This window comes from Cavia porcellus, unplaced genomic scaffold, assembly GCF_034190915.1.
Source record: "Cavia porcellus strain 051 isolate PalLab524CR breed Dunkin Hartley unplaced genomic scaffold, mCavPor4.1 scaffold_7, whole genome shotgun sequence".
Taxonomy (NCBI): Eukaryota; Metazoa; Chordata; class Mammalia; order Rodentia; family Caviidae; genus Cavia; species Cavia porcellus.
The window spans coordinates 72725266-72868918 of record NW_026947490.1 but is presented as its reverse complement, the minus strand read 5'-3'; the positions used below and the strand labels follow the sequence as shown (position 1 = coordinate 72868918).

At 48.5% G+C, this 143653-nt stretch overlaps 1 protein-coding gene across 4 annotated transcripts; it reads right to left on the bottom strand.

Annotated features, from left to right (window-relative positions):
- Positions 1-51699: 51699 nt before the first annotated feature.
- Positions 51700-113215, bottom strand: Elovl5 (ELOVL fatty acid elongase 5). 4 transcript variants are annotated; one of them, XM_063253830.1, is made up of 10 exons: positions 113045-113208; positions 111308-111337; positions 109244-109352; positions 74741-74806; positions 71593-71780; positions 59791-59868; positions 58845-59016; positions 56798-56922; positions 54518-54652; positions 51700-53504 (listed from the first exon to the last, which is right to left on the bottom strand). In XM_063253830.1, the coding sequence occupies exons 4-10, from the start codon at positions 74796-74798 to the stop codon at positions 53373-53375; spliced, it is 888 nt and encodes a 295-aa protein (XP_063109900.1). In that variant the 5' UTR covers positions 74799-74806; positions 109244-109352; positions 111308-111337; positions 113045-113208; the 3' UTR covers positions 51700-53372. The 4 variants fall into 4 exon arrangements, with proteins under 4 accessions (XP_063109900.1, XP_063109902.1, XP_003466542.2 ...); XM_063253832.1 differs by lacking the exon at positions 109244-109352; XM_003466494.5 differs by lacking the exons at positions 109244-109352; positions 111308-111337 and having other exon boundaries at positions 113045-113215.
- Between the last annotated feature and the right edge of the window lie 30438 nt (positions 113216-143653).

Genomic DNA, 143653 nt, shown 5'->3' with positions numbered 1-143653 from the left:
CGTGCGTGCAGACCGCAGGCCCCGTCACGCTCCCCGTGCCCTGAGTCCTGCCCCGTCAGGTCACTTGGCTCCTGTCAGTCCCTGCCACACTGCCCTCCTGTGTGACCCTGCCGGTTCCTGCACGGTTGGCTGTTTTTAGCCCGGCTGAGGCTGAACCCAGGGGTTCCCGGCCCTGCCTTGGCCCCAACTCAGCCCTGCTTCCGCAAAGTAGGGTGCAAATCCAGGGAAGAGGGGCACTCGGCAAGCGGCACAGAGCGCAGATGAAGGAGGTGAGTGGGAAGAGCTCTGCAGTGCTGCGGTGAGGACTGGGTGCCCGCGCCGGGACCCCTGGCGCTGTCCTTCTGTTTTCCCTGCAGCAAACGCCAGGCGCGTGGCCAGGTGACCCGAAGGCAGAGGCTTCCTCTTCTGACCCCAGGGACCACTGACCCCGTGGCTGTCCCTGGACACTGCGGGCAGGGCTCTGGCCTGATCCCCTAGGAGCCACCTCCTGCCCAGCGCCTCTGCGCCCAGCCGCGCTGCGTTTCTGACTTCCGTTTGTCTGTGCTAATTGTTCCCAGGAGCCAGCCCGCTGGGTTCCCTCAGGGCTGCAGCCAGGGCACAGCGACAGCCCCTACAATCTGCTCTGTCCCGGCCTCTCCGCCCTGTGTCCGGCCCGCACAGAGCAACTGGCCGCGCAGTCTGGAGGAAGGTGCCCACATGGCCCAGCCTCCCTCCAGCCCAGCGCAGTATGCAGGCTTGGGCCACTCTGAGACCCCAACTCCTGTTCCGTTTGTGTTTTCTGAAACAGTGTCTCTTTATGAAGCCCAGGCTGGCCTTGAACTCAAGGCAGTTCTCCTGCCTCAGCCTCCTGAGTGGTGTGATCATAGGCATGTGCCACCACACCTGCCTTTGTTACTGTTTTTTTGAGACACTCACCAGAGGTTGTTCAGGCTGCCCTTGAACTCACTAGGTAGGTTAGGCAATTCTCCTGCCTCAGCCTCCTGGGATTACCGGGATGCCACACCAAAAAAGAATTCTTTCCTTTTAGGGCTGCACGATTGCTTCATTCAAATGTAAATGGCCTCTAAAATAGAAGAAGTACATTAAATAACAGTGGTGCGAAGGCCTCCCAATTATTCTGACTGAACCAGAGAGAAGATCCCAACACTTGCTAATCACCCTTTCAATGAAAACATCCCTTCACCTGCTCACTAATAGCAGATTCTAAAATACTATTTCAGGAGGTGTGGTGGAGCGCGCCTGTAATGCCAGCACTCTGGGAGGCTGAGGCAGGAGGACTGCAAGTTTGAACACAGCCTGGGCAATGTAGTGAGTTACTTTATCATATAAAATGTCCTCCTGTGTTATTTTAAGCTTTTCAAAGCTGCGTAACTTTAAAGAGAGTTATTCCTCTTTTTTTTTCTTTGGTACCAGGGATCGAATTCACAACCTTGTGCTTCCAGGCTGGAGCTTGCTGCTAAGTCCCCAGCTCCTGATAAGTGTTATTAAAGTAACAAGTTGACCCTTCCTATCAGTGGTTTTGCACTGCAAATTCAATCAAGCTGAGAAGGAAAATATTCAGAAAAAAAGGAATATTCAAAACACAAAAGCTGGATTTACTGGAGGTGTGGGGGAGCACCATGTGGGCGCATGCCCATGAAGTGGGGGGCAGACACCTGGCTTTCAAGTGAGGTGCACCGCCTTGGCTGGACCCCCTCCCCAGCACTTCAGGTCCTGCTCTGAGCACTATGTTGGTCTCCTCCTGTTGCCCAGAGATACAAAAATTAGACAGGTTGCAGGCAAGTGACTGAGCAGAGAATGATACTGTCTCTGACCTCACACAGTAGTAACTTGGTTTCACTTTTATAAATGAATTTTAGTTGGTAACATAGCCAGTTCACAGAGGCCTGGGAATAAATAAATCTGCTCAGGCATTCTCAGTGCAGCCTTTACACTTATGAGTTGGGTAATGGGAGGCTGAGGCTGTATCACAGTGTGAAGGTCCTGGGTTCAATCCTCTGTACAAAACAAAACAAACTAAAGGGACTCAGAAGAGGAGTGGACTGCAGACTACCCATGCACTAACTGATCCGTAGGCAGGAAGTGTTGTGTGGTACGATCAGGGATCCCCATGCTCGGCTGAAGCTTTTGAAAGTGGATAGGAGGAAAATAATTATCTGTCTGTTGCGATGTCATGCTGCACTCAGGAGGCTGAGGCAAGACCAGCACATGTTTGAGGCCTCCTGGTGGAGGTGAAATGGGAAGCAGAATTGCAGGATGGAAAAGGCCCAGAAGAGGAGGGGGACACGTCCAAGGGACGGGCCAGGAGGGTGGGAAGCAACCCCCCTCCAGCCTGCTCGGTGGAGGACAAAGAGGGGGTGTGGTGGTGCTGGCAGGCAGCATGGGCCATCTGCGTGGTGCGTCCACCTGGGGCTCTGGAGTCCTTGAATCCAAATCCCCACTCAGCCACAAGCCAGCTGTGTGATCCTGGAGGAGGCAGTGGTTCCTTATCCAGAGAGGGACAGATCATAGGGGACTCCTCATGGGGCCCTCATTCTGATGAGGGTGACAGGACCAGCCAGATGAGGCTCCCTTCCCGACCCAGAGGGCTCTCCTGGCAGCCTTGGAGGGACACTGCTGGCCACAGTGCTAGTGACCAACCGTGCCTCACAGCGGAGACTTGGTATCTTGGCTCTGCACAGCCTGGCACCAGATGCAGGGCTCCCAGCGGGGGTCCATGGGCCCTGGGTTTAGAATAATGATTGAAAAAGATAAAACACACAAAATTCCAATCTCAGCGCCCATAGCTAAGTACTGTCGGGCCCAGGTGTGGTCTTGGCTGATGTTCTCCATGTGGCTGCTTTCTCGCTGGACAGCAGAGGTGAATTTCAGCAGGGGCTGGGGGTGAAGCTCAGCTCAGAGGGGGAGGGGAGTAGAGGGGGAGAGAGAAGAGGAAGAAGAGGAGGAGGAGGAGGAGATTATTCAGCGAAGCTCCCGCGGCCCACAGACCCACAGAGTCGCTGCCTGCGTCCCAGGAGCAGTTTGCCAACTCCTATAATACATCAGCATTGTTAGACTGGGAGTTTGGAGATGGCGGAGTCTCCTGGAGCCTGAATTTCTAGATACACTAGCATAGGAAAAGCCCCTCCCCGGGTTGCCGTTAGAATTAAAATATCGGTCCCCAGAGTCCAAGTCCAGCAGCGGTGCCCACCATCCGGACGGTGAAAACGGAGATGACTGGGGTGGCGGCAGCGTCCTCCAGCGAGTGTCACTGCTGCTGAGCACCCTCCCTTCCTCGGGTTTGGTGCCAGTCCTGGCCTAGAAGCCAGGCTTTCTTTTCCACTCATGTGTATATCTGTGTGGACATGGTTTAAATCCAAGGGTCTGAACCAGGGGCCGTTGAACTGAGCTGCGTTCCTAGAACTTTTTAGTTATTTATTTTTTAAGTTTGAGTCAAGAATGCCCTGTCACTGAGTTGCCCAGACTGAGCTCAGACTGACAGTCCTCCTGCCTCAGCCTCCTAGAGTACTGTCTCTCTCTTTTCTTTTTAACCAATCCATTCATTTTCAAAATATAAATAGCAAAGCAGAGCTTAGTCAAATTCTCTCGCCCCACCATTATTGTATGGATCTGAAGAGCCCTCAGAACATCGGGCTGAAACACAGCTCTTGGGACACTGGGAGGTCACTGCAGTCACAGTGACCATGGTGGGATGCCAGGCTCAGAGGCAGATGCTCCTTATAAATCACAGACAGCAGGGCATAGTGGCAGGTGACGATAATCCCACCACTCTGGCCAATTTAGCAACCTAGTGATTCACTACCTCAAAAGAGAGGAAGAAAGACCTGGGGGTGTAGCTCAGGGCAAAGCCTGGGTTCAACCTCCAGGACTGTACCATAAAGAGCGGTGTGTGTGCAGGAAATAAGTGGGCTCTTTTCTAAACCTCTACATTTGTTCAAAGTGTTAAAAGATTGTGCTCTGCCCTCCAAAATATTTCTCGACTAAAAAAATAAAACAGTATTCTAACCGGGTCTGGTGGGGCACAGCTGTAATCCCAGCAGTGGGGAGGCTGAGGCAGGAGAATCGCTTTGAATTTGAGGGTATGTAGTGAGTTCAAGGCCAGTCTGAGCTACATAGTGAGACCCGGCCTCAAAACATGAAAAACAACTAGAAAAGGAAGCAAAATAGCTGCTTCCTCGCTGCCTGTACACGTGTGCTCCCCATCGTGCATGGACCGGAGCCAGGCCTCACGCATGTCAGGGGATCGCCATCCTGAGCTGCAGCCCAGTGTTTCCTATGATGCCGTTGGAGGTAAAGTCTCTCATGGAATTGCCCAAGCTAACCTCACACTTGTGATGCTTTTGCCTCAGCCTCCCGGGATTACAGACAGATGACCTTGAGCTGGGCTTCAGTGACCTCCCTCCCCTGCAGATTCTGTTTTTTAGAGCAGTGTTAAGTTCACGGTGGGAAGTACAGACAGTTCCAACCTACGCCTCACTGGGCCGAGACACTGTCTCCACAGCACCTGCCACAGCATCCACGGCTGCGGGCTCCAGCAGGTCCACTGGGTGTGTGCCGTGGCCAGCAGTACAGGCCCTGTGTCCCTGTGCCCCTCCCAGCCCCTTCTTCCCTGTCCCCTGGGCTTCTGATTAGGCTCCTGGTGGCCAGTTCTTGTGATATTTTCCCCCCCTGAGGCAGAGTCTCCCTATGCAGTTCAGGCTGGCCTTGAACTCATAGCCAAGCTAACCTCAGACTTACAGGGATCCTCCTGCCTCAGCCTGCCGAGTGCTGGGATTGTAGGGATGCAGCACCACACTTAGTTTGTTTTGAGACAGGGTTTCACTATACAGCTCAGCTCATGGTGATCCTCCTGCCTCAGCTTCCTGAGTGCCGAGATCACCAGTGTTTGCTAACAGTCCCAGTAAGAATGTTAGGTCTCCATTCAGTGATGCCCTTGGTACACATTGGAAAAGACTGTTTACTTCTGTAAGAAGCCGCAGAGGGTCTTCCAAAGTCGCTGTGCCCTTTGATCTCTTCAGTAGCCAGGAACGCCCTTTGTATTTACAGTAGGCAGGCTGGGGTATGGAGACGCCCTTTGTCTCAGTCTGCAGTTGCACAGGCAGATATGACACAGGCACATTTGCAAGGCTCATTTGCTGTCTAGCTCTTCCCAGGAGGGCCCCGGGCATCTTATCCATTGCTCCAAATTGCAGATAGCTGAGTCGGGTGGTTGGAAAGGGCCCGGGCGAGACAGAGTCAGAGCAGAGATGAGGTCATCCAGGCCCGAGGTCGGTCTGGCTGAGCTGATCGAAACTGGGCCATGATGGAGCCGAGATGGCTCGGCCTGCGGTCTCCAGAGAAACTGGCACATTTGGGCTGCACTGTGACCACACCATCTGGCCCAGTGAGCCTGACAGCTGTGACCCGCACAGAGACCTTGTGGCTGGACGAGCTGCATGCTCTGCCTTCACCGCTGCCCTCCTGGAAGATCCTGTGTTATCGACACACACCTCCTCTCTCCACCACTGGATCAGTACAGCTGAGTGACTTTAAAGATTAATTCCTTTTGACCCAAGGTAGCTGAGGCTGTGGTTTTTACTGTATAAAATTTCTGGACAAAGAGCTGCAGGGGGCTGGGCGTGGTGGCGTATGCTGCTAATCTCTGCTTTCAGGAGGTTGAGGCAGGAGGATCACTGGGAGTTCAAAACCAGCCTGAATTACTTAGTGAGACCTGGTCTGAAAAGTAAAAACCAAACAAACAATGCAAAATAAGTCAAAGAGCCCCAGGGACCTGCCTTTGCCCTCAGGGCTTTCTCTTAATAACTCCCTCTACTCCTCTCTCCTTCGTCCTTGAATCCATTGTCAGAGACCCTGAGGCTTGAACTCAGCACCTCTAATGGACTGGGAGCGGGCATGAGTGTAGGGAATCATTTGTATTTTTGAATTCAAGTTCTTTATCAGATGTATCTTCCTTGCAACTGGGGGTTACACACCGGGGTCCTTCCCACTGAGCTGCACCCTGGTCCTTTTTATATTTTGAGACAGGGTCTTGCTAAGTCATTGAGCAGCTCAGGCTGGGCCCCAACTCGTGGTCTTCCTGCCTCGGCTTCCCAAAGAGCTCGAATCACAAGCCTGAGCCCACATATCCGTGCAGAGGCTCCTAATGATAATGCTGTCCACAGGCCAGAGTGGATATTATCCAGTTGTGTCGTCATGGACAAACAGATTTAACAGCTGTGTTTTGTGGTCTATAAAATAGGGACACTATTAGTACTCATTCAATAAAAATTAGTGTTGTACTCAGAGTTTGCATGGAAAAGGAGTTAATACAGTACGCACAATTTATAGGACTGCTTTATAACATTCACCCGAGTCACATGCAGAAGAGTGCAAGAGATGGATCTATACACGAGAGACCATAGAAGCCAGCGGAGGGCCTGGATCCCATGGCAGGGTCCTGCTTGAGTCCAGCTGGAGGCCTAGAGCCCACGACAACGTCTCCTGCAAGTCTGTATCAAGGATCTGCACTGGGAAGACCCAAAGGTCAGGGATGGAAGCTGGAAAGTCTGTGCCAGGGGGTGAAGGATCTGTGCCAGCTGAGGGATCTGCACTGGAGCCAGGAAGCGATGCTCAAGGTGAGGACCTGAGATCACCTAAGGAGAACCATAGCCGTCCTCAATGACAGCAAGGACTGGAAGTCCTCTGATGATAAGAGCCAAGTTCATATCGGGAAAACCAGCATAAAGCTTCTCCAGGAGAACCAGCAGCTCACCGTCTTACCCTCCGGTTCTGTTTTTGTGCTGTTGGCAACAATCCTCAGGTGGGCCTCCACATCCAGCACCAGCTGACTCAGTTCAGCTGGGCATTACCACCCGTTGTCAATCCACCACAATTAGTGACCATAGGATATGAGGGCGATCTGGCTGCGACACCTGTCCCCCCACTGACCACCAGGGTTGATTCGGCTGATCTGGCTGGCTAGGCGGGTGTCCCCTTCCTCCCTCAATGATCCATGTGCGTCCCTCCTGAAGCTGCACGCTCAGTCGAAGAGGACGACCACCCCCGATAGAGGAGGACTGGTCCTCAGTCAACGGTATATAAGTAACTGCACTCCCCTGCTAGAACCTCCAAACAAGCTCTCGCAACAGTAAAGATTAGGTGAGGAAATAAGTATGATCTGCTTAGGGCAACATACAGTGTACCATGGCTAGCTTCTATCTCTTGGTCTCAAGTGATGCTCCTGCATCAGCCTTCTGGGTAGCTGGGACCAGAGGCACACCTTGCCAAGGCGTGCCCCTACAGTCTCCAGTGTGTGTTAGGTACTGTCTCTTGGAGCTCATTGTAGGGCGTGGAGGAAGACAGGAGAAGCAGCTGTGGTGATTAAGTCTGCAGCATGTTTCAGGATGATACACAGGACCTGTTTTCTGCTTCACTGTGTGCACTGGAGTGATTTCTCCACTGCAGGAAAAGCTAGCCCGGGGACACAGGTTGTAAATAACCTCCTTGTTTGTTCCAGGAACTTCCCCACCAGATTTACTTAAGGAGCACGCCAACCTTGGCATGGTGGTGCGCACTTGTAATTCCAGCACTCTGGGACTCTGAGGCCGGAGGACTGTGAGTTTGAATGTAGCCTTGAACGTAGCAAGGTTGGACTGAGGGCAGCTAGGGCCACCTAGTGAGACCCTGTCTCAAGCCCCCAGGTTCCATGCCCAGAGATAAAGCAAATGCTCTAACGGAGGTCTGTGTCCTCCCCAGTACTCAGCCAAGCTGTGTCCACTAAGTCCACACCATATCTGACCCCTGGCAGCTCTGACGGAGGGCCACACTGGCTGGCCTGACCGACCGTCCTTCTCTTCCCGGTCAGTTTGGGCTCCGTCTCTGCCGGGCCGCCTGTGTAGGAAGCAGACTGGGGTCCTTGCTTCTGTGCTTCTGCTTCTCCTCTAGGAGTCTCAGCCATCAACAGCGATGGCTGGGGAGAGCGACGACTCTCTCCTCCATGGCCTCTCAAGAACAGGACTGTTTTCTGAGGTCCGCTTCCATTTCTTTTTCAGGGTATTATCATTTTCCCTGAATAGATCTTTTACTTCTATTGTGAGGTTAATTCTTAAGTATTTCATTTTTTTGGATGCTAGTATGAAGGGTGTGGCTTCCCTTATTTCTCTCTCAATGATTTTGTTGTTAGTGTATAGGAGTGCTACTGATTTTTGAGTGTTCATTTTGTATCTAGTTACATTACTGAATTTAGTTATTATGCTTAGGAGTCTTTCAATGGAGTTTTGGGGGTCTTCTTTGTAGAGCATCATGTCATCTGCAAATAATGATAATTTAACTTCTTCTTTTACTATCTCGACCCCTTTTATTTCTCTCTCTTGTCTAATTGCTCTGGCTAGTATTTCCAGTACTATATTTAATAGCAGTTTCTGGCTGTTTAATGTGAAATCCAGCAATACTATTATTCTTTGTTCAGAGTGATTTTAGTGTATTTTGTATTGATTAATTTCAACATACGTGAAGGTATGGACAGCTATTTTGTTTTTTTTTAAATTTTTTATTTTAAAGAGATTAAGACAAGAGGACATAACAATGCAGATCAGATCAGAACAATGCAAGTAACACAGCATTTTACCACAAGACAACCCATAATTAACAGTAACTACCATAGTGTCTCTTTCTTTGAAATAGTTGAGCACAGCTCCATATACGATAGTATCAAACATAACAAAACAGTATAAAACCATTCAAGAGAATCAAAGCATTACAGGGCTTTCAGAACCAAATAGCAGAAAATGAACAATGGCTACTGTATTATCTCATTTTCCATAGAAAATTTGTTTATATTATCACACATAATAATATCCAATAAGATATAACATGATAGAACCAAAGGCAACAGAAAAACAAAAGCATAGTAGGACTTCAGAGCAAGATGAAGTCTTGCTACTCTAACTGAAAGAGTTTTGGCCCACACAGGACACTGTAGCCGGTAAAGCCAAAGGAGCTCCTATCTCCCCTCCCCTAGGAATTTACCTCTGGCGCCAAACAAAGACCAATGGGCTACCTGTGCATCCCTAATGCCCCCTTAGGTTCCACCCCAAACCGAGGCTACTTGTGTGCCTCACTCCACGTGTTCCACAGAGAGATCGCAGACCCCGGGGTGGAGATGCCACACCCCAGGGGATCGGGGGTGTCTCTCCCCGCATTCTCAAAATGAAGGCCATTTATATTTCATACTTCTTATCTTTTCAGCCGCCGCTGGTCCCCCACAGTTCTATCACTAATGTCTTCTTTTCTTTAAAATAGCTGTTTATAATATCACAGATAATAAAATCAAACAAACTTGGATAAAAGCACTCCAACTAATGAATACAGACATTGTAAGGCTTCAGAGCAATGTAATGGAGAACCATGATTACTATAAACTCTTATGTACTCTTACCATTTCTTACACTAGGTAGACTATTTGGTATTTATACATGTGAGTTTGATTTATTTCACTAATAAGTATGGTCTCAAGTTGTGTCCATTTATTTATAAATATCTCAATGTGATCATTCTTTATAGCTGAGTAGTATTCCATTGTATAAAAATACCATGACTTTTTTATCCATTCCTAAGTTGATGGACTCTTAGGTTTTTTCTAAGATCTGGCTATTACAAATTGTGCTGCTATAGACATGGGTGCACATATATCACTGTGGTATGATGTTTTCAGTTCTTCTGGGAATATGCCTAGTAGTGGAATAGCTGGAACAAATGGGACTTCCAATCCCAACTTTCTGAGAAATCTCCAGACTGACCTCCACAATGGCTGCACCAGTCTACCCTCCCACCAACAGTGCAGGAGAGTTTCTTTTTCCCCACAGCCTCTCCAGCATTTGTTGTTGGTAGTTTTCTTGATCCTGGCCATTCTTTCAGGAGTGAGATGGAATCTCAGTGTTGTTTTAATTTGCATTTCTCTAATGAGTAATGATGATGAACTTGTTTTCATGTATTTATTTGCCATTTGTATTTCTTCATCTGAGAAGTGTGTATTCATCTCAGATGCCCATTTTGGGGTTGGATCTTTGAATTTCAGGGGTCTGATTTTTAAAAATTCTTTATATGTTTTTAGGCAGAAGTCCTTTGTCTGAGGGACAGTTTACTAAGATTTTTTCCCAGTTTGTGGGTTTTCTTTTCACTATGCTGGACATGCAGAAACTTTTTTGACATGCAGAAACTTTTTAATAAGATGTAATCCCAGCTGTTGATTCTGGAAAGTATTTCCTGTGCAGTTTGATTCCTGTTCATGAACTCTTTACCTGCTCCTATGTCTTCAAGATTTTTTACCTGATTTATCTTCCAACAGATTTAGTGTTTCTGTTTTAATATTCAGATCTTTGATCCATTTAGATTTTAGTTTAGTATATGGTGATAGGCATGGGTCTAATTTTAGTTTTTGGCATGTGGAGAGCCAGTTTTTCCAGCACCATTTATTAAAGAGACTGTCGGTCCTCCAGTGAACATGTTTGGCCCCTTTATCAAAGATAAGGTGGTTGAGTGTGTTGGTAGTTGTGGTTGTATCTTCTAATCTATTCCATTGATCCTCGGCTCTGTTTTGATTCCAGTACCATGTTGATTTTATCACACTTGCTTTGTTGTATAACTTCAGGTTAGGGATTGTGATGCCTCCTGCCTTGCCTTTGCTGCTTAGAATTGCTTTTGCTATTCTAGGTCTCTTCTGGTTTCAGATGAGTTTTAGGATTGATTTCTCTAGATCTATAAGATATGTTGATGGTATTTTCAATGGGATTGCACTGAATCTGTATAACAGTTTTGGGAGAATGGCCATTTTTATTCCTATCTTTTTTTTTAACTTTTTTTTTTTATTGGTACCAGGGATCGAACTCATGACTGCCTGCTTGCAAGGCAGGTGCTTATGCCACTGAGCTAAATCCCCAGCCCTTTAAGAAATTATTTTTCTATCTTTTTTTAAAACTGAGAATGGCCATTTTTATGATATTTATTCTTCCTATCTATGAGCAAGGGATGTTTTTCCATTTTCTGAGATCCTCTTCAATTTCTTTTTTTCAGGGTATTATAATTTTCCCTGTATAGATCTTTTACTACTTTTGTGAGATTAATTCCTAAGTATTTCATTTTTTTGGCTGCTAGTGTGAAGGGTGTGGCTTCTTTTATTTCTTTCTCAGTGATTTTGTTGTTAGTGTATAGAAATGCTATTGATTTTTGAGTATTGATTTTGTATCCAGCTACATTGCTGAATTTATTTATTGTATCTAGGAGTCTTTCAATGGAGTTTTGGGGGTTTTCCATGTAGAGTATCATGTCATCTGCAAATAATGATAACTTAACTTCCTCTTTTCCTATTTTTATCCCTTTTATTTCTCTCTCTTGTTTTATTTCTCTGGCTAGTATTTCCAGTACTGTGTTAAATAGGAGTGGTGATAAGAGACATCCTTATCTTGTGCCTGATTTTTCAGGTAAAGGCCTTCAGTTTTTGACCATTTAATATGATGCTGGTTGTAGGTTTGTCATAGATGGCCTTTATCATATAGAGGTAAAGACCATCTATTCCAATTTTCTGTAAGGTTTTTATCATGAATGAGTGTTGGACCTTATTAAAAGCTTTTTCTGCATCTATAGAGATGATCATTTGATTCTTACTTTTGGTTTTATTGATATGGTTACATTTATTGACCTACATATGTTGAACCATCCATGCATGCCTGGGATGAATCCCACTTGGTTGTGGTGTATAATCTTCTTGATGATTTGCTGCATCCTGTTTGCCAATATTTTATTGAGGATTTTTGCATCTGTGTTCATTAGGGAGATTGGCCTGTAGTTCTCTTTTTTAGTTGGGTCTTTCTCAGGTTTTGGTACTAGAGTAATATTTGCTTCCAGGAATGACTTAGGAAGAATTGCTTCCCTTTCAATTTCATTGAAGAGTTTGAGGAGTGTTGGCAGTAAGTCTTCTTTGTATTTCTTGTAGAATTCTGCAGTGAATCGATCTGGGCCTGGGCTCTTCTTTGTAGGTAAGAACTTAATTACATTTTTAATTTCATTAATAGAAATTGGGTTATTCAGCAGTTTTACATCTTCTTGACCCAGCTTTGGTAGTTCATATGTTTCTAGGAATCTGTCCATTTCTTCTGTGTTATTGAACCTGTGAGAGTAGAGGTTTTTGAAATAGGTGTTGATGATCTTCTGTATTTCCAGAGTCTGTAGTGATTTTGCCTTTTTCATTCCTTATTGCATGAATTTGAGTTGTTTCTTTCCTCTTTTTAATAAAGTTGGCTAGGGGCTTATCAATTTTATTTATTCTTTCAAAGAACCAACTCTTTGATCCATTGATTTTTTGGATTGTTTTCTTAATCTCTATTGTATTAATTTCTGCTCTGATTTTTATAATTTCCTCCCTTCTTTTGGCTTTGGGCTTGACTTGCTCTTCTTTTTCTAGATATTTGAGGTGTAGCAACAGGTTGTTTATTTGTATTTGTTCTGTTTTCCTGATGTGGGAACTCAGTGCAATAAATTTTCCTCTGAGGACTGCTTTCATTGCATCCTACGGATTCTGGTAAGTTGTATTTGTATTTTCATTTGCTTGTAGGTATTGTTTAATTTCTTCTTTAATTTCCTCTGTGACCCACTGACTGCTCAAGAGTGTATTATTCAAGTTCCATGTGTTTGTGGGGTTTTTGCAGTTTCTTTTATCATTAATTTCTAGTTTCATGGCACTATGATCTGATAACATGCATGGGATAATTTCAATTCTTTTGCATTGATTTAAGTATGTTCTGTGAGCTAGTATATGGTCTATTTTAGAGAATGTCCCCTGTGCTGGACAGCTATTTTGAAGAGAAGGACAGACACTATGACAGCCATTGTTGACTTCCCTATTGTTTGGTCTTGAAGACCTAAAAGGCCTTCATCATCCTGTTCTGATCAGTTTAGTACTATTTTGTTTGGTATGAATTCACTGTGTGTCAAGATATGGACAGCTATTTGGAAGAAAACGGGACAATGTGATAAACAGTGAAGATCTCTGTTGTCTTGCTTTGAAATTTGTGTTACTTACATTTTCTTCTGATCTGCTTTGTTCTGTTGTGTTCTGTTACTGTTACTCTCTTTAAAAAAAAAAAAAAAGGAGAACAGGACTTTTTTTTTTTTTTTTAATTTTTTTTGTCTTTTTCTTTTTTTATCGGTTCCGGGGATCAAACCCATGACTACCTGCTTGCAAGGCAGGAACTTATGCCGCTGAGCTAAATCCCCAGCCCCCAGAACAGGACTTTTGAACAGACTCAAAGGGAATTTTTCCCTGGGACAGGTGAATGGTGTGGGAGGGGTGAGGGAATGGGGAGGGTGTGGGGTGGGAATCACACAGGATAGCTGGTAGCCCAGCAGGGAGGCTAGGGGCGTAGCCCGGGCCACCCAGTGGCCACAGAGAGTGGAGAAGGTTGGAAACCAGAGTGGGCCCTCAGGGTGTGTTTGCCTCTGGGAAGCTGATCCTGGAGGGTCCCCCGCCGCCGCAGGTGTCTGTGTCCAAGCCTGCCTGCTGGGGGTATAGCGCCTGAGCGAGCTCTACCCCCAGCTTCTGGCTTTGGTCCTCCCAGGCTTCTGCCCACTGCGCCAGGCTATAGATCAGCAGAGCCTCTTGGCTTCCTGCTCTCTTTAAACACAGAACCAAGGAATGTGAGAATCCAACCTGGAAACCCAGGAGGAGCCTGGTGAAGACTGAGGCGTGAATGGGGGCACAGAAGCCGAGAGGTAATTGTGCTTTTTTGTTTGTGCCTGTTGGTTGCTCTGGTGCTGAGAACTGAACTCAGAACCTTCACACTGCGGTCTGTCCCCAGCCCTTTTTATGTTTTATTTTGAGATCAGTTTTCTCTTGCTCCCATGGTGCTAGAATCACAGGTGTGCGTCACTACATGGGGAAGGAGTAGTTTAAATCTGCAGAAATTGGTTCTGGTGAACCTCTCTGCAGGGTAGGGCATACCTGTGCTCTGTCCTATGCAGAAGACAAGTAAAACTTAATTGACCAAGAAAATTGCATTAACTTTTTTTTTGAGGTTTTTTCCTTTTTGAGGCAGGATCTTGCTATGGAGTCCAGGCTGACCTCAAACTTACAGCAATGCTCCTGCCTCAGCCTCCCAATTGCTGGGATGACAGGTGTGAGCTACCACAAATTCCATGAGTTTTGGAGGATAAAAGGTCAGTGATGCAAAAGGTAAAAATAAAGGAGGCTTATTATTAAGAACTAAATGCTTAAAAATTCTCAAGCACATCCTAGAAAAAGACAATTAAACCAATAATGCCAGAAAGTCTAATGGAGTACATACTTCAGGGAGGGCAATCCTGTAAGCAGAAGGAGGAAAAGGAAATCATCAGCAGAAAATAATGCAATAACAGAAACCAGATGGCTCTCTTCTGTAATAACTCTCAGTGTGAACAGTTTAAACTCCCCAAGCAAAAAACACAAATTGACTGAACAGATCAAGAAACAAAACTCAACAATGTGCTGCATACAAGAGACACATTTTACCTAAAAAGGAATTCATAGGCTAGTCGGGCACAGTGGTGCACACCTGTAATCCCAGTACTCGGGAGGCTAAAGCAGGAGGAGCACCACAAATTCCAGGCTAGCCTGAGCTCCACAATGAGTTTAAGGTCAGCCTGAACTACATAGTGAGATCCTGTCTCCAAACAAAACAAATCAAAACAAAATACAACGTAAATAACTAACCAGTCATCCATGTTGGCATCTGTTTTAAAAAAATAAAAAGAAATCAAAGATAGAAAACAGTTTCATGCAGTGGGAGCCCCAAAACAAACAAAAGTAGTAATTCTATTTTCAAACGAATGGAACGTTGAGCCAAAACTGATCAGAAGAGGCAAATAAGGTCACTACCTATTGATTAAGGTAACAATTCAACAGGAAGAGATAACAGTTACAAGCTTATGTACAGGCAGCACACTCTACTTCATAAAGCAAACACCACTCGACATAGAAGATCAGATAAAATCAACACAATTGTAGGGAAGGACCTCATTGTCACATAGAGGTCAACTAGACCCCCCCCCAAAAAAAAAAACCTCAAAGAAAGATCAGAGTTGAACAAAACCTTTAAACACGTGGACTTAGATATCTACAGTGTTTCACCCAACAAAGCAATATACATTCTTCTCAGCAGCATCTGGGCATTTTCCACAATAGACCACACACTGCCCATAAAGAATGCTTAAATAAATATAAGAGAATCAGAATTATCCCATGCTATCAGATCATAGCAAAAAGAAACCACAAAAATTATGTGAAAATGTAAAAATTAAACAGTTCACTCTTAAATACTCACAGATAACCAGTGAAGAAATCATTTGCTAGAATCATAAGACAACAATAGTACAACGTGCCAGAACCCATGGGACACAAGGGAAACGGTCCTGAGAGGGAGTTCACAGCAGTGAATGCTCACATCAGAACAGAGCAAACCCAAGTACATAACCTAACCATGCACCTCGAAGTCCTAGGAAAAACATGAACACCCCAAATCAAGCCTGGTACCGTTGTGGAGTTTAAGAGACTGGAGAGACCCGTGGTGAACCAGGGCTTATTTAGGGGTATACCGGCTCCCTGAATTCCTAGCTAAAGACAGAACCCTGAACAAAGAACAGGGCTCCGTTTTATACACATGGTGGAAGGAGCTGGTCTGCTTGGTAGCGTGAAACCGGTGGGTGGGTGAGCGAGTTTCCAGAAGCAGGACAAAGGCAGTTAATCTAGCAGTCCCAGGTTTGTAATTCAGCATATCTGAGTGGAAAAAACCAGGGTCTTATAGAAGTGAGGGGTCATAAAACCTTACAGAGACGAAGCCTTTAACTTTATTAGTAATAGAACAAGGAACAGCAGCCTTAGGAAGGGAGCTGTTCAAGACTGAGGAGACAAGGGGCTGGGGTTCAGCGCAGCAGCCTCAGTCCCTGCTTGGCAAACTCTAGGTTGTGAGTCCGATCCCAGCACCAAAAAAAAAAAAAAAAATTAAGAAAATTATAAAAGATCAGGGCAAAAATTAGTGAAACTGTGACTAAAAACACAAGAAGAATCTATGAATAAAAGATCTGATTCTCTGAAAGAATAAAAAATAGACAAGCCCTTAGCCAATTTTACCAAGAAAAAGGAAAGAAAAGTCCCAAATCCATGGAATTAGAAATGAATAAGGCAAAATCTCAATGAACAATGCTGGAATCCAGAAGAGTATTAGTAACCACTTTGAGAACCTGTATTTGAATCAATTGGAAAATCCAGAAGAGATCAATAGATTTCTAGATGCATACAAAGTACGGAAATTCTGAAGAGCCAGGTATGGTGGTGCACACCTGGAATTCCAGCCCTTGGAAGCCTGAGGCATGAAGATCACTGGGAGTTTGAAGCCAGGCTGGACTACACAGTGAGACCCCTCTCAAAACAACAACATTAAGGACAACAACAATGTTGTGCTGTGGTTTGTTTAAATGTCCCCCCAGAGTCTCATGCAGTCATGGGAGTGGGCCTTTCTACAGGCTGAGTCTAGCATTTGTGATTGGTTCCTTGTCTAATACTGTGATTGGTCATGTGAGTGCTGCACCCGCCCAGGGGTGGAGCCAGCATACAATTTGGGGGGGGGGGGAAGGAGGCCTGCTTTTCCTCATTTACCCTGTTTGCTCTTGTCCCTTGTGGCCACCATGAACAGATACCCCTCAGCCAGCCACCCTGCCTTGGAGCCAGCTGAGTATGAACCTAAACCTCCAAAAAACTGTAAGCCAAGTAAACCTTTCCTTCCTTCATTTGGGGTGCTGGGTACTTTGGTCCAGCAAAGAGAGAAAAGCCACCAAGACAACAACAATGAAACTACTAAGAAAAGCCCAGACTCAGTGGAGTCACCTCTGAGTTCTGTATTGAGCGAGGGCCTCACTATATAATTAGGCTGTCCTTGAACAGGAAATTGGAAGAAAAGGAATACTTCCATTCTTGGAAGCTAGCATTATCCTGATTTCAAAACCAGTCAGGGATTCCAACAAAAGCAGAGAACTACAGGCCAATCTCTTTAAGGAACATAGATGCAAAATTTCTCAATAAGATTGTGGCAAACAATGCAACAAATCAAAGATCATCCATCGTGATGAAGTAAACATCATCCCACTGTAAGGATGGCCCAACAAACGCAGATCAGTAAGTGTAATCCAAAACATAAACAGGCAAGGAAAAAGTAAAATCATATGATCACCCCAACAGACCCAGAAAAATGTTTGACAAAATCCAACATCCACTCATGATTTTTTTAAAAAGCCCTGAAGAAAACAGGCATAGAAGGACCTCATCTCAATCTGATGAAAGCTATTTATGACAAACCATTGGCCAAAATCATATTAAATGGGGAAAAGCTGAAAGCTTTCCTCTCAAAGTCATTATAAGACAAGAATGGTCACTATCACTTCTTCTGTTTGACACTGTACTCAAAGCATCAGCCAGATAATCAGGCAAGACAATTTTGACTTCCATATATACATATTTTTTATAGATGGAAGAAGTCAAATTATCATGATTTGCAGATAACATAATCCTTTTTATAAAAGACCCAAAAAGTTTCACCAGAGGACTCCTAGAATTACTAACCAAATTCAGTAGCATAGCAGGATATAAAATCGACACACAAAACCCAGTAGTGTTCCTGTATACCAATAATGAACTCATAAATAAATTAAGAAAATAATATCTTTCATAATAGCATCAAGAAAAATCAAATACTCAGAGATTAATCTAATCAAGAAAGAATTAACAAATGAGATCTTATGAAATTAAAACTCTTCTGCACAGTAACAGAAACAACCAACAAAGGGAAGAGACAACCTACAGAATGGGAAAAATGTTATCAGCTAATCCTTGGACAGAGGACTAATATGAAAACATAAAGAACTCAGAAGAATTAGGCCCTCAGCACCAAAAGGCCCAATCAAGAAATGGGAACCAAAGGGAACAGACACTCTTGGGAAGTACATACGGTCAATAAATACCTGAAAACATATTTCACATCGCTGGCCATTAGAGAAATGCAAATTGAAACAACATTACGATTTTTCCTACTCTGGAAAGAATGGCCAGCATCAAGAAATGAAATAAGAAGAAAGGCTGGGGAGGCTGTGGGAGAAAAGGGAACCTGCACTGTTGGTGGGTGTGTGAGCTAATGCCAGTATGGCGATTCCTCAAAAACCTGAACATAGGAATTCCCCTGGACTCAGCTGCTTTGTTCCTAGGCATCTTCCTGAAAGAGTTAAATACACACGGATTCCATGTTTCCAGCAGCACAGCTCACAGTGGCCACCTCACATCAACAGATGAAGGAAAATGTGGTATTTATACACAGTGGAATAGTACTCTGCATTAAAGATAAACTTCAGTCATTTATATGAAAAGGAATTCAGCCTGAGAGCACAGTGCTAACTGAAATAAATCAGACCCACAAGCTTAAAATCACAAGCTCTTTCTTTATTTTCTTTCTTTCTTTTCTTTTCTTTCTCTCTCTCTTTCTTTTCTTTTTCTTTTGAGATAGCGTCTCAGTCTTGTGCTGTAATTCAGGCTGCTCTTGAGCCCACCAGGTAGCCCAGGCTGGCTTCAAGCTCGAGGCTATCTTGCCTCAGCCTTGCTGAGTGCTGAGATTTACAAGCATATGCCGCCATGCCCAGCTCACAAGATTTTTCTTGAGAAATCCAAAATATAAATAAAAAGTAAAATAAAAGAAAGCTAGCTAGTAGGAAATAGAAAGACAGATCTTTTGCCAATGGGAAGGGGGCCAAGAGACGAGGGAGGAGGTGAGCCGGAAGGGGCAGGGATGGGAGAAGGGTTCAGACGCGCTGTGTACATGTGTGCACCAGCTCGCCACAAGGGCTGTCCTCATTGTGTGCTGCAAAGATCCACCGATAAAAATAAAGACTAAAAAGGGATTAGATTCCTAAAACACTGGAGAGAAGCACTGAGAAAAGAGAGATGGCAGCAGTCTGAAGAGTTTCTGAGCAGGTAATTTAGTCATCCTTAAATATGATGACGTATTCCATATTAATTGCGGGTAGAACTTTGCTGATGAGTGACAAGCTGAATAGTTCTGATAAAACATTTCTGGCTAGGATAATGAATGAAATCTTGTTTTTTTTTTTTAATTTTTTTTTTTTTTTGGTCTTTTTCCTTTTTATTGGTACCAGGGATCAAACCCACGACTGCCTGCTTGCAAGGCAGGTGCTTATGCCGCTGAGCTAAATCCCCAGCCCCTGAAATCTTGTTTTGACTGATATATTCCTTATTGGCTCAGTGAAGTCCTAAACGGTCACTTTCATTTCCAAATACATTGACCTGGAACAGGGCTCACCCACGCTCACTGCAGAAGGAAGGGTACTATAAAAAAGGGTAGAAAAAATTCTAGCAATTAACTGTCAGAAAGTTTCAGGAAGCCCTTTGGGTAGAAAATCTAATTATATCAGTAAAAATGCACCATTACCCAGAAGAAAGTACCCTTTCAGGGCTAGAGGAGAGAGATGGCTGTTTATGTCCCTCCAAAATTCTTGCGTGGGTCCTAACCCTTGGCTCACCGTTCCAGTTATCTGGTAAACCTTTATCTCTGGTTTCGGTTTCTGTAGTGTTACCCATCGTCAACTATGGTCTGGAACTATTTTGGGAAATTCCAAAAATAAGATGCATTTTTAAAAAATTCCACTTATTCTGAATCTCATGATGAAATCTCCACCCTGCCCTGGCTTGCCCGGGCTGACCTCTCCTCTGTCTTGCACGTCTGCACTAACTTCCCAGCTCGGAGACCTAGGAGGTTGAACCGGTTCAGGGTGACCGCAGAGACAGCCATGGACAAAGATCGGTGTCCCGGGGCAGCACCTGGCCCGGCAGCAGCCACCTCACTCCTGAGGTTACTGTCTCAGGGGTCCTTGGAGACAGGTTCAGTGCTGAACTCAGTTGCAAGCGTCTGCTGGGGTCTTGGGCTATGTCCCTGAGAAGAAGGCACCACTGCTGTCTCAGGTGGTGGTCTGTGGGAGTGACTGGGTCAGGAGGAAAGCAAGAGTCCTCGGGAAGGGAGTCAGGCCCTGTGACCCAGCCCGCGGAGGGGACCCATCAGGAGGAGGCGCTCTGGGACCAGCAAGCCGCTGCAGGGCTCTGCAGGGCCCTTGTCTCCAGCGGCCAGGCCATGTGGGCTGCACACTGAGAAGGGGCCCGTGGTGGTGAATGACAAGGCTCCTGCTTCCTGCACTGTCTTTGTTCTTTAACCTGTGTTATCTTTGTTCTAAAAATCAGAGGCATTGACATAAAAGAGAAAGTTTCTTTTTTTGTTGGAGCTCTTGGGACACTATTGGCCAGGATGGCGGGCCCCTAGGGAGTTAGGGAAGCGCGCTTCCCTGTGTGACTGGCTGGGTCTGATGTGGGCCCTGGCCCTGGGTCTGTTCCCAGGCCCTTCCTTCTGGTGCTGTCCACTCTGTTCCCAACACCACGAGGTGAGCCCTGCCACCCTGGAGCCCTCTGAACGTGGGCTGAGCCCTCAGGGCCAAGGAAACCATGTCCTCCTCCACGTCTCAGGTGCCAGTGACTCTCCTGGCACTCCGGATGGGTGGGTGTGAGATTTAACATCCCTTTCCCATTCCAGCTGAGGCGTTTTGACAGTCCTGAACTTTGGATAGTAGACTAATTTATCAGCGCCAGTCTACCTGTGAGTGCTTACTGAGGGCCATGTGCTCTTCCAGTTCGGGAACAACAGTAACCAAAATAAGACAGTGTTCCTGACTTGAAGGAACTTACCTTCGAGTACGTACACATGTGAGGAAAATTTCAGCTTCTGCGAGCTATGAAGGGAGAGAAAGAGGCTTGAAGCAGAGGGTGCCTCACTGGGGGAGGCTGGGAGGTGCCTTGGGGAACTGAGCAGGAGGAACATTCCCAGGATCTGGGGGACCCACGGCCACCCACGTGGCAGGAGCAGAAGGGAGGTAGGCAGAGGCGGTGGGGTGAGAAAGGCCGAGGTGCACACAGGCCTGGCAGGGGCTGCGGAGGGCTCAGGTGTGACGGAATGCGAGAGACGGGGTCATTTCTCAGGGAGGGGACTCTGTGCAGCACTCGGTGCTGGAGGCTGAATTTTCGAGCAGTCAGTTCAATGTGGCCAAACCCCTGCCTGTGTTTTGTCGTGGTATTGTGAAAGAGCTAAGTGGTAAGCAGGGACGAGACGAAGGATAAAACCTGAGGTGGCCGAGCTTTGAAACAGCCCATTCTTGGAATACTTAACTTGGTTCCAAAGGTGGCGTTAACCAGGCTGGGCCTATGCACTGAGCCACATCCATAGCCCTTTCCTTGTTTCTCTGCTTTGAGGCAGGCTCTTGCTAAGCTGCCCTGAACTTGTGCCCCCCTGCCTCTGCCTCTCATGTAGGCAGGACTGCCAGGTGAACCAGCATGCTCAGCTCACAGTCTTATGGAGCGCCTCACCTCTGAAGGCTCTGCCTCCCAAACCATCGGAGCAACCAGGTTTCTCCACCGGGCTCCGGATGGATGCATTCGAACCACAGCAGGGAGTGATTAGGTCAGTCTCTTAAACAAGCTCGGCTTGCAATTTGATACTGGGTGTCAGGAGGCCAGGATGGGCACAAGAGGCCAGGACCGAAGAGCCTGCTGCTGAGCCCAGGATGAAAAGGTGTCTGGAAGGAGGAGGCAGAGGGGGCCCAGTGAACTCGGGGTACAGGGACCCAGGGACCTCAGCAAGAGGAGAGGAGTGGATTTTGAGGGAGGGGAAATGAGAGTATGAACCAAACACCCTCAGTCCACTGGGTTGTGGGGAGCCCAGCTTCAGTTAGGACTAAAACTCAGGGTTTGCAAGGCAGTGCTTGTACCAAGCCAAGTTTTAAAAGACGGCTGCATTACCTAACTGGGAAAGCAGCTCCTAGGCTAGCAGTCCTGCTGCTGGGAAAAAGACTTGTTCCCTGCCTCTGCCTCCTTCAGGGTGAACCAGAGCAGGGAGGCAAAGAGCAGTTCTGAGTGGAGTGTGGGGACCCTGTGCCAGGAGGGACTGCTCTGCCCCGGCACCGTCCCAGGGCACCAGCTGGCTGCTGAGTGCCAGGGACCTGGGTCTGGGGCCGGAGGTGATCAGTGAGATTAGACTGCAGAAGAAAGAAGGTAAAAGCATCTCTGTGCCTGCTGGGTCAGAAACATTGAGAAAGTTCTGCTTCCCTCAAGAATCTATCTTTCCTGAAAACACGAAGACAGCAGGTATATCTGGAAGGCAGATGTGCCTCAGTCACAGGGAGGTGCGCAGCGTGCAGCAGGACACCTGCCCGCTCAGAGGCCTGCAGGACCACATTGCCCGCCCACAGTGTGTCCTTGGTCCGCTGGTCTTTCCACCAGGTGCCTTTCCTGCAGCTGGAGCGAGCTGAACAGCACCAAGACAAGGACCCAGAAGTACGCCATCCAGACCACAGATGAGCGCAGGGGAGCATAGCTAGAGGGTACAGAGTAGGGAATTCAGTGGCTGAGCAAAAATGTCTTTCCTTGGGGGCAGGGTTGTTGGGGAGTCCGGGTGCCACAGGTGCTGGCCCAGGTACCTGCAGAGCTGAGCTCAGGAGAACACAGCTGGCCTGGGCTGGGCAGGGGGCTGACTGCTGCTGATCCACAAGAAAACCTGCAGAATGGCGAAGACAGAGTCTGGCTGGGGATCCACCGCGACTCACACAGTGTGTCCTCAGTGCTTGCAGATGCAGGGCCACAGGGCCACCAGAAGGAGAACAAGACCATGGTGCCACAGGCTCTGACTCCAACCTTGTAGAAAGTCCACTCCAGTGGAGGAAGACTAAAAAGAGATGACTTCAAAAAGTGAAAATGTCCTTAGTGCTGCATGCAGCTGAGTTAGATAGAAATGTTATAGGCAGTGAGGCAGGGCTGGGTCCTCGAAAGAGCCAGTGCGGAAGCCCAGATACCTGCAACTTGTTGGGGATTCAGACACCCCCTGCTGTGGGCCAGGCCTGAAGACAGAGGATCAAACAAACACACCCACATCCTAAGGTATTCTAAATAGTTCCCTCTCACCCTGAGGAAGTCAGAAGTCACCATCCCAACCCTCTACAGGAAGAGTCACTGCTCCCTAAGAATGTCCGCCTTCTACGTGACTGGCTTCCCCATTTGTTCCTGATTTAATCAGTTTTACCTGAACAGTTAACCTTATGCCCATCTGCCTTGGGAGTTTCCAGTTTTCCCCACTTTGAGGCCATCTCACCTCATGATTTCATTCTATAAAATTTCCTGAAAAAGACAGATTCCCAGCAACCTGCTCGGGACCCCTTCTGTCTCTCAGACAGAAACTTTCTTTTTCTCATAAATATATTCTGCTCCTAACCTCCGTTGTTCCTAAAATTTATTCTTCAATTTTAGAGAATGTGAACTCGTAATGGACATAGTAGGTTGGGAGTTTCATTCCCCTAGATCACTAGGACAATGAGTTTATGAGTATTTTTTAAGTTTCAGGCTACCTTCCTACTGCAGGAAGGATGGCTGGATGTATGGATAACTCAGCGCTGGGGCTGGAAGCCAGGGCCTCTCTACTCCTGAGCTACCTCCCGGCCCCTTTCTTTCTCATTTTGAGACATGGTCCCTCTATGTTGCTCTGTCTGGCTTACACAGGCCGCCCTCCGTAGCTTGCCATCCGGTAGACAGATTACAGGCAGGCACGCATCTCTGTGCCTGCTTAACGTTATTGTTTATGTAAGTGGTCAGTAAGATTTTTAGGGCAACTATTTCAACAGAAGTTTAGGTGACAGATGAAACTGCCACCTGTCATCTGTTTAGGTGATGCAGGGAAAACGGCAGTCAGAAGCCTTTGCTGCTCCTGCTGTTTCCCTGACCCAAGTGCTGTACTTCTCCGGAGATGGAGACACTGGGCCAGGAGCCTCCCGCACTGGGCACAGAAGGCTGAGTCACAAAACACTTGGCCTGGTGAGACACAGGGTAGACACCCTGGGTGCCGATGGGACCAGGCTCCGGCTGCAGAGGAAGAAGGGCCTAGGGGTTCAAGGGGCGGACACCGCTTCCCTCTAGCCCTCCCAGGGAGGCAAGCAACTCCCTTCAGCAGCAAGAGGAGCCTGGAGGGACAGTGCTCCCCTCTCCTGCCGGGGCCTTGGATGCCTGGGGAATGGGGGCTGTGCCAGGTGATGGAGAGCACTGTGTCTCCACTGCTGCCACTAGGAGGCCCTGAGCCCCAGTCAGCACAGGTGGAAGACAGCACAGAGGCAGGAAAGACGGATTCGGCAGTGTCCAAGCAGGAGGAAGTGCTGAAGGACACAAAGGACAGTGGGACCCCAAGAGTGATGAGAGCATTTAAGGACTCCGTGAACACACACACACACACACACAGCTGCTTCTGGCACCGAAAACCTGAGTTTGTGAGCTAGAATGTTAATAAATGACTCCAAGGCAGCAGCTTCTGATCCCCAAATAGTGACTTAGAAGACACAAATAGAAGAGAAATCTCTCAACCCAGAAAGCAAAACAAAACAAAAATATCATGAAGAAGATGGCAAGGGGCTTGGAAGACAATTCAAGAGACTTCTCACGTGAACCGTAGAAGATGCAAAAGGATCAGAAATAGATAAGAAGGAGAGGACAGAAAAGACAGAGTTCTGTGCGGAGTAAGGATAATCACTGAACCGGACCGAAGAAGAGGAATCATCTTAGAAGACTCTGGGCAGGGGCTGGGGATCTAGCTCAGCGGCATAAGCACCTGCCTTGCAAGCAGACAGTCGTGAGTTCGATCCCCGGTACCAATAAAAATGAAAAAGACAAAAAAAAAAAAAGAGAAAAAAAAAAAAAAAAAAAAAAGAAGACTCTGGGCAGAAACAAAAGGAAGTAAGGAATGAGGCTGGTCTGTGTCCCTGGGAGGAAACACCGCCCCACATCCCCAGATGGCTGAGACCAAGGAACTGCAGCTTGGAACTGCACCCCCGTCGAAGCTCCCACCCATCCAGGGGGGAAGAAAGGTGCTGGCGGTGTGTCTGTGTGGGGCTCTTAGTATTTTTTTTTTTTTTTTGGCATTTCCACTCTTGGGCCTTCTTAGACTAATGCCTTTAATTTCACAATTAAAATGCTCATTTAAAAATATGTATATTTCTGAATATTATTCAACCTTAAAAAGAAAAGAAATTTTGACATTCACTGCAACGTGAATGAACGTTGAGGCTGCTATACTTAGTGAATAAGCCACTCACAGGAGGACAGTGCTGTTATACTTTGGATCTAAAATGTCCCTGAGCCTCACATGTGGAAGGTGGTAGCTGGGGGACACTGTGCCTTTCCGTGGACTCATGCAGGGCAAGCTGGTGGCTGAGGGCACCATAGGAGGGGCTGGTGGGAGGCGGTGGTCCTGGGGTGTGGCCTGGGAGGTGTGTTCCTGTCCCCACCCCTCTTGCACTCTGGCCTAGGATGCCTGGGATGCACAGCTGCCCTCCCCTGCCCTTTCCATGTCCTTCCACCTCAGAGCAGCTGACCTTGGACCGAACCCACCAGAACTGAGAGCCAAATGGACCTCCAAGGAGCCAAATGAACCTCGCAAGGTCCAGGTGTCTGGTATTGGGTCCTGGTGCTAAGAAAGTAAATGATACCAACACTGTGGTTCCACGCAAGTGGAGACTCTAGAGGGATTGAATTAAGAGAACAGAAAGTGGAGTGCAATGGCAGAGAGAGGCTGAGAGAAAAAGCTGTGTGAAGAAAGCTCTGGGCTGTTAGGGTTCAGTGAGTTGGGGTAACTGAAAGCTTCTGGAGTCCGGATCACAACAGTCACACACATGATGCTATTAAACTGCACGCTCATTGATTCGATTTTACTGTCAGAGTGCTGAGGACTGAACCAGAGCCTCCTGCACACTGAGCATGCTCTAACATGAGCACACCCCACAAACTCCACAAACCCCACAAACGGTCCATTTTAAAGTGGTAAGACGTCACACTTTGTGTCATGTGTGCTTTACTTCAATTAATTTCTTTTAAATAGAGAAGCTGGGCTCACCAGAGTGTGCCTGCAGTCCCAGTCACTGGAGAAGCTCAGAAAAGGGTCAGAAGTTTGATCCCAGTACAGGCAACTTAGAGAGACCCTGCTCGAACGTTTAAAGAGGGCTGGGGATGAAGCTCAGTGTGGAAGCCCCGGGTTCAATTCCCAGGGCCTCCAGAAAACGAGGAGGGAGAGAGCTATTTTGGAAACACAGAGCAAAGTGCTTGGCTGCCTTCCTCTGCAGTGGGAAAGGTTTGTGACAGGGTTGGCACTGGAAGACAAGGAACAGTATTTGGTCACAGGAACAATATTTTATGTTATTTTGACTTTCTTTGGTGTATTTCCCCTTATTCTTTTTTTTTTTTTTTTTTTTTTTTTTTGGTACCAGGAATTGAACTCAGGACCTTGTGCTTGCAGGCAGGTGCTGTTACACTGAGCTACACCCCTGGCCCCTTCCCCTCTTTCTAATATGTTAGTCTGTTCATATGTGTGCGTGTGTGCCTGGGGATTGAACACAAGGCCTTTGACTACACTATACCCCTCAGCCTTTTTTTTTTTCTTCAAGGCAGGGTATTTTAGTCCTTCCCCATTGTGGGGAACAAAATATGTAACACCTGCAACTCAAAGACGAGAGTTTTAATTCAGCTCAGAGTTTCCGAGGGTTCAGTCTGTGGCTTCAAGGCAGGAACACCATGGGGGAAGAGCATGGCCAAGGACAGCGAGCTGTTCCCACAGAGCAGCCAGGACTTAGAGAGAGGAGGGAGGACCAGAGCTGTGGACAAGAATGTTCCTTCCAGCCCACGCCCCTGGTGACCCCCTCTTCCAACCAGGGCCCCTGCTAACAGCACAGTCAGCTCTGAACTCACCTGCAGGATACCCTGATGACATAACGCCTTCTAAGGACCCCGCCTCAGAACCCCTGAGAATTCCGGGAATAACTTAGATCTAAAGCATCACACAAGGTGTCACCAAGTTGTTAAATTGCCCAGACTGGGCTACAGCTGGAGATCCTCCTGCCTTGGCTTCCCCTAGTGCTGGAACTACAAGGTGTGCCCCTCCACACCCGGCTGCAAATGTGTTTCTCGGACCACACTATCTGTGTGAGATACTGGCCTGGCGCCGGCTTTTGCTCATTTTCTGCTCTCTCTGGAGCTGACTTCCTGAGGGAGATGGAGCCTCATGTAACCTGTGGGGAATGCTAGAAAGCAGGCCTTGGACAGCAGCTGTGGCAGGCTGTGCGACCGACCCTGCAGGTCGGCCCGTGTGCTGCAGTGGAGGAGAGGCTGGGCTCAGACACAAGGCTGCCTGCCTATGCTCCCAGCTGTCCTGGAGGCGGGGGTAGAAGGATCAAAAATTCAAAGCCAGTTCAGCTTCCTTAGCGCAAAAAAAAAAAAAAAAAAAGGAAAGACTGCAAACCCGTGGAGCCCCAATCATGGAGAAGTGGAGTTTGCTGCTTCCATCGCTTGATGTGTATCTGGAGCCTGATTTGCAACTTTCGAACCTGAGGTTTGTGGCTGTTATTGTTTGGTGCTGGGAGATTGAACCCAGGGCATCTTGCATACTAGGTAAGTGTTCTACCATTGAACTACATCCGGTCATTTTGTTTTGTTTTGTATTTCGAGACAGGATCTCCTTATGTAGTGCAAGCTGGCCTTGAACTCACTATATGGCGCAGGCTGGCCTTGAACTCACTATGTAGCCTGTGGCGATCCTCCTGCCTCAGCCTCCTGAGTGCTGGTGTTACAGGCATGCAGCACCACACTGAGGAGTGTATTATTAAAAAAAAATTTTTTTTTAAACTTTTTAAAGCCTGGGCTTTAGCCCATTGTGAAAGCCTGGGTTCAGTCCCTAGCATGAGAGAGACAGAGGAAGAGGAAGAGAGAGGAAGAGAGAGACAGAGAAGCAGTAGGTGGCAGTGCTTCTATTTAATGCACCAATCCTGTGCTCCAGATCTTAGTTTTAATATCACAACCACCCTATGAAGAACTACTGCGCCCCATGCCTAGATATGGAAGCCAAGGCTCAGAAATTTCATAGCCATGCCCAAAGCGACACTATCCGCAGGAGTGGCCCATCTCGGAGTGGCACGCCCATGGCTCCCCTGCACCACGCACACGCCTTTCAGGAGAGGGCCAGGCCGTGTGCATGAGTACTGGTGGTGTCACCTGGTCACAGAGGTCCATGCTGGAAAGCCGGGTCTCTTTTCTAATGGCCTTTACCATGCTATCCTGCTCCATCCGGCTGGGCCATGGGGTGCTGGGGTTTTGGTCTCATGCCAGAGGACCTGGGCTCTAGGGGCATGCAACTAGGACTCCGTAACCAGCGGCTTCAGGGCGCAGTGACTCAGGGTGATGGGGGTACCTGAAGGATGGGGCATCCTGGGCTTTTTGTATCTCCGACCTCCAGGGTCTGAGGGTGGGGAGGAGCCGGATGGAGAAGGCCAAGGGGCAACAGGGACTCTGATCCTGGGCTGGCCGTGTCGGCTCAGCCAGCCTCTGTCTGCCTGGGTGGCAGGCACCAGGAGGAAGTGGACCGTGGCCAGGGCCTCCTGCATAAAGGCCAGGGACAATGGACTCGAGGAGTCTGCACAGCTGGCCGCCCTCCACCTGGCTGCTTTGGGAGGCTGAGGTTGGAGCGGCCCCTGTGGGCCGTGGAGCTGTGGCAAAGCGCGGGGACACCTGGCTCTCCTGGAGGATGCCCTGTGGTGCCCTCAATCCTCTGACCTTGGCTGAACTCACATCCATTTTAAGACTGTGCCAGGATCGCTGCTGGGAACACGGCTGTGGAGGGCGAAGGAGTCAAGCTAATGAGCTCTCGGGTCTGCTGCTTGCGGACAGTGCCTGGGGAGGAGGCCGCTGTATTTTTAGAATTCCTCCTCCTTCACCCTGTGCCCTCCATGACTCACTGTCAATCTCTCCCTGAAGTTAATCCATCCTCCCCGGCTGCTCCGGAGAGTGGGTGCACTCTCCCTGCCCACCCCAACTCTGACCTTCACCCTCCAGCCCTGTCCTGTGAAACCCCCCCATGCAGTCTCCAGGCTGGGTACAGGAGTGCTGTGAAATCAGAGCCAAGCCTCACTCTTCTGGGGGCGCAGAGGGTGATGTGGGTCTGGCTCTGGACTTACACAGAGAGAGGATAAGGGATGCATGGCTGGGCACACTCAGAGTTATTGTGACACCTTCTCAGTCTGCACAGCACAGGCAGGTGCAGTCACGACGGACGCCAGGGTGACAAGCTGCTTTAGAAATGTAAGCTTTCTGTGCTTTCTGCTAAATTACCCTTGGCTAAACTTTGATAATAACCACAAAGGAAAGCCATCATTTCCCCTTTTTACATTCAGAATTGGGGAGCATCTTTCATGTAAGTTTTCTTAAAAGAAAAACACACACACTGTTACATTTTCCTAAGACAATAGAATGTATTGCATAGTTGCTTTGTGGGTTGCTTCTGAGAAAGGACTTGCCACATAGCTGCGGTTGGCCTTGAACTCTACGAGCTGGCACAGCCTCCTGCCTCAGCCTCCTCAGTGCTGGTGTCACAGGTATGAGGCACCAGGACGGGCTGACCAGTGAGCTGTTTTCATGCTCACTTACCTGAGTCAGTGTATGTTTTTAGATGTGACTGTGGTGACCAGTGAAGGAAATATACAGGAGCTTGAGGGTAAACGCAGAACTCCCCGTGGCCCTGAACTTGCAGTGTGAAAAAGAAGGGTGATGACACCTCCATCTGGTGATGTCCTTGGCCACTGTGCAGAGCCTGCCAACCCCCGACCTGGTGATGGTGGTGACTGGTGGTTCAAGTGAATGTAGCTTAGCCTTTTGTTATGGTTTGTGTCTGGATGTCCCCCAAAGCCTCCTGCAGCCATTGGGGCAGAGTCTGGAATTTGTGACTGATTCGTGGTCAAGGCTGGGATTATGGGTGCAAGTGCTACACCCACCACAGAGTGGGTGGCCTGCGTATAATATGGGCACAGAAAGTCTTCTCTCACACCCCTGTGCCCCTTCTTGCTCTTTTTGCTTTTGCTGTCTTCTGCCACCATGAACGGCTGCCCTCTGCTGCACCACCCTGCCCTGAAGCCAGCCAAAACCTCCACAACTATGAGCTCAATAAACCTTTGCTTCCTTCATTTTGGGTGTCAGGTATTTTGTCTCAGCAATGAGAGAAAAGGAACCAGGACACCTTTAATTCCCAAAGCGGAATTGAGATGAAACGAAATCTGACAGAAGTCTTGCTATTCTCTCCTGACAGAGTTCCAAGCCTTGAGCTGTGATAGGAGGTTACAGGTTCCCTGGCTGAATCAGTCATGGAGACCTGCAGAACTGTTTCCAACCCTGAGCTGCAAAAGATGCCAGGCAGAGGCACAGATGGGTGGGAGGGGCAGACTGCTCCCGTGGTCACCAGGTGCTTGTGTTGCAGAGGTCTCGTGTTAACACAAGAGCTGTGAAGAACTTGGAGGAAGCAGTGCAAAACAGTCAGACCACAGGCGAAGCCTTGAGGTGTGTGAGGGCCATCAGTTTGTCACTGTGTCCTTCACTTTCCTTCCTGTTGGTCAATACCTCTGCTCACACCTTAGAGAAGGAGGAAGTACTTGCTGAGGACACACGCATCACTGTACAGATTGTCCTTTACTAAATTCATGGCTTGTCCAGACAAGATTACACACACACACACACATGCATGCATGTGCCACCTCCTCGTCCTCCAGCAAACAGAAACAAGTGCGACCTGCTGGAGAGGGCCCAGGAGCCCAGCGCTGGGTGTGGCCTGGGTGTGGCCTGGGTGGCAGGCAGTGCTCGGAGCTTCCCTGTGCCCTCTGCCTTGGGCCCAGCTCCCTCCTGCACTCATGTCCTCCGGCTGGGGCCCCAGGGGGGCTCCCTCTTTGGGCTCCCTGCCTTTGCTTTTCCTGGTCCCCTACCTGGGTTGCTGTTGGGGACCACAAATTTACAGTGACTGGTTTTGTGTATTTCCCTATGGGATAAAAGAAAAGACTGGGATTACAAGTACCAACCATCGAGATTTCCCATGCCTCTTCTAAGCATAAGATCGTCTACGCCCTCTGGATTCAGTCTTCTTCGGATGAAGTGGGATCCTTTGCTAGCCATCACTGTATACAGCTAATAAATACAGGCTGCTTCGGGAGTGAGAGCTCAGATGCAGAGACATCGACCTCCCAGCCACTGTCAAATACGATGCTTGTCTCTGTTTTTCATTTTTCTTGCCGCATGCTTGAGACTGACAATCGGGACCCCTGGCCGGGTTCCCATAGGTGCCTGCCCCCACTTGCTGCCCACGGTCAGTTCAGCCACCAGCTCCTTCCCTGGACCTTCCTGGACCCCTTTGCTGGCTGGACGGGTGCCTGGCCAGCAGTCCCCACATGCATGCCCACACCGCGGCCACAGCAGGACCTGGAGCCGCTCTGTCCTTTTCTGTCGACAGTTGCTTTTATTATAACAAATCCATCGTAGCTGTGTTCAGTGTGCATCTGACGGTGTGTATATAAGCAGAATGTGTTTCTCATCTTGTTTCTGATACTCAGTAACTGTAAGCACCTGGGTGTCAAAGTAGGGGAGGCACACGGTTTCTTGACTAAGAGTATTTTCCCAGTAGCAATTTTACAACCTGAAAATTAGTAGGGGATATAGCTGGGCTGCTGAGTGGACTGCCAAGTTCAACTCTGGTTTTCTGTACTGAATTCTTTATTTAACCTATGAATGTTTTACCTTAGTTTTCTGGAATAACAGTAACATGGCTAACTAGAAATAATGAGGGTCACATTCGTTGTGTATATTCATGAAACATCTCTTTTTTTCTGATATAATCACAATGCCCAAGTTTATGTCTTCCGTACTCTGCCACCCCAGCTCTCTGCCTCTGTATGTTCTCTTTCCCTTTCTATCTCTGTATCTAGCCCAGACTGACCCCATAGCGATCCTCCTGACTCAGCTTCCTGACTACTGGATGACAGGTACGCACCACCACTCCTGGCAACTTTTCATAGCTTTATTTTTTATTATTAGAGTTCTTTAAAACAAATTTTACATTTCCAAACTTATAATGGACATTGGAGGGGAAAACTGTAGAAATAGTGACCGAGATCCATTTAGCCCCGACAGTGCTCTTTAGACCCCTTCGAGCAAACCAAAGGAAAATCACATAAGAAGCAAGAGTGCTGAACATTTGCACTGTGCCATGTGGGTTGGTGTGTGAGAGCGTGGCCAGCTGGTGAGGAGCAGGGCTACTCCAGAAAGAGCCCCCATGAGCTAACGAGTCCCCCGAACTCTGGGCAGGAAGCTGGGCCCAGGTCCTGCTGTACTTGGAGAAGATTACTCTTGGTAAGTTTCTGTGTGGTTTCTATATCTGACAAAAGTGGTTGAAAACATTATTAGATAGAAAGTTCGCCTTTTTCGGTAAAGTGTAGATGATAGGTTTTTTTAAAATCGACATGTAACAGTTTCCATATTCACAGGGCATGATGGGAAATGAGCCCACGAGTGTGGGGTGCAGCATCGAGCCCGGGGAGCTGGGTGTCAACTTCGGACATTCTGTATCTCCTGGTGCTGTGACTCCTCACAACCCTCCATTCTTGCTACCGTGAAACACACAGACAGTTATTGGTCACTGAGCAAGCAAAAAGAGAGGGGACCCTGAGAGTCTACAGATGGCATCAAAAATAAACATCTCCACCAGCATGGTGGTGCAGCCTGTAATTCCAGCACGCTGGAGGCTGAGGCAGGAGGGTTGCTGTGAGTTCGAGGCCAGCCTGGGCTACACAGTGAGTTCAACACCAGCCTTATCTATATAGTAAGACTCTGCCTCAAAAAGACAAAAAGTAAACAAACAACCCCCCAAATAAAACAATCAGTTATAGTACTTTCTTTTTTTTTTAATTAGGTTTTTTGCTTTTGTGTACTGGGGATTGAACTTACAACCTCATGTTTGCCAGGCAAGCACGTATGCCACTGAGCTAACCCCCCAGCACGCTCCATCTCTCTCTCTTTGTCTCTCTGCCTTCCCTCCCTCCCTCTTTCTCTTCTTGGTACTGGAATTGAACTCAGCTGCTTGACAGGCAGGTACTGTGCCACTGTAGCTATATCACCGGCCCAACCATGCTACTTTCACAGGAGCATTAGGAACCATTAAAATGTCTTACCTAAAGCAATTCTTCTTTCCGGAAGAAACCAAAAAAAGCAGGTTATGAAGCTTGTGTAGCATCTGGCCCAGAATCTTTTCCCACAGGTATAACGAGAAAGCACATGGAAGCGAGAGTCTTTTTCTTTTCTTTCTCGAAGGGGCTGGGTTTTGAGACAAGGTCTCCTAGTCAGGGCAGGCTGACTATGAGCCCTGTGCAGCCCAGGCTGGCCTCGAACTGGCAGTCTCCTTGCTTAGCCTCCCAAATGCTGGATGGCAGGCATTGTTACTGTGGCCTCTCCCGAGACACACAAGGCTCAGTGTGAGCCGGGTTTTGCCTTTGCAACCCTGGCCAAGGACGTCTGCCTGCCCCTGGCTTCACAATGAAGGGAGACTAAAGGAGGCAGAGAGCCTTGGTGCGCTCAGCTGTCATTAGGGCTGGCAGCACCCCTCATCTGCAGAGAGGCCCATCTGCAGTTTCCTCCTGGGCCTCAGGGGCGTCCCGTCCACAGCCACCAAAGTGCTGGGCTCACAGGTGCACCCCCACGATGCTGCAGGGTTGGCTCCTTGATGGCTAACATAAGGAAAAGCATCTACGCCTACACCAGCACCCAAGCCTTGTCTGCTGTCGGAGCCCGGCTTACACCCCAAGCACCCTAGCCTCATGTGACCCTGATTGTCCCGAGCCTCCCGGTCCATTTCTGAGGGCTGCAGATGGGAGTGGCATGGGCGGCCAGGTCGGGCTCAGCTTCCATGGCTTACGAGTCTGTGAATGGATGTCAGCAGGCCTGCTATCCCCAGGTGACAGTGGGGATGCGTGGCCTCTGCTCTCTCCTGTGGCTTCTCCGCAGGCCTTTTTCATTATTTAGGGATGGCAAGGCCCACACACCAGGAGATGACAGTGACAGATCATCGGTGGTCTGGGGATGTGGCTCAACCACACTGGCCTGGCATGAGTGAGGCCCTTGATTTGGGCCCCAGCACCACCCTGGGGGCCACATGCAGAAGCCTTGGAGCAGGAGGCAGAGGGTACGAGGATGGGCAGGAGCTCTGCTTGGTTTCCATGGAGACAAGCCAGGCAGGCAGCCAGCTTGGGGCTGGCCAGCTGCACCCCACAGGCCTGGCTGGCTCCCGGTGTCCATACCATCTGATGAGGATGGAGAGACCAGCTGGAACACAGGCACAGCTCAGGACCCAGGTGGGGCTGTGGGCTCTGAGTTTGTTGGTTTCCATTCAGAAAGTACAAGAGGAAATGTTCACTACTTCTTTCTAAACATGAGCCACCCTGGCGGGGAGGTCACGGCTCCACATGCCAGGTGAGGAAAGAGAGAATGCAGCCCGCACTTCTGCTTGGGGTGCCACAGCCAGTGACCGAGAAGGCAAGACAGGGGCTGCAGGGTCCCTGGCTCAGGCTCAGGGTCGCAGGCCACTCACTGGCCCTGCTCCGGCTGAGTCCCTAAGCACCGAGGCTCAGATTCTTCATTCACAGGAGTAATATGTTCACTGGAATTTTTACTCACCAGCAGCAGGAGTGACTTGGCTTGCTTAGGGAAAAGAGCACTGATTGAATGAATTTTTTTTTCTTTTCTTTTTTTTTTTGTCTTTTTCCTTTTTATCGGTACCAGGGATTGAACTCACGACTGCCTGCTTGCAAGGCAGGCGCTTATGCCACTGAGCTAAATCCCCAGCCAATTGAATGAATTTTGAGTCAAGGCAGGCGCTTATGCCGCTGAGCTAAATCCCCAGCCGATTAAATGAATTTTGAGTCACATGTAACAGAAGAGCAGGCTATAGTCCAGGCACAGAGGATGGGCAGAGCCCAGTGCAGCAATATAGGCAGCCTGCAATCTCAATATACAGGAGGCTGAGGCAGGAGGATCACGTGCAACTCAGCCTATTTTAAAAAATTTAAAAGGGCTAGAGATGGAGCTCAATGGTAGAGCTCTTGCTTAGCACACATTAGACTCTGGGTTCAGTTTTCAGTGCAGAACTCCAACCCTGCTGCACACAGATGTGCAGAGACTCAGGGGAGACCAGGGTACAAGAAAAGCCATTGGCTTGAGGGGCTGGGGCAGAGCTGGCTGACCTTGGCTGGGGCCAGGCTGGGCTGCGGTGACTCTGTGGCCTCCTACTCCACAGCCTCCTGGCGATCGGGACTGAGAGCTGCGGGGTCTACATCTAAGATCACAGTGGACGTCAGATGTGCAGGGCCAGGTGCAGGGCGCTCCAGAGAGGCTTGAACCTAGCATCCACAGAGCCAGTGTGGCTCAACACCTCCAGACAAGGCGTAACAGGTGGGAGTCGCACACTGAGCGTGAGCACGTCCCACAGCCCGAGTATCCTCCAGCGCCTCCAGACACATCCGTCTCTTTCCATAAGGTCTGACTGTGTTCCCCAGACTGGTCTTGAATGAACTCCTGGTCTTAAATAATCCTCCTGCCTCAGCCTCCCAAATGGCTGTGATGGAGGGGCCATACCACCATGACCAGCTCCACACTATGTTCTGTGGACCTAGGCTGGTACCTGGGCCTTGGTTTGTGCTGGATGATCCCTCCCCCACGGAGCGGATCCCAGGTCCTCATGATCAGCCCTCACCTCCCTGCCAGCTTGGCCCTGCGTCCCTGGCAGGTACAGAGGCTTACATCATCACCGTGATTCTCTGCTGCCCAGTGACCAGAACTGGAGCCCTGGAACTGCACACAGCTAAGTAAGACAGAGTAGACAGAGGCTTCCCATGGGCATCAGTCCAGGCCCTTGTCCCTCCCTGTCCGCACTCCCCAGCAGGGTCCTGTTCCCAGATACCTGGCTGCGTCCGAGAGCTTGTGGGCCTCGCTGTTCAAGGTTGGCGCATGGTCCATGGAGGTGCCCACCCCAGGGTTTGGTTTCCCCAGCCAGGCCCTGAGCCCACAGTTCTGAGACTCAGCATTCCTGACCTACAGTCATCCGGCTTCATCCCAGATCACCCACCACCCTCATGATGATAGGAAGCTGGGGCTTGCTGGAAACCATCCCCCAGGCTGCATTGCAGCCTTTCCTGTAGCTGGCCACACCTAGGCTGATGCCCTCCTGCAGCGCTGGGTTCTGCATAGCTAAACCATGTGTTCCTGAGTGCCGGACAGATTGAACACATTTTCAGTTTACGGTTCCACTGAAGGTGCTCCTGAGGGTAAGTGGAGGCACATCTGGCTGTGAGGATACCAGGAGAGCTTCCTAACACAGAGTGCTTGGCTGGAAACCCAGAGGCCAGGCAGGTGGGCCTGGTCTGCACTTCCAGAAATTCTCAGGGTTGTTAAGGCTGCTGGTCCAGGCCACACTTGCGAACCACTGCTAGCAGCTTTGCTCTGGTTGCAGCCTGCTTTTGAAATTTCATGCACTCTACTCAGTAATTGCATTTCTTAAAGAAAGCCAAGCCAGGCATGGTGGTGCACACTTGTAATCCCCGCTACTCTGGAGGCTGATACAGGAGGATTGCAAGTTCGAGGCCAGCCTGGCCAGCTTAGTGAGCCCACTTCAAAAGAAACAAGAAGGGCTGAGGATGGAGCTCAGCGGCAGAGGGGTCATCTAGTTCAATCTTCGGGACTGCAGGAGAAAAGGAAGAGGAGGAGGCTGATAACTCCACAGAGCAAAGGCGTATGACACTGAGTTATAAATACTGCACTGTAAGATGTTCCCCGGCATGCAGCAGACACCTATGGAGAGTGACTCAGGACTTCCGCTCTCTTGAGAACACCGCATGCTGACCGGACCTAGTGGGACAGACTCACAGCACCAGGAGCCCAGGTTCTGCTGGCCACACTCTGCCAGCCCTGGGAAGCAGCGTGGTCATCGCTGCCTCCACGCAGCAGGATGAGCTTCCTGCTGGATCCTCTAATATGCTCTGTGGTCAATACGATGGTCCTATTTTATTTGTATCGTTTGTTTATGGAAGTACAGGAATTGAACTAGGGGCCTTCACCCTGAGCTACATGACCAGCCCTTTTTTGAGACAGTCTTGCAAAGTTGCTGCTTTCCAGGCTGGGCTTTAATTTGTGATCCTCCTGCCTCAGCCTCCCAGGATACTGAAACTATCGGAATGTGTCATCAAACCTAGCTAATCTTATTTTTTTAAAGGGGAAGAAGATGACAATGACAGCAGATGGTAATCAGGGCTGCGGGGCCAGCTGCCCTCTGGTGGCTGTCTATTCCTGACAGGCACTGCAGTTTCTCTGGAGTCTCTTGGATTTTGTTGTTGTGGTGGTGGTGGTTCGTTTGGCTTTGGGCAGCACTGGGGATTGAACCAGGACCTCATGCATGACAGGCAAGTACCCTACCACTGAGCTACACCTCTACGCCTGGACCCTTCTGTTCTTATTTCCAAAATGAGATCTTTAGGCAGTTGTTAAGATATATCTCAACAAATCAGAACTGTGCACTTTCAGCTCCTAGGGAACAAGATGGGGTGGCCTGGTACATCTTTGCTAGTGGGGGGGGGGGGATGGGCAAAGCACGAACAAAGATTCAGAGCTTTAAAAAAAGTTCTTTAGAAGTCACAAATAGTCTCAAACACTTCAGTACCTATGGAGGACAGAAGCGGCTGGGCTATGTCAGGACCCTAAGTCACTATGGTAGATTATAGTAGCGCTAGAGGCTTAGGAAACAGGAACAGGTTGGGAGGTCGAGGCACAGCAGGGTTGCATTTGGCCTCAGCCCAGGCTCTCTCCTGTCCCTGTCCTTCCCAGAGCATCGGGGCTGCCTGAGTGCTGTCTTCTGGGTGGTCTCTGTCGGGCTGAGGCTCCTGGAGTACAGTCCCCGGCACGGCTCTATGCAGGTGGGGCAAACTCTGAGGTGTCTCTAGAGGAGGAACTGGACCTTGGGCCAGTGTCTTCCTAAAGCGAGGGTATTTCCTGCAGGGCCTCCAGGCAAATGGAGCAGGCCAGGCCTCCATGTGTATCTGCTTTGGCTCTGGGATGTGACCCTCCATCCCGCAGGGGCCTGGCCAGGGCCTGCAGCTCTTGGTGAGACCCTCAGGCTCCAGAACCGCGCTCACATGAGAACCACCCCAGCCCTGATGCTTTGTCACAGTAACAGAAAGTGGACAAATGCAGTCCCCTTCTCCCACCTTTGGAGGCAGCGGTGACTCTTCTAACCACTCTCGACCGTCACGTCAGCGTCCCTGACGTGGCAGGGAGCCAGTGCTCCGATGGCCTTCCTGGCCCAGCGCCCTGCAGCTCCCTTCTGTGCTGTTGGGTTAGCACATCCGCTGTGCAGGAAGAAGGTGCCCGGAAAGTAAAGCCTGCCACCCACACTGAACCTGGGCACATGGACAGAGAGGCCAAGAAGGCGGACACAGAACAGTCCAAGAAAGGAGAGAAAGCACGACAAGAATCAAAACAGGACAGGGCTCCATCGCAGTGCCAGAAGCATTTTAATCCTTTGTGAAACAGAAGCAGCAAAGAGCACAGCTGTATGCTGGAGCTCTTTTCTATCTTGTTAGGTTTAACAACCTATCTGCTTAAACTAATGTCCGGGATTTAGCTTGTTGGCTCAAGTGCTTGTCAGGTAAGTGCAAAGTCAAGAGTTCGAATCCGCGATACCAAAATAAATAAGTAAAATAATGTTCAGACTTAAAACCTGTCGCCGGACTTATACCCCACTTTTCGGTACACCTATGTGCATCTCCTTGACAGAGCGGTGATGTCTCTTTCATACCATGCACCTTGATCAATGACACGGAAAGGGTTGCTGATCACACTGTGCAGCCTGGCACTGCCGCTTTAGGTTCTGTAACACAATTTGGCACCGCATGTAAAATGCAAATAACTGTGAAGTCATCAAGCTGGGGTTTCGTGCAGCTCCTTCTTTGTTCTGAGTGTTGTAGTGCACATACCGTGTACCCCGCTCATTTAGTGACCAGTTCACTTAAGGATGCCGTCGCAGGAACCCGATCACTGAACAAGGAATGTCTGTAAACTAGAACCTGGAATCACTTTCTCTGAAAAGCTAGGCCACTGAGCTGGTCCTGCAGGGCCCTGTCTGGGCTTCAAGGTCAGAGGCTGTGGGAAGAACCACAGGCAGCGGAGCTGTGCAGAGACCAGGCAGGGAGGTGCTTCTGTTGCTTTTCTTGTTTTAAAACATAGAGAATTTGCAGGAACCTGGGAAAGTGAGCCACCTTGCTTTGTCCTCCGACTGCAGGCTGTTGGACCCAAAGGAACACACTGTCCACATGCAGGACAGCCATGCTTCGCCAGGTGGAGCTGAAGGGACCCTGGGCAGCCCGGGTTCTCCAGGCCCCGCTATTGGGCAACACGGCACATCGCTCCTTCTAGGCTCCACCTCCCCCGTCAGAGCTGGAAAAGCCAGATGTCCCCGGGTTGTGGGTAGGGCCACTTCACTGGCTGGGGGTATTGGTCAGAGGCTGGAGAAGCAGCCTGGAGGCTCTGGGCCTGGGGGTCTTGGCTTCCTGCTGGACAGGATGGGTGGGGTTGAACAAGGCCTCTGGGCCCTCCAGCTGCTTGGAATACTACTGGGCTTTCAGCCGGCTGGGCCGGCTCCAGGTCAGGGGATCCAGTGTCTAATATGTGCACGGTTACAGTGTGCTGTGTCTACTTGTTACACAAGCAAGCGACGTTGTTCTTTCTTTTTGTTTTTTTTTTTTTTTTGGTATCATGGATCAAACTCACTTTTGCCACTGAGCTAAATCCTTGGCTCCACATTATGTTGCTTGTTCTTTTTTTGGTGGGGAATACTGGGAATCAAACTCAAGACCACAGGTACTTATGACACTGGGCTATATCCCTGGACCCACAAGTAAGAGTTTTAACTGACTCTTTGGGCTGGGTGAGGTGGTGCATGCCTATGATTCCTGCCCTTGGGAGGCTGAGGCAGGAGGATTGCTGCTAGTTTGAGGCCAGCCTGGGCTACAAGAGTGAGTTCAAAGCCAGCCTGAGTTACAGAGGAAGACCCTGTCTCAGAGTTCAAAACAAAAAATAAAAGGTGATCAGGAAGCTGCAAAGACAAACGAGAGCTGTGCTTTTCCAAGGGAAGCCAAATGTCTAAAAGCCTATTTAGGCTTAAAGCACAGCTGGCCCATGGCTGCCCCGTGCATCTGGTCCGGGAGCTGCCATCTGCGGAGTAAAGCAGGGTCATGCTGCCCACACTTCCGGCCGGGATGTTGCACACAGGCCTCCCTGACAAGGACGTGGGAGCCACAGCACTCACTCTCTCCCAGATGGGCTGGCGTCATCCTGCAAGGTCTGGGAGGAGCTGAGTCTGAGTCCCAGCTCTTCACATGGCAGTCCCTCTTCTCTGTCTGGAGACTGAGGGCCAGACTGGGTCCAGGAGCACAGTGTCTCCGACAGCTGCCACCAAACCCACCCTGGTGTCCCGGCAGACTGCCACTCTCGGCCACAACGGAAGGAGCAAAAAGTGAAACTTACTTCTCTTTATACAGTTGAAAGGTTGCAGGAATAAAAAGCTTTGCCTGTTCTTCATGGCCCTACGCAGTTGTGGTGTCCTGTACGAGTGGTTAATACGATAAAGAGGGGTTGGGGATTTAGCTCAGTGGCATAAGTGCCTGCCTTACAAGCAGGCAGTCGTGAGTTCAATCCCTGGTACCGATAAAAAGGAAAAAGACAAAAAAATATATATATACGATAAACACATGGAATTCCTGCAGTGTGCATGCGCTTGTAAACCCATCGTCTCTCGCTTCCGTGTCAGCAAAGCTGCTAGCTGTGCTATGGTCAGTATTTCCACAGTTTCCATTCTATTGATAGTAATACAAAGTGAGTTGCCTTTTCTGAAACTGTTCTTTTTTAGTCATTTTAGAAAAATTTCGTGGTAAAGAAGCCACAGTGACCAAAATGCAACAAAATTCTTGTAGCAACCTTGTGCAAGTATATTTGAGTTACTTTTTACAGCTCTGGGGATGGAACCCTGTGCTCGTGAGCGGCCCCCCGCCCTGCACAGCTTCCGGTTCCTACATACTTCTACGAGCAGCTGCCCCATGCAGTGTCACCCCAGACAGCAGCCATCTCTTCCTGTTGGGAACGCCCAGCACCCTCTGTGCTAGCTGTGCTGAAATAGCCATGGCGTCGTATTGTGTTGTTCCTCTGCCCAGCTTCAGCCCTGTGCCTGTTCAATGTCCCCTACCCATGTTGCCCTAATCCTACCCACATTCTTCTCATGGTCTGCAAGCTGCTATCTTAACCCACCTCTGTACCCGTGTGTGTGTGTGTGTGTGTGTGTGTGTGTGGTGCCGAGGATTGGATCCAGGGCCGCGTGTGTGCCAGGAAAGGACTCTGCCGTCGAGCCGCTTCCAGCCCCAGTCGCTACTGCTATTAGATCAGCTTCTTAGTTCTCGTACGTCAGGGGTCACCTGTGGTATTTGTCTTGTTGGCCCCTAACTTATGTCCCCTACCACAGTGGCCTCCTGGCCCAGCCACGTTGCTGCTGACGAGCGCATCTCATTCCTCTCCCGGCTGAGTGAATGCACGCCGTGGGGAGACCGTGTTTTCTTTACCACGGACCCCAGGCCGACTGTCTCAGGACCTGCACAAGGTGCTGTGATAAAAGCCAAGCACAGCTGCTTCTCTGACACACTGATTTTATTTCTCCATAGACACAGGCGGGAAAATTTAGCAATCGACAAATGGGATTACATCTAACTAACAGCTTCTGCTCGGCGCAGTGATCAATCAACAAAACGAAGACAGACTAGAGAACGGGAGATGCATCCATGCAGGGACTCCTATTCAGAACACATGAGGTATGACGGGAGAATTGTTTACAACATTACAGTAAAAACACATTGCCATGAATCCCCCTCCAAACAGACCCTTTCACTTCCACATGCCCGTCCCATCGTCCTGCTACTTTCTGAAGCTTTTTCCTGAGTGTCTTTAATTGTGTTGCCATAGCTGCCTTTATGTCGTGGGCATTTTGACCTGGAAACTCAGAGGTAGCATGGTAGTGTGATGTGCATGAGGACACATTGTGACAACTTTCCAAGCCTGCCTTTTAGGGTGGCTTGTAGCAGCCACATTCACCGTATTTCTGATCAGTTTGTAAAGACACTCAGGAAAGAAGATGTCCAGAACTGCTTCAGAATGTGTCACAACAGTGGGATGAGTGTACCAAGGGGGGAACTGTTTTGAAGGGGATCAATGGGAATGTCTTTATTGTAAGAATTTTTAAACTTTAAACGTTGCCTGTGTATTCCAATCATTCCTTGTATGAGGAACTCAAATGAGTCAATAGCAAAAGAACAAATAATCCAGTTTAAAAATGGGCCAGAGCTGAACAGAATACTTCTCAAGAGAAGATACGTAAACATTCCACGGGTGTGTGAAGGATTCTCGGCATCACCACACACCACAGAAATGCAAATTACAGTACAATGAGGCAACGACGCACTTCCACCAGAATGGCTGGTACCCAAAACCAAACTGAGCTGGGCGGTAGCTCAGCGGTAGCCTCAGCACCTGTGACACAGTGTGACACGACACCGAGTGACCCACACTGACGGGGATGGGGAGCTAGTGAGTGTGTGTGCCCCACTGGCAAGGAGTAAGTTAGTGTGGCTGTCACAGGAGATGGTGCGGAGCTGTCCCAAAAACTAGAATCAGCACTGCAACTCCTTGGTCTGTACCCAAGGAAACTAAGTCACTATGGCGGAGAACATCTGCACTTGCATGTTTATTAAAGCATCTCCCTGTCCTGTCCTGTCCTGTCCTGTCCTGTCCTGTCCTGTCCTGTCCTGTTCTGTTCCATTTTATTCTATTGTTTTTACACAGGGTCTTATTACATAGTTCAGGCTGGCCTTGAATTCACTGTGTAGCCCAGCTGGCCTTGAACTCATGGTGATCCTCCTGCCTCAGTCTCTCAAGTGCTAGGGTTACAGGTGTGCACCACCACACACAGCAGCATTTCTTACCTTGGAAATGAACTATGAATTTTATATGTCATACTCCTTGCATATGATATATCGCCATCATTGTGCACACTACTGCAAAACATTTTCATTTCATCCTATAAACCACTGTCTTGCACATCATGTTGTCCAAACTGACATGAGTTTTTAAAAATCCAGCAGGGGATGGTGGTGCATGTCTGTGATTTCAGCACTCAGGAGGCTGAGGCAGGAGTATCACCGCTAGTTCAAGTGCTAGATAGTGAGTTCAAGGCCAGCCTGAACTACATAGCGACATCTCTCACACAAAAAACCCAGACTCATATATTTTTGTAAAGAGATTCTGTCACATCTCATTCATATTGTGTGTAAACCTACACAAAAAGGGGGCATGGTCTCCAGGCTGAGGCAGGGGGACTGCTTGAGTGAGAGTGAGCCCGTCTTTTAAACATAACGTGATGACACTGTAGGAAAGGGGGTCTGTAGGCAGAGAGGGAAGGGCATCACTAACCTGACTAGGAGATAAAACTCTACTAAAGAAAACCCCTGGAGCACAGTCTCAAGGACCAGGGTGGAGGAGAGAGAGCACGAGATACTATCAAAGACACAAGACAGTAGGGGTGGTATCAGGGACTCGCCAGAGAGGGGGCTGGGGCTGCCCTGACCCGGCACAGCTCAGGGCAGTGGAGGAGCTGGCTGACCCCCCAGGAAGCTCTGCTCCAGATTCTCCCTGTACACAAGCACGCACACGGCTTCGAGTGTGCACCAAGGTCACTGCATGACCACAGCAGAGACCATGAGTCGCTTTGTTAACCAAGCCAACCAGGACTGAGGCCCTTCTTTGCCAACCTGCCAACTATCCGAGTCAAGGCCCTGTCAAGGACAAAGAGAAGTTACAGGAAGGCCACCAAAAGAGATGGAATGAGCAGGGGCGGCAGTGTAATTCAGGGACAAGCCAAGGAAGCCAACCAGGCTGCGGCAAGTTCCAGGTAGGGAAGGGAGCGCAGGGACCAAGGCTCACAGGGACCCAGTTTTCCGGAGCCCCCTGCTCTGGTCTTACCAGAGTGGCGCCCTATGTTCTCCCTGACCCCCTACTGATAGTCTCTCCTTCCTTAGCTTTGTCTCTTTGATCACTGGCATGAACCCAGAGAGCTGTTCAGACAGCAGAGTGGCAGGGGTGCCAGTCCCAGGCTCAGCAGCACAGATGCTGTGAGCACGGTCACTGAGTGGGCAACTCCAGGACCACGGGAGAGGCAGCCCAAGAGCAGGTGCGCCCACTTCCTGCCTCCCCTCCCCGCTGGGTCTGACGTTAGGAGGAGCGTGGCCTGAGCCTTCCTTTTGAGGGCACAAGGCGAGGAGGAGGCTCCTGGGACCTGAACTGGGTCAACCTGAGCGTCCACAGAGGCCTGACCTGACTATACACACAACATAGGGGGCACGATACTGACGCCCCACGCTGAGACCTTGCCACGCTGCTTGCTAAACAGCCTCGCAGGCATTACCGTGGGTCCCCTAAGATGTGACCACATTCAAACCCAGAAGCCTGTTTTGAGAAAGGCTCATTTGGTAGCAGTCATTTGGGCTGGATCTTCGGGATCACAACAACTCTGACATGTGTCTTCATAGAAAGTCAGAAAGGGGGTGAGAGAGGAGGAGAGGTGCAGCAAGGACCGGAGGACAGGGCTACACGCAGAGTTCCGGCCACCGTCAGAGGCCAGAGAGGCCGGGAGGACCAGAGCCTGAGAGAACAGGGCTTGCAATCTGGACCCCAGATCTGAGACAAGCAGCTCTGCCCTTTGAGGCCACACAGGGCCCTGTGACAGCAGCTAGCAGCCCAGGGTGACTATGATACCTAACAGTGAGCACTCACGGGGCCAGGTCTTGGCAGGGCTCCACTTGGCAGAGGCCACGTCAAAGCACGATCCTGTTTCATGCCAGCACCTGCCCAATTCACCTTCAGTGGCACTGAGGCCACAGGGCTACGGCCTGGGCTGGGCTTTGAACCCAGGTCTGTGACTCCAGAGACTGACTTGTGGCATGCGCTGGAGCCTCCCTGCCTGGCCACCCACCAGCTGGCACAGAGACAAGGTGCACTGGTGCTGCTGGCCATGTGTGACGGCTCCCTGTCCCCCAGCTACGGAGAGGCCCAGCTCTTGTCGTGGCTTCCGTCTGACCTCAGTGCCTCCTTGCGCAGGGCAGTGAACAGCGTGAGAACCGTTGTCCACCCTGGTCATGGAAAACAGTGTCCTCGATACAAAGAAACTCCCCGCCCACACACCCACACGCAGCCTCTGGGTCACGTTGGTTCACTGGCAGAGTCTGTCAAAATTCTTGGGAAACTGTTTGTCCTTGGGTAAGGACAACAGTCCGATGGTTTCTTGCAGGTTGTTATCTTGTTGCTGGTTTTGAATTTTCAGACTATTTCACTGCCCTCGGGTAATATTTACAAGGCAATAGTTGGTTTTTTAAGACTTAACTATGTCCCAGGAGCTTACTGAATTGTCAGGGCACAAATCCTGGACTCTGGTGACTGCAAGATTTAGAAAGTAAGTGTTTCTTTTTCTTTTTCTTTCCCCTGTAGTTTTATCCAGTCTTTTGGAAACAATTGTTCTCTGCTGACAAGGCCAGAGCCAGGATGTGCGTGCTAGTGTGTGTGTGTGTGTGTGTGTGTGTGTGTGTGTGTCTGTGTCTGTGTCTGTGTGCACCACTTTCTCCTCCCATCCTAACTAGGAAAATGCACTGAAACCACCTCATAGCAATATACTAGAGACAGTAAGAAACACCCTGGAGGAGCTAATGGGACTGGCAGTCATGAGCCCTTGTGGCTCTAGTTAAAAAGCCAGAGGGGCCAGGGATTCAGCTCAGCAGCACAAGCGCCTGCCTTGCAAGCGCATGGTCATGAGTTTGATCCCCGGTGCCAAAACTGCCAGTGATGTCTGATGCAGTGTTTGTGGCCCCCTTTATCTAGCCTAGTTCTGTTTTTGTTCTGTATTAATTCTTGTTTCATCGGGAAAAGGAATGCGGACTAGGAATAGGTCCTGAGAGAGGAGGGGTCCTGCGTGGGTTGCCCAGCTTTATTTCTTTTAAACACAGCTGGCACCTCACTTTCCAGGTGGGAATGTTGAGTCTTTGTGCACGTCCTCTGTGAAACCATCCTGCAATAGTGAAAAGGAGCTGCTACACGATGACACGGCTTATTTCAAAGCACGAGTCCCTCTCAGTGCCCCGACCCAAAGGAGCCAGGGATCCGCAGACCCCTACACTGACCACAGCTCTCCACAAGCCACTTGCCGGCTGTAGGCCTTGGCGAGCGGCGAGCCTTCATCATCAGGTGTGGCGGGAGCTTGGGGGTGAGGCCTGCAGCCAGGACTGACCCAGGTGCCTGCCTCACTCTGCCTGTGCTGGGTTCCCAGCAGCAGGGAGATGCGACCCGTATCTGTCCAACAGAGATGCCCTTGCTCAGCTGTCACCAGCGATGCCCAGGGCCATGATGGGGAGCTGCTCTGAGGCTGATGTGGGGAGGGAAGGGTTAGCACCGACAGGAGGCAGTGGCCTACATGCAATGAAACGGACCCCTAATCTTACCTTTTCATTGCACACCTCAGGCAGGCCTTGCATTCATGACCCTCCTGCCTCAGCCTCCCACAGTGCTGAGATTACAGGTATGAGCTACCACGCCTGACTCACACTTTACTTTGCTGAACCCCTTCTTTCTGTCCAAGGCTACTTTGTTCGACCTTCAGTGACCATTTGCATCAGAGGCCTTAAATGTACAGGCACGGGGCTCGGCAAGTTCTGGGGCAGGATGACAGGAAGGGGTAGGGGTTGGTCCCAGGCAGGGAACGTGGGTGGGAGCTTCTGCTAGGTTAATGTCCTGCTAGTGTTAGAGCAGGGCAGGCCTTTCAGAGAGGAGGTGGTCATTAAGATGTTTCACGGACCACAAAGGAGAAACTGGAAACTAAGCGGGCAAAAGCAGAAAACCTGGAGGCCAAAATTCACACTGGAAGTTGTTTTCCCTCAAGTTAAGGAGTTGGGAAACGAATATGTGTGAGTGTGCAATTATACACCATCCATCCAGCCAGCAGGTCATCCAGCCATCCACCCAGCCACCCAGCCAGCCAGCAGGTCATCCATTCATCTTCCCATCCACCACCCATCCTGAACTGTACTCACCGTGGACCAGTGTCACAGAGACAGCGGGAATGAGAGGACCAAGGCTCTGCTGCCCAAAGCTAAGCCCGGGCCAAAGGCTACAATGGACAGATGGCTGCAGGTGGCAGCGAGCACTGGGAAAGGATTAAGCAGGCTGCAGAGAGAAAAGCGCCAGCCAGGTGCTTAGGAAAGGCTTCCTCCAGAGCCCAAAGCTCAGCAAACACAAACACAGGGTGCTCAGTCAGACATGAGCTTTGGGTAAAAGCACGACCCTTTTTCATCGTAAGGGTACCCCATGTAATACTTGGAGCCCTAGTTATTATCGATTCAAAATAAAAACGTGACTGTGTGTCTGAGTTGTAGGCGGCCTCGTGAGTGCAGGGAGAAGGGTGAGGGAGGCACAGGCTTGCAGAGGCGGCTCCTGCCAGGGCTCCTGGAGCATGGCTTGTTTAGGAACTTGTCCCCAAGTGCCCGTGGTAGGGCCAAATGGTGCATAGAGTTTGCACTGTATTCTGATCTTTGGAGTTTTAAAGAAAGATCACAGTAATGTAGCTATTAATTTCCCTGCACACTCCAGTTTGGCCACGTTTCCCAAAGGAAGCTCCACGGACACTGCATGAGAACAGCTGTTAGCTTGGGCACGGTGGCACAGCCTGTAATCCCAGGGTGTGAGAAGCGAGGCGGAGGACCAAGTCCAAGGCCAGCCCAAGCAACATGGTGCGATCTTGTCTCAAAATAAAAAAGTAAAGCAGCTCAGGAATGCAGCTCTGTACTGGGCTCAATGCCCAGTACCACAAACAGGCACAGGTGCACGCACACACACACACACAGGAAAATGGACTTTAACACTCTTTCACCAGGCCTTCAGAATGGCCTAAAGCGCTACAGGAGGAAGAGACCCAGGGATTCTGATTCTTACTAGAGGATAAATGAGTATTAGAACAGGATGCAAGCAGGGAGACCTCCATTGCTGGAGTGCTCTAAAAATAGTTTCCAGTGCTGTACTCCACCTCTACAAAGATTTTGGACTTCGGGTCTAAACTAGACAGCACAGAGCAGCAGAATCTGTACACTGAAGAGGAGAAAGTGCTCATTCTTAATGTAGGCGGGAACAACTTCGCCCTCACACGCCCCGTCCTGACACTGACCGGAGGGCATGCTTCTCCGAGGTGACTCAGGCCCTGTGCACAGACACTAGAGGATAAAAACCCAGGAGCTCTGGCCAGCTGGAGAGGCTAGGTGGAGCTCTGTGCAGCCACAGCCCCTCAGACACTCAGCACTCCCAGGATGGGCAAGAGGAAAAGCGCCTGTCTAAGAGCAAGGCAAACTGAAAATGTCGCCAAGAAAACCAAAGCCCAGAAACAGAATGTGGGTGATGTTTTTGACCTCATAGTTACAGAAGGTCTCTGGGTGGACGGTGTTTAGGGGCAGGGAAAGGCTGAGCAGGTAAGTATCTAGGCACTGGTGACAAGAAGGCCCAGCAGGGGCAGTGGCCCCTCCGGATTCCTTGTCTGTGGGCAAGGCAGAGGGCGTGAGGAAGGCAGGCCCAAGAGTGGCCAGCTGGGGACACCGAGCACCTGCACACTTCCAAGTGGCTGGCTAGAGTGCTCGGCAGAGGTGGGTAACAGCCTCAAGGACCTTAGCTTTGGTCTGTCCCACGCTCTGTCCCAAGAGCTCAGTCCCTGCAGATCCCGCTCAGTGATGAGAGGTGCGGAAGGCACGTGCCTGGCCTCCAGTGTTAGGGAAGCCAGCACGGAGGAAGATGAGAGGGGGATCGGCGCCCCCATCCCATGCGCCACTTCAGAGTTTCTAAGTGGGGATATGTGATCCCTCCCAGGGCAGGAGGGGGTACATCTGAGTTGTCACTGCAACCCATGAAAATCATTTGTGGGTCCAGTCACCTTTAAGTGACAGTAGTGCCAGCAGGGGAAGTTGGTGTGGATTCAGATCTTTAATTATCACTTTTAAAAGTCTTCAAAAGCACCACCCTGCAGTGCAGTCTCTGGGTTGGACTCTGCCCTCCACCGGCTGGCACTGTAGTGGCTGAGGTACGGACCCTCTCAGAGTGATTAGTGGTGTGTAGTGCAGGGGTCCACCCACAATGCCCAGATGACCATTGGAGCTGTGAAACGTGCAGCAACAGCTCAGCGCACTGGGGAGACCACAGCGTCTGGGGAGCCTCGGCATGGACCTGCAGGCTCTGGCATCTCCGGGATGCAGGCACAGTGGCTCCCCAGTGATCGGTGCTGGCCAAGTGTGCTTCCCTGGAGCAGCTGCTGCAGGGGGTGCTTTGCCTGCTTGTTTCTCCCCAACGAGATTCTTTTCACTGCCTCCCCAGCGGGCAGCTGGTGGGCCAAGGGGTGGGGCTGAGAAGGGGCTGGGTGAGCAGTGTCCGCCCAGGCCCACCTTTCCCCTGGAAGGGGCTTGTGACAAGTTTTAACACTGTGCTAAAAAAAGTAACCCTATACAGTTGTAATCAATAAGCAAACAAGCCAAAAAAACAATAAAAGCAAAAGCGACAGAAATAATAAAAAACAATAGCAATACAGGCTTTCAAAACAAGATGGTAAGAATTTAACACTGGCTGTTACACTGCATATTGTTATCTTCAGAATAGTTGCTCAGGTTACCAGATGCAGGAATAAAACAATATAGTAAAAAAGAACAAAACACTCAAAAACAAGACAAAAGGAAGTTACCCAGTTCTATAACGCAGTTATCTTCCAAACAGAAGCTCAGACCACCAGCTTCATGCTGAAACGTCAGTCAAGCAGTACAGGCATTAAGCAATTTCATTATTTCGGTTTTCATTTCATTTCATTTTATTTCACCTCAGCCCAACTCCCTCCAAATCAGCCTGGTTGGCTCATGGAAATGCATGCTTTGGCTTCTTGATTGCTATCACCTTTTAAAAGCTAGAATTATGAACACGTGATCTTTTTCTGAAGATCAGACTTAGACATAATTTGTATTTTATGAAGTGTAAGTTTCTCCTACTTTATGACATCATAAATGAGGGAACCAGTGCAAGTACTGTAAAAGCGCTCTAGATGTTCCAAACAACTGTGACATGATGCAACCTTCTGCTTTAGCCTCCCGCGTGCTGGAAGCACGGGCGTCCATCATCCCTTTGCTCAGTGCACCAGCACGCTCCACCAAGCACTCTGCAAGGCCTGGTGGCAGCCCTTGGAAGTATAATGGCCGGCTGTTGCCAGGTTACCTGAGAAAGGAATGATCAGCCACACAACAGCACTTCTGCGAACATTAACTCATGAATCTTACACCCCTTACGTCTGTGACTTCCTTTCTGGAAAACTTCCATGACCTTATACGAGGGCCAGGTCCAACTTCCTGTGCAAACTGTGGCAAGGAGAGGTCCAGGAAATCCTTAAACACAGCGGAGAATGAGAAATGAAGCTTCTTCAGTGCCCCCAGGGGAAAAGGAGTCGTCCCTTTCCTGTGCATGTGTCACTTGTGAAGGAGCAGCCATTTGGCCCCCACCCCTGGAGCCCTAAGCCCTGGCGGGCAGGAGACCCTGCAGTGGGCAGGACTGGGCAACACATTGAATCTGCCACCAGCAGGAGGGTCTGAACGACAGGGGAGCCATGTAAACTCCAGGGCTGAGTTTTCAAGGCCCTGACTAACCAGTCTGTTGCTGGGCAACAGGAGTGTGTGCTGGTGTGCTGGTGCCACCCCACTAAGCTCAGTCCACTGCTACCAGCTAGGGCTCTCAGAAAAGCATACTGCAGTCTTAGTCTACCAATCAAGTCTTGTTAGTAAAGAATGCGTGACTTCGATTTTTACTGGTTTGATTCTTGCTTTTTCAATTTGTCCTAGACTTGGGCAAGATTCCCTGGCACTTTTTGTTACATAATATTCTCCATAAGCAGGGTAGGTCTGGTGGCATTTTAATGTGATGTTTGCAAACAAAGACACCCAAAGGGACTGTGCGGTGCAGGGCAGGAGCTGCGCTCACGGTGGGCAGGGACCTCACTGGCTTGGGGAGGCTGGTAGGGCCAGCACCTGGGACAGGAAGCGGCTCTGGCACAGAAGAGATGGAACTTTGGAACCAACGGGCGACACCAAGTACAGTCCTCCAAGGCAGAGGCCAGCGCACTGACCACAGGCCCTGGTTTTCTAGCAGTGTTACTACAACACCCTTGGCCCGCCACTCACTCACACGCTGCGTAAGGCTGCTGCTGCTGCGGTACACCAGGCATCTGCGCCAGGGGCCTGACAGACCATACGGCCTGCAAAGCCTGAAGTGCTTTCTAGCTGGCTTTTTACAGACGAATGTGTGGAGCCATGGCCTAGACACAGGAAACAGCCCTGGGTCAGGGGCGCAGGAGGGCCACATGCAGGGAAGGACAGAGGGAGGCAGTGCGGACCGAGGTGGCCATGGGGAGTACCTTGTGTCCAAATGAGTTCCAAGACACCCCGAGTCCCAAGGAGGCAAGGACAGTGGGTCGTTCTCCTCCAGTCCTGCAGAACTAGCAGCGCATAAACCACGTGAAACGTAAGCACCGGTAATCAAAAACATTTTAATGATTAATGTTTAGACATCATTTGACAGTGTAGGATATCCACGTGAGCTAAGCACTCTGACGGCAGCCACTGAGTGTTACCATTTTGGATGGAAATAGGTAAGGACAACTGCGAACTAGTACCTAGGGACGGAGACACACACAAGGACACACAGGCGAGAGCTGTCAGGGCCGTGTAAACCGAGGCTGCAACGCCTTCCACACAGAAACCCACAGGACTAGCATGAGAGCCGGCGGCCGGCTCTCTCTAGTATGAATGTGCAAAATCAAAGCATGGTAAACGGGCATTCACATACACATCAAACCCAGTTAGTTCATACATTGTCAAGGATCTTCTCCGATATCACCAGTGGTTCAGTGAACTTTGTTTCCCAAAGGAGAAGGAATTCAGAGGCTACACTTGAACAAAATGACACACAAAACAGTCCCTGTTTGTTTGACCACTTGCCTCGAGTGTGAGACATGATTTTATGATAAGCAGTCTATTACTTTTAAACAAGCTATTTTAAATAGTTCTTTAGGTTCTAAGCAGAAAAAAATTACAGGTGCTATTAAATTTCCACTGAACAAGTTACCTGTCACTATCCAATTTCCAAGTTCTCTTAGGCTATAGTCATCTGTTTAATTTTGCCTTAATTTTAAAAGTTTTTCCCCTTTAATTGTAGTAAAATAGGCACATTTAGAAGGAAGTTTGTGTTAAAACATACAGCAGCACAGGACCAGTTCAGGTGTGGCCTTAGCAGGTGGCTCTCCATGGCTAGGACATGGGACGCCTGTCAAACAGGAACTACGGACTCATCTCTCTTTAAAAGGATACACTTTCTCTCACAGTGGTGAAGAGCAAAATGGACTTTTTTCTGTATAAAAACACTTAGCACTTCAGAAATTAAAAACGGCCTACCCACTACACTCTGCCTAAAATCTTGAGGACAAGAATATATATTTAAGTTTCATCGAGACTGTTTTAGAGCCCCCCTTTACATCATTAATCATGGCACTCAAAATAAAAAAATAAGATTTGTTAAAAAGTTAAACTGACTGCCCCACTAGGTTTGCGCTTGCCTGACTGAAAGCCAATCCTACAAAACTGAAGGTGCCGCTTCTGATTTCACGTCCACAAGTCACTTGAAATTATATCACATGATGATTTCATAAATCTCATCTCTGATTTTTCTAAACAGAGCTATTACAAATGAGTACAAACTTGAAACATACCCTAATTTAAACTAATAAGCTTTGGGCCCTGCTTCTTAAATTTTAAGGCATGTGTGTTTCTCTACTGTAACAACATTGTACAAATTTACATGTACAATCACATGCATGATCTACAGTTAAAAAAAAAGTTTGGATTACAGTGTTTTAAATTGTGAATCACAATTCAGCACCTATCATGTTATAACTAATAAGGCAACAGCAGTGTCATATACTACAGTATAACTCCCTTTCCACAGTCTAGAGCGGGGGTCACGGGAGCCCAGAAACGTGAGGAGTCTTAGCCTACAAGGGTAACTGGCGCACGCACTGAGGGGTGTGGACGATGGAGGTGGCCCTACACAATCAACTACGCAGGCCGGGCAGGACAGCAGCTGCGCGGGTGGGCACCACGCGCTGTGCTTACAATCTCGGCGTGGGAGGCGCGGCCACCGAGGCTCAGTCCTTCCGCTGCTTCCTGGGCTTCACGCTGCTTTCCAGGGCGGGGACGCCGTTGGTGTGCCCGTTGGCGGTGGCCACGGAGCCATTCTGGTGGTCTTTCCGCCGGGAGGCCCCCTTCTTGTTGTAGGTCTGAAACGCAGGGCGGACACGCCTGAGCGCACAGCGCAGTCTGCACCACCCAGGGTCTGGTTACCAAGCGGTAACTCGGCTCTGTGGGCTAGGGACTCTGAATAAACCGTCTGGCCCTGACTCCAACCACGCTCCCATTTTCAGAGGTTTAGCTCAGGGTGGTAAAGTCACATGCAGAAAAGCCGCCCCACCTCCCTCCGCTGGGCCTGCTGATGCCAAGGGCAGCACAATCAGGCTGCTCTTCCTCCTCCTGCTGCTGCTCCTCTTCCTGCTCCTCCTCCTCCTCCTCCCGGGAGCAGCTCTCTCAGCTCTGGATCCTGCCTGCCTGGCTTCTGGAGCTTCCCACTGTCTTGAGGCGGTAGCCTCAGGCTGCACTGCCACAGCAGCCGGAGCAGGGCCCTCTTCTACCCTCCCTTGCAGCGGGCACATGCCCACCAGCTCCAGACCACAAGCTCAGGCAGCTGCAGCAGTGCACAGGATGCAGAAGAGGAGCGACCTGAGCCTGAAGGGACTACTCCCCTCCCCTCAGCCTTTCCCGCCCCTTTGTCCCCTCGGGCCTGACGCAGCCCTTGACCTCTGCGTCTGCCCAAGTCACTGGGCAGCAAAGCAACCAAGCCACAAAAACAGGAGTGCGTGGCCAACCTGCCCCAAATCTGCCATTCTGCTGGGAAGAAACCTGCATGGTCCCAGCATGGGAGTGAGCTGCACCCCTCATCTTGAGCAGGGGAGATTTAAGGAAACAGACGGAAAGGCAGCTTTCCATCTGACGACAGCGGTGCCGATATCTGGGGAAATCTCCACAGGTTCGGAGGGAAAAACCCTCTCCCACGTGTGGCACAGGCTGAAGGGAAGCAGCAGGAGGTCTGCCCTGCTGCACTCTCTCCATTCCAGTGGGAACCCTGATGCCTCTGCCAGGGTGCAGAACAGACGGGGCCTTCTCGGCCCCCAGTCCTTGGAGGGACGAGCGCATCTCCTGGAAAGCCCTGAGCCAGGAAGCCACGAGGGGGACTCACCTCATTGTAGAAGTTGGTGAAGAGGATGATGAGGGAAATCATGTATCCAATCTGGAAATACAGCCACCCCATCGGGAATGAGCATGGCCAGATGACCCCACAGGTGGTCTGGATGATTGTCAGAACAAACTGGACCTGGGGGAAGGGGACACCACTGAGCAGTGACATGCACAGGGACGGATCACGCCCCGCGCACACTGAACCAGTTCCCAGCCCTTCAGCAGGTACAGGCGCCACCTCACACACGCAGCGCCTGCACTGTGTGCATCCCCAGCACTGCCTCCTGTGGGTCCCTGCACCTCTCCAAGCTGCTTCGAGGCCATAGCACAGCGACTCGAGCGCTCTCTTCCTCACAGTTCCCTGTACATAGAGGGAGGGTGACGGTGTGTGTGCAGAGAGGCCACCCGGCCGGATGGACCTTCCTGCTCCTTAGCCCTGGGCTCTCTGGTCTGGTGGGTGATGAAAGGCTGCAGCTCCTCTCAGCTAACCACTGCTCTGCATTCGCAGGTGGACCCTGAGCAGGAGCCTCTGAAGCAGGTGGGACTGCTCAGAGAGACAGGGGGACTGCGTGCAGATGGCTTCTGGCCACCGGCAGACACACCGTGGGAAGAGCCATGGAAGTGAGTCTGCCCACCGGATCTCTGGCAGTTTCTAGCACTTCCAGGTAGACGCCTTCCTCCTGTCCCTCTGCTCAGCTTAGGCCTAACTATGAGTGGCGTTTAAAACAAACACAGACAGACTGGCCCGTCATCAACCTCCAAGGGCACAGTCTAATAGGGATACTTTGGAGGCCTGGTCTCTCACATCTGTGACTCAGTCTCCTTCCGCATCACACCCCAGGTGCAGCACAGAGGCTTGGGCCACCCCCATCACGGCGGCAGGGGATACGCAAGCCAGGGCTGTCGGGTGGCTGGTAGAGGGGGTGACTGACCACCACACAGGAGCTCTGAAGGCTTTGTCAGGTTGTTATTTTCAAGTGATTTGTTTTAAATACTGACGTGCAGGACCTAAAGCAGCTTGGTTTGGAAAACCATGTCAGAAGGCTGGGGCCCTGGACTCAGGTGCTCAACTGTGTGGTCACAGGGATGCACAGAGCCACTCGCTTGGCAGAAGTACCTGTACATGGTGAGCACTGAGGAAATGTCAGGATCATTTGCACAGCGATATTCACAATACGCCCATGAAAAGCCACAGGCAATGTGGGGAAGCTTAAGAAAAGGTGCTCAAAGAGGGCCAGTGTCATAGTTTATGTCTGCGGCCCCCAAGCCTCATGAGTTTGCATTGTTCATTTGTGATAGTTCATTGTATAGGGCTTGGATTGATGTAATGGCAGGAAGAAGGTGTGTCTTGCTTTTTGCTGGTTCTGGCTTGCTGTTTGCAGCCGCCATGAACTGTGGCCCAGCCATGCCCGCCTGCCTTGGAGCCAACTGAATGTGGACTAAAACCTCCAAAAACTGTAAGAAATAAACCTTTCCTTTCCCAACTTGGGCTTCAGGTATTTTGTCTCAGCGACGAGCAAAAAGTAACTAAGACAGCCAGGCAGCACATGTCTCGAATCCCAGCACCTGGGAGGCTGAGGCAGGAGGATCACAGGTTCCAGCCCAGCCTGGGAAATTCAGCAAGACACTGTCCCAAAAGAAATTTTAAGTGTGTGTGTGGGTGAGTGGGGTAGGGGTCTAGCTAAGTGTATCATGCTTTCAATCCCTGATACTGGGAAGAAGGGAGGGAGGGAGGGAGGAAGGCGGGGGTGGAGGGGACAGGTAGGGTGGTCGGCATGAGATTACTGTCAAGTGCAAACGGTGGCTGGCCCCTCCCTGGGATAGGGAGAGGCTGTCATCCAAAGCAGAGTGGTGGTGCTTGCCACAGGAGCCCCTACAAGGGAGGGGAGGTCAACAGCACCTGTCTTAGCAAATCGCCTCACTGCCCAACGAGCTCCACACAGCCTGGAGCCCACAGCTCCCGCAGCCGCCCCTGGGGGTGGCAGTCTCCAGCCTCAGCTTTGGACTGGTTAAACATGCACACCTGTGCACACACATGCATGTATGTTTCTATGCAACACTAAACACAGAGAGAAGGCGCGAGTTTCAAATCCTCCTCCTATAATTCAATGGGTCACATGCCATGGGCACAGTTTTTCCACCTGCTAAGCGAAGGACATCTCTGATCTGCTTGCTTCAAGGAGAGAAGCTGGATCCAGCAAGAAAAGCGGGGGAGGGGCAATTCAAACCCCACTAACCACCAAGCGAGCCTGGAAGGGGCATGTCCGAACAGGGCACTCACCAGCTGCCCCTGAGTGATGTACTTCTTCCACCACAGGTACGGACGCATAGATGGGATTGACGACAGGCCATAGTATGAGTACATGAGTACGTGGATGAAGCTGTTAAGTGTGGCACCAAAATAGGCTGCAGGAACAGGGGTGGTGTGGAAGGTGGCGGGTTAGCATTGTATTACAGGTAAAAAGAAATACAAGACACTTTCTGGACAAGACACTTCTGAACAGAGCTGGTCAGCACGGCAGCTGTGGGCACTGCCTGGACGTGTTAGGAACTTGTCTTCCATGTGGGCACATGGCCACTGGGATGCCACAGGTCAGGGCACAGCAGAAGCTGCTGGCAGGAGTCTCGCCCACCCCAGCCGGGCACCAACAGGCTCAGCTTCCAGGCCCCTCCAACTCCCTTAAGCAGCTGCTACTTTTTCCTTGCCCAACTGTCCTGGACATATCATTCTGCAGGCTGGGGGACAGCTGAGGGGCAATGTACTCGAAGCAGGCAGTTCCCATGTGTGCTGAGGGCTGGAGAGGCTCTGGAATTACCTGCTAATTACTTTCCAGGACTGCAGTGCTTGCCATGGCTTTCATTCATAACAGAGGCCAAACTCAGCCCCTCTCGGATGAAAGATCCACCTTATGACTTCCATTTCCACCTCTGCCCCCTTGACATTGGACAATGAGACAAAGCTACTGCCTTTCCCCTGGACAGCTGGGTGTGTACAACGCAAACAGCAAGGAATGAGCTGTTGCTCCCGGCTAGGACAGAAACGGACCTAGAACCCTGAACAAGTTATGCCCATTTGCTGGTCCAGTTTTGCATGCACCAGGTGGGGCTGGCCATCCTCTTCAGGTGGAAGGAGGGTGTCCTGTTAACGCTGGTCAGTGCATGCACAGTCACACGGCATGATAGGGGCGAATGCTAGACATGGAAGGAGACCAAGCGGACCAAGAGGGTCTCGGTTTCCTAAGCCCAGAGCAGCTGTATCGGGGAGTCCCTTCTAGTTCTTCGCCTCATGGCTGGGCAGCATGCCAGGCTGAGTTAGTCAAGGGCTGCAAAATCTTAAGGCAAGAAACATCTATGAACAGAACCAAAGGTTCTCAGTCAAAGGCTTTAAAAAATGTGACTGAGCCACTCATAAGAATTCTCAAGTTGAACTTGGTGCCAACTTAACTTCTGAAAATTGTGAGACCACACCACAAGCTTTCCAGCCTTGGAGAACTGACAGCAGATGTCAGTGCATCATGAAGGTCACCCTAGTGAGCACGACTCCTCACACCATGTGGAGATCTGACACACCATGCACCAGGGCTACACTTCACCATCAGCTGATGCCTGGCATGCACTGCACTGGGTGACTGCACCTTTCTGGTCTACCTGGCAGGCGAATGCCTTCTGCCCAGAAAGGACAAGGCTGCCCTTATTTCTAAATAGGGTCTAGGCTGCCATCTGCCTCACCGAGCCCCTCAGTGGAAGATGTTTACTAACGAAACAAATATTCTGTACACACATGGCCCACATTCCAGCATAGAAAGCAACTCAGACACAAAGCTGGTTATGGCTGCTAGGCTGTCCCTCCAAGCCTTGTGAACTTTCAGATGCAGCTTTTCCAGAATTTAGAATGTACGACTTATTCCTAGTACATGCTGGGGTTAAGGCTGCTGGGATCAAGGCTGAGTGACTGCTGGCCTAGTCCTCTGACTGGACCGGCCCCACCCTAACCCCAGCAGTCTGCCTGAGATCAAAGAGGCTTGTTTCCCCTCGTTGCTCCTATTGCATTTGCTGTCTTCTGCTGTCCTGAACTGCTGCCCCTCTGCCATGTGCCACCCTGCCCTGGAACCAGCCAATTATGGACTGACATCACCAACTGAGAGCTAAATAAACCTTCTGTTCTTTATCTTTGAGTGTCAGGATTTTGTCTCAGCAACAACAGAAAAGGAACTAAGCAAAGCTTAAAAGCTTGACCCAGAAATTTACACAAATGGCACACTTTCTCAACACCTTCCATTCGGCTCTCTATGACACCCTCCGCAAAATGACCCCTTACCAACACTTACAGTGGCCACAGGGGACCCAGTTCATCACAAACCACCAGATGTTGAACATGGAAGCATGGTGGTAGACGTGCAGGACTGTGATCTGGTAGTTGTTCTTGCGCAGGATAAAGAAGAAGGTGTCCATGAATTCTATGAGTTTGGAGAAGTAGTACCACCAGAGGACACGGATAATCTACAAGAAAGGGGTCAGAAGGTTTAGTTTACTCTCAGCGTATTTCTAACGCTGCTTCCATCGCGTTCCATTGACATCTCAGAATCTACCACCAACCCAGGGACGCCCCAGCCCTGGACACCCAGCGTGCTCTGGGTGCCGCAGGCTCTGGTCCTGAGTGGCTATCTTGTGGGACAGAACTGACAACAGGGACACACTCCAACACTGAGAGGAGAGCAGCTCAAGCTCACGACCTTGTCACCTGTGGCCCCATCAGTGAGAAACTTCCAGAAAGCGGCTCTGAGTTCAGGGGTTGGTGTGGGGCAGGTGACCCAAGACACATCTGGGGCCTGCCTGCCATGTGTGCAGCAGGTGTGGGTGGAGACCCGGCCCATGCCGAGCGTGGACTGCCAACCTCTTACTTAAAAGCAAAGCATCTCAGTGTGGAAGTGGGTTTTCCCTATAACACCACCACCCACAAGAGTGATGTTTAAAGGTAAGATACTACCATCATGAACTTGTTTCTCTCTCTATGAAACCTGGGAGGTTTGTGCCGTTTTCCCATCATATGCTAACAGGAGTGATTTTTTGCATTGCAGGCTTGTTTGCATTCGACCTTCCAAATTCAAGTTTGCACACTGTGTGTATATACTGCTTACTGTTTTTACATGTCAATAAGGATCACCTAGGCACAGAGATGATACTCCATTTTATCTTCCATATAAACTGCTCTATTTAAAAGCACAAGAGGCAATGCTTACTTAATAAACACTACGAAGCAAAGCGAGATAGTACCTTCATATCTGATTCTCCAGCGCTGCGCGTGCCCTGACAGAAGAAGTTGTATCTGCCTTCCCATACTCCCGTCACCAGCTGGAAAAGGAAGAGAAACGATCACCTGCAGCATCCAAACCCCACCACACCCTGTGCAACTCTGCTGCATGAGTTTTGGAGCCAGAAATCTTACTTTGGGCTGCATGGAGGGACGTTTGTCTAAGAAATACACAATCTTGCGACATGTGCAGAAAGAAAAAATGTCCAATACTTGTTCTGGACTTGTCAAGGGTCATCCTGCCAGCAGAGCGAGAGGAGCCTGGCAGCCCCTCACCCCCGCTGTTGCCACAGAAATGTGTGTTGTTCCCTGGCCCAGTGCCCGGGACCCAGGAACCCCAGCAACCTCTGCCACATCCCTAAACCAGGGCTGTTCAAACATGAAAGTGCAGTACCTGTTACTCACAGGACCAGTCAGATGCGCCCTGCCAGGGTACTTCTCACCCACAGGTCTGGCACGGGGCTAATGAGCTCTCAGGTACTATGGCTGCCAGTCTGGGAATCACACTTTGCAAACCAATGATGCAGGGCTTGGAGTGAGTTAGGCCAACTTCACTTTTTTTTTTGTCTTTTTTTTTTTTTTATTGGTACCAGGGATCAAACTCATGATCACACACTTGCAAAGCAGGCTTATGCCACTGAGCTAAATCCCCCAGCCCCTAACTTCACCTTCTTAACCCCTTCCCCTATCCCATCACCATGGGGCTGTGAACTAGATGCCAGCAGAGCAGGTGACAGTCACCTGTGACGGAGTAGGCACCATGGTGGGAGAGAGGGCCCCAAAACCAGGACTCAAGTGCTGAGTGCTGCCCACAGCTAATCCTGGTCAACAGAGGGCCTGCCCCCTCCTGGGCACACAGGGGAGGGGGTGGCAGAGATACATGGCCACGCAGGCAGGTTCAACGCAACTGCCCTATGCAGCCCCATGCTACCCAGCCGCCACACTCCCAAGGTCTGTGCCACAGAGCACGGCTGCTCTTTGGAATCTAACCCACGGTTTTTTGTTTTGGTCTTTTTCGTTTTTATCGGTACCAGGGATCGAACTCACAACTGCCTGCTTGCAAGGCAGGCGCTTATGCCGCTGAGCTAAATCCCCAGCCCCTAACCTGCGGTTTTTAATGTGGGTCCCAGCCGGAAATGCTGATATACCACCTTCATCCAGGATCTCGTTGGAGTCCAGCCCACCCAGGAGGACATGGCTGGAAGTACTCAGGTGTGAAATCCAGCATGAGATTCCCACGGGGGACCCCACAGATGCAGCTGGGCAGAGAACTGCTAGCTTAGGGTGCAGCTCCCGTCCTGGCTGCAGGGCAGGATCTCCCTGAGAGCTTCACAAACACTATAATGCCTGGCCACAGCCCTACCCCAAAATCAGAATCTTTCAGGGCCTCTTACAAAATCCTCAAGGTTAATTCCAACATTAAACTAGGATCTTGAGCCAGTCATGTCAGGCTTCAGAGCTTCAAGCAAAGGCAGGCTGCTGACCATGGTGTTCGGGGAGACACGTGGAGTGCGGGATGGGGCAGTGGCTGTGCCCATGAACTCCAAGTCAGGTGCACGTGGCAGGCAGCAAGCGTTGGCCTGGATTGGGGTGGGGGCGGCTTCTCCAGATGCAGCTGCGCCCTGGGTGTCACTGTAGGGCTCTGCCCTATACTGGGCTTGGCAACTGACTTTCTCCTTCCTGCCTGCTGTGTAATTCACAGGCCTTTCATGGCTTTGAGGCGTGGTCTGTGCTCTTACCCAAGGGAGGGAAGCACGGAGGGGGCTGTGGGTAGGGCAGCCAGCGAGTTCGCCCTGGAGCGGAGCTATCTCTAAGGCCTGGTTCTCTGGCTGCTGTCGGTGGTCCGTGTCAGCACAGACAGAACCCAGGGAACCTGCGCAGCAGCTGTCCTCCCCTCCCCGCTGAACCTTCTCAGCAGCATGGCCACCTGGGGAAGTGGGCCACACGCAGCCCATGCAGAAGGTGGACCTGGAGGTGGTCTGGTAGGGAACGTGTCCACAGCCGTTCCTTCACCCAGGAGGGCATGGAGGCTATCCTTTGTTGTCTGATGGTAAGAAAGGAAAATGACTTTTTGTTGACATTTTCAAGGGCTAACACTGTAAATTTCCTGAAAATAAATATGTGCAATTAAAAGAGCACTAACATGACTGATCTTTTGAAATTTTACTTTCTTAAAAATATTTCTAGCTGGTGAGGTGGCACATGCCTGTAATCCCTGCACTCTGGAGACTGAGGCAAATTCAAGGATGGGTTGGGCTAAATACTGAGTTGAAGGCCAGCCTGAACTACACAGCAAGATCCTGCCTCAGAATAACCACCGAAAGCTTTTTCTCCTACGATCTGCCCTCACTGTTTTCTCCAGCTACCATTTGGTGTGTGGTGTCCCGAGATGTTCTGTGTTGGTTTTGCTTTGTTTAACAGGATGGCAGGTGCGTATTAGGCATGAGTAGGGCCAAGACTGATATGGAATGCTGACCGAGGTGGGGCGGGAGTGTGTGTGAAAATCAAGGTGCTCTCTGGGCACAAGAACAAATCCTTCTTGTGACTGTGGGCGTGTTGGCTCCAAAGACAGCACAGACCGGGGGGGCTCTTGCTAACTCCGCAGCGGAAGGGGCTCATTGGTCGCCTTGGTACATTCTAGCCATTGGAAAGGAATCCAGGTGGCCCCCTTGACGCTTTATGACAGTTAACCTGCAGTTCCAGTGGTCCTCCCACACTGTCCCTGCTACACGAGAAGACAAGGTGCCCATCTAAAATGCTTTGAAGGAACTCGATGCCAGGTGCAGGACCAGCCAGGCATGTAAGGAGCCGCACAGCCCAAGCCTTCACTGCTCTCTGCAGTGGGGACCTCACAGAGTCTGTGCTACACTCACCATAGCACCCCCAAACCACCACTGCCACCAACACTTCCACTGTGCTTTGAGAGCCACAGCCCTGCATTTGAAAGCCCTCAGAAGTGTGCCACTGCCTTTGGAACGAGATGCCAGGTCCTAGGTGTGGGGCTCAGGGAGTCCCCGTCACCCCATACTCTCTGTGCCTCACTCTCCCCTTCTGAACCTCTCCCACACTCCCAGCACAGCTCTCCTGACCATCTGGGTGGCAAGCAGAGCTCTGCAGGCTGGGCCTGGCACGCTATGTGCGTGCGGTGCTCAGGGTGGTCTCAGTCTTTTCCCACCTCAGTTCCCACGCTCGATCCCCAGACAGAACTCACACGCAGCATCCTGGGGCTGTGAGGGGTTGCCATGCTCAGCTCCCCAACATCCTGCACTGTCATAGCTGGTGTTTGATTCTTTTCCACCTACAATGCTCCCCGTGCCCACGGCACAGCTCTCCAAACTCCTACCCTTCCTAGTTGGTATTAATTCCATCTTCGTGACCGCTGTGCTGAGCACCTCGGCTGAAGTCTCTTCTTCCTCTGCCTCCTCACCCTTCCAGGACTGGGACTCAGGGTTAGTTACTCCTAAGCTGCTTTCGTCCTCAGCTTTCAGAGAGTGGTGACTGACACCCATATCTACACATTCCACACGGCAGCTCCCACACAGGAGGTGCTGAACAAAGACTCGTGAAAGTAATGACAAATATCAAAAATCCACAGGTCAGGCTTTGTTAGCAGCAGGGGTGGAGGTGGGGTGGGGGGAGATTCATTCTATTATTTGTCTAGGAAATGGAGAAATTAAAGTATCAGAAAGTACAGTAATAGGCTTGGGTTTGGTGATGGGTATTTGAATTTGTAAAAGGAAAACCATTCCTTGTGAAACTTTATAGTGATCCAGTTGGAAATTCTCAAATATTTACCAGCAAGTACAAAGTAACACATGAAAAACAAGGACTTGAGCTGAGCTGGGTCACCCGAGACCTGACCCAGCCTTCACCATGGCCAGCACTAGAGGGTTCTGCCTCTGGAAGCCCCATCTGAGGAGCACGAGGTGCCCAATGGTGTGGAGCCCACAGCTCTCAGCAGAACAGAGCACAACACCCAGAGGACACAGCAGCAGGTGCAGCACCCAGCCAGGTTCTCACAGTGCTCTGGGCTCAGGTCAATGTCCAGAAACTCTCCCTGCTTCAGGGTAAGACAGCTGGAGAGACCACCATACAGGCGGGCTCTCAACTGAGCGGAAGTCTCTGGCTCTTGGAATCAACTCACAAAAGGCCAGGACTGTACTGCATGGAAGATGGAGACACAGTGAATGGCCCACATGACCTGCAATTCTCCACACCAGCCCTGCTCCGGGAGCCACCAAGGCAGCATCACGTGCGCAGCTTTTCCAAGCAACCAGGACACGAGCAGGGTGGTGCGGAGCCAGATGTGCCTGCTCCTTTCTTGGAGTAAGGCACATGTTAATGGGGCTGAGGTGAGTGGAGCGCTGTAGTGACAACCAGCCAGAAGCCAGGACCTTCTTTCCCTTCTCAGAGACAAACTTCCTAAGTAGTGGTGTTTTGTGCTTTGGTGAATCTTTTTTTTTTGGTTTTCTTGACACAGAGTTTCACTACTCAGTTCAGGCGGGCCTTGAACTCACAGCAATCCTCCTGCCTCAGTCTCCCAAGTGCTAGGATTACAGGTGTGCACCACCATACCGGGCCATCTTTTCACTGAAAGAAAATTTTGATGGAAATCACTGCCGGCCAGGATGATGTGGTACATGGAGGGAGTCATGCGTAATGGCAAGCGTCAGCCTTCTCCACCTAGCATCACGTGTGGACAGGAATGAAGTTCGACCTTTAGCTGCCACTTTCTGGAATGCTATCAAAGTAAAGTACCGCAGCAAACAAAGCCAGCTAAAACAAGGACTATATAGAAAAACACCAGTCTGGTGGCTCACCACCTGTTATCCAATATTCTGAGACATCAGAAAAACAGGGTCAACCTTTCCCAAGGGGCTGGCTTCTGTCAGCGATGTGAGGGGAACAAGCCCTGTGGCCACTAACACAGGCAGTGATGGCGTGAAAGGTGCCTCATTTCCCTTGTCTCACTGCACCTTCGTAAGAACCACCACCGAAGTGTACAGGGCTGGCACTTCTCACAACTCCGACTGTTTCTACACAAATGTCCGAGGCTGACTCTGAGATCTGGTACGTGCTGGGATCTTCAGTGAGGAACTGAAGAGGAAGAGGAAGAGGTGATGGTGGTTCAAGGCCCAAGCTTTTTGGTGGCCACTCTGGGCCCAGGACACAGACCATGTGCACCACACATTGCAGCTCTAAGCGCCCTGCCCACCCCTTTCTGAATCCTCTGTAGGAGGAAGACTGGACACTCCATTTGTCAAAAATACTGTAAAAAAACAGATCTCCACTTGAATTTTTATCCTCATCACATGTCTGGTTTAAAAGTAAGCATCAGCTACTCCAAAATTAAAAGCACCTATTTCTGCTAGGGTTTCCAGCTGGCTAGTTTGAGCGGTGCCACTGTGGAATGTGAACTGTGAATCTCTCATGCCCAAGTCAAAAGAAGCCCATTAATACAACCTCACGCTAGTGCCTTTCAGAAGTGACTTTCCTTTCCCTGGACATTTCTGGCTTACAGCTGAACGCAATTCTCTTGGTTAAATCCTACGGGCAGGTTCCATATACTCTAGATGTAGAGCAGAACACAAAAGAGGCTGTACTCAGGCCAACCCGAAACGGTATGCCTGGCATCTGCCTGGCTCCAGGCCCTGCCTCTTTGTGCTGGAGTCCTGCTCTCACCCTTCAGGCATCCCGGAGCTTCCCCAGCAGGAAGGGGAAAAAAGCCCCCGTTAAGTGCACAAACCCAGCACCACCGTGAGGCAGGTAATATGTGAGTCTTTCCCCTTTGTGCTTCCAGTGTCTGAAGTTCTACAACTAGGGAAGAAGTAACTCTGACAGTAAGAAAGCTCCTCAAAGCCCGCTCTGCATAATTTCAAGGGCTCCAGCTCCCCTCTGCATCCTGCCTTGCAGAGCAAGCCGGATTCGGTGGAGGATTTGCACAGTGCTGTGCACTTGGTGCTCCCAGCCTCAGAGATGGGCACCAAAGGTCTGGAGTCCGGGTCTGGCCTAGGGTTGCCCCAAAGCTTTCTCTTCTAGTGATGCCACTTTCCCCTCCCTGGCCTGGGGAAGGGAATCTGGGTTGCACCCCCACCCACACCTCAGGGCATTTCTCAGAGCACCCTCAGATAAACCAAGGGGCAGCACCCGCCTCCCTCCAACCCCAGGAGAAGCTTCAGAGCGAGTGCCTCAGTCCTAAGAGACCCGAGAGTATTCTAGGTTTCTCAGTATTTTAGGCAGCAATCAGCCTTTCTCATAAGTGCTGACCTTACCTGATAGTTCAACTTTTCTATACCTCTGTTCAGTGCAAAGAAAGAAGGGTAAGTACATTTTCCAAGGTATTTTGGTAAACAGATACTTCCTGATTGCCAAGTTGTTTGGAGTGTTTCCAAATCCTACTTCCCCACAGTAACACACCTATTTTAGGAAAGTTTGAAGTGAAAGAAAAGCAAGATGGCTGAGAATACTATCCCAGAGCAACTGCTTCACAGTGGCAGCAGAGGCGCTTCTGAGCCAGGGCAGGGGCGCAGGGGGCCGAGTGCGGAGTAGGCACAGCCAGCACCCAGCTCCGGCCTTGCTTCTTTCGGCCTCTGCAAGCAACAGCAGCAACCTTCAAAGGACATTCCGAGGAAAAGCAAACGGATGCTGGGGGCTGCCTCGTGGATAGAGGCAGAACTCACTCCACAGTGAAGACCATGACAAAGAAACACACCCCAGTTCGATCCCCAGTACCAAAAAATCAAAACATACCCCAACACACCCACACCCTGGTGCCTATCTATGAGGTGAGGCTTTTTTGCTCTTCCTAAATTAAAATGAATATACTGAGTTTAAACAACATTTCATCCATTTAAATCCATTTCATAATGTAATTTCTGAACAGAGGTATCTGAAGGAGTATAAGCAGTACACTCTGCATGTAAATGTTTTTAAAAGATCTAAGAACGTTATATATAGAAAGAGGAAAGTATAAAAACCCCAGAAAGAGACATGCCCACTTGGAAGAGAGCTGTCTCTGCAAGGGGCTGCACTTTGATGTTTCATGGGCCTACGTAGGTGTGCGAATGCAAGTCTGCACATAGGTGCTGAGGGCTGAGCTCAGGAGCGCACACGTGGTAAGCACGTGCTCTACCACTGAGTGCGCTGTCAGCCCCTCTCCTGTTTTCTTTTTCCTTTTTTTTTTTTTTTTTGATTTTTGAGACAGGGTCTCACTATGAAGTTCAGGCTGGCCTTGAACTCACTATGTAGCCCAGGCTAGCCTCAAACTCATGGTGATCCTCCTGCTTCAGCCTCCTAAGTACCAGGGTCACAGGTTACCACACCTAGCTTGTGTTTTCTTTTTTAAAGAAAGAAGTCAAAACCAATAAAACATCAACAACACTGTTAGGTGCACAGATGCAGTTTATGGTTTGCATTTTAAATAGTTCCAAAATTACAATTTGAAATAAAAATGGCAAAGAAGAATAAAGAGTAAGTGGAATCATGCCTATCTATTCAGCTGTCAATCTGTTTTCAAAGTTATTATTTCTGAATATTTGAGAGGGAACTGTCTTACACTTTTCACAATATGCAGTTCTAACTCAAAAATGAATCCAGTTTGTAAGCTGTCATTTATCTCTGATTGTTAAGCATCATAAAAACCTGACTCTGATGCGTGCTTTTTTCCTATCGCACAGGAACAAGTGGGGAAGGAAGCTTTGCATCACAGAGATGCATGGTGTGGGCCAGGACAGGAGGGCCTCAGGACACACTTTGGGAGTGCATGTTCCCAGAAACACATGAGTTCCTTGGGAACACTAGGGCTGCCAACAATCTGGGAAAATCTGGACCCTAGAGCTGACAGCTCCTCCCCTCAGCTCCCTCAGAGCGGCATCAAGGCGCTGAGTCTTGTGCAGAGAACTAAACAGAGAGGAGAAGACACCAGACGGAGGTCTCCAGGCTGAGCTTCTTCCAGAGGAGGAGCAGTGTCCTTTCACTGCCGTCCCCAGGGTGACGGAAGTCCCAGCGCTGCAGCAGAGCCAGCAGTAGGACGTGCCCCCGCTCTGTGACCCAGCTCACAATCCATCTGGGGGTCCTCTGGGGTCGGGGCACAGCAGCCGTGAAGACTGAGGTGCCGCAATGCTCCAGCAGCCTTGGAAGTGGCTGCGAGCTGCCTGCCAGGCCAGGCAAAGGCAGCTACCAGAAGAAAGGAAAGCTCCATTCCCTCCCTGAAGGGTGGGGAGAAGAAACTACTGACGGTTCAAAGACGTCAGGCTTCGGGGCTGGGGATTTAGCTCAGCGGCATAAGCGCCTGCCTTGCAAGCAGGCAGTCGTGAGTTCGATCCCTGGTACCAGTAAAAAGGAAAAAGACAAAAAAATAAAATAAAAAAAAAGAAGTCAGGCTTCTACTGGATGAAGTATTCTCTGAGCCTGGGGGATAAAATGCACATGAGATTTTCATGTTTGCTATAAGCACAGTTTTACAAGACCAAATAACTAATAAGAAGTCTCTTCTATAATGTGGTCCTTCATCGCTAAATCATTCCCACTGCCTGTGACCTTAGACACCTCTGTCAGTCAGCTGTCCACTGCTCGGACAACACCTGACTCCTGCAACTCAGAGCACGGCAGTTTAATTCAGATCTGAGACTCAAAGCCATGGTCGCCTGGCTCCACGGTGGGGATGTCACGCAGAAGGCACAGGGACGGCCAGGCACAGGGACCTTCAGCAAGAGACTCGCTCACTGCACCTCCCAATAGCACACGGAGCCTGAGCATCAGGGCTTCAGCCAAGGGGATCTCCCAGACTCTCTTAATCCAGTTAAACCCACACCGCAGATGAACTGGCATGCATCCACTCACATCTCCCTCTTAAACCATTCCAAATCCTTACACACACACAATACAAAGGTCATCATTTTGCCTAGTGTAACTACTCTACATACTGAAAATGTAGTAATTCCTTCCCCAAAGTCTCAACTATCCCAGTACTGCTAAGAAGTCCAAGTCCAAAGTCTCTTCTAAAACCCAACACAACTTTCAGCTGTGAATTCTTACAAAATTTGAAAAACAAGTTCCTAACGCCAAGGTTCAGTGGCACAGGGTAGCAGTTCCCATTCTGAAAATAAAGGTCACCGGGCACGGCATGTACTAGGAGCAGAAGGCTCGCCAGAGCCCGCGCTGCCCGCCTGGAGGGTGCTGCTGCTGTTGAAGCACCTCTCACGTCACACAGCTACTCTTCAATGCTCCGCTCACGGGGCCACCAGAAGGGTACCTCTGCTTTCCTTTCAGTGCTTTCTCTACCAGACGCATAAACTACTAAGTCTACATTCCTTCTTACTTAAATTAGAGTCAGTTTTAATGGGATCTAGTTATTTCCCTCCCACTAGTTTAAAGTTTTGGTGAAACCCGCCCCCCCACTTACTTAGCTTCTTCTTTCCTTATCTCCTTTATCAACCATTAATTTCCCCACATGAACCCAAAACTTGTCAAAGCAATTGTGAAATTAAGCCACAGAATTAAACAAAAATACCTATGTCTATTTACTTTAAAAATTCCCTGCAAACTCAAAATATACAGGTAAGCAGGAAGGGAAGAATCATATTCAAAGCTTGGCACAGGTGTGTGTCCACAGTGCCATCTGATGTGACATTTCTCCAAAAGGAGGGCCCTGGTGGCCCTCAGGGCTTCTTCAGTTTGGTCTGCTGCAAAACTATGACTGCCCTTCTGTGTCTTAGCATTTGGTGGAACGGAAATGCCAAGGGAAAAGAGAGTAAAATAAGCTGAAGAGCTGACCAAGGACACAGGACAGTGGCATTACTAACTGGGTCTATGGAAGTGTAAAAATGGCCTGCTAAAAACAAAGGTAACTGCCACCTCTGGGCTTATTACTCCGGCATATCTTTTCTGATATGGTTTATAAACATGATTTAACATGCAGAGCTATTACCTGCTGATCTATCACCCTTCATGTACTCTAAACAAGGAACTGAAAGTGTGGTTTGCTTCCTCTGTGCATTTCTTAAATCTGCATGGTGCTTAGACACCACTCAGTCTCCCATTGGTCTTGGCCGTGCGAGGGAAACCCATGCTCCAGCAGTACAGGCTGTTCAGGTGCAATTTACACAGCAAAACAGATACAGCAATTTCCTTCCCTTCTTTACCTCAGAAATATCTGTGTAATACAGCTTAAGTTACAAAGTTATAGTTCTACCTCTAGTTCTGAGGCAAATGCTTAAGTTCTCCAAAGACTCAACCAGAAGTACTTTTCTCTCGAATACTCATGTGTAGTAACAAACTCTGGCGCTTCCTTAAAGACCACCAGCTTTATCAGCCACCAGTTATAGGCTGTGCAGTTCACTGGGAGAACCTGACCCTTGTGCACTGAGCGCTGCACCCCAGCAGGGCCAGGAGTCACTCCTGCACATTCTCCTGCCCGCCCTGCCACCAGTCTCCATCCTGGAGGCTAATTACACTGCCTTTGTTCTAGAATAGGACAGAAAAAAGCAAAAGCAGTTGTAAGCATTTCTTGGCGTATCAGGCACAGTGCAAGGCTAGTAGGCATCTATTGTTCTATTGTAATGTCTGTATGTCAGCTTGTGAGATGTGAGGAGAAAGAGTCACAGATCCCACAGCTGAGACACCTCCAGTGACCAGTGCTGTCTACCAGGGTACACGCTGGCACACACTCCTGCACACCACTGCACGCAGCCCGAGAGACTGCTCTGTGACTAGGTCCAAGGGAGCACTCATCCCTAAACACTGCCTTCAGGGTTCACATTCATGGTCTTCTCTCCCTCCACTACCTCCTCTGCAGCTCCTTAGAGAACTAAAGCCATAAAAGAGGTAAAAAGCCTACATAGAAGTCTCAAACTTGTCTGTTTTATGGCTTAATTCTCCACCCAAGAGGATCTAGCAGCAGGTGACTGCTATAGCCAGCCCAGGAAGTGCAGAATCCTTCCCTAAAAAGTGTACACAACTGTCACTCCTGGAGACAGCATTCTTCTCTAAGCTTCACTACCTGTATTATTACCCTTTGCAAAATAGGAAGTCTCAACGTATAAGCATTTCTTGGAGTATTAGGCATAGTGAGTCTGTCTTTTACACCTTCTCCCCCGGTATGGAGGATAAGAACTGGGCCTCCAGATGCTCAGCAAGGGCTTGTTTTTCATTGTGATTTAAACTACAATACTTGCCTCTGAGACTATCAAATCTGACTTTCAACAACCCAGAAATAATTGGGTGTGAACTCACACCAATTATTCAAAATGTGGACCTTACCATCCACTTGCCTTAGCTTTTAAAAGAGAACCTATGAGGTCTAACGAGTTATCAGCTCAGGACAGAGGCCAAACTGCCACTAAGTTTACCAAACCCAAGTTCTACCCTACCCCCTTCCTCCCTCCCCTGGCAAGACAAAAACAGGCCCTCCTGAGTGCTTTATCACATAATGCTCTCAGATCTGTCCTACACAATTGTTCATTTCCCCCTCCATTCTGCCCACAAGAGTGTAGTTTAGAAACTACTTAGTTCTGAATATCCCACAAAACAAAAATAACAATACTAAAGGCATCTACTCTAGATATTCTGTAAGACATCTGTGTAAACAACTCTGGTATTCTGAAAGATCAATCTTAAAGATACCCAAAATGCATTCACAGGCTTGCCTGCCTGCCTCTGATCCCATTCCCTGCAGCAGGCAGCTGCCTCTCCTCCCCTCGAAGTGCGATTCAGGACAGCAAGAGAGTGCACTTAAGCAAGAGGAAGCCACAGAACATTCGACTTACCTCGACGAACATATAGAGAGACAGTAAAGTGAGTCCAAGGTTATACACCACTAAAATTCCTCGGCAAGAGAATGGCTGTTTATTCTTCATGTATTTTGGTCCCAGCCATACGATTAATAAATAAATGACAGAGGAGACCAATGTAGGTATGTAATTGTCTAGAAGAAACCATCCTTTTACTCTAGTATCTGAAAAACAACAAAAGAAAAAGTTATTAATAAGGTAGATAAATAACAAGTTTTAAGACACTAAAAATTTCTCTAACCATGATTTATAAAGCCACCTGGCATTTATACATGCATATACACGTATGCGTGCTCTTCATACACACAGACTTTTTTTCTTCCAGTGCTGAGGATTGAACCTCAGGCCTTGCATTTGCCAGGCAATAACTCTGCCACTAAGCTATATCCCCAAGCCAACCCCGATAAAGCAGATGCCAAGGCATAAATTTTCACAATCAAATGTGAAGCCCTTGGCTATATATTTTGAATAGTAATGTCTACTACTTATGGTTTTTGTTCAGTAAAATAATCAACTGTGCTTTCCACAATAGCTAAAAGAAAACAAAGAGCAAGTGGAGTTTCTCACTAGCTGGAGTTACTTATAGTTAGCTGGATAGCTACTTATCACTAGCTGGATTTACTGATACACAGGGTCACGAAATCCATGACGTGGTACTTGTGAACTCTTCGGTCCTCCACATCAGCTGAGTACCCCCGAGGAAGCCCAGCATGTGCAGACTCAGACCAGGCTAGTGACACTGTCCCTGGCCACAAAGCAGCATCTGCTAGGAGCAAGTGGTCAGCAGCAAGGAGACAGTGACTGGCAACAACAGATGACATGCTGGCATAGTGGCCATAGTCACACTCAGACTGGTCAAGGGACGGTATGGGGAGGAACTTGGGCAAGAAGCCCTGTGCTGAGCCAGGGGACCTCCTGGGGCAAGAGAGGTCTTTCCTCCCAGACCCTCCCAGGCTGGGACAAGGAAGGAAGGGAAACAGGCCCTAGGGCCCCCACCAGCAAAGGGACAGCCCTCCTCTCAGATGACTGACAGTGCTCGGCTGCATCCTGGGCTGCCCAGAGAGAGGAGTCTTTCCACGTTCCCCTGGCACCCTACTGCAGTGATGCCCCAGACCAGCAGAGCCCTAATCTTTGCTTTCTGGTACCGGGAACTGAACTTGTGACCTCGCGCCTGCTAGGTAGGCAGTGAGCTGGATCCCCAATCCCACTGCCCCAGTCTCATCCACCCACTAAGCTCCAGAGCTCAAAGCTCAGATTTACACCTTGCTTCTTCAGAGCAGCAGCAGCTAACTGGCAGTTTTGCCCTCTGGCTCCCCAGGGGCACTATCTTCCTCTCTCCATCACACTCAATCTCCCCCTTGACTCAGAGAGGGTCCTGGGCACTCTCTCTGCTCACAAGGCGGGCAGCAGAGGGCGCTCCTGTTAGTGCTGCATGACCGACCTCTTCCAGGAAGGGGCTGGCCCCAGAGACCCTGTGGCAGGGACTGGCGCCTCTGCTCTCAGCTCAGGCCTTGGTATCACTTTTGAGAAAACAAGTTCCCACTTGCAAACATTAGACATTACATCTTTTATGTGTGTAAATAAAAATAAATATATACCAACAGATTCTCCACTTGCTTTTTCTCAAAGCTCTGTTTTGCACCTTGCTGTTTCATTTTCTCCTAGGTCTTTCTGTGCCTGCATATCACCGATGCTGCACCTCCTCCGCCCTGCTGCATGCTTCCAGGGCGGCAGACCCTCAGGGACCTGGCTGACCCTGCTGCTCAGTGCCTCTCTGGCGGCTAGGGCTTTCTGAAAGACAGGGCTGTGAAGCAATAGCAGCCACCGCGCTTCACGAGGTCCCAGCTGATGAAGGGCCCTGGAGACGTGTTGTCCTCCTGAACACTTCTGGTGAGAACCTGGTTTCCTTTTCCTCTGGACAGGCTGCCAGAGCTGCTGTGGCCACCATCACGGTGGAAGGTGGGGGACCCACCCTGAAGATGGGATGGCAAGCGAGTACACAACGAGCAACAGGTTTTTTTCAGCATCATAGAACCCCCGAGCTCCCCCAGTAGCTGCCCTGCTTGGTGATGTAGGCCAGCCACCTTTATTCTGTTTTAGTCAGTGGCCACTGAGCTTTCCACCCTCACAGCTCCCACTCTCATCTCTACTCGACACACCAACGGGCCTAACTTGCTATTTCATCAGTTGTTCTCTAACTTACTCATCCTGCCCCCTGCAAAGGGCACCTACGTGCAACCCAGGCTGACCAATGGCAGTGCATGCCCAGTACCCTCATCTGCACCTCCGCATAGCTGCCAAGGTGTATATAGCTGCACTATCAGCAGGATGGCACATGCTCTCAGTGCCCACAGCAGAGCCCAGCAGCCCTGGGTGCCGGGCCCACGCGGTCTCCTGACCTCACTGTCAATCCTACCATGGTGTCAAACACCATGTCATTTCTGCCACACTGGGGGACTAAGCTGTGTGTGTGTGTGTGTGTTAAAAGTCATGAGTGACACTGAGAATATTTCCATCTGTTTAAAAGCTATATGGTTTTTCTGAGACTCTGTGAACCTAAAATGTTTCTTTTTAGACAAGACATTAAAAGACATAGCTGACAATAAAAGAAGATAACATGGAGCTAATCTAGTATATAACACGTGCGTTCACATGCACACATGTGCCCACTGATGAGACTCAAACTGAAGGACCTGGAGATGGCCTGAAGGGTCAGGCTGGGCTCAGGGTGCTGCACTGGGCTGGCAAATGCAAGGCCCTGGGCCCACCCCCAAATGCACACGCCTTGGGAGGAGGCTTGCCTGAGTGCAGGAGTTTAAGGTCAGCCAAGTAAAGGGCTGTGGAAGGGGAAGAGTTTTCAACTCTTGAGAAAGCACACCCTTGATTGGTACAGCGAAGGTGTCCTTAGCTGGGCTCTGCAGCCTAATCTGGTCTCTGGCCACCATCAGCAGAGGCCACTGTATCAACATCCCTACCCCTGAGCCACCTGTCAGGAGCTACCCAGGCGAGGTCTGTCTGGTCACAGAAAGCAAGAACACCTTCTGGAAGCCTCGAGCAGTATTCCCAAGTGGCTCTAGCATCAGGCAGAGAGCTGTGGACAGAGCAAAACCAGAGAGCGCCTCACCTCGGGGGCCTAGCCAGGCCCTGAAATAGGTACTGAGCGACGCATCGAAATTTTCCATTTTAAAACCTGTCAGGAAAGAAGGACATTGGTTACTTTCTACTCAGTGCTTTTACACAGAATTTTTATAACATAACAATTCTTTTCACAGAATACGCGATAGACAGATTCCATTCTTCACCTTAAAAATAACATTAAGCCCTCAAAGTAACTTATGTGCCAGTTCTGATTTGAAAACCAGAAGGAAAGACACAAGCCTGTGAGCTCACTCTACAAATGAAGCACCAGTCTTCTCACTTCTGTTCTCAGTTCCCTTACAGCTCCTCCTGGGAAACCGCAGCACAGGAGTGGCTAAGGGGGTGGCAGCCAGGTTGGAGGAGGAGCCTGGTGGGCGAGCACCAGTGGCAGTGAGGGTGGCGCCCTCACTGCAGCTGTCAAACAGGGGAGGGCAGGCAGTTCTTCCCTCCCTGTGCCCCAGCCAGCTCCTGTTCGAGGAGACCACGGGCAGTGCTTCCAAAGATGCTTCCTCTTTTGCCCATGGAAATGTCATGTTGAATGGGTGTTTTTATAATTCTGGGTTGCAAAACATTAGTAAATGATCAAGTAGACTTCATATTAAAGCTGGAATTCACTGACTGTAACAGAGAACCAAATTGCTTTACCGTTTAGTGAGGATATTTCCTAAACTTGTTTTATTATATCGCATTTATGATACACTTGGGTGTGACATAAAACATCCTTACTGTACGATCGTTATAAAAATTCAGAAAAGTACAGTTGCAGATAGAAGTACACAGACTACTTACTTGCTTCCCTTAACAGAATGTCTTGGAGGCAGTTGTTACATTTACCCCACATCCTCACTTTCTACAGCTCCTCATACTCATTCTCCATTTAAGTCAGACTTACAGCTAATGGGCAGTGAAGCATTTTTCCCATGTGTGTTGCCAGAACTTTTCATTACTAAAGCTGAGAGGCACGCTTACAGAAATAGCCATCGATACTTTTATTTGCGGGTAAAGACAAAGGTCAGTGTGAACCGCCTGGTGGCCTTCCCCCCCTGAAGCACTTGCATTCTCCTCCTGACTTCAGGGTGAAGCACTCGCCTCAGCCCTGCTCTCCTACAGTCCCCTGGTCGGGAGCTGGGGACGGGACAGCCGCAGTGCACGTGGCTGGGACTGTGTCCCCACAGGCACTCCTATGCCAGGCCCCCCAGAGGGTACCAACACCCCTGTCTGTGGCAGAAACTGAGAAAGCAGCAGCTCCTTGGTCACGCGGTCCCTCACAGCTGCCCAGTCTTGGCCCCAGGTCATGTGTGAGATAAAGTCTGTGGCCACCGGACTGAATAACTGAGGGCGAGCTGTTCCTCACCGACAGTTTACCTTCCCCAACACATCTTACATCTCACTCTTATTACCTAATGGGCAATTCTCACTAACTTAACAATGGGCCACACCAAATGTGTAACAATCAGGTGTTAAGCTTGCAGGTACTTTTGCAGGCATAAAGGTATCACTTGGGCTGGCAGAGTAGCTCTGTGTTGAGGTCTTCAGAAGACAGCTAGGGTCTGAAACTCCCCCACTCAAACAATGTGCCTTTGACAAGTGTTATGGTTTAAGAACTGGTGGTCAACTTAACGCCAGCTGGATTATATCAGCATGGCATTGAGTGAAGACACTCCACCTGAGGAAAGTTGCCAGGCTAAATAGGTGGAGAAGATGGGAGAAATAGAGGGTTGAGGCGTTAAGGAGGCATTGTGGGTTCTCCTACGAGTTGCTGTCTGAGCTGTTGGTTCTCCTGGAAAAGCCTTGGTCCTCACATTGAGCATTGCTTCCTGGCTCGAGAGGGGAAGACATGTGCCGCTTGGTCTCCGGGATGAACTCAGCACACTGCTTCCTGGCATGTACCTGTGCTTGTCGTCGGAGGAGCTCAGGTGGCCTCCGTGTTGCTGAGGACAGCTGTGGTTCCTTTCAGGATAGTCCTGGTCTTTGTTGTGAGTGTGACTTCTCAGCTCCAGCGTAGAACCCTCATCCCACTAACACAGCTCCTTCATCCTGCTGGCACAGACTTTCTGGCTTCCACGGCTGACCCTTGGGTCTTCCCGGCACGGATCCGTAAAAGAGACTGCCGTGAGTCCTTCTTGTGGGCTCTGGACCTCCAGTTGGACTCGTGGGAGTCATTGTCCTGAGCTCTGGGTTTTTATCTGGACTCATGTGGGACATTACTGTGGGGTTTAGGCTCTTGACTAAATAATCTATGTCTCTGGTGTTGCGGATAGATTTCCTGCATTTTCCTGTGTTAACTTCAGGTGACCACTATAAAAATATTATAAACTCCGTGTCCTAACCCTAGTTGTTCTCTGTGTACAACCCCTGACTACAAGTTATTTAACCTCCCCTCTTGTAAAATGGGCAAAAGAGTAGAGCATCTGCTCCTCAGCTTAAGAAAATGCAGTGGTGTACTGCACCCTAGGCCTTCCGCAGTGTCTTGCTGCAGTAAGCCTCGGCTCTTCCCACTGGCATCTGCCTGAGGACCAGCTCCAGCGTGACACATCAGGCAGGACTCCAGGGCGCTGCTGCCGCCCCCCCTTATCGAAGCCATCTTTGTTCTGAGTACCCTGGACTGTTAACCTAGGCCTGCTCCCTGTCCACCAAATGCCACCAAGGAGCTCCCAGTCACTGTGACAACCCACAGTCTCCAGGTTTAAGTCTCAACAGCAATAGGAGGTAAGGGAGCTGCAGGTGTCCCAGGGCAGCACACCACCAGAAGACACACATCTAAAGGTAAAAGGTATTAGAATGAGTGCATTAATTAGATTTATCAGTGTCGAGCACCTATGGTTTGATTGCCAAACAAGGAAAACACAAAGGAGCAGACCTGCCACGAAGAACAAGTGAGACACTCAGGAAGAGCGAGACACAGTAAATGGGAAACAGAGCTAGTGTGCAAACAAGAGGAGGTGGATACGTGTGAACATACGCTGCCAATGAAGGTCTAAACCAAGCTGTAAGAATAAACTCTAACAGTGTTTTGGGCCCTGACCCAAGGAATATACCTAACAGAAACAATAAACAATAAAGGAATTCTACTTCTGAAATAATGGCCTTTTAAGAGCTGTTCTGAGTTTTAGTACTTATAGCAACAGGCTGGGAACAAGTGAGGAGATATTTAAAAATTAAAGAATGCAGGCTGGCTTGGGTTGAATGGAGCATTAGTGTACTGGGAGAAAAATAAGGCCCTGGAATTTCTAAAAATGCTCCATTCTTAAAAGGATGACGACACAGGACAGAGTTGGAGAATGTAGGTTAGCACCATGGCATGGCATGCAGCAAACAGCTTGATTACACAGAAGTAAAATTTCAGTCCAAGAGTCCCAAACCCAGCAGCAGGCTACCAAAGAAGCGGTGGAAGTCAGGTTCCGGAGCACTGACAAGCCCTTCACAAGCCAAGAAATGAAGTCTAAGCCTATCTGGAGTCAGGTCCGGAGGAAGCACTCTTTTGTCTATATAAATTCAGTATCTCTGCTACAAAAATACACAAAAGGGGTGATTTTGCCAGGAATGACACAGCTCCTCTTAAACTGCATCTCTTCTCAACTTGAGAATTCTTCTCTTGGGGCTGCAGAACTCTTCACAAATGTTAGGCAACATATTAAATGTACTGAAAAAGCAGAAAGTCTTTAAAGGAACACACATGTGGAAAACAACCATAATGATTTCAAAGGGCTGCCTGCTGTGCCTCAAAGCCTATGAAGGGAAGGGAGAGAGAAGGTGTCCTCCAAGGATCCTCCCTGCCATGACGAAGGCTGGAGGGCTGTGCCAGAACGCCCAGGAGGGTGGCAAGTGGGCGGCATTGAGAGAGAAAGGCCTGGGCCAGGGGGGGCGGTGCTGTGCTCCACTCCGGCTCAGCCCAGGCTCCCTCAGCAAAGCACAGCAGAGGGTGAGCCCCTGCGGCTCCGGCCTTGTGGCTGCACCGCTCACTTTCCATAAGTCAGGCCTGCTGGCACCAAGACAGAGCACCCGGTTCTTCCCCACCAGGAGGCCTTCCAGAGTCGCAGGCACACAGGCCTCCAAGTGCACGAGCATCCCACAGCTGTTCCTTGTTTAACAGACAGCATAGGGAGGTACACTGAACAGGTTTTCAAGGATTCCCCTTTTCAAGCACATTTCTCGACACACATGGTGAACTGACTTTCTACTGTAAAATCTTGGCAGGTTTCTGGCATCTCATTTTAGCATCTCATTCTGAAAAACTGACTGAGGCTGGGAACTCCCTTCATAAATCACCCTGTGTTTAAACAGGCCACCAAAAGCAAAGTGTGAGTGGGCGCTGCACACCATGGAACCCCCGTGTGTTAGCTCTGTGGTCCCCCGCCCAGTCCTGCCAAGGTACCATGTTTTAGGGTCTGGGGATACTCAGGCCTCAATCTGAGAGAAACTACCCCAGCATAGAATACATAGACACCTGGAAATGCTGAACACAAAAGGGCAAAACCCAAATTCCACAGAGATTTGCTTCCTCCAAGGACAAAATACACCCCACTGAATCATGGGAGGTTAAACAAACAGCAGCATCTGCAAGAGGAAGCACGTCTGAAAACTGACACCACAGTAAGCTGTACCCTCCCAGCCACTCCACAGGGCTTTCTGCTGGGGTCGACAGAGGACATGAGGCAGGACAGCTGCTGCCGCCACAATTCCTGAAGGGTCTGAGGCCGGACTGAGGGCGCATGCCTGTAACCCAGCAGTCAGGAGGCTGAGTCGGGGGATCACAAATTCGAGGACAGCCTAGGTACCTGAGCAAGACCCTGCCCCCCCCTACCAAGAGTGTTTCTCCATGAGGGTGCAAGTGCTAACTCTGTGTCCTTTCTAATGGGTAGAGGAAAAACACAAGAAAGTACTCAGCAAATGAAAAATACTAGGACCTTAACACACCTAGGACCTAAACAGACGTCAAGATTTTAAAATATATATATGAACTGGGCACACTGGCACAAACTTAATACCACCGGGAGCTGCATACAGGTCACAGCAAGGACAGCAGACTTCCTCAGGCTGGAACTAGTCCACTCGCTCACGGACCGGAGAAGATCTCTAGGGTCTAGATTTGGTTTTCTACTTTGAAAACTCTTCTTCCTATGAAATCAGTCCAGTTACATTCCTTTTGGTTTAAAAATACATTTATTGCAGCATTTTAACTACTGTCTGGCGTAGCTTTCACATCATGCCCTCTCATTTTCTGAGTCGTCAGAGTTCACTAAGCATGAGTCAACTGGGTTGGCTCACAAAGCCTCACGGCCAGAGTTGGCTGCAGGGCCTCCTGGCATTCTGCACCACGACTCCCAGGGCCAACAGGGGCGAGGCAGGCATGGGAGCACACGAGTCACACAAACCGTGCACAGTGAATGGTGCTGCAATCTGAATTTGAAAGATCTTTCTAGGTTGGGAAAAACCAGGATAAAAGAAGAACCCCCACACCTTGGCTCCCAAGTGGTAACGTATGCAAGGTGTGAGAGAAAGGACACACACACTAAGGAACCTTCAGACACCAGTGCAACCTGACAACAGGAAGAATCTGCCTCTCCACGAGGAACCAGGCGGCTTCAGACACTGGCGCCGCAGCCACGCCTGTCCACTGTCTGGCAGGGCCCCTGAAGTCCCTCAGCTGCCTCTGGCTCTGTGGCTCCAGGCAGGGTTCCATGGACGCGTGCACAAACACGCATGCACGCACATACGTACGGCCTGCTCGCCGCCGGAGGGCATGGCACCCTGGCTCAGATCCTGATGAGGTCACTGCTTGCTGCCGCACACTACAGAGCAAGGATGCTGCCCGAGTCTGAGATTTAGGTTGGTAACTGCCGAGGCAGAACACGGACACCTTATTCTGGTGGAAGGAACAGTTTGGGGCTGCAGCAATCAGGGTTCCTTGAACCAAAACAAGACTGGACAAAATCAAAAGAGAACCCTTCACATTCCATCCCTGGCTGCTGCCAATTAAAGAGTGCTGAAGGGTGGGGGCAGCTCATTGGTGATGCCTGTCTAGCATGTCTGGCTGTGGGGCAGTGATGGTGAATCTTTGAGAGACTAAGGCCCCAAAATGCAATCGTAAAATGCCAAACTTCCCCATGTGCACTGCTGACTGACATGTGGCTGCTGGGGCGATGTTGGGCAACCCAGTTTGAGCATCACAGAGAGGGCTCTATGTGCCTGCTGCAGCATGAGCACACAGGTTCCCCACCACCGGTCCAGGAAGAGTCCCCTGCACACACACTCAAGCTCTCAGGTCACTAGTTCATTGGTTCTTTTTTTTAGGTAGGGTTTCACTACATAGTGCAGCCTGGCCTTGAACTGACTTATGTAGCCCAGGTTGGCCTCGAACTCACAGCAATCCTCCTGCCTCAGCCTCTCAAGTGCTGGGATTACAAGCATGCCCCACCACACGCAGCTCCCAGAGTACTATTTCAACCATCTCTGTAAAAAAGCACTCTAGTTCTAGAGCAGGAAAGTCACCCTCCACGAGAAGGGTTTTGTTCCTGAATGAATTGATTGTGGTCCTCCTCTCTGTTCTATCCTGTCTTTCCTCCCAACACCTTCTCCTTTTTCCAAGGCCCACAGCAGCCATCACTATGGAAGTTCCTTTCTTCTTTCTCACTGTGGTCTAGGAAGTTTATATTTGTAATCCCGTGGAAGCGTTTTCGGCATTCCAGTGAGTTCATTCCAATCTATCTCTTTCAGTGCAACCCACAGCGAGAATAAAGGCACTAAGACATATTTATAATTATGAGTCTAACCCAGTTGAAGGTTCGCTGGAACAATGGCCACGACCTAGGACCTAACCTGGATAACCTGGATTTTTTCTTTTTCTTTTTTTTTGCATTGGGGATCAAACTCGTGACTGCGCACTTGCCAGGCAAGGCGCTTATGCTGCTGAGCTAAATCCCCAGTCCTAACCTGGATTTTATTAATTTGTGAAGAAGGGAGTGTCTAGAGGATAAGCGACTGTGAGAATGGCGGGAGCTATGTGAGCACCGTGAGTGGGGCTAGTTAGGAGGCCAGAAAGCACCTCTGCAACGCACAGAGAGAAGGATGTGCAGAAAGACCCATCTGCACGACACAGCTGAGGCAGTACTTCAGTTTTAGGGGCAGTGCTTCAGTGCTGAGGTGCAAGCCTTTTTGTGTCCTGGGAAGCCAGAGCCTCTTATCTTGACACCTGAACGCAGCTGACAGCCGTGGTACACGGCCTCTGCGTCCCTTTGGGTTCGACTGTTGAGGGTGACACTGAGTGGTAAACAGGGAATGTCCAGCATCAGCACCCCAGCCGGCCCCATCTACACTGTTCAGAGCCACCTAAAGGGAAAATAAGTGGCTCAGCCAGCTGTGTGCACAGCAGTACATGGAGAAAGGCCCGGGTTAGCTAACTGGAGGTCACTGCTCTGTATTTAAGGAGAGCTGTCCAGGTGGTCTTCCATAGTCAAGAAGTCCCTTCTCCACGTCTCTTGGCCACGCTGTCTGGACTACTCATTAGCACACAGCGGCTTCCCTTCTGCTATGGCTTGGATGGCAACACACTCTGCTCTTCCCTCCAGCTGGCCGACTTCAGTTTGTTCTGAGCACGGTAATTACCTATGAGCAGTACTAGGAATGGAAAGAGGTAGCTGCTATTGCAAAATAAAAAGGAAAGTGAGACATACCTAAGCCCCGAATGGTGGCTTCCTAGACACAGACTAAAGCCTACTTACAAAGACATTTCCGCAGGCAGAGCTTCTCAACACTCCTGATGCGGACAGCTAGCAGATGCTCTGCTCTTATGGGTTAGATTGGAAAAGATATTTTATAAGGTGTGAAAAAAAACCCAGGAAAACACACGCACACGCCCTTCCACATTCCAGGACATTGTCTTTTTAGTTGCAGAAGCCGGATCTAAAAAACTCACACGCAGAAAACTTTTTCAGCAGCATCTAACCTATTTGATTCCAAGGCAACTCTTTTAAGTGATTTTTTTTTGCTTGCAGTTCGCAACGTTTACATTCCTTGTGTGGGGTTGGTACATGTACATAATGCATCTTTGTTCCTTAAAAAAGGAATCTGCCGGGGCTGGGGATTTAGCTCAGCGGCATAAGTGCCTGTCTTGCAAGCAGGCAGTCGTGAGTTCGATCCCTGGTACCGATGAAAAGGAAAAAGACAAAAAAAAAAAAAAAAAGGAATCTGCCCAAGCGAAAATTATCCCCAGTTTTTGTTCTTTGGTTTTAAATGAATACTGAGGTGGCATCCCTTTCCTCCGCCTTTTGAGCCCTTCTCGTTTGAGAATGCGCCATCTCCCTTCTTCCTAGCTTGCATTTACTCTTGTTTATAATTTGGGTTTTTCCCTAAGAGAATCCAAGGCATTTCTTACCCAGACCTAAAAGCAGAGCATGCTTTCAAGTTTAAGCTCCTTCTTGCTCTGCGCTGGGCTTGGCCTTCAGGGCCGAGGGACCCTCACACCCCCACAGCCCTCAACACTGACCCACTCAGCAGAACCTCGAAGTGGAAGCCACTGCTGCAGAAGCTGCTCTATCGCAAAGGTGCCAGCCTAACTTTCACCTAAAACCAGAAGGCAGAACTGGGGATGACTTATGCTTGGCAAAGCATGCTCTGTCCCTGGGAGGACACAGTGATGGTGGTGGACATACAAAATGTTCCTTGCCGATGAGGGAAAACAGGCTGCTGCAGAGGGACGGATGCACCAGTCGGCTGTCGTAAGTTACTGCCACAGGAACTCATCTGTGCCCACAAGCTACAGTGAGGTGAGGGTACAGATCTACCCGGAGCGGGACCCAGCTGTTCCTGGCTGGTTTCATTTCTTGTCTTGTGGCTCAGTGACTGCTCTTTGTGCTACCAGCCATGTGAGAGGCAGCTGATCCAGTTAACAAATGTCTAACGAGTGGCCAGCATGTGCCGCATGGTACAATGCTTGTCGGGAAAAGGACTCTCAGCAGACAGGCCTGGCCTCTGCCGTCTTGACACTGAACTCGTGAAGAATGTACCAAGATGCCTGGAGAGGTCAGCTGTGTTCAGTCAGCAGGGGTTCAGGACGCAAGACCCACTGAGGACAGCGCTATCACTCAGAGCTCCACAGAGCCCACCACTCGCTGTTGCGGGCATTGTGTGACTTTGGTCACAGTCTTTATCCTTTTTGTGCCTATTTCTCAGTATGTAACATGAGTGTAATTACAGTGCCATCCCCACGTGATTAAATCTAAAATGCCCAGAGTAACAAATGGCACACAGTGTCGCAAAAGTGTATTATTATCTCCACTACAAAGACTGTGGGCAATGATCGATTCCACCTTCAATGTTTCTCAACTTCTACAAGATCACGGGCAGTGAAATGTGCCTACGCCATCCCTCACAGCTCGGTTTCTCTACTTTGGGGGAAAACCACATGCCAATCACATACTGTAACGATACCTGTGAATCTTGAGATTTGTAAGGTACGAGGTAAGTTCTCTCACTTGTCATTAGCTTCTCTGGGAGTGTCTGATCGTTAATATAAAACAGAAGTGAATTCATAAAAAAGTTTTTGTATTCTTGGCAACTAGCAAATGGTGGGTGCCCCAAAAGTGTATTATTTTACTACATAGATGGCACCTGATTTCTAATTTGTGATGATGTGAAAACCAGGCAGTCGGTAGAAGCCAAGCTCTGACGCCCAGCCTTTCCCCAGCTAGTGACACGCAGGGGCACATTCCCTCTCTGGGCCAGGTGGTGGCACGGAGCCAGAGCATGTAGCCAGTCACACATGCGTTAAGGGGAAACCATCCATGTTGTATGGTGCACTGTGCTGCCATACTGCACGGGTTTTCCTGGGTGCTGCAACCTCTGTAGTGGAGAAGCAGCCAAGCTGCCAAGCCTCTTCCTGTGTAAAGCCTAACCTGGCACCTAGATCTCCCACTCCACCCACAGCCTTCCACTTTCACACACCCCTTGCACTTTCCGGGCAGCATCTTCATGGATTTATTGTTTAGAAGACAGAAAGGTACCATGTATTAGTATTGTTTGGTATTAGTATTAGTATTGTATTAGTATTAGTATTAGTATTGTTTGTGCTACCAGCCATGTGAGAGGCAGCTGACCCAGTTAACAAATGTCTAACGAGTGGCCAGCATGTGCCGCATGGTACACAGCTTTGTCTAGGGTATAAAGATACAGAATTAATGCAATTTCAAATAACATTAGCAATCTGAAGACAACAAGAGGCATTATGGTAGTCAGTGTTGATTTCCTATGATCTTGTTTTGAAATCCTGTATCACTTACACTGTTTTGTCTTGATTGGCTTTATTCTGTTTTATTCTCTTTAAAATAAAATTATTAAAAAAGTAACAAGTAAAAAAAAAAAAAAAACACATACACCACACACAAAAGAAAAACCAAGGACACACAGTAACAGAGGTCTGAGAAATCCTGCAGTCAGGCTCTAGACGAGAGGAAAAGCGGTGGTGATGGTTTCTTGGTCTCATCTTCACGCCCCCAGTCACTTCCACCCCAGTCCTAGCAGTGAGCAACAGCAGGCTTGTTTGCTTCAGAGCTGTGACACCACTTAGCAATGTGACCAGCTGCCCACTTGACCTGGATGCCCACCAGGCTTTAAGTTTTCCAAGGTGGAGCTTCTCCTGATCCAGACATCTCCAGAGAGCCTGGAAGTGTGCGTGCCAGACTGCTGGTGCCGCGTGACACCGGGAATGAACAAGCACACGATGAATGCCTCCGAGGGTTTCCTATGCGTGGATCCTCAGATCTGGCTGTATGTCAGAATTACCCAGGAACTTTATAAACACAGATCTTGGGACCCAACCCCAGAAATTTAGATTTAATACTTTAGAGGGTGAGAAGTTTGTTTTTAACAGTTCCTAAGGTAATTTTGAGGGGCATTTTGTAGCTTTGGCAACTCTTGAAGCATAGTCCTTCAGAGAGCACCCATGTTATACTGTGGTGCAGAGCCATCAGTGGTCTAAAGAGAAGTCTACTTTTTATTTCAGCAAATTTCCTTACAATTTCTTGCTTGTTCTAACTACACCAGCTGAGGGGAGTAGGTAAATCATATGCTCTTAAACCACCTCTCTCCATCAAAGTAGAGATCAGCTCTTAGATCTTCCAAGCACTGCACCATACAGTATGTGCCATAACCAGAATGCGCTCACGGTGCACGTTCTTCCCCCAGTCCGCAATGCTGCATTTGGAAGCAACTCCCAAGCCTACCAACTAACCAGCGTATACACAAAACATGGTTTAACCCTGTAAGGAATGCTATTCTGCTATAGGAAAGAATGGATACTGATACTTAGAACCACATGGATGAACTGACAGGTGTAAGGTCACATACTGCATGATTCCATTTGGAAAAATGTCCAGCAAAGGCACCAAACAGGGACAGGGAATGTAGTAGTCATCATGGGGGGGGGGTGCTGCTACATGTAAAAGTCTACTTTCCCAGGTACTTAACGTTCCCTATAAAGTTAGAAACTCACTAAAAATGAACTTTGAAAACACAGAAGTACTCTTTAAAAAGCTCATGAAAGCCCACTTCTAGAAATCTAGGAAGTAAAAATCAGGCACACATTTAAGACTTACGTAAAGATTGTCCTCAGGTATTTTCGTTGCAGAAAAACTGCAAGAGGGGAGCAACCATGAAATATCTATCTGGAAGTAACCATCTACAGAAGTCGGTAAAGGCAGACAAGTAGTAGGCTGTCATTAATTAAATGGAGGCTCTGAACATTTGCTCCAAAGAAATGAAAATACATTCATAGCAGTCCCAAACTGAGGCAAAGATGTTCTTCAGTGGGTGCATAATTAGCACAGGTAACACACCCCTCCCATGGAATTCTGCTCGGCAATAAAAAGGAACTATTAACATTTACAACAACTGGGCAGAAGGGATCAGAGTTACCCAGCCACTTACATGACACCTTTTTAAAATGATAAACTGTAGAGATGGAGAAGAGGTCTGTGGTTGCCAGGATGGACCACAGACAGAGGAGACGCACAGGCGGCCACTCTGCCTGCACAGGTGGAGAGCGGCCGCTGGACCTGGAGAGCTCTGTGTAGGTTCTTACAGCTGCATAACCTAGGGTGCTCTCAAAAGTTTAAATGCACAAAAGTGAGAGAAACAACTAACAAGCAAGGATCAGGCTTTGAATTTTTAAAAATTTCAATCAGCATCTGCAACCTGGACCACACAACAGACCTTCGCAGAGGAAGCCGCTCCCCAACGCTGCAGACTCACAGCCTCTCATTTGCAGGCAGTCTGATCTGAGTTAGCTGCCCAGTAAAGACTGCAAAGGTGACAGGCAGACTACCGGACCAGTCTACTTTCCGATTCCCTCCCAGGGATCACGCATCTCATTCAGCAGCCAGTTTGCAAAGAGGAAGAAAAGCCTGGAGAAGGCCACACAAAACCAGTGAGGGGAAAAACGCCCTTTGATGACTGAAAGGTGTTCTGCGACCCTGGAACAGTGCAGAGTCACGATGTGGGCACCAGGTATCACTTTCCAGGATGAGCGAACAGGCGGGGACACTAAGGAGGGTCTTGGAGCCGTTACCATGGGGAACAGGCCCCTCACCTTGGTGTGACTGCCGTCACTGGGCCTCCAAATCAGACTACAGCGACCCCTCCACAACTCTCCGCAGACTCCCCAGCAAGATCAGACTCCTGGCAAAGCTTTCCCCCCATTCCCTGAGTGCCACTGTGAACAAATGCGCCTCTGTGTTAGACCCCGAGAGTCATCAGAGGTGACACGCTGAGAATGAGGCCTGAAGGGTTTTAGCAGGCCACAGTGCCGTAACTCAGAATTCTGACTGGAGAATACAGTTTTCTTCTCCACTTCAGTTCTCCCCAAGTATCAATAGTCCACCCTAAGCTGCCCTAAAAGCCATGACGTTGTAACAAAATGAAGACACGAAAGCTGGTGACCAGACTAACATGAAGTCAGTGAGACACTGACAGGTCTCTGGTGAAAATTAAAACATCGCTAAGAGGAAAAAACAAACAAACCATGCCAATTTGTATACAGAAGTCGTAAAATTTCTTTCCCAGAGAAATCAGTAAAGTGAACTTTTAGGAAAAGAATGCAGATTGTAAAATGGTCTAACAGAACGCCTTCCCTGAGCACCAAACATGCGCAGGTACAGGGGCAGGAGGGGAGGAGAGCTAAGGTGGCCCTTCCCCTGCAGCCGAGGCCCTGCCTGCTGTTCTGTGGGGTCCAAACAGTGTTTCCACCTCTTCCCCACACAGAGAAGCTCAGACTCTCTAACAATAGCCCGACCCCCCCCCCTTTTTCTTTCCAGTTACACAGTGGGAGACATATAAACTGGGGCATAAGCATCTTGCTCTGACCTGGAAGGGCCATCGCATTATGCTCCTGTGCGGAGCAGATGGAACAACCTGTAGAGGAAACGAGTGTGACTGCAGAAGCCACAACATGGCCACAACGCACTGCAGTTTCCTCCAGTGACTTCCCATACAAGACAGCAATTCCATCTAAAAATGACACAGCAGCTCCCTTTACCATGAGAAAGGCACCTGAGCATACCTTTGGCGGCTGTGACAAACTACTGCTGAAGACTCGGTGTCTTCAACAACACTTGTTTCTCACAGTTCTGGGGACTGAGAAGCCCAGGCCCAAGCCACCAGCAAACTCGGCTCCCAGGTGGTAAGATGCCACCTCTCATGCTGGCCACTAGTCTCTCCAGTCTCTCTCTGCTCTGGTGAAGGCACTAATTCTCTTCTGGGGCCTCAGCCTCCCCAGCTTGTCATTAACATATATATATACACTATATCCCAAGTGACCACTCTTCACAGCACCACACTGAGGTTTAGGGATCCAACACATAAGCAGGGTGTGGGGGACACACACACCCAGACCACACAGAGGAAGAAGTGAGAGCGGTGACCCCTGCAGCACCTACAGAAGCCTGCCATGCGCTAGGTCGCATTGCCAACAACACATCTTGTCCTCTATGCATCTGACATTCTTCTTTAAGGGAGCATCTGGCCTTTAAAACATGATTTTTCTATTGAAATAATGTCACCAGATCTTAACCTCTCATGGTTTCACACCAACATGAAAATCTGCTTAGAATACAAACAAGACCTGCTCCCTATCTCCAAGTGACAGAACTTGGATAAAAGTGAGACTCACAGTCTCCCTGTAGTATTTCTGAGCTTTGATGATTCCTAATATTGAAACAAACATCTTTGCACATAAAACCTCAGCTGTATATTGTTTCCGACTGAAATGGACCAATTAGGTCAAAGGTACTTAAGTCACAGTATCAAAGTCCTTTCTGAAACATTTTTACCTATAAACGTTCCCAACTGGGTAATTTCATGAAGGAAAAACATTTTTCCACTAATTCGGTCTAAGACACAATGCTTTATGGTTATATCAAAATAGAAACCATACAGAAACCCCAATGGATATATACACTCAAAATCTGTGTAAATGAAGAATCACTCTGGCTACACTTTCAACAAAAAAAATGAATGGCAAACTCTGCATTCTCTGCTTTCTGGAGGATTGTGAAGGTAAGGCGTTTGCTAATTGGTCGCTTACTTTAATGCTTTTTTTTTCCTCTCAGGTTATTGCTAAGTAGTAAACACAACTGCCTGTATTCCACTAAAAATCTCCCTCAAACTAAGTAGCTAAATCTAGCTATTTTAAAATCTCTAAGAAGCATCACGCCTTTCGGTAGTAAAGGAACCTGGAACACAAGGAAGGACTCTGGAAAGCAGAGTTCAAGCATTTCTTTTGTCTAGGATGTGGATTGTCTTTAAAAACTGGAATCTCCAAAGCCAACCATAAAGGAGCCCTATGAAAAGCAGCAATTCACTTCTGGTGAAAGAGTCTGTCTCATAAAACTGTATTTTAAAAAACCAAATGTCTTATATATTTAAAAACCTGAAGGGCGGACTCTCTTCCAGTGGGCTTTACGGTAGTCCATATAACCTGCAGAAGTCGGGCCATCTGTTCCGTCTGCAGCTAAGTCAGCCAATTTTGTTTGTCATGAGTGTGTAAAAACAAAGCCGCGCCGACAGTCTGGTCTCCGTGACCCCATGCAAGTGCTGCTCAAGCAGTCAGAACAGGACCGAGGGTCACTCACAGCACAGGACATAGCGGGGTCCATGTGCCAGGCAGCCAGCACAGCACCGTTCACCTGAGGTCAGAGGCCCGAGGAGTTCCTGGCCTGCCCAGCCGGCTCGGCAGCTGTACTTTAAGAGTATGCAAGCAGCAGCACTTCGAACCCGAGAACTCAGTCCCGTCGAAAGGGAGCCCTCGCTCAGCACAATGTCTGCCCAGCTGCCCGTGATGGACAGCAAGGGATGGTAGCAACTCTGGCCGCCGTGTGTCAGAGCATCCACAAGTGCACCTCCCTGCAGACCACAGTGAGGAAGGAGGGTTGCACCAGGAGACTGCAACGCTTTTCCTCTGCGACTGCCTTTTCGGACAGTGACACCCTAACACGGGAACACGCCCCCTTGACGATGGCGATTGTAAACAGCAGATCTGGAGCATCACTCCACACTTCCATGGTTACTCCATCTTCGGAACACAGTACAGGGCTGCTCCTCCCATCTGTAGGCACCATGGGGGCCTACGAACCAGAAATTAAAGAGAAAATGGGATCCGAACCTGACTGCTGGCTCCACAGCCTGACCTCTCTCCTGCCACTCAAAAAAGATGAATCTTTCCCACTAGGAAACAGAGGGAATGGGATGTGTGACCCGCGGGTGCCCACGTCACACTCAGGCCCCATGTCACGACGTGAGCACCTGTGAGAAACGGGTTATGACCAGCACGGTGAGCGGCGGCCCTGGATTGAGCCCTGGCTACTGGCTCAGGTGACTCACACTGGGTCTGCTTCCTTGTCCCCTTTCCAGTGAGCCATCAGACCTTGGTGTGCTGAGGACATCGTGCATGGGGTCCCATTACCCCTCGGGCAGAAGCCTGCCAAGAGATGATGTACATTGTGAACACGGTCTCCGCGAGGCCTGACCAGGTCAGTCTGAACAGACAGACAATGCTGGTCTGCATGACCTGGCCTGAGAAACCACTGCTGTGCTGGGTGCTGGCTGGCTCTCCACCCAGGATGAGCAAGGAGTTCGCCGGCACCCCTTTAGAGTACGGGTGTTCAAGTGCAAGGTCATGAGTGTGATTTCCAGTAAAATAACAAATAAACAAGTAAATACATAAATATGGATATTCAGCAGTAAGTTAATAAGTTATTCAACTTCAGCTATCTATGGATGCCAATTAATAAGTTTACATAATTAAAATACATTTTATGTAACAGGTACTGGTGTCCTGACCAATGCCCCAGATTCCACCTTCACAGTCACCTGGTAACCGCTACACGTGTCAGTTCTGTGCTTCACCAGAAAACCATGCCAGCAACAATTTAAAGCACATTAAGACATGTGGATGCTCCATAAATGTTTGCTCAATGAATTAATTCCATGCAGAGAGCCCAGGGAGGCATCTGGGTTGGCATCTGGCCAGGTTATTAAGGCTTCTGCAAGGCAAAAGGCCACGGAGGCAGAATGCTGGCAGACACTGGCAGCCAGCGGTGCAGTGTGGAGAGATGTGGTGGCGGGAAAGGACAGGGACTGGGACTCTTGGCATTCTCACCCTGCTGGTAGTACTTCTTCTGGCACCTATGCACATCCACTTCTGGCCCCTTGCATCGCCACCCCAGATTGAGGCCGACTCCTTTCACGGACTCCGGCCGGCTTTCAGACATCCACTCTCTGCTTCCTCGGCATCCACAGACTGCACTGTGGGTCTCGGCCGCAGCGTTCGGCTCTAGGTTCTTTGGTCCACATGTGCCACTAGGCCCCTGCTGCCTCACCCTGTGAGCCTTAACTCAGGCAGACCCTGTGTGGGGAAGGCCCCTCCACACCCGCCACCTGTGCTCAGACAGCCTTTCCTGACCTCCGAAATCCCCGCCAGTCACACCTCCAACACGATGATGACTGAGCCTGCAGGGAGGGACTCAAGGGCAAAGGCTGTGTTCCTGTGGTGCAGTGTTATCAACCCCGGGGGTGAACTGTGGGCTGGGGACAAATTGGGGCAGGCCATGAAGACTGAGGGACTGACATTCTGTGACCTTCATTGTGTGGGGGGCCTTGCCCTAGGCACCAGCAGGAGCTGCTTACTCAGCTTCCCAGGCTTCGCCAGAGGAAGCAGAGAGAAACTGAAGCCAGCCGGGCAAGGACCAGCACTCCCTTTTCACCACCTCCTCCCGCAAGGTGAGCTCACGTCACTCTAACTGGGACCTGGCCCACCAGAGAGCAGCCAGCCTGCCCCCCAAATCGAAGGGGCGCCCAGAACCTCTTCTTTCTGTGTCTCCACAGCCGTTCACTCAGTCTACTCTGGAGGGACACTGATACCCAGATCCAGACTGCTGCCCACATTCAGCTCCAGCCCCACAGGGACGTCTCCCAGCTCAGCTCACACAGGCTTTCTCTTCCCCTGTACCCGCATCAAGAAATGTCTTGATACAATGCCCAGGCTGACCCTGTGCTTGCAATCCTCCTGCCTCAGTTTTGCTGCTGGATGGGTTCCCAATGTGTGTCACAGGCCCAGCAACCTACAAGCACTCTTGACACCCACCATGGAGCCTTAATTCGAGGTACATCCAACTGGCTCAACCACAGTTTGGCAAGACCGGGAAGCCCATCTGAAGAAAATTCCTCCAAGTGTCGCTCCTTTCACAGCACAACGGGGAACCTCAGGGACACACACTGAGTGACAGCAACCAGACGTGAAAGCCTCTCCAGCACCAAATCCCATTCTTACGCAATGTCCCAAACAGGCAGTCCACAAAGACAAGAAGGGCAGGTGCTGCTGCTAATGAGAATGGGAAGGAACGTGGGCTTTCCGGAATTAGGTGACTGTGGTACAATAACGGATGCAATAAATGCACTGAATCAAACAATTTATGTTAATTTTACATTAACTTAATTTCAATAAAAAGTCAAGTATTTCTAAGACTCACTGTTTCCCTCTCATGGGTAACCATTACTTCTTCAGTGTATTTCTGTCCTTAATTGTATATGTGGATGTCTCTGAGTCACTGATTTCTTTCTTTGGATGTCCAGCAGGGTGAGACCCTGGGCCATATGACAGTTCAGGGTCTTCATCCTTCTCCTCCTGCCCTGGATTCTCTTCCACTGCTCCCAAGAACTCACTCATGTCCCATTTCCTACCCTACCTTCCACTACATCTCTCCATAGCATTTTTCCTGCTGGTAAACCAGCTCCAGCTTCCTCCACCTAAAATCATTCGTAGAACTGTCTCCTCCTCGAATCTCATCTAGAGCAACCCCAAGATCTCATTAAAGGCAGCCAATGTGAGCAGCCTCCACTTTTATGCTTCCTGTCCTGCTCTAGTTCTATTTCCAGCAGTAAGACAGACTACAGACAGTACTTGTAGGGAGCCGCGCAACAGCCCCATTGCTGCCTCCCTGCCTCTCTCTCTCTTATGGGCACAATGTGTCTGCCTACATTAACCATAATCCTCTCCTGCTTACATCACATACCTGGATGTGACGATGACCCTGTTGTATTCATCCCCGTAGCCTCTTCCTGTCCCACCAGCCCACCCTTGGCCTATAAAAAATGTAATCACTTCCGGAATAAACAGGGCTTGATTGGACTCTCTCAAGTTGCCTCAGTCTCTCTCTGTCTCCCTCATGTTTTTATTTTAATCCCCGTTCCCCCTCCAGGTACAGCCCACGGATTGATCGGCGGGCCGGATCAAGTACTACATCTCCCTGCTACAGGACATCTAAATTGACATATAGAATATTCTTAAAACTCTCATTAAAAGGCATGGGTTAGGAAGAGTTTGCAAGGAGCTCACGTCAGGAATAAGACAGGAAGAAATCATTAAAAAGAAGTAGGAACAACAGTATTTACAAACCATCTGACAGGGATTAAAATGCAGAATATAAAAAACCAACAAAAATCTGATTCAAATTTGAACAAATGATCTGAACACACTCTTCTCAAAAGAAAATGGCTACCAAATATACCAGCAAGTGCTGAGCATCATAGACTAGTCCTCAAGGAGACTGCAATGGGGCATCGTCTCATCCATTAGAATGGCTGCTAGCAGAAAGACGGAGGAGGAAAGGACAGAGGACACAGTTACACGACTGTTGGGAAAGTGAACCAATGGAAAGCACTCTGAAGGCTTCCAAACCTAGAAACAGAACTACAGGCTGTGTGACCCAGCAATCCCGTTACTGGGTGTCTGCATCAAAAGGAAATGAATTTCATCATCAAAGGGAGTTTGGGGGTGCAGCCCAGTGGCCAAACACCTACTGAGCATTCATGAGAACCCCTGACTTGACCCCCAGCAGAGCAAAACACCAAATGCCAAGAGATACCAAACACACGTTTATTGCAGCACTGTTTACAGCAGCCACGACAGGGAACAAACAGACGCTTACCAGCAGACAAATGAAAAAAAGTATACGTACATGCAACAGGCTATTATTTAGCCCTTAAAAAGAATGCAATCCTGCCATATGTGGCACCATGGACAGAACTGGAAGACATTAAGTAAAATAAGCAAGACACAAAAGGAGAAATAATCATGTCCTCAGTCACCTATGGAACTAAAAAGTTGATGTCATCTGAGTGGAGAATGGTAACAAGGGGCTGGGCGGAGGAGGAGGAAGGGAGACAGAGACAGCCGGCTCACAGGCACCAACATAGTAAGAGAGAGGAAGTCTCCCAGCCTTCTACAGCACAGCAGCACGACTACAGGTCACCATTTATTATGCACTGCTAAATAACCAGAAGAGAGTTTAAAGGTTCCCAATATAAAGAAATGCAAATCACCCTGATCTGATTACCACACACTGAATATATGCACAGAATTACTGCACTGTACCCCAGGAGCATATGCAATTATTGTATGTCAAAAATTTTTAAAAAGAATCTGCCAAGGACACTCAGCGCTGGACTACTGAAAGTGCCAGACCCAGGCCATGTGTGCCTATTTAAACTCATTAAAACACAAGGCCATCCTCCTTTGGACTAAGCACAAACTATCCCACAGAAAACCCATCTGCATCTAGACACAGTGATGCATGGCACTGGCTGCACCTGACTCAGTCTGCTGGAACCCCGAGGCCAGGAAGGCCTAAAGAGAATCATCTCTGTGAAGTGAAGCTATATTCACTGTTCCTCACTGGAGTCCTACTGACGGGACGTGGTCCAAGAAGGGGCCAGAGGGCATCTCCTGTAACACATGGAACAGGTGATAAACGGTCACACAGAGCAAGATGAGATGTGGGACAGGCAGCAGCAACTTCCACTAAGACAAAGGCACGGTCCCACCTCAGATGTAAGGAAAAGTCAAGCAGTATCAAACCACACACAGGCACGAGTGGAAAAGAGGTTAGCTATGTTAGAAATCATTTCAAACATCAGACAACCTAAAGGCTCAAATATGATGAAGCAATACATCAAAAAGGAATGAGTAAAAAACAAAATGAGCCGGGTGTGATGGTGCACACTTGTAATCTCAAAACGCAGGAGGCTGAGTCAGGAGGATCACTGCAAGTTTGAGACCAGCCTGGGCTGCAAAGTGAGCTCAAGGCCAGCCTGAACTGCATAGTGAGATCTTGTTTCAAAAAGATTTTTAAAAATCTAACAAGCTACTACTGAAACACTGACAATCTCATTTACTCTTTCCTTCATGCTTTTAATTTTCATTTTGAAAATCAACCACTAGTCTTCCACTCACCCAAGCAACTCATACTGGTGAGAGGCATGAACTTACTTCGTGTCTCACCCTGCCCACACTGGCAGCCCTGAAGACACATTCACTGATCAGAGGACCTGTGCCAGGGGTCTAGAGACGCAACTCAGTGGCAGAGTCCCCTGATGGGTTCAGACATAAAGCTGACCCAAAATATGCCGCAGTGCAGTCAAGAAACTTAGGCAGAAGGTAACAGGACACAAAAGCTGCTGAACTAAGAAAAGAAAATGACATTTTAATGGCTAAGTAGAGTGGTGGCCCTTCTTATAAAATGTACTGGACAGGACCAATTTGTTCAGAGATTCTCAGAGCAGGGACCCAGCTTCTGAGCCAGCACCGGTTAGGATCCAGGCCTCATCAGAGGTTCAAGTAAGAAAACTATTTTCCAAAACTGTGAGTCCATCTGGCTTTCAGCCTAGCTCACGTTATCATGCTCTCCAGAGGTCGCCTGATGTTGGTAAGTGAGAACGTGCAGACACAAATAAGAGGATCCCTGGCTTTCAACATTCCAGATACTTGAGATTGGCAGGAAAGTCAAGCATAGCCTGTTTTCACTAAAGTTTTGTTTTGTAAAGTCTGTCTTTCATATACAAAAATATCTGCTAATGTTATCAGGTAATATTATTTTTGCATGTACTGGTAAACATTTTGAAGTTTTTATTTAAAAACAATTTAACATTAATTTTTAGTAGATAAATAGCAACAGATACAATCCACACAAACAAAACCTCATTGAGGTTCTTGATGATTTTTACAAGTATAGGTCATGAGACCAAACAGTTTGACAACTCTTATGTTAGTGTATATAAAATTTATCCCCCCATAAGGTTTTATTTCTAAAAGGGTTTTATAAATTTAGCATTCAGACTTAAAGGAACTGTTTCAAATATGTATCTCAGAAAGAATGAGTCTTTATATTTAACTTCAAGAGTTACATGTGGAGCACAGAACTTAAAAACTGAATACTCAATTACCTGGAGTTTGTTTAAATCATCATTTTGAAAAAAAAAATCATCATTTTGAAAATGAGCCAGCAATAATGAGTAAAACTTCCAATACATTATTACAATTAAAAACACTTGTGAGGTCATTACATTCTTACCAGTACTCTGCTAACTCATGACAGTATATGCCTTCAGAGAAATTCAACATGACCAGTCAAACAAGAGCCAGCCGACTTCTGTATCACTGTATGGACATGAAAAACCACGGTCTCTTTAGCCAAAGTATGAAAATGACTCCCCTATCAAACGAGGATTCTCCTCATTCTCCTCGGGGCAAGTTTCCTACAGCTAAATCTCATCAGCTATTATTACAGCAAAGAAAATGCATTTAATTACCAACCTCTGTGCAAAGCCTGAAGCGCTTACATTCATATGGGCAGAGGGGGAGGAGAAGCAGAGAGGGGAGAGGGACAGAGTGGGAAAGGAGAGGAGGAAGTGGCATGGGAGAGAGAAGGGAAGAAGGAAAGGAGAGAGAGAGGACATGATTGAATAAGGCAGAAGAAATTACCATGACACTGGCTCCTCCAAAAGCAATCAGAGTGGTGACGTCTCACCGTCTCACCACCACGAGGCCTCTTCTCAGTCTGCAGAGAGCACTGGTGCACCTACAGCTCCCCTGGGAAGCAGTGTGTGCCCACGGTGGAGGCCAGGTCATCCCCCTTTGTGCTCTCTAAACTTCAGCTCACAGCATGCATCTAACAGGTGCGGCCACAGAGTGGACGGGCACATGTGTCCTTCTGCAGAGAACCTTCTGTGACCCATGGAGATGGCTTTCCAGAAGGGACAACAGCCTGACTTGGAGAGAGCCCCGGACTGCTCCCAGTGGACGACAGCCACAGAGCAACATCTTCACAGGACCTTTCTCCTCCCCCTAAGTCATGGCTGCATTCTGAACCTTCCGGGTATCTGGGGGGCTGTCTTGCAGGGATACTGACCAATGTGAATGACAACCCACAACTTTAGATAAACTCCGTTTTGATCAAACCCAAAGGCAGAGGCAAAAGAGAATAGGATGTTTAGCTGGTCAACTAAGAATGAACGGGATCTGTTTCAACCTCTTTTGCTTTTCTGGAGAATGACACATAGGTAAACAATTGCAACTAGAGTGGTGTCTATGTGCAGTTTATGGAAGTCATCAGTCTTGTCTCAGTCATGTATCTTTACAGGACTGAACATTTTCAGTGGATTCAGTCGTCGTCACTAGAAAAGTTCTTGCCCATAGCTCACCTGCCACAGTGCAGCTCTGTCAGGCAGGACAGTGACCAGGGAGAGACAACAGCACCACACACATCTGACGCCAAACATTCTCTGCTGGGGCACTTTCCCATTTCTCAGCACACAGACTAATTTTAGTCACTAACACTAAAGCTAATTAGGAAGAACAAAGGAATTCAGGATCCAAGAATTTAGAAACACATGTGACAGTGTGTGACTTTAGAAACAGATGTGACTTGTGACAGCAAGTAACATCCTTATCAACCCTACAGCAAAAGCCATCACAATGTTTCTTTTGGGGCTGGCTATCTACCTCCCCAACTCCGTTGGTAAGGTCTGATAAACGGTTGGCCAGAGTGGCAGTCCTGTGACCTGCAGTGAGCAGGTGAGAGAACCACCAGAGCCAGGGGGGCTGGAGAAAGTACCCAAGGGAGGGCCACTGTTGATTTTAACCTTCTAATGAATTAGCATTACTCTATGTTTACTTAAAATATTAAGGCTCCACAATTACAACTGCAGCAAAAACGGTTCAGGTTAAACACAAAGGAGAAAAAAGTAGGTGTGGACTCTGCAGTGAGTGATGCCCCCACCCCCAGGGCACCCCCGCTAGACCCAACCAGAGGAAACCGCCGTTACTCAGCGACACTGCGCCTCGCATGAGTGCTGATGCTGGGGAAACAAACTGTGACTCCGCCAGTCTTACAAAGCCCATCGCATACACGTATCCCTGTACTTAATGCTTGGTAATAGATGACTATGTTATTGGCTTATAATTAACTACGCTGTATTTCTGGTTGTTCATTTAGAATGTGCTCCGACATTTAAAAAAAAAGGAAGTTTCCTCTGAACCAATACACCAAGTTAATGGGCAGTGGGCTTACCCACCTGTGCTGAGCTGGCCTCTGGCAGGTCACTAGGCCACACGGCAGGACAGGGCTAGGGGTGGCTGGTCTCATCCCCAGGACCCCTAGAAAATAACCTAAGAATCCTGGGCCTTCTATCCAGGGTGCGCGAGCGGCTTGGGAACTGAGTCAGTGATGTGAGGCTGAGAAGCCTGTTAAAGGCTGGGTGTGCAGGGTTTCGGCCAAGCCTCTCTCTGTCCTACCCCACCCTTTATCCTGCTCCTTTTTCCGCCCACGGAAGGCCACAGAGACCAGGATTCCGAGTCTCCAAGGCGAATCACAGAAATGAAAACACGCCCCTCTCTATTGGAGCCGACTGTAAGGAAACTCTGACCTGCCAGGTCCGAAGACGGAGAAGGTAACGGGGATGACAAGCCCACTGTGCCCTGCCTCGGAGGAAGAAGCGCCCACACAGAGGCCACCAGGGGTCCGACAGACAGCCTGGCTAAGCGTCCCCACCAGTCCTCTAACATTCGCCCACTGCCCGCTGTCCACTCCCATTTGTCCTGTGGTCCATGTGCCATGGGCACTGAGGCAGCAAGGTCTCTGCGAAAACCAAAGCCCAGCTTCCAAGTGCCCAGACAGGCGAACCCACGCAGGCGCTTGGAATGGGGAACAGACTCGTCCCTGTGCAGGCAGGACGTCCCCAACTCCACAAGGCCAGCGGCCTCTGTGCTGGGGGCTCTTCCTCTATTCCCTATGGACCTCTTCACCTGTTGCTTATTTGTATCCTTTAAAATATCCCTTATAATAAGCCTGTAAGCACAGTGCTCCCCTGTTCTGTGAGCAGCTCTTGGGAATTAATGAAATCCCAGAGGGCATCAGGGAAACTCCAGTTTGCGTCTGGTTAGTCAGACGCTGCAGAGGCCTGCAATTTCAGCTAGAGTCTGATGGGGAGCCAGTCTTACGGACCGAACCCTGGAGAGTGGGAGCTGGCGTGGCCTCTAGGTGGACAGCAGCAGATTCAGCTAGCGTCCAGTGCGGAAGTGATTGTTTGCTTTGTTTGTGTGGACCCCATCCGGTCTGGTTTCAGAGGTGATCCGTGTTATGAGAGCTCAGAAGGAAAAATTAGCTTTGGACTTTTCCATTGCTACAGAGCAGGTGACATACTGGGTTCTCTCTCTCTCTCTCTCTTTTAATACATGCCTTGCAGTACATGATGTTTACATTCTTCCCGAGGCTTGGTGTAAATACGTAACACACCTTACCTGTCTCTTCACCACCTTCTCCTCCCTCCTTCCCCACTCCATCGCCTGTTCTACTGAGAAAGATCTTTTTCTCTACTTCCTGTTACTGTATCTTTTATTCCGCACTTTATCCAGGTTCTCATGTAAGAGAAACCATTTGATAGATACACTGGATTTTTAAAAGGTTGCTGGATCTCTTCACTGGAGAAAATTACAGAAAGGCTGTGAAAATTATCACTGGTACCTATTTCCCACCCTGACCTTGGGGCCCATTTCCATCTGATGTCTGTCCATGGGCATCTAGTACTCCAGAACCGATCACCCACCATTCCCAGCCATCCTGGTCCAGAACTCCCAGGACCCTCCCAGGGACCCAGCCCAAACAGACTCTCCCTAGACTCCAGCCTTCCTGGTGGCCCTGCAGCTGGCTCTGCCACCACAACTGCCTCACCCCATTCACCTCTTTTCCAGAACTATCTTCTATGGGTTCAAGAACCTATTGTTACCCAAACTATCCGATAAATGACCCTGACAGATTAATCTTAAGCCTGCAAACAATAACCATTTATGTTACAGCAGTTCATGGCATCAGGAACAAACAGTAAGCCTCCCTGTACTAAAACAAGGAGTCAGCAAGGCCCCCTCCTTTCTAGCGGCTCTGGGGCAGCCTTCTTTCTGGCTTTAGGAGTTGCCTGTACCTTCTGGTTTTTCTCGGTGCCTTTCTCCATCTTCCAAGGTAGCAAAACAAAGGTGAGTCTCCTCATACTGCTACCTTTCTTGGCATCTCTCCCTTCCTCTCAGCAAAGTGAGGACCCCTGTGACCACACTGGATCCCGTGGGTAATCCAGGCTACCCCTCCAGCCTTAAGGTTACTATGAGCAACCTAATTCCACCTGCAGTCTTAGCTTCGTCTGTTCGTAACTGAACAATATTCACACAGTCATCTGCTACATGTTTGTGGGCTGCCTCCCCAGAGTTCACGTGTTGGAAGCTTTGTCCCCAGCATGCGGATGTGAGAGGAAGTGGAAACTAGGGGAAGGGCATTAGGTCACTGGGGCGCTGTCTTCAGAGAGGAAGAACATACTTCTCCTGGGGTCTCACGAGAATGGCGAAGTGCCAGACTGCTCCCTTCCTGCCCCAGTCTCTCCCCCTTGTATGTGCTCCCTTCATGATGCCATGTACTATAAGGGTCCAGTCAAGGGACCACCCAATCATGGACTGTCCAGCTTGAAACTGAGTTAGATAAACTCCCTTTCCTTATGCTCAGGTAGTTTGTTACAACCACAGAAAATGAACTATTAAAACTTTTTGGAGGACCATTGTTCTGATAACCATAACCACTTACACTACAAAAGGCACACTTGTCCTCTATGTTAACTAGTTCCCCATGCTTAAAGAATTGTTTAAACTTACTTTTTTTTTTCCTCCTTTGGGGCTGGGGAGCAAATTCAGCATCTTAGACACACCAGATGAGCATCTACATCCTTGAACTCTGAACCACTTACTCTTTTCTGAGTGTATGGGGGTGCTTTTAGGGGTGCATTATGGTTAATTTGATACTGTACATATTGTGTAGTAACCAAACCACAGTAATTAGCATTTTCATCTGTTCAATCATGTTTACATGCTGGGAATTTCATATTCCTCTATTTTAGTCATTTTGAAACATGACAGGCTATTTTAACCAACCGCTACACTGCAGTGCTAACAAGGAACAGCAGTGACCCCTGTGAGACTCCTGTACTTCTGGCGCCCTTTACTCAACTCCCCACTCTTCCATTCTCTGCAGACCTCTCTTCCAGTCTGTTTTTCCACAATGACTTACCAAAATGCCTACACATGCCTGTCCTCCTGGATTAGCTCACATGGCAGAGTCACAGAGGAAAGAGAAAGAGCTGAGGGGGTTTCCAGGGCTGCTCTCCAGCTGTGAGACCCTGAGCAAGTCCCCTGGGACTCCCAACCCTGGTTTCATCATCTGCAAGTGAGAAGGAGAAGCAGCTTCCTTCCCAGTCCCAAGCACTGCTGTGAGACTTCCAGGGTGTGTATCTCCTCCCCTCAACCCCGTGGCCAGGCCACCACCATCTAACCGCAGCTCCCACTCTGTCCCTGATGGAGCCTCCCTGTTTCAGTCTGTGCGCTCCTGCTCCCTCAAAGCTCCTGCCCTGTCACCGCTTGCTCATGTCACTAGACTCAGGGAAACGTAGACTCCTCCGTGGGACTCCCGCTCCCCCTGTAGTCTTCCTCATTACTCTCAGGTTCTTCACACGACGCTCCAAGCCTAACTACTTGCCTTTTCCTCTTTCCACCGGTCAGATTCCTGCTTAGTGTTGGTTTTCCAGCCTGGCCAGAAGCCTTCCCATGTATTCCATGGCGGGCCACCCCCACCACTGACCGCATCACTTTGGCACATCTGTTTACCCTGTCAGGACCTTCCGCCAGCATCTAAGGTCCAGGAAGGTGGAGACTGGCACTCTCAACAGCGCCTCTTGGGGCTCGCAGGTGGCTGCTACCAAACATGAACCCTGGCAGGACTTGTGGCCACACAGGACCCCCCAGAATCAACATGGGGTTTCTTCAGTCACCTGCTGCTTCAGGTGGCCACATATTTTACATTTTAACCAGTAAAACACAACAAAATTGTCCACAAGTTTCTGAGAACTTCCCCCAAGGAAAAGCACCAAGAGAAAGTACCGTGCTTCTAGTCTGCCTCTTCTTCCGTCTTGTGCCTGGAAGACAGGAGTCACACATTAAGGCCGACCTACCATGTACAGAAGGAGCTCGCACAGGGCAACACCAGCCCTGGACCACCTCCTCAGCCTGCCACTGCACACACACTGCTCAGGATTCTACTATGGGTCGCTCACAGCCAAACCTAACTGTGAGAATGTTGCAAAAAAAAAGAAAAAGTAAAGAAAGGAAAAGAAAAGTGGGGCTGGGGATTTAGCTCAGCGACATAAGCGCCTGCTTTGCAAGTGCATAGTCGTGAGTTCGATCCCTGGTACTGATAAAAAAAAAAAGAGAGAATGTTGCCACACCCATGGTACCAATAATCATCTGCCAATTCAAGCACACAATACCTTTCCTACATTTTTGCTGCTAAGTATATTGTCCTGAGTCCAACAGACTTCTATTCCTTAGCAGAAGGCAGCACAGAAATGTTCTACAGTGAGTACAACCAATGAATTAATGGCCACACAGCTCCCAACCCAGGCTCTACTCTATCAAACATCTACTTCAAGTTGGGTCCTTTGTTGCTACCAACCAAAATGAGCTTTACAAAGAGTGCTGGTTTCCACTCCTGCATTACTCACAGACTAGCTGGAGCTTAAGATATTGACTCTCTTGGGCATAGTACCACGCGGGTGGTCTATCACTAGTAATTCCACCTTGAAGTTCTGATATGTAAATAAGCAAACAGGCATGACCTTTAAAAGAACCGCTCCTGCTTCTGAGCTGGTGAGATGAACTGCAGCCTGAGAGCTGCAGTTCTGCCCCCCTTAAGCCCCTGGGAGCCCTGAAGCCAAGCTGTCAGCCAAGCTGTCACCTCTGGTAAGTCCCCCCGCTCTGTGAAGCAGTGTGTTGCTGAGAATTCACAGGCTACCAACGCATACACAGCTTCACACAGACACCAGCACAGATTAAAGAAACATTCACACAAATAACTACTACACTTGAGACAATTTACTACTGCTGCCCTTGAGACAATCATGCCAGACAAAGTCTTAGAAATAATACAAGGACATCACTAGTCACTCTCACCTAAAGACCAACGAAACTGAGGCACACTGAAGTTAGGCGTTGGACCTGAAGTTTCACAGGGAGGAACAGGTCAAAACACCTAACTCGGCCAAGGCAATCAAAGCTAAGTTCCCACCTAGGAAGAACAAGGCTTTTGTGTCACTATTTCATTTTATTCGGTCTCTGTGCTGCTGATCTGAGTGGCAGGCACAGGTGAGAATGCCACGCCTGTGCAGCACAAGAGGCACGCACCTAGGGTCTCCTGGGTCTGGAGTGACAGGTGCAATGGACTAGAGGTGGCCCTCAAGACAGCACCCGGGACACTCTCAAGGGTGAAAGGATCAATATACCAGGAGGCTGCTTTAACACAGAGTAACACCAGAGGCAGGAGAGCAGAAAGGTGCCACAAAAAAACTGAAATCATTACGAAGGAACAGACGTGTTAGAAGCTGAGGGACAGAGAGCCTGAGTGGATAGTTCTTGGGAATGGACACTCGGGGGCGGAAAGAACAAGCTGTTGATGAGAGGAGCAAAGAACTGCTTCCAGGTAGACAGCTGGGGCAGCTGGTAGACAGGGATGCTCCTGATTGTGCTGGCCAACAGGATGCTTTGTGGCATCTGTCTTAGCCTCATTCATGAGAGGATGTTAGCCAAGAGCTCAGGAAAGAGAGACAAGTAAGAAAGAAGCACCTGAGATAGACAATGAGTACAGCCTTGAAGTTAACCAAGCAGGTCAACCAGTGAGACTTGGTATTCCAATAGTACTCGACAACTATCTGCCTCCTTTGTAAATTCTGGTAAGTTCTTTCCCATTTTTCAAAAAGACAATAAATTCAAACCTGAATTCTTTGCCCAGCCTTGATGACAAGCTGAGCTAAGAATGTAGCTCAGTAACAGAGGGCATAGCATGCACAGGCCTGGGTTTAACCCCCACGACAAATAAGAGAAAGGGACAAAGGGACAAGGACAGGGAAGAGAGAAAGCAAAGCAAAGCAACTACTTCACTTCTCTGCAGTCACCGTGCCTCCTTTGCAGTCAGCATGGACCAGCATTCCAAACCCTACTGCCCCTTGCAAAGGAAACAAAGAGGAATTCCTCTGAAAAGCAAGCCATCACAGCACGCACCTCTTTCCTGGGGATGTGGACATCGTGAGACGATGCTAAAATGGGGCTGTTTAGAGCACTTCCACCTGGCACACAGGGCAACTGCCTTCTAGGTAAAGCACGTCTGCAGAGAAGATGACCGCTGCAGGTCATGGCCATCTAGGGGCTGCATGTTGTCTCTAATGGTTCCCCTAAAGACTGGGCTGCAAGAGGCTGGGTCCACTTCAATCACATTCGCAACAGCTAAACCAACAGACTGCAACTAAAACTGGCTGGGAGACAAATAGCCAAGAGGCCTCTAAGCAACATTTTCTTCTCCGGGCAGCTACTTGTAATTCTTCTCTCATTGTGGTCTCATAACTGATGCTATTACTTGAATATTCAAAGCAAATTACCATGTTCTCCAAACTAATTTGTACAAAATGTACAAAGGCAGTATCATAGCCTCAGCTGAAATTAAAGAGGGTGGAGAAATGCAATTAATACAGTCATACAATCTCCCAAGAGGACTTTTTTAGTGATTTGAATTTAAACCTGTGTAACAAGGCATGTAACATATAAACACAGTTCTTTTTCAAAACTCAATCCAAACACACATTTAGCAAGTATTATTTGAGTACAAGGATAAATGAGGGAGAGGTGCGATTAAAATGTTTTTGGAGGGACTGCTATGATTTCACTATGCCTATGGATGGCCTTGAGCTCACTTTGTAACCCAGGCTGGCCTCAAACTCACAGTGATCCTCCTGCGTGCTTGGATTACAGGCGTGTGTGCCATGCCCGGCCTGGTGTGGCATTAAGCATAAATTAGTAATTTTGCATTCATCTCTTCTATAGAATATAGCCAAAACCAACAGGTTTTTATCACAAGGTCAGATTCCATACTAATATACAAGCCAGCGCATGAGTGACTTTCTTATTTCAGGAATTACTGTACTTTTAACCACCAAAGCCCTGTCAGACCTAGTGACTCTCCCCAGAAAAAAAGTCAAATTCTGGACATGCCTAGGAATCTCAATAGACCCAAACATGGCTGGAAAAGGGTTTATTGTTCGAACTCTATGGCCAGTTTGGAGCACCCCAAATGGGGCTTGTATCGGAATAGCCCAGTAGGTGTTTTCAAAATACTCATGATTTCTATCTCCATCTAAGGGAAACTGGACCATGTGGAGATCTGGAGACAAAAGCTCCCAGGGATCGGGTATCCTTCCTGTCCGAACTATACCTGTAAATCAAATCCAGCTGCAGCCGGGGCCAGGTTAAGGACACCAGGATGAGACTCCTTAAATCAATGAGTCAGGCTAGGCTTCTGAGCGCTGATTTCTCAAGCCAACAGAGTGCTGCATTTCTACTTTCTTTTTCTTTCCCAAGGTGCCAAGGATCAAACCAGGGCCTTGTGCACCTTGGCCAAGGACTCTACCATTGAGCGAGCTGCACATCCATCCCCAGCTCTGCACTTTCTGACTTCCCAAAAAAGACTAGGTTTAAGATTCAACTCTGAGAATATCTAAAAAAAGACAAGGCAAGAGACAAAAGGTCACCGTTTCAAGGACTAATCATAAATACTTCTCCCTATCAGCACTTCTGATGTTGTTAAACCTTTGTGCATTGTCACCAAAAGCCCCATGACTCCTCAGAATGTAATGATAAGAAACTCAACTTTGTTTCCTCTGGCTTCGGCAGGCAAAGTTACACATGAAGACGGTGCTTTAGCATGGACAGGCTATAGCTCCACGAAGCGGCTGGGAGCAGACTACAGCTGTCTTCCTGGGTCTGAATGCTGGCTCTGCTGCCTGCCACCTATGGGACAAATGACCTTTCTGCCCATTAAGCTTCCTCATCTATAAAGCTGGCATTCCTACCTCGTGGGTTTTTGTGAGTTCAAATGAGCTGGTCTATGTCAAGCACTTCAGAATAAAGTGCCATACGTGGCACAGCTCTCCTGCAGGGCTGTGCTGTATGAGCTGTTTTGATCCCTTGCTTCAATTACTGTCTTGAGTAAGAGGACTCTTTTACCCTGTTAACCAAGCTAGTCAGTGCCCCACCTGTCACAAGCAGTACTGAAACAGGTGCAGGTACCATCACAGTGACTTACCTGCTGATCCCCAGTGACTGAGACAATCCTGTGCAGGTGTGAGTGAGAGGCAACCTGCTTCCTACAGCCCCCTTACTTACAAGCACAGAAGAGCTCTTTCAAACAAAACTCAGCTCCATAACAAGTCAATACTCAGAGGTTCTGTCAGAAGCAAATTCAACTTTTCTCAGAAGTATGCACATTAACTAGCAAATACAGCCAATGGAGGTGTCAACAACTTCTGTAAATATTAAAGTAATTGCTTTCCACTGCCAAAAACTCAAGGAGAGGCACCCTGAACATTACCCTAGGGACATCTACCACATGGCCAAACTCCAGGGAAGCAAACGAGTAATTACTGAATTGGTGTCATGAGAACTATTCTTTGGGGAAGAAGAAATTCATAATAATCACTTTGTTGTAGCATTTGCTATGCAAAGACAAAAGGGGAACAGTACTCTGGGGTTCAGAAACTCAAATAAAACATATACCTGAGAGGCCAACTCTCCAGCATGACTTTAATTTGGTCTGTTTAGAATGGGCTTAAAGAGATTAACTCTGACAGGATGAAACCACTGACATGGGAAAAAGAAAGGGGCAAAGGTGGAACAAATAGAGATGGAACCTACTACCAGCATGAACTAGCAGGGCTGCCAGTCTAGCACAAACCAAGACTCAGAATTAAAACTGAAAGGATGTTTCAAGAAAATGATCAATCTCCCAATGAAAAACCCAGGGCCCTAAAAACCTTAAACTTTTTCCTAAACTCTAGACAGTAATGACATCAAACAAAATACAACAGTCTAAGTTAAATCGCTAGTGATGTGAATTAAAAAATGGAGGCCATTCACAGACTGTGGGGGGAATCAGGCCTCACCAGGTGATCCCCACTTGGAAACCAGCACCATGCTTGGGCCACTGCTGGAGTGGGGACCTCCAGACCCCATCGCTAGTGAGTGATGCTCACGTGGCTTGAATGCAGCTGCAACTGCACTTCAGATAGGAATGGCAGGAAGGAGAGAGGGAGGAGCGGAGGCCTTCTGAAGGCTGCTGGAGTATGAATACTGAAAACCCAGGCACCGCACAGTCCTGGAGGTAAATGCCTAAGAGTGAGCTAAGAATGTTTCCCTGCAGAAAGCAAGCCAGTGGGAGCCCAGAGGGACTGAAAGGTTGGTGACAGTAACATTTATGGATTCAGGGGTGGGAGGTCCTATTACAGAAACTCAAAGTCAAGTCAAGGTTCCAGAACAATTTGCTCTGCTAGATCAGAACACCTCCAGCAGTTATATTTTAACTTTTTAAGACAAGACCAGCAGCAGCGTGCTTCTACTACTCCAGCTCCATCACTGATTCAGACGCGGACTTTCCCATGACCTAAATGATCTCAACTTTCATTTTGTCTCTAGCCCCCCCAAAGGGGGAAGGTGTTACCCAGCAAAAAAGAAAATAGATTTATCCCTTTATTAAAAAATGGAGGCCATTCACAGACTGTGGGGGGAATCAGGGCTCACCAGGAGGTGATCCCCACTTGGAAACCAGCACCATGCCTGGGCCACTGCTGGAGTGGGGACATCCAGACCCCAGCCTCTCTCTGTGAGTCAGCACCATTCCTGGACTGGGGGGGGGGGAGGGACACAGGACCAGGCCTCACCAGGAGGTGATCTCCGCCTGGATTTTCATTATTTTTGGGGTTGGGTTTCATTCTTTTTTTCATTATGTTAAATCTGATGGCATGAGCAGCTATTTAAAAGATAGCAAGACATATTATGGTAGCCATTTTGGATTTACTACTGGCTTGTTTTGAAGTCCTATATTGCATTCATTGTTTTGTTTTTATTGTTTCTATTCTATTCTGTTCTGTTTGGTTTTTACTATGTCCAAAGGTATCCGCAGCTATTTTGAAGGCAACAAAAGGCATCATGGGAACTATTGTTGATTTCGTAAGGTTCTGAAGTATCACTTAAACTGGTTTATTTTCACTGGTTTTATCCTCTTAAAAAAAATAAAATTACTCAGCTTTTTAAAAATTGAAGGGAGAATAGAGGAATGGGGGAAAAACAAGTTATATCATGTACAAGTACAGATTCTCTAGGATGAATGTGAACACTATGTATATCTACAGTGCACCAATAAAATCTAATTTTAAAAAATGTGAAAGGTGGGGTGCAGGGTACAGTTCCATGAAAAGGACCTGGGTACAACTTAAAAAGATAAACAAATGGAAAGAGAGAGAGACCAATGTCCAGAGCTGATTTCCTCATGGTAGGGAGCAGGTTAGGACAAGACAGCAAGTCAGCAAGTTTCTGTACAAGAGCAGGGCTCCCTCCTCCAACCACCGCGCTCTTCACAAGCAGACAGAGCAGCACGCACTTTACTATTCCCCTAGAGCACCATGCTGTGCACATTTCAATGTCAGCTGTGCTCCATGAGGTAACTGAGCTGGGGGAAGGGGTGCAACACTTTGCTCTTACTTCTGGCTCTGCCAGTCCCTGGCTAGGTGAGCTTGACAGGACCAGGACTCTCCTCTCCTCACCAGCGGTTCTTCACTGACGGTGGAGAAGCACCTTAAGGTCAGGGGTACTGAAATATAGAAAAGGACAGTGAACTGAAGATCACCGATTATAGGCGGTATCTGGTGTCACACTGTGAAAACGGTCAAAGGATGGGGTGACGACAGTGGCAGCAGCACCTACCTGCAGTGAGCACTGAGAAAGGGGCAAGACTGAAGCTGCCAAAGAGGAGAAACCCGGACTCCAGAGGGCTCGCCTACCACCTGCCTCAGGCTGCCTTCCCCAAGCTGGCTCTCGGATCCAACTGCCCACCAGGTTCTCAGTAACAGAGCCTCCGAGTTACAGGCCAGCACCTCCCTGGCCCACTCTGGCAGCCTCTCAATCCTCTCCACATTCCTAGTGTGGTATCCCACACATTCATAAAGTGCTCCTGCTCCCAAAGCACAGCGACAGCCTGTTAGCAAACCCTCAGCAGAACAGGCTAAGGGAGTCAAGAGGTGGAGGCTGGAATGCTGTGTGTGCCTGGTTAAGTAACAACTCCTCGGAGCCTCCATTTCTTCACCTGAAGAAGTGGGAACGCTCTAGTGCCAATCAATAATACAGATAAACCCCAAACACGCTTTACACAGGCTCTGACACATAAGGAAATTGCTCCATAAAGACAGCTACCATCGCTGAGTCTCTGCTACACCTACCAACCTCTCTACTTCTGCCCCTCTACCAACCGGCTACCTGCTTCCTGCCAAGGCTCCACACTGCTTTGCTCTCCAATCTCCCACTCTCTATAATGCAAATCCTGTCACTGCTTGCCAACCTCTGTGAAATGGAAGGCTAACTGTCAACTGAATTCAATTTAATTTAACCCAATAGCCTGTACAGTGCCAACACTCTGGGGGTCCTGAGGAGACCCCATAGCTGACTTTCTGCTGTCTACCTGGCCCTCCATAGAGGCTGGTAGCTAAGTAAGGTGGGACTTAATTTCATTTCTGGGACATCCCGTCATCAGATTTCTATTGTTCCAGGATAATGCTTCAAGTAAACTTCCAGGCACTGCTTCAAGTAAACAAGGCCTAAATCAATCGCCTGAGGCCAAGGACATTCTCTGAAAAAGTGAACTCCTTTTACAGTAGTGACAGCTGCAGGCCGCGTGCAAAATTAGCCTAAAAACAAAATCAGTATCTAAAAGGGCTTCAGTGGGAAAACAGTAAAAAGTTTGGCCCTCAAGGATTTCTTGGGGGTATCTAAGAGGTCACACCCATCTGAAGTAGGTTTTCCTTCTTATACCAAAAGCATCTTGATCAATTCAGCAGCGACAGGCAATGGGCTAACCTGGACAGCGCTGTCATGAAGCTTTCCCCAGTATGTGGTATTTAGCCAGTGGCCCAGAAATCAGCTTCAGACTCCCTTTGCTCTAAGGTATAAAACTGTGAGCAAGGCTTAAAGTGCAAACTAAATCAAAAAGCCCCTTGGAATCAGGAATTGTGTCATTCATTCACTTCCCTCCCACCATGCATACCTTAAATACTCCAAAACTAGTAAATGTATACAAAGAAAGTAGCAAGTGCAGTCTCAAAAAAAAAGAGAACATAGAAAGCTGACAAACTGTCAGTCTTGGACGTTTCAGATGGAGCTTTAAAAAGCACAAGTTAGATTTTTAAGTTAAGGAGTAACATAGTTACATAAATGGCACACAGTCAACTGGACAGCGTCCTGGCAGTAGTATGACAGGCCAAGGAACACATATGTAGAAGGGGACAGAACTATGTGAATTTGGAAGTCACTTGATGTTGCTGGGCATCAGTTCTCAAAAATAAAGGGAAAGCGAAAGCAAAAGAAAAAGGGAGATAACACTTCTCACAGGGATGTTACAAGGATTGTGTGGGAAGCAACCAGTTAGTAAATAGATTCTTACATCAATAACATCCAAAATAAAACCTATCCAAAGAAAAACTTGCAGGAATGGAAGGGTTACCTTATTAGCTACAGAAGAGTTGGAAGTCATGGAAAGGAATCCAAAAAACTTACCAGATTTACAGGGGAGGAGAAGTATATGTCCTGGAAAGGAAGAGGTAAAATGATTTATTCACACTGTCCTCTACCTTCCTTGGTTACCCTAACTGAAGGTAAACGGTTTTGCCTAGATTTGCATAATTAATTTGGATATAAGACATTCAAGGATGGGGCTGGGGATTTAGCTCAGTGGCATAAGCACCTGCCTTGCAAGCAGGTGGTCATGAATTCGATCCCTGGTACCGATAAAAATGAAAAAGACAAAAAAAAAAAAAAAATACATCCAAGGATGAGTACTAATCCCCAACAGCAAGAGAACAAGCAATAATTATGATGAGGCCCCACAAAAAAAGCAGTGAAAGACACTTCAGCCAACATCAAACACCCAAAAACATCTCTAACAAAAAGTACTGTGAATCTCAGGATAAAAAAATAAAACATTTAAACCATTTGGCAGGGCTCATGCTGGATGCTTTGACTTGTATCCTCTGTCGAAATCTATAATAAATTAGCAACACCAAACTTCCACGTGTGGACAAGGAAATTGAGTTGAGGGAGCCAGGGCATTAAGTTTATGCAATACTTTTCTGGAAAAAGTCAACAAATGCTAATATGCTTTCGACTTGCACATTTCTGCAAGATTCTACCGTATGTTCTGTAAAATTACCGTCAGTAACCATCGATGGTTTAACCTTTTGTCCTTGGTTAAAAATTGAAACAGAAAAAGAAAATGCAAAGACACAAGAGTGCAGGAAATTCCTGGCAATAAGAATTTATAATCTGTGGGTGAGAATATACAAGGAAAACTAGCAACACATGTCTTTTGAGGGCAGAGGTTTGCTGGAGAATGTCAAGCAGTGTCTGAGGTAACTACAAAAGTGATCCACTTGTCCCCCATCCGCAAATGGGGTGTAGGTCAACCTAAGTGTTTACCCAGAGGCACCTAATGCATATCTGAAGATTTTGCCCCAAACGCTGTTGGCCAAGAGGTGCAAGCAAAACAAGTACAGATCAACAGGTTATCTGCCAGATGAGTAGGGAAACAAATTACAAAACCTAAGCAGCAACAGCTAGCTCTTCCGCACAACCCTATAAAACACTTCCTGCCACGGATCCCGCTATTTAAAAAAAAAAAAAAGAGCCGGTCGCTCCCTAAAAACACCCATCAGCACCTCTCGGTTACTCACCAAGACTAAGTCACCCACAAATGAAATTTCCTACCCTTCGCAAAACTTAGCCAAGTGCATTCTTCAAAACTGCAAGCAAGGAGCCAGGAGAAGAGTTCAACTCACAGCCGCGAGGAAGGAGCTGTGTACCAAGTGCAACAGAACGCAACGGTCGCGAGGCAGCTGGAGAACAGCTCGGGCCGGGCATTCCCGGCTCCTCCGCCGAGGTCGGGCCGCGGAGACCGCTCGGGTGGACTTCCCCGCGCAGGCGTCCCTCTCGTCCGCCCCGCCAGCTCCCCAGGGCGTCCAGCCCGCGCCCGCGCCGCCGCTGCCGGGTCGGAGCTAGCCAGTAACGGGCGCGGGCGCGGCCCGACTCGCAGCTCAAGAAGCCCGAAACCGGCTGGCTCCCCGCGCGAGCACTTCCGACTGCCGCGACCCACCCTCCGCTCGGGCCGCGACCCGGCGGCGCCGTCGGCGCACGGCCCCCGCGAGCAGGTGCGCGGCACCGGCACGGGCAGCCCGGCCGGCTCGGACCCACGGCCGCGGCGTCACAGCTCGGCGTCCCGGCCGCGCTAGGACGGCTTACCTCCTCCGAGGTAGCAGCGGCTCCGAGGACAGCGCAGCGGCGGCAGCGGCGGCGGGACTCCCGCGGCCAGCTGGAGCCGACGAGGATGCGAAGCGAGAGGAGCGCCGGCCGCGGGTAAGAGGAAGGCGCCGCTGTCCACAGCCGGAGCGTGGGCTGACCGTGACGTCACAGTGCCGCGGCCAGCCAATCCCGGCTGCGAGCAGGGATCAAGCGCTATGACGTCATGCGGCCCGAGAGCCAATCCGCGGGCGGTCGAACTTTCGTGATCGTAAATTCGGGACTGGGATGCGGCGGGGCGCGGAGGCCCGGTTGGTCCCTACGCGTTCACGTGCCTCCGGGCAGTTTTGCCCTCTTTCTTCCTAATAAGCCTGCGTGGAACGCAGAGTCTGCGCAATAGCTGCAGTGAAGCCCCAGTGCCCGGAGCTGCGGCTGCTGGATGCTGGGGCCCACCCGGCGGCCCCACCCCGTGAGCGCGCTGCGCTCTGCGGCTGGGAACGGCGCCCTTCCTGCCTTGAGTAGAAAGGATCCAATGTCCCCGGCGACCCCAGGGAGGGCGCCGCCGAGCCAGACCTGCGACCTACGGGTCGCTAGTGCTGAGACCCCTGCTCCCTTTGCGCTAGGCTGCTTATGCGTTTTTCTTAGGGTACTCGTTTCTATTCTAGCGAATCATCCATGCATCCCGTGGCGCCTCGGGGTGGGCGGGGTTGGGGGGCAGACACAAGAACTTAGGATGGGTTTGAAGCCTTCATCATCAAGTATCCTACAGTTTCCCCCCTTTCCAAACCTTAGAAATACCCTACTTTTTGTATGTGTCCTTTTTACTCTTTCTACTTCTGTTTCCAACAACCCAATGCAATCAACCCTTTAATGTAGGCAAACATTGTCTTACATGTTTGTTGGCGCGTGCAGCTTGTCCCGGTACTGAGCCAGCGTACGAGGAATAGGAGTACACAAACTACATGCAAATTAGATAACTTAAGCACAAATAATTGAGACTGTTAATAGTCGTCATTCATCTGCATAACACTGAACTATATCAGCTTGTCAACTGTAGGGTGCCCTGTGTTAGAAATAAAGTCAGTCAACGGAGAAAAATGTCAAGGACCCTCCCCCGGTAAAGTGATACCATATGGGAAATGCTGTCATGAAAAGAGACACACAGGAGTTTCTTTCAAGGGCCATCTGAAAAGCATGTTTTGGTGGTGCAGAAAAATCTTTGTACGGTATCTACAGTTTTTGCTCTCTTGCCAACATTCAAGGCCAGAGCTGGTTCAGTTCCTTATCATTCTAAATTCTGTATTTCTGGATTTTATTTGTTTACTTTTGGCTTTTTGAGACAGGCTTTTGCCATGTAGTTCAGGCTGACTTTGGACTCACTATGTAGCCCAGGTTGGCCTGAACTATGTAGTTCAGTGTGGCCTCCTGCCTCAGCCTCCCAAGTGCTGGGATCGCAGGCGTGGCCACCACAACCAGCTGTCTTTCTGTTTTAAAGGTTTAATAGGTAACATGATTCCAAAAATCTCGTTTAACACCACACACAATTGTTTTTATTGTCCTCACCAATGAACAATTTTATACTCATACTACCAAAAGTTGTTTATTTTTGATTATATGTGTACCTGTCAAAATATACCTTAAATGTTAACTGGTTTATTATTATTTTAAAATAATAAGAGCCAGGTGGGGTGGCACATACCTGTAATCCTAGCACTCCTGAGGCTGAGGCAGGAGGATCCTTTCGAGTTCTAGACTAGCCTGGGCTACAAAGTGAGCTCAAGGCTGGCCCAACTGCATAGCAAGAATCTGTCCCAAAAGGACAAAAAATAAAAATGAAGTTTTCCTCTTATTCGCTAAACAATGTCTTTTATGTGCCCTTTGATGAGGAGCCGTTAGCCCTTCGTGTCTGTCTCCATTTTGCTATTTCCTTCAATTCCTGGGTGCATATACCACTGCCTTAGGTTGGAAGGGGAAACATGTTAGATTTTGCTCATTATTTATCTGCAGGTCTTAGTACAGACCCTCGTATATAACAAGACTTCAGTGACTGTGTGTTGAATGAAGCACACTCCTCATCGCCACCAGGAGTCCAGCCCCAGGGTTCCAGCTTCCCTTCAGTTACCCCAGGAGTGCTCAGTCCTTCCCTCAAACACAAGTTAGTTGGGTCCTGTGTTCCTTCTTTCAGAGACTTAGCATTCTCTGCAAAATGTAATTTTAAGGAAGCTTCTCTTACCCTACAACAACTAAACCTACACTCTAGCATGTGAACTAACATGTGAGTCTGACACTGGATGAAAAAGTAGGTGTGACCCATTAATCCCAGAACACATGCATAGCACAGTTCTCAAAGCCCAGTCAGAGACTCTTCCTGGGAAGGTGAGCAGGCTTTTGACGCTGGGGTGGGAAATGTAAGAGGGACAGTCACTGTTCAGCATTTACTGTCCTATCTCTTCACAATAGCCTTTTTTTTTTCCTATGTGGGCCAAACACACTCTGCAGAGCCTGTTTTCTCTGCCTTTAATAAATGCTATCATTTCTTTGATCATTGTTCAGGACAAAAAAAGAGTCTAGAAATCACCTCTAAAAGGGTACTCTAGCGCCCCAAAGCCTGGTGACAATGATGTAACTGCTCCTTATGGAAACTATACACTTCATAGTTTTTACCTGGTAGCTCCCCAAGAAGCCACTGTTGAATCATCTTCATTAAATGTTTTCTTTTTCTTTATACTTATTTTAAATTCTGGTCACATTTTTCTCTTCCTCAGCTTACATTAGTAGGCTCAAATTTCTTCTAGCACACCCTTCCAAGTATATTAAAAGCTTGCTTCAAAATTACTTTTGCTAAAGAAAGAGTTAAATATGCTGGGCAATCTGTTTCATTGTTAGAGCAGCTGCAGTTGAATTTAAAAATACAATTGAAAGTATTAGAATACAATTCTAACTAGTAAAACTATTGTTTCATTAGGAGGTAGTTGCATAACACAATGAAACCTTGTTTAAGATAAGATAGAGTCTATGTTTTTCTCTGAACATTTCAAAGATGACTAAAATATAGGCCAAGTATACTGTCTAATACTGAGGGTAAAACTGTGCAGTCTTGGTTGGTTCCTGTCTTTGTGTTCTCTCTCCCTCCCTCTCTCCCTTGCAGGCTACTGCCCTCTAATCCTTCTTTCCTCTGGTTTTCTTTTATCTTGCTTCCCGGAATTTCCATAAACTGGGTTTATGTTTTCTGGACCCAGATAGAGATTAGAGTTTCATTTGCTCTTCAGACCTTTAGTTTTATACTGCCACTGTTGCTGTGCTGTTCCTCTCCTCCATTCTGCTCAGCAACATGCCCAGGAGATTCTCTCTGTCCCTGTCTTCTGGTCGTAATGAATGTGAACTATTTGGAGGTACTTGCCTGGTCTTCCATGTTTGTTTCTTGATGGCTAGCACAATTTCTGGCATATGGACATAGTCATAAGTATCTGCCGATTGAAGGAACAATCTGTATTACTTCTGGATTCTCTAGCTCAGTGATGGCAAACCTTTTAGAAGTTCAGTGATAACAGCTGCCTGTGACAGGCATGCCACAGGTTTACCACCGCTGTCTCTGCTTTCTTTTCTGCTCTGCAGCTACATTGGAAAGGGCCTGGGCAGTGCAAGGGTCTGGATCTGCAGTCTTCTCTATGTTCGCTTCTAGGGAAGAAGTGGAGAACCTATGGCATGTATGTGATTGTGTTTTAAGACAAAATGTGTTAATGTGTGAGTTGTTCTTTCTAAAATAAAACCACAGTATCCAGGTTTAATTGTAGTTTTGGCATTCTGCAATAAATAAGTGTGTCTTGGGTTGCAGTCTGGCACCCAGGCCCTAAAAGGGTTCATGAAGGCTGCCCTAGGTACTATCACCTGCTTTCATGCCTTCAGATCCCTTCTGAATGAATTCTGCTGATTTCCAAGTAGATTTCTCCCACTCACACCTTTTCCCTGAATTTCAGACTTAGGTATTTATCTGTGACTTCTTGTATCGAAAATGCCTTTCAAACTTAGTGTAAACAAAAATGAACTGATTTGCTCCAGAACTGATCCTTCTTTAATCTTCCCCAGATAAGTAAATGACAACTCTATGGATCCTTTCTCAGGTCAAACACAATTACGTTTAGTTCCTTTTTTCCACTCCTATACCAAATGTATCAGCGGACCTGACTGCTCAACCATCAAATTAGGTCAAGAATCTGCCCACTTATCACCAATTTCTGCTACGACAGCTGGGCTAGGTCACTGCCAGCTACTGTCTGTAAGTTTTTGACAGTCTCCTATTCTACCTAGTCCTTTTTCTGTGTAGTAACAGAATTCATGAGCATGGATGATTTAGAATAGCTCGTGGCTCTGAAAGCAGGAGGACTGGGTACTTGGGGGAAGTCTTGTGCTGTGTCATATGTGGCAGAAGAGCAAGCAGGCACATTTGGAAGAGAGACAGGGAGAAGACCGGGCCGGGTTTGATTTACAGCAACCCATTCATTCTGTAACTAAGGGCTTGGCCTCCTGTGAGAGTTCATGTCTTCCCACAGGCCCTGCCTCTCAACGCTGGCACAGTGGCAATCACATTTCAACAGGAGTTTCTGACCTCTGTTCTGCCTTTGCCTCCTGTGCCTATTCTCAATCTCGCTGCCAGAGTGAGCCCTTCAGAATCAAAGCCAAACTGTGCCACATGTCTGCTCCACATCACTGGAGAGTAACAGTCCAAATCTTGGGAGTGGCCTATAAAGTCCCTTGGGATTTAGTACAGGCCATGTCCCTGACCTTCTGAAGCCATCTGCCAACCTTCAGACTATGCCCTGGCCTCTGCACACTTCTCCCTCCATACCGGGAAGAGTTAACCCACTAACCTCCAAGGCTGGCTGCTTTGTTCATGCTGATCTCTACACCAATGCTATCTTTGCAGGGAAAAGGCCACAGAGTTTGCAACACCTCTATGTGTGCCTCCCACAATCTGAACCCCTTTACTCATCGCCACCTCGTGTACCATATTTCCTTTTAACACTCGTGCACTATTCCTTTCTCCAGGAGGCTTACTGAGCACACAGACTGTTCCCTACTGTATCTCCAGCGTTCTGAACACTGCCGGGCACCTGGGAGAAGCTAAATAAATATTTATTGAATGGACGAATGAACAAATGAGTGAAGGAAAATTGAAATGCAAATGAGTAAAATATGTTTTAACCAGGCACCACTTGACAAAAAATGTTAAGTCAAAGAGAAAGAAAATATCAACTACAATAATTTTAAAAGCATTCTCAATGCATATTATTTTTGTGTTCTACACTAAGGAAAAATTATGAACTCTTACTTCTTTCAGAGATGCTAAAATCTGAAAAATCAATGTGCTTCAAAAGAATATTTAACATTTTAAAATTCATTTCTTGTACAAGCTCTTGCTAGGCCAGGCATGATAGTGCACACCTGTAATACCAACACTTTGGAGGTTGAGCCAAGAGGATCACCACAAGATCAAGGCCAGCCTGGGCTCCACAGTGAGTTCAAGGTTAGCCTGAACCACAAAGTGAGACCCTGTCTCAAAATGAGAACAGAATACAACACAAGCTATGTTGCCCAGGCTGGTCTAAAACTGCTGGGCCCGAGCAAGTCCCCCACCTCAGCCTCTCGGAGAGCAGGAACTGTAGGCACATGCCACCATGCCACTGCTCATATCTAACACTGTAAAAGTGCTACAAAGAAAGACTGACAAACCAGACAGGTCTGTAATTCCAACACTCTGGAGGCTGAAGCAGGAGGATCAATGCAAGTTCAACACCAGTCTGGACTACAAAATGAGTTCAAGACCAGCTTGAACCACATGGTAAGACCTGTTTAAGGAAAAAAAGGCCATAACTACAGTTACAATGAAAATGAAATAGTATCAAATCTTAAATTAGTATTAATTTTAATACTGGACTCTTTCTATAAATGTTTTTGTTATTTTGAAGATCAAGCACTTTTGAAATAGAAAAAGCTATGTTTATTTCAGACAAGAATCAGTCTGGTACCAATACTTCCCTTTTTATTACTTATCAATCTCTAAGGCCTTTCCTGATACTCTTGTATTAGTCTTTCAATATCATAATGGTAAGAAAATTGAGCCCCAGAATTTTAGCTTCCCCAGGGTATAAAACCAGTCAGTACAAAATAAAAATCTGAATTAGCTTCAGTTTCAACCATTTGAAATACTCAAATAACCTAATAAGATTTTTAATGAGGACAGATTCTCATTGCGATATTACTTGGCTGGTTATCAAAAAATAAATTTCGTAATGATTTACTTCATTCTATATCATATTAAAGAGCTAAACATTTCAAGAACATAAGACAAAAGCAGACAAAAACTAAAACTGTTAGGCAAAACCTAACTGTATAGCTGGCAAAAAGTACTGATATGGTTTCTGTTACTAGGGAACGTATTCTGGTTAAGTACATGTACTGAAAGTTGTTTTAAGGTCTTAGGGCTGGTGATATAGTACAGAATCTTTGTTCTAATCCTAACATTTAGAATTGGGCTTTCTAAAAATTGTAAGTAATTTAGTCACTCTAGGTCACATGCTGTTTTAGAGACCTGTATGATGTGACATTAAAGACCTTGTCTTTACACACCTGCAATGAGAGACATGCTCTTACACGTCAAAAACTTATAGTTCCCTTCTTACTAACAGCAAATGTGCCATTTTAAAACACAAGTGAGCTGGGCATGGTGGCATACACCTGTAATCCCAGCACTAAGAAGGCTGAGGCAGTATGGTGCTGAGTCTAAGGCCACCCTGGGTACAGACAGAGTTCAAGGCCAGGCTGAACTACAGTGAGACTGTTTAAAAAAAAAAAAACTACAAAAAAGACAAGTGAAATTCTAAAGTTTACAATGCTGATGCATGGCAATGTATTTTAAAACCACTGCCTGGCATTTAATTTAGAAGTACCTTTTTCCTGATTTATATATTCCCTTTTGTTGGGTTCACTCAGCTGTTGGGTTCTAGGTAAAAGGCCACTGCACTACTGTCTTCTGCTCTGCATGGTTAAATGACATGCTGTCCTCTCTCAGAGGTATTTCGATGGCATGAACTCTCTTACGAAACTTAAAACTTGTCAGAGATGCAGTAGGAGCATTGGATTGGGGCAATTTTAGACGCTTAAAAGCCTAGAAATACAGAAAACAACAATGTGATTACTTTTGTTAATGTTTAAGATTAACTTCTACTTAGTCTTAATCTCTACGTAATCTTTTCATTTTTCTCATCTTTCCCTACTCTACAGACTTCCCTAAATCATGACCTAGAACAAAATGTTTCTTTGTCCGTTTCCCATGACTAGGCTTTTTATCACTTATAATAGCAAGACAACAGTTGTCTACTTAGATCTCTCTTTCTCAAGGGCAGAAAATGTGTCATGCAATTTAGTAGCCTGAAACTAAATTCATGGAACTAGACTCTCAGAACAATTCTATTTTCGTTGTGACAAAGACAGCACACAGGACATAGACTGTTTCAAGTTAGGTAAGAAGCATTTTTGGAGCCTCAAATTCCTATCGTCCCTTTACTGTGCCTTGACAACACGGTAGACAGCATCTGTGGAACCTGATAACTTGCTTCTAACAGAACACAGTGAAAAATGGAGTCTCACTTCATACTTACGTTAAGAATGAAGGCAACATCTAACTATTGGTGCTTCTTAGCTTGCAGACATCGTGCAAGCCAGGTTTCACACTAGAGTCATAGCGCTGGAACCGAAGGCTGGTGCCCTAGGACAGCTAAGGACAGAGGTCCCTCCGCGCCCCTCGAGGAATGGACTCCTTCCAGGACCACCTGAGTGACTTCGAAGCCAATCCTTCCCAGGAAGGTCCTGGCGGCTGTTGAAATCTAGATAGTGGTTTGTGAGGAAACTGAATCTGAACCCAGCTAGGCCAATAATACCCTGGTCTGTCATGTGCAGAAACTCCAAGATTAAAAATGGTTTAAGACACTACATTTTGGGATAATTTATAAACGAGTAGATAACATGAATATTTTTATCTTTTAAAACAGAGTAAGATACAGAAGAATTGAAATATAGTTTACTTATCAGAACACCCAAGGTCTGACTTTTGATACTGCAGTTAAAAATCTGAGTTTCTCGGCTGGGCTGGCTGGGTCGGGAGCGGACACGTTGCCCTCGCCGGCTCCCCGCCGTGCGGGGCTGGCTGCACCCCTCGTGGGTGCCCCCCCCCGTCACGGTCCGACACCCGCACCGTCGGGGATGAGGCGCACTCTGCTCTCTTCACTCCTGAGCACGTCCAATTAGCTCGGCCAACCAAGAAGGAGGTGGGCCCCGAAAACCCGCAAAGTTGGGGTGAAACTAAACATTGAAGCTGAACTGAGGCAGCACCGCCCAGGGCCGCTGGCTCCTGCTCCGGGCCGGCGCGCGCTCCCTGCGGCCGGTGCCTGGATGAAGGGGCCCTTGGGGATGAGACGGGCCTCAGCGCACCGGAAAAGACACAAAGGGCGCGGCGGGGATGGCGACGCCGAAGTGGCGAGGGGCTGCCCGCTGCCATGCCCGGTATTCCTCGGGACGACCCCTCTGGCCCCCAAGATCCGCGCCCAGACCCAGCCCAGACCTCGAGGTCCCGACGCCCGCGCCCAGCGGGGACCTAACCAGGTTGGCGCCCCCTTCCACGCCACCAGGGTCGCGTCTGTCCGCGCGCCCCCGCACGCCCCCGTCCGTCTCTGCCCGCCGCGCGGGACCGTTAGCCGAGACCCCGCCCCGCCGCGGTCACCCCATTCATCCGCTGCCGTGCCCACCAATCACCGCGCGCCGACGGTACCGCATCTGGCGGTGGGCGGAGCCTCCGCGGCGCCCGCCCCGCCCGGCTGACTACCGCGGGTTACTCCGGGTCGTGACCCGAGCTGGCGACCCCTGACGGGGACGCAGAGGGCGGGACGCGGCCTGGAGGAGCCGGCGGCTCGGGAGGAGGGAAAAGGCCGGGTCGGGGCGCGGCGCTCGGAACGTCCGGAGCGTCGGCTGGGGTGGGAGGAGCGCGGGCGGCACCCCGGGCCGAGCCTGGCTGGGAGGCCAGCTAGAGGGCCCGCGTGGGCGAGGCCGGGCGGTGGGGGCGCTGCGGCCCGGGTGCAGTCGTAGGGTCTCGGGAGCGCGGCCGGCGCCTGTGCTGCCTGCAGACTGGGCTGCACGGCAGACGACGATGGGTGGACTGTTTGTTAGCTCGCACCCGCTGCTAAGCATTTTCGTTTCCCAGCGACGCCGCCCGACCTGTCGGCGGCAGCCGGCGTTGGCAACACTTGGGGGGGGGCGCTTCCGGAGAACCTTGACTTTTTGTAGCCCAGTAAGACCTAGAGTAAAACCGCTGGGTGCTGAGGGTCACCAGGCTGGCTGCTGGAGGCTGCCCCACCATGGCCCAGATGCCGTCGAGGGGTGCTAGTGGGGAGAAAGGAGAAAACTGGTCTGATCTTTAGCTCTGTCCTGCCTATAGATGGGCTAAGTTTGTCTGCTGTGCGCCACGTGCTGCTAGCAGCGGGCACGTGTAGGTGAGAACGCTTTCCTGCCCACTCACCAGATAGCATGCAGCTGGGATAAGGCCAGTCAGTAAGCTAAAGGAAGGCAGCACACCAGTGACAGCGGCCATGCCTCAGGGCAGGAATTACAGTACACGCAACAAGCCTTCAGGGAATGGTGAAGACCAGAATTCCAAGGGAAGAAAAGGAGGCCCCATAAGGATCCAGGTTGAGGATCTGGAGTTTTCCTCATCCAGCGAGCCACCTGGCCTTTAAAAACAAATGCCAGCTCAAAGTTCTTAAGCATCCTAGAAAAGGTTTTCTGTTGTGTGTGGTACTAGTCTCAAACGCTTACTCTGGTGTGAAGGCCTTTGTGGCTGGGCCCTGCGCCCCACGCCCGATTCCAGCACCCACTCTGGCTGTTTCCAGGTCCTGTTACCTGTAGTACTCTCTGCTTGGTCACTTCACAGCAGCATGATCCTCTTTACCCCATTCCCCAGCTAACCTGTCCTTTAACTTCAGATTGTTTCCTCTGAGATTTCCCTTTAAATCAGCTGCACAATTCCAAGTCTCATCAGATCCTTTCTTTGTAGTGCTTACCAAAATCTGTGCTACTGTTATTCATGTTATTCTTGCCTTTTTATCTGCATCTCCTGCGATTCCATTTGTTAATTAACGGCACATGCAAAACACCTGGAGACCTAGCCTGTGGGAAGGACTGGGTTTAATTTCCTCTGTGTACAGGGAGGCTGAAATCCGAGTGGTATCAGTGGGTTTCTGGAGAGGAAACTAAGCCTATGTAGGGTTTGGAATTGGGGGTCATAGTCCGAAGGAATCTGGGTGGAATGTTTGAGGTCAGAGCTACAAGGGCGATCAGCACAAGTGTGCACTTAAAGCTGGGACTTCAGGGTCCAGAAGCCTGCAGGTCCAGTCCCAAGTTTCTTTATGGCCATCTGTTCTTGTTTGCTGAGGGCAACATGTTTCTGTGGTTTGTGGAGAGCAGCATAAAGGTCCCTCTCAGGCCAGGGCTGACAGTCCCATCTTTTTGTTGTTATACACAGAGAGGAATTTCTTGTGGCTACTTTAGATGTGACAATTGGGGTGGTGTGGACGGCCTAACTGGGAGAAAAATTTGGGGAACAGGGCTGTATGCAAGAGTGGTCAGAGCCAGCACTTGCCTGTTGGTAATCACCTATCAACAATTCTGTAAAAAGGGAGTAAGATCTGAGCAGACATGGCCCAAAAAAAAGGAGGAGGGTAATACAGATAAGAGGTACAGTTTGAGGAAGAAGCCAGAAGGCCCTGCCACCAACATCAGTCCAGGCGTCAGACAAGTGCTGTATAATTTCTGAGGACTTTCCAGTCTTTGGGCTGCATCCTGTACTATGCCTGACTGGTGGGTATAAAAGCAGTATTCTTCCCCAAGGAAGACGCAACTCATCTTTTTCCACTGCAAGGAGATCTGAACCTCCACAATTTTGAAGGGTCACATCACTGCTGCTAGGGAGTCAGTCTGGTTTGTAAGGTGAGAATGGAGCCAGCTCTTTGTCTGAGGCTGTTGCAGAGGTCTTGAGAGAAGGAACGCAGGGGTCAGGGAGGTAGTTAGACCTGTTATGCCTGTCCCTGCAGCAGTAGTGATACCCAAGCTGATAAGCAAGGGTGTTGAATGTACGGCTCTGCAGCACTGGACCTGGGTTTTAGTGGTGATGCTGACGGACAGATCTTGGTTTCTTGGGTAAGTGCCCATTTTGGGAATGAGGCATGTTGGTGTGCAGGTGCCAGCTCAACTAGTGGGGAGGCACAAGTAGGTGGAGGGTCCACAGAGGCAGAAAACACCTCTGGGTAAAGAAGTGTACAATGTTTAAAATCCTCTCTTAGACACCCAGAGTACCTGACAGGGCAGCACCTGTCAGAGGGCTGGAGGGGCCCCTAATATGGGATTTTTCTGTTTGTAGGAAGAAGTTCTTGGTATCTATCGGGAGCCATTGTGCGGAATGGTCAAGGTAGGCAAGAGGAGACAGTATGAGCCAAGAAGTCTATGGGAGAAGGGCGTGCTGTAGCTGTCAGAGTGTGCAGGTGACCAGAATGCTAAGAGGACGTGATATTCCTTGTAGCACTCTGTCTGTTGACTTTGGAAGGACTAGAAAAGTGGACAAGCTAAGTAATTGGGGCATCCTAGGTAACCTGCCAGCTGGCACCACCGCCCAAGACCAGTAGCAGTAGCATATATAGTTACACTGATGGGGCGGTAGGTGTCCGGGGGTAGACCAGGGGACAGATCATGCTGAACCCAAGCAGGGGCTTGGAAAGTCAGAGGAATAAGCCTGGTTCTAGGGCTATGTATGGGCTTTGTTGAGCTCTCTGAAGCATAAGTGTTAATGCAATTGTATGGGAGGATTCAGGCCACACGTATGGCCTGGAGGTTTTCTGTTTTGTCAATGATAGGACAAATGGCTCTGTTCGCTTTGTTGAGTCAGAATGGGGGCTTCGTTTCATATTGGGGGTGGTATGTCTCACTGGTGAGGATCCAGACCCAGGACTAAATGAAATGGTCATAGAGGTTGCTGTAGATACCAAGTACAAAGCCAACCATCTCTGGCCAGGCAGCTTGGGAGTGGCTCAACAAAAAATGAGTTAACGGTTAATTGGGAATGGCAGGAGAAGCTCAGAGGGAGCAGCCACCCAGTCAGGATTGAGGAATGTTTACTGGGCCAGAGGTTGTAGACGAGGGGAGGCAGAGGGCCTAGCTAGGGCAGAGGTTAATATGAATGCAGGCCTATGATTTCATCCCTGAGGTAAAAGACAACTGAGCTGGAATACCAGTAGAATTGAGAGTAAAACCCATAAAAAAAAAAAAAACCCATGTAACAAAGACAAAGGATGTTTAGCATCCTATTTATCAAACAGGAAGAGAGCAAGAAAAAAAAGAAAGCAACGTCATTTCCTCAGGGGGAGAATCCCCTGGTGCACTCTGTTGCTGAGATCCGTCCCTGTGCAGAAGGATTGGAGAGCAGAAGCCTGAGGAGGAAACCGGCTCAGAGCCACACAGGCTGATTGAAGGAAGTAGCCGAAGCCACAGGATAGACAGTGGCGGGGCACTTAGGTGTTCTCTGGGATTCTGGGCAGCCTGAGAGATGTAGGGAGATGACCATGAGGAGGAGGACTGGCCATGCAAATTGTCAGCAGGACACAGCTTTATTCTGCAGTGGTGAATCCGCTGGTGGGGGTGGGGTTTGGGGACAAGCAGCTGTTGGAATGCTGTAGATGACTCAGAAGGGGCCACTCCACTTGGGCTCTGTGGACTGCAGAGAAGGCCTTGAGCGGTGATAAAAGGGAAAGCAAGAGGCCCGAGGAGTCTGATCAAGGGTCTGTAACCTGTGTGAAAATTGTCGTGAAAGGGCGAGAGAATGGAATGATGTGCACCTGTGAAGCGGGGCGAGGAATTTTTCCTGACTCAGGAACCATCTGTCTTTCATGAGAAAGTTTTGATATTGTTGGCATTCATAAGGGGAGTAGGCCAGAGTTATGCCAGAAAGGGCAAAATATTGACCCTTAGGAGTGCTGTAGGGGAGGCTGGTTGCTTCTTCAAAAATTTATCTGCAAAGATATTTCTGGCAGCCGTGGAGTATGAAAGTCTGTGATGTCCCCTGCAGTAAAGCAGTCCTGCTTATGTGGCCCATAGGACAGCCTGAAGAAGGGGTTTAAAAAGTGGGTGTTAATGATTGAAGGCCTTGGGAGTTGAAAAATCCCCTTCCTGTCCAGATGGCAGTGTGATTATGCAATATATGGAGTGTGTACCTTGCATCTGTGTAGATACTAACTTGTAAGCCCTTAGCTGCTGCAGAGGGATGGGTCAACATGATTCGTTCAGCCTGCTGAGAAGGGGGTGGGGCGGGGTCTGTAATAGAATCCTGGGAGACAAGAGTGTGTCCTGCCTGGCAAGGGGGCTGAGGGTCGGCTTGCAGGAACTTAATGAATCAGGTGTGGTCCCGACTGGGGCAGGGAGGATAGTGATGTGTGGGAAAAGGGGAAGTTGCCAGGTGGATCGGTGACTTACAGCTGGGAAGGCTGGCTAAAGAGCTGAGAGAAGCCAGGTTAAAGTCCTGGTCCATGGCAGTGGTGACTGCGGGAGTTTCTGTGAAAACTGCACAGAGTTCAAGAAGGCAAGGGGAGAGAGAGAAGTGGAAGACATGAGTCCCTGAGGGTCATGGGAGAAGTACAGGGGAGGGGAGCATATCTAGGGACTCTGAGTGCCTCTAAAAGCATCAGGGCTGCCGCAGCAGCAGCAGCAGCATGCATGCACGCACGTAGGCACACACGGTGGCCAACCCAAAAAGGTGGGGTTAGGCTGTTCAGACAGCAGCGTGATGGGGCGCGGCTGGAATTCCTGCCGCATGTCCCCTGCATTCAGCTGTGCGAAGGCTGAAGGATTGGGCTGGATCTGGGAAGGGCTTCCTTTAAGGTCTGAAAGGACAGGTGAGGAAAAGCCAGCAGCGGCTCCCTTTGTGAGTTTACAGAGGGACTTAGAAGGGCACAGTGGGAACCCAGAGGTGAACTACCCTGTGAAGCCAAGAAAGGAGAGGTGCTGCAGTGGGGTGGTGGGAGCGGGGGTCTGGAAGACAGAGCTCACATCCGGAGTGTGGCTCGGGTGCGTGTGGAGAATGGTGGACAGGGAGGAGGTGGGCCTTGGAGGAAGAGACATGATGTGCCCTGGAGTCTGCAATAGCAAGAGTGCCTTCACAGGCTGGCTCACAGGAGGGCTGCGGAGAAGGAGGTCATCTCCACATTGTAGTTGGCGAGAGGAGCGGGGTGAAAGGAGGGTAAATCACACACAAGGCCTGTCTGGAAGCCCCGAGGCAGGATGGTCCCGGTTAACCACTGGGACCAGTGTGTGCTGAGGTCTTCCAGGTGAAGGTGAAGGGACTGTGTGTGTGTGGGGGGGAACCAGGGAAGAGTAGAAAAGGCATCTTAAGTAATGAGTGATGGGGGACAGAGGATGAAAAGGTTTAGGGCGTGGCACCATGGGGTGTACAGGAAGGACAATCTGAGTAATAGCATGGAGGTTTTGTACTAGCCCGTAAGAGCCATCTGTGTTTCGTGCTGGGACAGTGGGGTGCTGATATACAGCAGGAGGCAAGAAGTAATGTGCTGTGGACCCTGTAAAGCAGGGTCAGAGATGGGGTGTGGCTTGGGGGCAGGCTGGGGTGGCTAGGCTGAGAGCAGTCATAGGTGGTTGTTGGAATGGGATGGGGCTGAGGTGGACATATCCAGGGATTTGGGGTTGAGATGAGGGGAAGTGATGGGGCGGGGTAGGGAAGGCGTCGTTAGGGTGCCCATAAGGGACGGTTGTGCCCTGGGATGTTCCAAGTAGCTGGTGACCTGGTTAAGGTGTCTTGCTCTAACAAGGAAACAGGATAGGCAGGGTGACGGAGAATGAATGAGGCAGTGTTGGGGCAGTTGGCACGGGGCGGGGGAGCTGTTGAGGGTCTGGAAGGGTTACTGCCAATCCCCTAACAGTAATTGGGGCTTAGGAGGTGGAGTTCAGAAGGAATGCAAACCGGAGTGACAAGCACCTCTCTCTAGGGAGAAGGAGCCGGACCTACCGCTGCTGTACGTCCCTCGTAGTGTGGCATTTGAGATGTTCTAGGGGGCATCTGCAGGTTTCCAGCCTAGTTAGTCTTCAGTGGCCAGGCCAAGAAGTCTGGAAGGCACCAGTCAGGGAGTCCTGGGGTCATAGCCCAGAGGTAGCGGGGACATCTGTCAGCGTTGGGCAGTCCTTACTGTTGTACTCTAAGAAAATAGCTTCGTTATATGTGTGTTATAGCAAACCTGTAATGTGGCTTACTAAATGTGTTTTTTTAAAATCCTTTTTCCCTAACTGATATGTTAAGTGACCTAATTGATATGTTGAGCAATACTCTCCTCTGTAAAGAATTGCAAGAATCTCACCTAATTGATACGTTAACCATTGTTGCCCTCTCCAAACTATAGAAGTTGTGCTAAAACAAGCTAACAAGGGTTGTTAATCACTGTTAGGCGCCTCTATTCTCTGCTAAAGAGCTAAAGAAAACTAGAATGGCCCATTAATTTATACTTGTTTAAAGTAACCTGCTTGTGTGCAAAGAGATTTGCGTATGAGTTTAACCCTTTACCCTGACCTTGACACATAACCACCGTTTTCTGTTCTATATGGCGCCTTATTGCCTCTCTCTCCCCTCACCTATCTATCTAGGCCATAAAGAATTTGGGTTTCTGGTGACCTCTTCCCGACCCAGTGATGATCTGTCATAAAATGAGCCTACTCCAATTTTAAGAACTGTTTAGCTTCAAAGAAATTACTGGGAAATACTATGGCCCAAACCCCAATCAGTGCTTTCCTTTTCTTCTGTATGTACCAAATGAGTTAGATATCAGATCTTTATAAAACTTAAGTTTTAGCTTCTTGTAACTCTTGACCCCTTCGCACCCATTAGCGAAAACGAGCTGTCCTGGGATAATTAACTGTCCACTTTCTTCCCCAAATATTGCTGCAGATGTGCCACTCCGAGATAATGTCAGTCTGTGGGATGGGAGTAATTTGAGAAACACCAGGAACTCCCGAGATTGTCAGAGCTAAGTGGACAGCAATACAGTTTCCAGACTCGGGTCAACAAGTTTGATGGCTCGGCAGGTTTCTTTGTTCCCCCCCCCCCGCCTTTTCCTCCAGCCTCTTTTTAAAGTCCTCCCTTCAGTCTCTGGGGGACAGTCTCCAAATTGGCTCCCGGAGACTGGTCGCCAGGCCTGGAAATAAAGCCTTTGCCACCTAAATTTTCAGTCTCTTGCCTCCTTGGATTTTATACCGGGGCCCAAGTTATAACATTTACAAAGACCTTTCACTAAGTAAGAAATCATGCTAGCCATGTGCTGGGGTCTGGTCCAGCCTGAAGTTTTCTTACAGCAGAGGCTGACATCTGTAGCTCGGAAACAGCTGTTTTTGAGCATTTCATCCTATTATAAAAAACTTTGAAAGCCAAATTGCTAAGTTCTCGTTGTGCTGTTTGAAGTCCCTGCTCTAGTTCCTGTAAACTTTACAAATGTTTGGTGCTGACTAATAAAATGTACTTCTAGGATAAATTGCCGCACTGGTCTTTCTGGGTCTCATAGTATGTATTGTCTAAAGCAGCAGCCAAGCGGGCCACAAACTGAGCTGGGTTTTCCTTTAGCTTATCAGAGTTCTCTGACTTGTGGGCTGCCCTGAGAAGACCTTTCACTAAGTAAGAAACCATGCAGTCTCAGCTTGCTATGGTCTCAGATTCTGCCTGATAGTTCCAGTGGGGTTTTTCCGGGGGATAGCCACAGTGCCTGTGGGAAGATTGGCCTGAACAGGGTGATGTTAACCCCATAAGACTGACCCAGGGAGATCACTCATACCCATTCCTGGGCTTCAGAAAAAGGAGCTACAGCAGCAGGAGATTCAGGTGGGTCAGACGGGAGCCATGCCTTGTGAAGTGGGTGTCGATGGACGAGAAGGAGGACGTGAGAGGGGTGGCGTGAGGTACAGAGTGGGAGTATTACAGACTGTAACAGATGCCTGTGTACTGGGAACTTGTGGCCACTTTTTTTTTTAATTTTGCCTCTGGCAGTAATTGTCTAGGATCTGGGAAATGAAGGGATTAAAGTCCCATTTTCAGGCCACCACGAACCATGTTCTAGTTTATACCTTGGCTGTGCAATGTTACAGAAAGACATCAGGCGCTTCAGATAAGGTTGGAGAAGGAGACCTTTCAGATTTTTTTTTTTAATTGGTACCAGGGATTGAATTCCGACCCCGCGCTTCTGAGGCAGGCGCTCATGCCACTGAGTTAAATCCCCAGCCCGACCTTTCAGAGTTTTAGGAGACAGGCTGAGGGAGAAGAAGGGGAAATAGCAGGAGGAAGGAGGAGGGTTCCCCATTGCGAGCAGAGGTAACTGTCATGCCGGGCATCCAGGGCCCACACTGAGTGTCTTCAGTTACACCCACGGCTGTAAGGGAGCACGGGTGATCCAGTCATCACTCCAAAAGCCCATCAGTCACCACGGTGGGGGCGGGAGTGTGTGTGACCAGCGGCAGGATTAAGGGCATGGAAGAGTGAGCCCTCCTCTGTTCCAAGGGCGTAAGGGGAGAGAGCAGAGCTAGGGAGCAGCCAGCAGCAGTGCCAGGGGGAGGGTGGCAGAGGCTGGGGGAGGGAGTCTTAAAGGTGCCAAGAGTGTTGGAAGCCCAGAAAGGGGAGGGAGCTTACCAGATTGGAAGACACTTGCATAGTGTGTGTGTGTGTGTGTGTGTGTGTGAGAGAGAGAGAGAGGGTGGGGGGTGGGGGTAATGTCCTGGAGCACAAGGGCAAGGTCCAGAATCAGTGTCCCTTGGAGGAAAACAGGTCTCTCAGGAGGAATGCCCCTGTTGTCCTAGGTTTTGGCTCCAAATGTTAATTAAAGGTGGGTGTGGAAACATCCAGACATTGAGACTGTGGGAAAACTAGATTTGATTTTGTCTACCTAGAGGCAGGGTGGTATCCGAGTGGTATCAGTGGTGTCTAGTACCTGGCCAGGAGGCTAAGTTTGTATAGGGTTTGGAGTTGGGGGTCATAGTCTCAAGGGACCTGGATGCAATGTTTGAGGTCAGAGTTGCAAGGAGTGCAGCACAGGCGTGCACATAAAGCTGAGACGTCCAGGGCAAGGAACCCGCCGTGCAGGCCAGTCCTAAAGTTCTTTGTGGCCATCCATTCTTGTTTGCTGAGGGCAGGCTGGATTCCTGTCATTTGTAGGAGGCAGTTGACAATGTCCTTTCCTCTGAGGCTTGTGATGAGTTGTATCTATGTATTATATTTACCTGTGTGTTGTCAGCATTTACACCTGCTGGCCCCACCCATGTCTGTGGCCCAGGAGGACGTGGTATTGTTTCCCACCATATGCGGTGTGGAGCTCCGGGCCTGATGTGTGCTCAGTGTTCAGTAAACGTTTTCAGGATTAATGGTCATGACCAGTTGTCCTAGGATATCCCTCCTGGGGTCATGGGGGCAGGGGAGTGGAGTGGATTTTAGGAGCCCAAAGCGTTTCTTCTCAGTTGCTTAGATCTTCACCGTTCCGTACAGAAGCCACCAGCCACGTGTGGCTGCTTAGTATGTGACATGTGACTGTGGTGACCAAGGAACTGAATTTTAAATCTGCTCATTTACTTATACTTTGTTTTTTTGAGACAGAGTCTTGCTGTGTAGCTCAGGCTGGCCTCAAACTCACATTCTTTCTGCCTCAGCCTCCAGAGTGCTGGCGTTATAGGCATGTGCTACCACCTGGGGCCTAATCTAATTTAAATTTTGATTACATGTTGTAAAGAGTGTTTGGAACAAGTTCAGTATATGAATCTATGCTTTCAACTGTAGGTTTTATGAAATCTCAATATGGAATAAGTATTTCTGGTGAAAATTTAATGTCCAAATTGCATTGTAAATGCACTCGATTTTGAGAACCTACCCAAAAAACAAGTATGACACGTCAGTGTTTGTCATGGTTTATGTTGATGGCCCCCAGGCCTCATGCATTTGCATTGTGCATTTGTGATTGTTTCATTATCTAGCTCTTGGATTGGGGGTGTGAGTGCTACATCCACACAGAGGTGGAGCCAGGATGTGATGTAATGGCAGGAAGAAGGTGTATCTGGTCTTGCCGGTTCCTGCTCACTGTTTGCAGCCGCCATGAACTGTGGCCCTGCCATGCCACCCTGCCTTGGAGCCAACTGAGTATGGACTGAAACCTCCAAAAACTGTAAGAAATAAACGTTTCCTTTCCCAACTTTGGGTATCAGGTATTTTGTCTCAGTGACAAGTAAAAAGTAACTAAGGCAGTGTTTCTACTGATTACATGTGGAAACGGTAATATTTTGGACGTACTAGGTAAAGCAAACATTGTTAGAATTGATTTCACCTGTTCTAGGTATAACTTGCACAAATTAGAAGCAGACAGAAAGATGCCTCACAGCATTGTTAGGGCAGCATTATTCACGGAGCACACGGTTAAGAGCATCCAGAAAAATGGGTAGACAAAATATGGTAGCACACACAATGCAGTGTTACAGTGACACCCTGATGAAGGCTGAGTTGTCTCTTAGCCACAGGATTTGAGGCCAGAAATGCTTTCGGGTCTGGAGTTTTTGGTTTTGAAGTATTTCCACATGCATGAAATAGCTTGGGGCTAGGGCCCAATTCTAAAGGTGAAATTCATTTTTGTTTCATATACGTTTGTGTAATATTTTAAATAATTTTGTTCAAGAAACAAGGTTTTGTGATATGGAATTTTCCACTTGTATCATTGCTTAAGTATGTTCTGACTTAGGAGCATATCCAATTGCAGATTTTCAGATGACGAGCTGCCCAACCTGTGTGTACCATAATGTGGACAAATCAAAAGCGTTGTCCAGATGCAAAAGGACTGTCTTAGTTACTTTATGCTCGTTGCTGAGACAAAATACCTGAAGTCCAAACTGGGGAAAGGAAAGGTTTATTTCTTATAGTTTTTGGAGGTTTCAGTTCACATTCAGTTGGCTCCAAGGCAGGCGGGCATGGCGGGGCTGCAGTTCATGGGCTGCAAACAGCAAACAGGAACCAGCAAAGAGAGAGACACACCTTCTTCCTGCCATTACACCACATCCTGGCTCCACCCCTATGTGGGTGGATCACTGACACCATCAATCCAAGCACTATACAATGAACCATCACAAATGAACAATGCAAACTCATGAGGCCTGGGGGACACAAACATAAACCGTGACAAGGACACATGCTAGGATTTCACCCATCCGAGGCACCTAGAGCAGGGAAGTGCTTAGGAGAGGTAAGAGTGGTGGTGATGGGGAGGGTCATTACCAAACAACGCACTTCAGCTGACGGTGTGGGGAAATACATGGGTCAAAAACCATACTCTAGGAATATCTTGGTAAATACTAGAGTTCTTTCATCTTTGAGACAGTTTTGGGAGAACCACAAGAGTGTGATATGTAAAATTATAAACTGTCATTGTATGAGCTTATCTGGGCTCTAAATTTGCTGTGACAGTTGGTGTACTTTTTTATGAGAGTGATTAATTATATGTTTTATCCTTGTGCCAATTGCCAAATCTAAGCTATTTTTCTAAGACCAAGTATTATTTCCTCACATTAATTAAAAGCCTCTGTTGGAAGGACAGAAATACTATTAGTGCTTTTTTTTTGAAGTATGCAGAAAATTTCAAGTCTACTTGTTGCTTAGTGTGAAAGAATACAGATTGTAAAATCCTCTAAATAACAACCTAGCCCTGAAATAAAATAATTTAATGTTTTATAAACTTTTTGAAAAATCAAACTTGAAAAAATCTGTCTTGTACCTTTTTTGTTCATTTGCAAATAGGTCTTTTACATAGTTGTGGAACTTAGTATTATGCTTTTTAACCTAACAGTTATTTCTAATACTTTTCCATGTTGTTCCATATCCATTGCTTAAGCCACTTGAACCCTGTGCAAATGTTTAGGTCTTCAAGGAAGCCTACTGAGTAAACTCTCAAGTTCTAAGAACTAAGTTCTTCTGCTTCCCCTAGGTAAAGCCTGGCCCCGGGGAGCAGGAAGGGCTTGGGGCTCCCTACTGACTGCCCGGGCAGCACTTCCTGCGGCTGTAACACTGCAGGGAGTTCAACTTCTCTTTTGGGGGATGCTTTCTTTATTTTTTGCTAGATCATATTTCTTTCTAAATAAGAAGAACCAAAAATATATAGAATTTCTATCTACTTTCCTATATCCTTTTCCCTGAATAATCAACAAATATTTTCAGTAGTTTTAAACCTGATTTAAGCTACATTTATTTATTTATTAAAATCCATTTTATTTCAAGAAAAAAACGAAAACTAAATGTCAAAGCATGCCATTTGGAGCAACAATGGTGCATACATAGTGCATTGTCATTCTCAAGTCACCCAGAGCACAACACATCTGCTTACAGTTGTCTGAACAATACCAGCACAAATCCTCTGCATTGAACTCAGAGAAATCATGAGTATAACTGTCTTAACTAATTTTTGTATACATATATATATATATACACACATATATGTGTTGTTACTTTCAGCTTCTCAGACTAGAGAGAGAACACGAAGTTTATTCACGAGTGTCTGATTTATTTCACTAATGAGTATGGTCTTAAGGTACATCCATTTACCTGTAGAAGCCTCCAGTTTATCCTTCTTTGTGGCCAAGTAGTATTCTATTCTATAAAAATACCACATCTTTTTTATCCATTCCTCAGTTGATGGACACTTAGGTTGTTTCTAAGATCTGGCTATTACAAATTGTGCTGCTGTAAACATGGGTGCACATACACCACTGTGGTATGATGTTTTAAATTCTTATGGGAAGCTACCTAGATGGGAATTAGCTGGGTCGAATGGGACCTCCAATCTTAGTTTTTTTGAGGAATCTCCACACTGATTTCCACAGTGATTGCTTCAGTTTACACTCCCATCAACAGTGGAGAAGCGTTCTTTTTCCCCACGTCCCCTCCAGCATTTGTTATTGCTTGATTTCTTGATCCTGGCCATTCTTTCTGGGGAGAGGTGGAATCTCAGTGTTGTTTTAATTCATATCTCTCGAGTGACCAGTGATATTGAACATTTTTTCACATATTTATTTGCTGTTTGTAGTGCTTCATCTGAGAAGTGTGTATTCATCTCAGATGCCCATTTTTTGATTGGGTCTTTAAATCTGAGACAACTGATTTTATTTTTAGTTCTTTATATGTTCTCGATAGTAATCTTTTGTCTGAGGAATAGCTGGCAAATATTTTCTCCCACATTGTGGATTGTCCCTTCACATTGTTGGTGGTTTCTCTTCCTGTGAAAACGCTTTTCAGTAGGGTGAGATCCTGGTTGTAGATTTTTCGTAATAGTTCCTGTGCATTCAGGGTTTTGTTCATAAAATCTTTTCCCACACCAGTGTCTTCAAGTTTTACTTTATCTTCCAGCAGATTTAATGTTTCTGTTTTAATATTAAGATCCTTGATCCATTCTGATTTTAGCTTAGTGTATGATGAAAGATCTGGGTCCCAGTTTTAATCTTGGGCATGTGTAGAGCCAGTTTTTCCAGCACTATTTATTAAAGAGACTTTCTTTCTTCTAGTGAGTATGTTTGGCACCTTTGCCAAAGATAAAGTGGCGGAGTTTGTCTGGAGTTGTTTCTGGATCTTTTAATCTGGTCCATTGATCTTTGGGTCTGTTTTTTTCCAGTACCACACTGTTTTTATCACAGAAGCTGTATAGTATATAATTCCAAGTCAGGGATTGTGATGCCCCATATTATTTTTGTTGCCTTGGATTGCCTTTCCTATTCTATGTCTCTTCTGGTTCCAGATGAATTTTAGGATTGTTTTCTCTAATTCTGTTAGATATGCAATTTGAATTTTGATTTGGATTGCATGAACCTGGGTAACAGTTTTGGAAGTGTGGCTATTTTCACTATATTGGTTCTCCCTACCCCAGAGCGTGTGTGCCCACTGAGTCCCTGGCCACATATGAACCTTGCGACGGGGACAGGGATAAAGGAGTCATTCCGGCCCTTGAAGAGCTCACAGCCCAGCCAGGGGACCAGCTCGGGAGGAGGTGCAGCAGCTCAAGTGGCGAACCTTCAAGAAATCTCCCCATTTTCTCATGTACTCTTCAGTCTCCTTTTTCAGAGCACTGTAGTTTTCAGTATAGAGGTCTTTTACATCTTTTGTTAGATTGAGTCCTAGGGTGCTGTTGTATAAGGTACATTTTAAATTGTAGCTGTGAGATTGATAACAGTTTCAATTTAGGGAAGTTAATAAAGACCAAGTTCTTTTATGCCCTGCCCTACAGGTTGGGTAACCCAGTTGAGAGAGAAGCTAGAGGTGGCAGCTGGCTGGTCTGCAGCCGGCCTGAAGAACTGCGGTGTGCAAGAGGTGTTAACTAATGCTGCAGATGTTCTCCACGCATGTCCCTTTTGTGTCCACTGTCTGACAGGGTTTTCTCCCCCAAAGGGGCCAGTCCTGTGTGTGTGTGAGGAAGCCGGTGCTCAAGCTTGCTAAGCAGTCGGTCCAGGGAAGCTGGGTGGGGCAGGGTTTGTGCCTTACAGTGTTAGTATTTACTGAGCACACCATTTTCTTAGTGTCCAAGGAGCTTGTCTTATTAGTTTTAATTTTATTTCTGAAATTAGGCAACTGCAGTCTCATTGGTTCAATTAAAAAACTAGGTAATAAGCAACAGTTATTGACAGAGAGAGAGAGAGAGAGAGAGAGAGAGCGAGAGCATGTTCCCAGCACCTCGGGGAACTCACACCTGGGAAATGTAAACTGTGTTGAAACCAGCACACTCTGAAAAAGCAGAGGCTTTTGAAATGTCTTCCTTTACAGTTGGAGAAACTAAACCCTGACGCTGAAGGTTCCCCACTGGAGCTGCTGCACCCCTTCTGAGCTGGTCCCCTGGCTGGGCTGCGAGCTCTTCAAGGGCCGGGTGGCTCCTTTCTGCCTGTCCCTGTCACAAGGCTCTTCATAGCCAGGCACTGAGCGGGCTCACATGCAGTGCATTGTGACCTCAAATTCTTCCCAGTGGAAACGCCTCATATTTTTCTTCATGCTACAGGTTATTTATTTAGTTTCAAATGAGTGGTACCCACTGTTCTTGGGATCAAAGAACAAAACAAATAAAACTCTTTCTTCTTGGAGTATAGTGGCTTATTCCTTTCTAAGAGCCGGATTGTTGGTGAATTTGCCAGGGGCAATGTCAAACATGTCCCTGCTTCTCAGGTTGGTTCTGCTCTGGTACTGCTAAGTGGGTGCACGCACTGTATTAGCTGAACGAGCTTCCATCATGTCCCTTCTATCTCTGTCAGTTTCAGGTCTGTAAATAGGAGCCCCATGCTGTGTCCTTAACTGACAAGGCAAAGGCACAGGTGATGAAGTGTGCAAAATACTGGGGGCTGGCGGGGGCCCATGGCCTGGGTGTGGGGTGCTCACGGGAAACGGGGCCAGAGTCCTTAGGGAAAGCCGAGGAGCCTTGGGCTTCTGAGGAGGAAAACAGATCGGTTCTGTTTAGGAAGATTAGGCGGCAGTTACAAGGGGGTCAGGGTCAGTTAGGAGGGGCTGCTGCGAGACAACAGAGCTGGACAGCGAGGCAGCAGAAATGCCCAGGGCAAAGGACGCTGGAGGCCCCAGACAGCAGAACTCCTCGGTCGGGGGAGGAGGCAGGGGATGCTTGAAGGTGACAGGAGGACCCGGGAGGCTGTTGGTGACATTGACCACTAAAGTACAAGACCGTGAGTCACCTTCAATTGATGGCATGTGTGGTACAGTGAGTACATTTGGGACATCCTGAACTGACTGTTTGAGACAGCATAGCTCACACCATTTTTATCAAGGGTTGTATTAAATTCAGCTCGACACGGATCTTCAGCATCCCTGTCACTTTTCTAAGAAGTTCTTACACAGAGGTCGATAAAGAGATCCTGTCTTGAGTGGCTTACAGCACGACGATGGAAGTAAACACAGACCAAACCGTAAAGAGTTAGCTGTGCTGTTTCCTAAGTAGGACACAGGAGCCATCAAGACCTGAGCCAGGGAAATACCACAGCCCGGAGGGCATGAGCTGCACTGTTAGAATAGGACAGTGTAAGAAACCACGTTTTTACAATATTTTCCCCAAGACTTCAGAAATAGTCACATTCAGAAACAGCTAATAAAAGTTGACAGAGTATGCACCCAAGAAGAGTGGATTTACTATGGAAATCTCAGTGAAGTCCTCTCAAGGGGTCGCACAGTATGTGTAAGTTAAACTTCACTCCTAGACACAGCTATGAGAGCAAAAGGATGGGTGTGTTTCAGCCTCCTGTTGATTAATTGTTGATGACCTGTCCACACTCTTGCTGCACCCTCCTTGGACAGGGTCCTAGTGCGTTGCTCAGTTGCCAGGCTGTTCAAACTTCTGGTCCTCCTTCAGCCTTCCAAGTGCTGGGATTGTAGGCATCCACCCCTCACCCAGTTTCGGGCAGTCTCTTGACTCTCCTCTTGAGTACTTTGGCAGAAATACGGGAGCCTCAGCTTTCAGTGGACTGGTCAGCTCTCAGGCCACGTGGCTGCAGAGTGAGAGTGATCAGAAGGTGCAGTCCTGCATCTTCTTTTTTTTTTTTTTTTTTTTGTCTTTTTCCTTTTTATCGGTACCAGGGATCAAACTCATGACTGCCTGCTTGCAAGGCCTGCATCTTCTTAATAGAGCTGTTTTCCCTCCCTCCCTCCCTCCCTCCCTTCCTTCCTTCCTTCCTTCCTTCCTTCCTTCCTGTTTGAACCAGCGTCTTGCTGTATTGCCCACAGTGGTCTGAAACTCTTAGACTCCTGCCATCCTCCTGCCTCAGCCTCCAGAGTAACTGGTACCACCACACTCAGCCATGTCATCATTTTCAGTTTGAGTGTATCTGACCACCAAATGGGAACATCCTGAGCTCTCTTGCCTTTCTTGGCAAGGGAAAAAGACTTGCTAAATTGCTGCCTCCCCGCTGCCCCCGGTCTTTTTGAGACAGGGCTTCTTTGTGCAGTTCAGGCTGGCCTTGAACTTAGAGGGATCCTCCTCCTCAGCTCCTGAGTGCTGGCACTACAGTTTTGCACCACCATCTCCAGCATGACTCCTGCTTTTGTCTGAGAACTAGGAGTGTTTTTGTTATTGTTTTAATTTTATTTTAGAAAAACAGATAAACAATGAAAATGAGTTTCAAAACAGGGTGCCAAGAAGGTTACAGTACTTGAGACATCACATACTGGTGTCTTGTAGTAGTTATTCAGAGCACAGGACGCAGGTTTGATATCTTGTGTAAACAACATTGGCACAAAACATGCCTTTCAAGAAACCAACAGAAGTTAGCTGTGTCACTGCCTTAACTGTCCCGTATGTACAGATTCTTTCCTTTTACCCATTCTTCTTTTCTCCATTGCAGTTTGTCTTTTCTTTTGAACAGTTTCTTCCTGATTCACAATATCTACTGTATATTTTTTTATTTTACAGAGACAAAAAAAATCAAGATGCAAACAAACCTAAAAAACAATAGCTATGTAGGTTTTCAAAACAAGATAATAGGACTTGAACAGTGGTTGTTATACTGCATATTGTTATCTTCAGAATAGTTGCTCAGGTTATCAGACACAAGAATAAAACAGTAAAACGGAACAAGTTATTGGATTTCAAAAGTAAGAAGGAGGAAATCCCCCACAGGTGCCACAGTGCACACTGCCATCCTCCAAATAAATGCCCAGGCCTGCAGAGTCAATCAAACAACACAAGCATCAAGCTGTTCCCTTCCCCTCAGTTGCTATCCTCTCACCCCGAGTCCTCTTAAGTGCACAGGGGTGGGAGTGGGGGTGGGGTGCACTGGTTTCCCAGCCTGCGCACCTGTTGCCTCACAGGAAGATGGGCTTAATGTTCTTGCTAAATCGCCTCACGATCCCCATGGTGGAACCTGGCTCACGGAAAGGTGAGCTTTGTCATCTGCCTGAGTCTCTTCCTTATCTGTACAGTGGAACCTGGTTCACAGGAAGGTGTGCTTTGTCTTCTTGCTAGATCTCTTCCTAATCGCCATGGAACCTTGCTCATGGGATGTCTGTCTGAGTCGTTTCTGGATCCATATGGTGGAACCCAGCTCACAGAAAGATGTTTTTTCTTCGTGCTAGGTGCCTTCCCAACTGCCATGACAGAACCTGGCTCACGGGAAAGCGAGCTTTCTAGGAGTGCTTTTGAAAGCATCAGCCAAATTGGACTTGGGACCTCCCATGCAAAGCCTCTGCCCTACCCTGGGCAGGGTGAAGTCAGGGTCAGCTAGGAACTGTCATCTAGCTGTCTGCATTGAGAAACCTGCTGGTTATATTTAAACTAGTTTTTGTAGTTTGTCTTGCATAAGTAATATAGAAACTAGGGTGGGGGTGGGAGTGTGACATGGCAAACACTGTAATGCCAGCTTCTCAGGAGGCTGAGCAGGAGGACTTGAGTCCAAGGCTAGCTTTAGCAGCACAGTGAGACTAAGTCTCAAAATAAACAACAAACGAAACAAGCAAAGGAAACCATATTCACTGTAGAAAATTTGAAAATACTAAAATTTAAAGAGAATAACCCAAAATACAGATAACAGCTCTACTTCATTTTATCACCTCCTTGTCTTAGTCGTTTCTCTAGAAACTATAAGTACAGGTCCCATTTTAGTTGCTACACACGTACGAGCGTGTGTTCCCAATTTCCTGCGTTACTTTTGCTGCGTGCACTCTGTGGTTTTATCTTTGGAAGAGTCCTCTGCACTGGGCCTGTGTTTGTTGCTCTGTTACACATTTCCTCGGCAGAGGAGCTCTGCCTGGTCAGCACAGGACCTGTGGCCACATTTCATTCTTGCGGCAAATGCTCAGGTGTGGATATTGTAACAACTTCTCCAATTTTTATAAGAGTATCTCAGGGCATAGTTTTCATTTTGAAAGTCTAGTGTATAACTGATCACTGTTTTGCAAGATAGAATGGAAGAGCAAATCTAGTTCGTTTCAGGAACTATGTGTTTCACAGTGGACTCGGATCTGCCCTCAGGCCTTTCTGTTAAGCAGTCCCATGCCACAGTAGATGCAGTCCTTAAAAATAATTTTTAGAGAATCTGTGATCATTTGGTTCAAGTAGTCAGCATGGCAGTTGTCACAGCCATGTTTGTATAAAGTGGTGACCTGGTGAGGGTCTCTGGGATGCACAGTCAGCTGTGGTTGTAGGCTGAATGCATTCAGGGAGTTGTCAGGTGACAGAATCAGTCTCCTTTCTCTCCCTCTCCTCCTCCCCATTGGTCATGATCACTTTACTGGACTTTAGACCTAGAACATCGCTCGTGTGATTTTGTTTCTAGAAACCATAGATAAGACGGCACAAGGCGGGATGCTTAGGGGGGTCAGTTTGGAAGAAACAGCATTTCTAAACTGCTTGATCTCAGTGGAATTCACTAGGCAATGTGGGCTTTCTGAAGATGGGTGTGGAGTGCATGCCTGTAATCCCAGCACTGGGGAGGCTAGGACAGAAGAGTCAGCACAACTTCAAGGCCAGCCTGGGCTACGTAGTGAGTGCAAGGCCAGCCTGAACCATGTGGTGAGACCCGGCCTCAACACGTACATGCGTACATGCATGTAACTGAAGGTGCGGAAGAGACTCCACTTTGTGCAGTCCCTGGAAGAGCACCAGGCTGCCAGAAAGCCACTGTCGGCAGTCATCATTGCTAAATCCATACTTCGCAGCAGTTCAGGTGCCAGTACAGGCATTGCGTACTTCAGGAATTAAATTTAGGCAGGAACTTTTCGTTTACCATTTTTTCATGTTTTAATTATTTTCAGTTGGGTGTGTGGCAGTGGCTCAAAAGTGTGTCAACTTCTGACAGAAGAAAATGCTATAACAGAGCAAAAGACAGATGATTATTTTCTGTGTGTGTGTTCATGTGCACACGTCTTTGTAAGACTTTGCACTTTTTACATACTTGCTTGTTTGTTTGTTTTTGAGACAATCTTGCTAGTTTGCCCAGGGCCATCTCACAGGTTGATCTGACTGAACACATGGCGTGAGCTTTAAGCTCTTCATTATTTGATGGTGATTGCCCCTTATTTCTTGGTAAATCAAAGGTGAGGCTGTTTCACTTGCTAGTTCAGTGCCATTTTGTTTTTCTCTTTTCTTTTTTTGCGACAGAGTCTCGCTGTGTAGCTCAGGCTGGCCTTGGACTTGTGGCCCCTCCTGGGTCAGCCTCCTGGGTGCGGGGTTACAGGAGGGTGCCACTCAGCCCAGCTATGGACATTTTCCTAAAACAAAATTAAGCCATGATTTCAGGTAGAGGTTATGAACCTTCTCTTCCTTATTTCTGTATCCTTCTTAATTTAGGATTCAAGGTCTAAAAATACTAAGTTGGTATTTCTTTAATTCCAAGAAATACATGTTTTTCTGACCAGTTAAATTTTAAACACTACAGACAAATCTCACTTTTGCTCAAATTCTGAAGAAAACAGCAGATAAAGGACTGAGCTGAGCATGAGGGCACACACCTGCAATTGAAGAACTCAAGAGGCTGAGGCAAGAAGATTGCTACCAGTTCGGGGCCAACCTGGGCTCCATAGTGAGTGCAAGGCCAGCCTGAACTGCATAGTGAGACCCTGTCTTAGCAACAAATGACAATGACAACAAAAGACAAAACAAAAACAAAAACAAAAAAACACCAAAAACCCCCAGCAACAACAAATCAAATCTGAAACCAAAAACAAAACCAAACAAAACACACACAAAAAAAGAAAAAAATAAAGAACTAAAGTTAAATTTCAGTGGAATTTAAAATGTTAGTAAATAGAATCTGGAACTACAATTTCAGTAGAACAAAGTTCTTTGTAGAAATGCAAACATAGTTCTACAATGGGATTCATAAACAAATAATCAATGATAAGTAGATCTAAAAACTTATGGTCAGTGTAATAAATGAAGATGCATTTGACACAATTCCATACCCTTTTTATTTATTTATTAATATTTTTAAAAGTAGTAGTACTGGGGGTGGAACCCAGGGAGCCCGGAGCTACACTACCAGACCTTTTAGTTTTGTTTTGAGGTGGAACCTTGACGAATGGCCCGGGCTGACCTTGGGCTTGCTACTCTCCTGCCTCAGCCCCGAGGGGCTGACATTTCAGATGGCTCAGTCACATACAGCTCAAAACACCCCTGTTTGGCAAAGTTCTTAAAATAGGTTGATTAACATCCAGCCTTAAAAACATGTATATTTAATAGTGTATTTATTTACTGGGTTTTGAGGCACGGTCTCTCTACGTAGTGCAGGATGATTTTGAAGTCACTCATGTAGCCCAGGCTGGCCTCAAACTCAGCAATCCTCCTGCCTCAGCCTCCTGAGTGCTAGGGTTACAGGTGTGTGCCACCATGCCGAGCTAAATGTGTATATTTTAAAGCAAATATTAATGCTATACTTAATGAAATACAAGAAAGCAACTTTTCTTGTGAAATTTAAGTGAAAAAAAAACTGTATTACAACATATAATTTCTGAAAACAGTGTTTAGAGCTTTGCACAATGTC

Bases quoted from the DNA above. Each gene is read 5' to 3' on its own strand.
- Elovl5 (XM_003466494.5), bottom strand. From the start codon at position 74,798: ATGGAAAATTTCGATGCGTCGCTCAGTACCTATTTCAGGGCCTGGCTA. The intron at 71,781-74,740 runs GTGAGGCGCTCT...GTTGTTTTTCAG, and splicing joins GGCCTGGCTAGGCCCCCGAG to ATACTAGAGTAAAAGGATGG. The intron at 54,653-56,797 runs GTGAGTGCCCTG...CCCTTCCCCCAG, and splicing joins ACATCACTCAGGGGCAGCTG to GTCCAGTTTGTTCTGACAAT.